Genomic DNA, 144,179 nt, shown 5'->3' with positions numbered 1-144,179 from the left:
GGTAGATCAGGAGAAAATGAAGCAGTGAGTGCTAAAAAGCAACATTTTGTATGAGATAAACATGCACAGCAGTTGAAGCCTTTCTGTATCTGTATCGCAGGTGTCTTTAAGCCGAACCGGCTCCATGCCTCAACGCAGCGATCCAGCGACGCCGGGTGGGCCTCAGCTGGTCTGAGGCCAAAATTCTTTAACAGAGTCTCTAAATAGAGATCAGGACCGAGTGCCCCAGCGCCGGATCTCTCCAGCAGCTAACCGGAAAAGAAAGGACAAGTTTTCAATCTGTGTCGGGGTTTTCTATCTTCTGTGGCCTCCCAGATAGGCCCTCAGTCCGCCCACAGTCCCGCCTCCAAGGCTTCAAATGGTTCGTGAGGGGATTTCTGAGGTAAGGTCTTCCCTCTAATGGCTCGCTGGCGCTCGGGGACAGCGGGAAGGGGCGATGTCACCGCCTTCTGTGGCGGGAAAGGCTTTCTCATTGGCGTGCAAGGTTGCCACGGAGTCAAGTTGCAGTCCCTCAGGGATAGCTCTGGGGTGCTGCCTGTGGCGACGCTTTGAAATCTCTGGGGAGGGAGACACAAAGGATTAAGTTTACCATTTAAAACTGTAATCAATAACTGATTTAATAAAAGGAGTGACCCGACCAACACAACTTCATCACTAATTTTCAACATAGCCACCAAACTTGGCAATCAAAAAAAAGATGTGAACAGTAATCGCCATCAAACATGTAACTAGGGAATAACAAGGTTCAACAACCATTATCAACCCTTTTTAACCACTTAAATGATTATTTTTTAAATTATCTTAATTAATTAAACCTAAAAAATCTAAACATGCAACCTTGCAAAAGCCAACTCCATAATTTCATTAATAACACTTTCCAATCAGTGAAATGGGCATAAAGGAATAATCTTTTCCAATCAACCTCTTTGACAGCAATGTGCTTTCTCCTTTATAGTGCCCTTCTTCCCATCCCTTTTTCCAAGTTCTGCCACTCCATGGTACAGATAGGATTGTTCTTGTCTTGCCTTCCTTTTTAGTCCTGCATTGAAATCTTGACTCCCTTTTATTCCTCTGTTCTTGGTCCCCCCACTATTTCGTTTTACCCATTCATGGAGTGTGTGTCACCCTCAGCTTCTGCCCTTGCCCTCATCCAGACCTGGCTTCAAATGTTACTTTTCCCTCTGGTGAGGGCACAGAAAACCTCTAGAAATATATTTATCCATTCCTTTTTCCAATAGCATCCAGTTTTTAGCTGTCCCCAGCTCTTTTCAAGTTGTCAGGGAGTGGTTTTGTGTCGCACTCTTCGGCAGAATCACAAAATCATGGAGTTGTGTAGGCCGAAAAAGAGCTCTGGACATCTTTTCCTCTAACCCCCCTGCCAATGATGGGCCACCTACAGCATTGGAGACATTCTGAGAAATAAAATTTCACCCAATATTGCTTAAAAATGCCTTTTTTCACTGCCAAGCAAATGGGATTTGAATTCCAAAGCAGATCTTCCAGGATCTGACCTTTCCTCAACACTCTGAGTAGCAGCCATAATAACGTGGGGAAGTTACCCAGTTTGGAGCAGAGCTCCCCGTGGACTTCAAAAAAGGGATCTGGAAGCAGCACTGCCCATTTAACATGAGGCCCACAATGTTTCCTGAGTTAAAAAATGAAAAGTATTTTGGCTATGCATCTGAATGACGGTGGGAGGAAGATTGTGTTTCAAGAGAAAGGGTTTGTTTTTATTCCTTTATTTCTCTGTCTGTGTTATAGCTATTAAACCCTGATAAACTGATCTCATTTGCACTGATTTGGGTTCTTAGCTTAACCAGTTAAACAGATTTGGTTTTGGCAGCAGCCATTATAATTCCCAGAAAGAAGGATCTGAAGCAAAGCCCTGTGTGTAATAATTTCAACTGTTTTAAGAAAATCCAATCTCCTTTCTAATCTGTAAACCAGATTCTTTGTGACTTTGGTTTTTTTTTAATACAACCAAAGTTTCCTTGCTTTGAAAAAAGGCATAAATTACCTTTTCCACCTTAAAACAGAAATCAGCATTTTAAAAAAAGTGGGTCTATTTTAGGCAACCAGAGCCAAATTTCTATGCGTGTACTTAATCTCTCTGCCAAAAATGCAAAGATAAGACAGTGGAAGCCTCTCTTCTGCTCCAGGTCCATTTCCACCTCTGTTTCACATTTCCAGAGTAATTGCCAGTAAAAGGCAATTTTTTCTTCCTATTGTAGGCAAATTCCAGCTCTGTGCTGGAGGCTCACCTAGGGCTTGTAATGCTGCCTAAATTCTGCTTAAATCCGCATTGTGGACAGGGAATTTTTTCAGTAGACCTTTTGGTTGCCCAGTGAATTTTGCCTTGAGTTGATATTTTGTGCCTGAGTATTGATCAAAGTGTGTAATGGGCTGAAATCTTGTGTTCCATTTACAGTCTGCTACAGCCAAGTACATAAAAATACAAATCATATTTTTATAGTATTTGCAGTATTTTGGCCTATTTTTCCTGTAAAGTACTGAGAATTCAGGGGGAAAAAAAGGAAAACAATGTAGCTGTTTCAACTCCAGCCCATGTAGATGATTAAAAATGGATTGAAAGTAATTTTGATGATTTGCATGATAATGTCACTATGACCTTTTTGAATAGTTAAGATGGTGTCACATACAAATACGTTTTTTTATTTAAATACCACCTTGTTTCTTGCGTAATTTAAGGTTAATTCTTCTCATATGCATGATAGCTTTCTGATTTTGACAGAGACTATAGTTAAGCATTACACTTATGAGACTGCTCACACCAGATTTAATGAAGAGTTTAAACCAAATTTTCAGGCTTTAAGTTTAATGGGGCATCCCATTTTCAACATCTATAGGATGGCAATGTTAATTATCAATTATGTCCCTTGCAAGTAAGCTGCTTGTGACAAGCCATGTTCAAGAAGTGCTTTGAGATATTTTTATGGGACATTATCCTCTGTTCTACTTCATCCCCACTCTCTTGCACAGAAAACTTATGCAAACTCATTTTTAATGAGTTTGTAATGAAAAGTGCATGTACATATAGCAAAGGCCCATTTAGCAGTCAGAGGTTTTTTGTTCTGGGCTGTGGAGTCACTGTGCTTTATTTATTCTTTTGGCCTCTGGTATTTTTGCTGCTCCAGCCTATTTTTTATTATATGTAAGTCTCCAGTGCACTGGGATACAAACTGCAAATTCATCAGGCTATAGTGGATGGCCAAGAATGATTAATGTCATCTGTTGGTTTTGGAGGGGTTTGGGATGCAGATATAGTGCAGACTGTGGTGTTTTGTGGAATTTTAGTTTGAAGTGCAGCCTGTCTGTGTCCTCCACACATTGTTTGGTGGTTGTGACTGATTAATCACATCTATTGCAGCTGTCACATTTTTCCTTTTATTTCCTTTTCTGTAGTGCTATAGAACAAAAATACACTTGAACAAAATGTTCAATCTGTCCTTTATGTGCCTTTGAAATGTAAAGTTAATTGGCTGTGTTTGCTGTCACTATGTTTGAAGTTGGACAAGCTTATTAATTGATTTTATTCTGTAGGCTTCACCTATTAAAGGGCGAATTCTGCAACCCTCATTTCCTTCTGGATCCTGATTTATCTTTATTGAGATATTGGTGCAGCTGAAGGAATCATATTTTCCAGAGATAGTAAATCCTTCAGCCCCTATAGACACCTGTGGCACTATGGAGAGCTTATAAAAATTAATAGGGGCATACTTTTACGTGTTGGGTATAGAAACACAATTTCAGACATATTTTTAAAACTCAGAATTCATTCTGTTGATCCTGTGGGATAATTATTATTGGAGGATAGAGATTAGGGACTTTGTCAAACACCAAACAAGACAACAAGCTTTTTACATTTTAAAATGTTTTATGACTGCTGTCATTTTTTCATATATCCAGCTTTCACCTTATATAAATTAATTAAAAATATCTATTCTGGAGTAAGATTAAGCCCAGACCAAATTTTATCTAATGAATGTATTTAAGTCACAGAATTTATTACTTATTTGCAGAAGAAAACAAAAAGAGAACTTTTGTGATTTGAGATATTTTTGTGCTATCTTCTTGGAGATATTTTTGTCCAAGAGGGAGGCACCTGAATTTACTGCCTTAATTTAACGTATAATTAATTTTTTGTCCAAGCCCCTGTGTTTCTGTATTGATCTGAAGATGATCTGTTCATGCACAGACATCTGGTCTTGAATCCCAGGATTCTTGTTGTCCAAAGAACACGATACAAAAAAATGCATCGTGAACAGATTGTTTTTCCCCCTTCCTTAAATTCTTCTCTGCATTCCTAGTCTGTTCCTTGAATAATACATTAAGATCTCTCTGACAAAGCCTGTTGCTCCCATAATCCCATTTTATTTTTGGACCTCAGCAATGCTGAAGTTTCAGCACAGTCATCACAAGTAACATCAGCAGCATGTGGTCAGTATTGTTCTAAATTCAAGTAAAATCACATTTTTAAAATATTTCCCTTAAGCATTTTAGGTATTTCTATTTTACAAACACAAAAGTGATGGATTATATTAGAACTGGACATGAAATGTCCTCCTCATGGAGTTTGGCTTTATACTCTCATAATTTAAATCCATCATTTTGAAAAGATTGATGAATGGTAGAGGCCATATTTGCTGATCTACCAGAGATTTTTTAACAACTTTGGCTTCAGTTACAATTTGTGAAATTAAACTTTAATGGGTTTCTAGATTCAAAGGGATATTGGAAAAGAAGAGATTATTTGTACTGGAAGAACTTTCCCCCTGGTTTCTGGGAAACATCCCCTCACCACTGTTCTCTAGCCCTGGATAAACCAATTTTTCTTTTCTTTCTTATTTCATGAACCACCTCCCACACTTCAAGGTTTTTCTATGCTTTTCTAAAAACCCATAATCTTTGCCTGGGTTAGGGGCTGTCTTAAGGCTCAACATTTTTAAGGAAAGAATTTCTTAGATGCCAACATCCAAATGTGGGCGTGGATGTCAATAATTTATCACTTTGCATAGGATGCTCAGCCTTTTAGTTGGTTATTGACTTGAACATATGGAGCAGAACACATTCCACTTGACAGGAACATGCAAACACTTGGAAAATCTGGTTGCAATATTTTGATTTTGTGTGTCCTGTTTGACAACCACTGGAGGCCATTGTTTTTCAGAAAGAAAGGCTTTTTTAGAAGTGTTTCAGAAGGACATGCAAGGTCCCTTATCAGCATAGAAATTATTGAGGATTATTTCAAACTATTTGTTATAAATGCCACTGAGTGCTTTGGTGTTTGTGAAAATATTTATTGCCACAAAGAAAAATTATGTACTTTGCATCTGCTCTTATAAATGAATCCAACTCTCCTTTTGCCTTCATCATGAAAATCACACTTTCTCTTTGTGTAGGAAATATTTGTAATCAAGGTAAAAGACAAAGAACATCATTTATCACAGCCTACACTATAAAATGAGCAAATTATCTCTGAAGAAAGAACCAAAATTATTTGATTTTTTGTTTGCTCTGTTGAAAATTGTGCGGAGTCAGAGAAATTGGCTGCATTGACTAAGACTGGGAGTACATTTATGTTTGTCTTCGTCTATGAACTTGGGAATGAAGAAAGGCCACCATTTTATTGCCATATTGTCATTGAGTGCTGGATTTTTAAGATGTTAGAAGATGTCAATGTTTAGTTAAGATCCCAAAGATTAGCAGGGAGAAATGGGGGTTATATTTTTCGTGTTTCTGCACAGTGTAGTTGGAGTCAATTGCCAGTGGCCTGGCCTCATCCCTTTGGGATTTCTGATTTATTTCCAAACCCTCTTGGTCTCTGAATTATGCCAGGCCCCACCCAGTTTTAATTCCTCCTTCTGAGTAGCAAAGTTGGTATTGGATAAGAGCATTTTGCAGAGTCCCCAAAAGCACCTCCTAAGTCCTAAAAAGCAGGAGACATTTTGATAACCAAAGTAAGAAAAAATATAATAAAGCTCTAAATAAACCAGGAATTGCTGGAAACCTTCTGTGTGTGTACATTCTAAAGCCCATTATACCTTACAGAAATGACAGCACGCATTGGAATTGCTCTCTGTAAACTCAGGACTCTTGTTTATCCTTTAAATGCAACTGATGTGACCAAAGAAGGACTGGTGTTGCTGTTTCAGATTTTTTGGGACTGAATTATCTTTTGGCAACACTGAGATTTATTAGGACTTCTGGGTCTCATTTACTTGAGGACTTGCTTAGCACATACCTTTGCTCTTTTCTTTCCCTCTGTGCTTCTTAAAAAGTTGTCAGTAAGAATCTCCAGGAGATATCTGAAGGCCAGGACATTTTTTTCCTTGCCAGCATAGATTTTCAGGGGAAAATAAAACAATATCTCTGTTTACGAATCCCTTTTGTTTTCCCACAACCAGCATTAATAAACCCTACAATTTCAGAAAGGGAAACTGGGAGAAGTTTGAAAAGTCATGTTGTGACTCAGTAACAAAATTGTTGGAGTTTAAATTAATGCACGGGCATACTTAGGCTGGGACTGGTTGGGAAATTCCAGTGAAAGATGGTTTGGGGTGAAATGGGGATATCTCTTGACCAATTAATCAGGAAAATCAGTCGATGTATAGTTTTGTAGTTGGTATTGAAAAAGGTAGATTGCTGAGATATGGAGAGGTGAGGTAAAGATGAGGAAAAAAATTCGAAAAGAGAATAAATAAATAATAGAACATGAAGTACAGAGAGTGCCTTTCTACAACATACAGTGAAGACATACATCAAAATAATATTATATAAATCAGTTATTTATCTTTCTCCCTCTCTAAACTGAGTAGTGCCGAGCGCATCTGAATGTCTGTAACATTCTCTTTTCAAAGCCGCCTTCAAGTACATCTCTTGCCACTGCTGTCTTGTTCTCACTGTCACGTGCCACAAACCCTATTTTAAAAAAGGATGTAGGGCACACAGGGGACAACATAAAGGAGTATGTAAGAAAGCAAGTGATTTTGCATGACCTTTAATGACATAAAATTGGTAGGCTCTACACATAGGGGGTTTCTTTACTCCGGGGATTACTCTCCTCACTCCAACAGTGACATTCTGAGCAGCTGAGTCATCGAGGAAACGGGGCAGGTTTTGAGAACAGATCCCTCACCACTGACGTACATGTGAGAATAGAAATGTTTGTGTTTTACGGGAATGGAACATCCTAATGAGAGGGGTGGGAAGGAAATCCAGCCCAACCAGGAGCACACATCACGTTCATCCCTGGCCTGGCTGGTCCAGGAGCTCAGTGCATGCCAGATATTTTAATTATAACCTAAGCAGGCCATTCAGCCTGGCTTCTGTTACCTGGTGAGAATGGGACATTCTGACATGCACCCCTCCCACTTCCTCTCTAATTCCAGCAGGAAAATTAGGTCACTGGGAAGCAAAGACACCCAACCACAGCCTGCCTGTGAAAAATCTGTGAGACTACACTTCTACCAGCTGAGGGCTTCACATTTACCTGAAGCTTTTTTGGGGAGGAGATATCAATGTCCACAGCAATAAATGGAATAACCAGCATGATTTAAAAATATTAATAGTGGTCCTTACGAATACTCATTCCCCTTTCTCTATATACACCCGACAGCAAAAAGAAAAAATAGCAAAAGATTTTAACAAAGTCACTGAGTCACAAATTCAGCTCAGAGTTCTGAATTTAAACACAAGCATTAAGCTCAGTTTTTTGGAGGAGGCATTTGGAAATCATTGCATTTCTTTGCCCACTCCTGGCCAGTCCTTTCCAAAAGCACCACGCTCCCAATCACAGGATGTGTAGGAACAACGTTCAGCTTCCCCAGCTGAAAAGTGACTGAGGGTTTTGTGCCAGCATTTGCAGCAGCAACAGCAGCAGCGTCAGTGTTTATGTGCTGAATTGCCACTGGATGAAAGACAGAGAAGAAAAAGTTTAGACTGGCAAAATCCTGCCTTCAATATGCAAGTTAAGATAAAATATGTTCTTTACAAGAACAGTTAGGCAAAGAATAAGAGAGGAATCAGATACTCTGGATTGATTTGTTTAATTACTTCAGACAATGGGCCTCCTTTGTGTTTTTCTGTTTTCCAAGGGCCTAATTCTAAAGCTTTTAAAACAATTTGAGGACTTTCAGGGATTATATTTTTCATATAATAGTGGGGAAAATGACCAAAATGTCTCAGTGTTTCTATAGAATGAGACACCGGCTGAGACTACTGAAAATACTTTCCAGAAAAAAAGGTTAAATTTTTTTCTTTTGCTTCCTTTTCTCTTTTGCAGAATTTTTTTTAATCTCTACCCTATTCTCTACTGTGCAGCATCTAATTTTTGGATTAAGTCTTATAAAAACAGCTATCTATTCCAGATGCTTTTGCCCATGTTTGTGCACAGCAAATTATTTCTTCTTCAACTGCTCCAAAATACAACTCAGGTGCTATGTGAGGAGGCCAGGGGTGCAGTCCCACTTTGCTTTTGAGACCCTTGATGTGGAACACGTGTGGCCAACAGAAAACTGAGATTGCAATTGTGTTTTCTTGGGGCTGGTGGTTATCAGGAGGGTTTGAAATCTTTTGTCGCTTTGCAGACGGGCTGTAGCCTTTTCATCAGCCAGATGGGCAGTCCCCTCTTTCCCTGCATGGAAATGATTCTGGCCCTGCAGCTCCAGAAGAGGATCTGGCAGCCATGTTCACCAAATTTCTGCATCCAGGGAGAGCAAGGCATTAAAAAAAGAAGGACCTTTTCAGGCAGTAGAACAGGAATGAATTAAACCTTTTTAGCTACTGCGGAACACAGGCAGTGATGCTGATACACACATGTTAAATGATTCATTGACTTCTTGCTGTGATCCCATTGACATTTGCAGCTCTGAAACAATGATTTCTCATACTGATATGCAGAATGAATTTCCCAGAGCAGCCCAGCCCATTTGTTGGCTTTAATGACATCAGTTCAGGAAAAGCTGAACTCTTTCTTGTGCTCTGAGAGCCTCATCCAGCGTCCATGGAAGCAGTTCCTCTGCAGGAAAGACCATTGAAAAAACAAAGATACTCCCTTAGTTTCACCTTTTCCTCACTTTTTTCTGTTTGGTCTTGCCCTAGAAGTAGTTCAAGTTCTGTTCAGAGGAAGAGAACTGTTTTATAGAACATATGCATGAAGCAGCCTATGGTAAATCTTACTTTTAATCTCTTGGTAGTGTGAATCTTCATGGTGGATGAAGACCCTTAAAGTGTTGGATGATGGACACCAACTGTCCACAGGCTGAGATAAATGTATTGAAGGAAGAGAAGCCTTCCCAGAACTAATTTTTAGTGGAATTAGAGCATTTCTGCAGGGAATTGAAAAAAATAAAAACAACAAACCAAAGCTGCCTTGGCCTTGCAATTATTGCACCTTCCTGTAGGCATTTCATATTGTACAGTTCTACAGAAGTGTGAGTAAACTATTTGTTTATAACCTAAAGTCCCCTTGAAAAATTTGTCTGCCCTTGAGATGGCCATGATAATTTCATTTCACTGCTCCATTCACTCCAGTAGTACCTCATAAAAATTATTCCTGCCTTACCACACTATTTAAACCCACAGTCTTGTATTTTGTTCACAAAAGCAAAATCCTTCCTTCCCTACAGGAAGGGAGGAGTTGTTACCTGGTTTTCCAGCCAAGATTCCTGAGCACTCAGCAGATGTTGGTGCTGTGGTTGGGTTTGCAAAAGATGTACAAACTGGGCATGTGGAGCTTCGTGCTGGATGCCAGGGCTGAGTAAGGGTGAGCTGGGGCAGTGGTGGCCATGCAAGGATGTTGGATTTTGGGTGTTTCTGCTGCCAGCTGGGTGCTGCACCTAGCATCAGAGGTGCTCACAGCTGGCACAACTGCAGCTCCAGCCAACACTATCTTGTGGGGACAGAAAAGAATAGTTTTCATTTGTTTTGGCCTCCCAACGTGCAAAAAATAATTTAATTAGTTGTAGTTTAAGCCTTCTGAGCTCTCCTGAGACTTCCAGAATTTGCTTTTCAATCTGAATACTTTCCCCTTTAAAGCCTCTTTTTCCCCAATAGCATACACATTTTTCAACAGCTAATATTTTCCTTTGCATTGCTATATATACTCCCTGTCCCCATGTGCTAGAGAAACACGTGCCCAAAGTGAAACCACACACACCATTTCACTCAGAATCCTCTCCATGTGCATCTGCTTCTCATTAGCTTCTCCCTCTGCTGTGTACACAGACTTGCCTTTAAGAAGTGTCATTGCATTCGTGTTACCGAAGTATTTTTCACTCGGCTGGGCACCAGTGAGGTGACCAAACACTTCCTTTGGAATTTCGTGTGGGTTTCTGAGGACAGAATTGGGCCATAAGATTTGTAAACAGCATGTAGACGTGTATATTCACACATCAAAGGAATTAGCATTTTTAACCCATGTTTTATGCAAATTACATTTTGTAAATATAATGGATGTGTGATGTGGTTTGTACCTGTATTTTCTCAGCATGCAAAAAGCTTCTGTGTGAATATACATGGGAGGGAAACAAGTACACTGTCTTCACCTGGGTCTGCCTGAGCTCTGCATCTGTCCCAGGTTCCTCTTCACTGAAATTTATTTAAATACCTGCACAACTCTGGTTGAAAAGCATTTCCTCACTCTTACCAGTATTAGAATTTTCTGAAATCCCAAATTATTTACCTATAATGAGAAACAAAATTTCCTGCCTAACAGCAATCCGGTTAGGAGGGTGTCCAAGGGACCAGCTGGACTAATAAAATCAGTTTTAAAAGGGTATTTTATATTTATACATGTACATTTTAACATATAGGCATTCCTATAGGACGTTGTGCTGCCTGAGTAAAGCAAAAAGGGTGGGAGAAGGCAAAAATAAACTTTGATTTAAACCTTCATTAAAAATAAAACATGGCAAAGAGCAGTGTCAGAATGCACGATGGTGCTGTGGGATTAAATTCAGTGATCATTGGATCATCAGCAAGCTTCATCATTGTATTGCTGCTTGTAAATAAAAAGGGAAAAAATGAAAGCAAACACCTTTAGAAATATTTTCTTTCAGGTAGTTCTGTAGGATTTTTATTAACACTTATGTTTTCCTTAAATCTACTGAATGTACACATCACAGTTATTTGAGGGTTTCCCTCAGAATTGTTAATTGGCCAGGAAATAACAGATTCTTACCAACAAAATTAAGTTTAAAAATAATATTTAATGTTCACTATGTCTTTCTTTAATAAAATGGATATTTCTTACAAATAATTGCAGGAAATTTGGGATGCATTTGCCAGTGGTTTCGAGGTGATTTATGACCTCTGCCTTCTGCAGAAAGGTGTTGCATATGAAGGTCAGCATATAAAAACACAAAGCTGGATTTTTTCCCAGTCATCTGAAGAGTTAAGCCAAATGAAGTTTTTATGATTACAGGACAGAACAAAATGCTGAAGTTCAAAATTAAATTTTAACCTTCGCTTATAAGATTTGCCACAATCTATGTTTTGAAACTGTACAAGTGAAAGACAAAGATTATTTCAAGCTAATGCTTAAGCTGGTCTCAATATTTTTAGTATTCTTAATATGTAATATTTCAGTAGGTGGTGCCATAAAAGCATGTACATTTGTGCTAAGGCAAAATTCAGTTTAGTTAAAAGTAATGACTTTTAATTTCAGGAATGGCAACATTCAATCCAAATTTATTGTGCTCGTGAAAAAACAAGTCCACAGAGTTAATTTTCAGCGTTTTAAGGGAGTTCTTGATATAGAGAAACTGCAGAATCTTGTAGGAAACTGGTCATTAGCCTCAAGTTTTACATAAATGTTTCAGAATTTTGCTGACTGTGCTTGGAAGTGCTCATTTGCTGAGTAAAGTCGTGAGCCCGCAGCAGATTCAGTATTTCCTCTAAAATGTGCTGACTCAGAAGTCTGAAAGGCTTCGAACAAAGAACATTCCTCGTTGCAAAAAAAGTGCAGGGGGACCACATGGTATTTTACACATGGAAATAGAAGAAAATGGTAGGATGGGACTGTTAAAGAAGCAATAAAACTGTATTTAAAAGGCAGTGAATGGGCTGAATTTAAGGTTCTCAGAAACTGCAGAAAAAACAAGATGAATGCAGGACAAATGCAGTACAGGGATTTTCTTGGACATATTTTAAAAGTGTTTGAGTTGACTTTAGCAGGTCCAAAAGTTCACTGGGTGCTGGGTACCTTAGAAAATAGAACTTCAGATGCAAAACAAATGGTATTTCTATGGCTTGACTAATCCTGGAACCTATTATCCTGAATTTTACTAAATCCAGCCACCTACATATCTCCCTATATCTATGGGCAGGTGTGTATATATATATACATATCTATATATAGATATAGATATAAATATATATATATATGGATATATGGATGGATAGATACACTCAGAGGTGGTTTTTGGGCTGCAAAACATCCCTCTCATATTGTAGAAGCTGCTTCAGCCTCCTGTTGGGCGAGTGCCTCCCTGCTGGAGGGGAAGAGTCTGAGTCAGTGCCTAGAAGGGCTTTCTGAACACAGGATTTCAGGGCCAGCTCCCCAACAAGCACCACTTTGTAGGATTTGTGCATGTGGTCCAAAAGAGCATCAGTGAGAGCACAAAATGGAGGTGTTTAGGGATTTCTGCTCTACACTTTGGCCTTTCAAGCTGACCTTTGGGATCTGTGAGGCAAATCTGTGGGGGGGTTTTTTTTGACTTTTGTTAGTTAACTGCAGGTTACAGTGGAGGTCTCACTAGTTCACTCCCCCAGTAGGTGAGCAGAGAGTGTGTTGTTATCTTTCCAGCTTCAGGATGAGAAAAACAGGTCCTCCTGCAGATTTGTTCTCATCCTCCTCAGAGGCTAAATCTACTGGGCAAGATCTGAATCCCATTTTTGTGCATGTTTTTGTAGGTCCTCTGGCCATGATAGGCATGCAAGCAGAGCTCCTGTGTGTTCCTGTGTCTCTTTGGGGGATGGAGGGGAGGTGAAATAATTTATATGGACTCTGGCAAATAAATGTAGAAGCTGTGCAAGCCAAGTATCCAGGTGCTGGCTGCCAGGGTAAAGGATATGGCAGATCAGAGACTTCTTGAAGTCTCTTTATTTTTCTTTTGAAGCAATTGTTTCACTACAAAATATCTATAAGCTTGATTTAAACAAAAAGCCAATTTTGAAATCGCCAGGATGAAAATTAAAAGGTTTTTTTTTCAATCCAGCAGTACTAAAATAGTCCTTTCCTTAGAAAATTTGAAAACTCTGATGTTGGTCCAACTGAAAAGCATTTTCTTTCTGTTTGCTCAGAACTGCCAGTGAATCGAGTACACGTGTCAGAGCTTTGGATTTTTAAACAGTGGATCAATGGCTGAAACAGAAACAAACTTAGAAGCTAATAAGATTACAAAGAAATAAAAATGCCAAAGCAGTAAGATTCGGACACAGCTTGAGGCCGTTCCCTCTCCTCCTGTCCCTGTTCCCTGGGAGCAGAGCCCTACTCCCCCCTGAGCCTCCTTTGCTCCAGGCTGAGCCCCTTTTCCAGCTCCCTCAGCCGCTCCTGGGGCTCCAGCCCCTTCCCCAGCTCTGTTCCCTTCCCTGCACATGCTACAGCCCCTCAGTGTCCTTCTTGCAGTGAGGGGCCCAAAACTGGACACAGCACTCTAGGTGTGGCCTCAGCAAATGGGGGTGAGAGAAGGTCTTGGAACAGCCTCAGAGAAAATTCTTCCTTGTGGCTGGTGGAGGATTAATGATGACTGAAGAGAAACAAATCTCTGATTATCTTGTTCTTGTGTTGTTATCTGCCTTTAAATCCATTCTCTTCACTTGAAGTAGGAGGAACACCACCTTTGAAGGACATTGAGGCTGGTCCTTGGTGTGGCTGTAACCAAATTTCTCTCTGCCAGCACTCACTGAGGCCATGCTGGTGTGATGCCAGCATTTTGTCCTTTCTGTAATGTGATCTGTACATGGGCAATTTATTACATACGGTGACAACATGTGTTTTTCTGTCCTAGCAGGAGTACAATCCACGTTGTAAGAGTGCTAACAGTAAATTGCTTGGATTTTCCCAAGCATGTGCCTCTGACTCAGTCCAAACATTGACAGCGACAGAGCTGTAATCATTTGCAGCCTTCACTTCTGAGCAGAGGAAATCCCACTCTTCTGATTCTGAAATGTGATTCCATTGGACACCAGAGCTCAGAGAGAAAATACACCTGGTTCTAAAGGTGTTCAGCTGGAAAAAGCCTGTACCCATGTGCTGGTTTGACAGGGAATTGGGAAAAGAGCTGCTCCTTTGCACGGAGAATTCAGCCTGCTGCTCACATGGAAGCTCCTTAACAGCTCTTTAATAGATAGACAAATAAATCATTAATTAATTAAACAAATACAGTTTACACCAATAAATCTAATTCCTCTTTCCCAGTGGAAAAAACCCCCAATCTTATATATTGTTTCCATGCTGCCAGTGAAAGAAGAGAGGTAAATTTTATGTATTAAGTGTAAGGAACAAATCTCATTTTTAGGAATGTTGATGCAACCTGCTTTTTCAGTCCTGTTGTTATCCAGGTGTCTGGTACCTGTTTATGAAATGTTTACATTTTCTAGGCAGGCATATGAAGCAAAGCCCTAATTTTTAATGATGAAAAGTGGATGATTGATAACTTCTGTGCTCCAATAGCTGCTGTGAGCACATGTGGTAGCTGGGATTTCATCACAGCTTGGTATCAAAGAGCTGCTGTCATTTTCTATATATCTGAACTATGTGAACATCAGTTATTTAGCCTTTCTTCTAACATGAAGAATTATTACACTAAAAATATTGAAATCTAGTAAATTTTGGGAACTGTCTCCAAGTCAGTTTTCACGGGGAGGTATAAACCAACTCAGGAAGACCATAACACCTAATTTCGAATAAAATTCTTTTATTTAATACTCTGAGAAATTCTGCTTACAAATAACTGGGGTAATATGTTCATAAGTCACTATTTCCTGATAAATCTGTGACTACGGACTAGAATTTTAAAAGAAAGATAACAAACTTTGACTCCTGTTTAACCAGAGTGGACGTTAGGCAGCAGGATAGCTTGTTCCCATTGGAAAGCTGAGTGATAATCCCCATGTTCAAATGCCTCTGAGTCACTATTTTCACATCCAGTGCTCTGTTATAAAAGAAATTAATGTGTCAATATTCTTCCTGGCTCAGCAGGCTTCCTGGAAAATGTGGTTAAATTATCTCCTTTCGATTTCTTGCCCATGTGGTTGTTGATCCAGGTGTTTTCCTTTCTTCTTTTCCTTATGTTTAATTTATGAAAATTATCTTTAAAAAAGAAAAGAAAAAAAAAAAGTAGAGGGTGGGCAGCATGAATTTTGCAAAGCTGGATTTTAACTGGGAACTCCAACAAGTGGTAGAGAAACAGGGTCGATTTTCCCAGCAGTCCAGAGGGGGCATGGCCATGACCTGCAGCCTATTTTATACCACCTCATGTCATTTTTGGGGATGGGGGGAGTGGTCTCTGCCAGCTTGTGTTATGTGGTGAGCAATTGTGTGAATTGTTCACCTCTCATAAGAGAAAAAAAAATGAATGTTTTGCATTTAAGAAGTTTGTTACAGTTGGCACTGTAAATTTTTAAGCTCTAATAGTCTACACGATGAGAAAGATAAAGATCAGAAAGGAAGATTTTCTGTGACTGTAAGTTGTGAGTGGTAGAATTAGTAAAGTCTAAATGTGACTTCAGAAATCAGAAAAATTGAAATCTATGCACAGAAATCAGGAAATTATTTTTTCCTGATCCCAGAAGGGTCAATATTTATGTCATTTGACCTTGGCTGTTTATCAAGTGGAGTCAACATCCTAACCAGGAATACCAGGCTCATTTTACTGTCAAAGGAGAGAATGAGGATATTTTAGGATTTCCCTGACCTATTCTAGATGTTTACTACAGGACGGGATGTGTAGTGGCCTATATTCCATTGACTGGGTGAAGTCAGAGTGAATCAAACTACCTTCCTCTTAAACCTGCTGAGCAGGGCAGGGCATAACACAGAGAGATTGAACTAAAACTAAAACTAAAATAAATTTGCTGAATTTACTGATCTCATCTGGAAGCAAGAAATCTGGAGATGCTGCTGGTGATAGCCAAATATTATTGCTTCAGTATGAACTTGTCAAGCCTTTGATCATCACCATCATCGTGGCACCAACAAAATAAGAGCAGCTTTTGAAAAGTTACACGCACAATTGAGAGACTCGAGTCCCCTGTAAGGAGTGAGGTTGTGACACTGAGGCAGAGTTCAGTGAGGTGCCTGCAGAGGGTGCCTGCAGAGGGTGATCAGGATGCTGAACCATGCAGGACCAGGCAGGGAGTTAAAAAGTGCTGTCATTTTGTATAAATGCCCACTAATTCTGGCTAAAGGGCAGCAACTCATAAGTTAAAACAAGTTTGGCCTCAGGGAAGAAAATATTAGTACACCAACTGTGCTGCAGTATCTTTGCATGGATATTGTTTTTAAACATGTACATAAACATGTTTTCAACAGAGCATTATGGACACCCCTGTAAGGCCCTCATACATTGATTTGTTTCACCTCAGTTTATTAGTGAGCTGGGACATAGCAGAACATGGGGGAATGAAAATAGTACTGACCAAGCAGTAACTTGGTATTTGTTGTTCTCTTTAAATTGCTTTTATTGCATACCTCTGGACTCCTATTTTCCCCTTTTAAGTAAGTGTCTTTTTTAGAGGAACAGCAGTAAACTTGGTTTTTTCCACTTATATTTTAAAGCTCTCTGTGTTTAATAAGAAATGGTCATTAATTCTTCTCTGACTAACACTGTGGTCCCTTGACTTCCTGTAAAGCACAAATAAAACCCTCAGGCCAAATTTTAAAGTATTTAATTTCATTGGAGACATCATTTTAGTGTTACTCAGGGCAAGGTTTAGTCTGTTGAAAGAGTAAACCTCTGTTTTTTTGGTCTCTGCTTGACTGCCCTGGTTTCAAAGCCATGATTGTAGCTCTTGTGAGAGCTAAGTCACTCTCATGTCAGGGACTGAAGTCACAGGGTTTTCTCACCTTTAACCCTTTCCAAGGAGGGAAGCACTAACTTGGGATAGTTATGAAGCAGTCGTTACTGAGCAGAATAGTTTAGTACCCACTACTATCTGCAGTACTGCTGATACCAGAGAAGGAGCTGAGGGAAAGCCACAGGTTTTTTTAAGTGTTGCTGACCTTTGATGTTCCAGTAAACTCACAGGGATCTTTCCATTTGAACTGCTACCTATATGTTAAGCTAGGCTGTAAATTGTAATTACCTTAAATTTACAAATGAAATAGCTCTTAAGTTGCTCTTTCCTTGCTTAGAGCTGATGTGTTCCTCTGACGAGCATGTGTACACAAGGAAAGAGACAAGAAATAAAATCTGTACACACTTGTAAAAAAAATGAAGCAAAACAAACTAAACTAAACCAATCCAAATAAATGGATAATGTACTTTAAATGAAGCAAAAGGATGTAATCTTTACTCTGACGAAGTTTCATCAGACTGTTTCTTAAATGGCAGGCCCTCTTAGCTAATGAACAGGTCACTGCATAGACAGTTGCTTAGAGTATTTCTATCTTGTGTTCCTGGTTCATTTCCAAAGGAAGTGGATGTTTACAGTCTGGCATGAAAGGAGGATTGTTGTCACTTTTAACCCTTTTCTCTATAATGGTGTTGCTTTATTGTATGAACAGAAAAGGTAAAATGTATGTTGGAAAATTCTTGCTTATCGGCTCTGCTTTTTGTTTCTCACATCACTTCTGTTCCCTTTATCTCCCAGATCTCTCAACTTCTTTTTCAGCTGTCACATGTCAGCCTGTCAGCTCGGGCCAAAACGAAAACTGTGGTTGGGTTGCCAGGTCTCACCCACACTCACCCATCACACGGGGCTGTAAGCATCTCCCCAGGGTGGCACTTTGCACTGAGGGACAGCTCTGTTGCAAGCCCTGTAACCTTCTGCTCCCCAGTCCCTGCAGATTCCCACGGATCCCCACAGAGTCAAGTGTTCCCTGCTTGCCCCTGTGTGTGAGTGCATCCCAAAGTTACACTGGTGCAACTGAGACCAGGTTTTCTCCGGTATCTCCCGAGAAGGCTCCTACTCTGAAACAAACGGCAAGTCCCTTTCCTTATTAAGGCAAAAACCTCTCTGCCTTAATAAGGAAAAACAACCCAAGAGCTAATTCAGTTCTTGCAAATGCTGTCAAATTGAGAAAATAATGGAGAAAACAACTTGTGAGTCTGGCACAAGACAACACGATTGTGTCCTTTCAGGTAGCTGCAGGTTGCTGTGTCTGTCCCTGTCTAGCAGGAAACTCTGCTGACCATTTGTTTCTCAGTATCATTCTCGCAGGCTCCTGCTTGTTCTGTGGCTGCAGACTAAAATATTTAAATTTTTTTTCTTTTTTTGGTTAATTTGTTCTCTGGAGCTCGCAGGCATCACATAAAGCAGATGAGCAACAGTGGAGTGATGGCCTCACAGCCCTCACCAGTGCTGGGGCTGATCATGTTGCAGCTCTGTCATGGGCCACTTTTAAACCCCGATGCTTCAGTTCATCTCCTCCTCAGAAAGGAACAAAGACTTTAGGGAAAATGTTAGAGCCCTGTAAGATGCAAAGTTAAATAAAACCAATTGTATTGCCTATAAGAGATTGCTTATTTCCAAGTGCTTATATCTATGTATAAATAATGAAAACCATGCCAGATCATTTGCAGACTCCTCTACAATTGGAGAAAACTTTTTTTGTGGATTTTAGGGGTAGAAAATGCTTTTTCAATCAAGAAATACTTTTTTTGGCCCCCCCCCCCTTTTTTCTACATGAATGAGATGTTTCTGTAAATATTGACACAAAATAAAGGACATTATTAACATTTGGTTTTACTCACATAAATCTGTCTTACTGTTTTTCCTGAAATGGGCATCTTCTTTAATTATTCCCAAGAACCAAGTACACTTGACGTAAAAAATCATTAAGTGTGACGCAGACTGTGCATTAACTGAAAATGTTAAAAGGAGCATTTGGCACCCAATTTATGTCCCAAAATAATCAAAGGACGGGTAAGAGAGAGGCACTTTCTTGCCCCAAAGAGCAGCAATGACCAATGTGAAACCCCAGCTGCTATTGTGAAATATTTAATTTTAATTTAACTTAAGGATTTCTGCTTTGGAGGTCACTCCCTTTCACTTCACTCTGCATTTCCTAGCTATAAAGTAAAAGCACAACCGAGCTGTTTGCTTCCCTTGAAGCATCCTGTGAAAGCATGTGAAAAAGTATAATTAAAAAACTGAAGGAAGACTCGTTCTTGCAGGCATCATTAATTAATTCATCACCTAGGTTTGACTTGTGACATTTTGAAAATATAAAATGAGAGTAATTTGTGTAGTCTGGGAAAGGCATTCAACAATTTTAATCACACTGAAATAAGGAAATAAGGAATACCCCTTTTCTGCACTTCCTTTATTTTCACTGGAACAGTGCAGAAGGGTGATGGAAGATTTTGCAATGCTTATTCTATGATAATTGTTCCCACTAAGAGGTTCCCAGTTGATAGGAAATATTTATTAGTTATTGGGCACTTTGTGCAGAGACAAAGGGGAAAAAAAGCCAACTCACAAACCTCATTTATGACCTTATATTTTGAGAATAAAATGTATTTATCTCTGCAGCTGATATCCATATTCCAGGACAGTGACAGCCATAGGCATTGGAAGTGGGAGCAGCTGCAGGTGAATGTGTCACACCAGCCAGCACTAATACGGAAGCTTTGGTTTCCTCTTTCATCTCCTCTGCAGCCCCAGATGAATCCATGACCTCCCACAATCTGCAGATGGAAAGGAGATCTGGCTTGAGGAAGTCTGCCTGATGAACAACAGTTTTGGCACCTCTGCTGAGAGAACTCACAATTTCCCTCCAGCCCATCCTCTCAATTAAAGAAGCTTAGCAAGAGCTTAAAAAATATCTGAGCTCTGCTTTTCAGGTGGAGCCAGGCTCAGGAAGCCAAGCTTTAGGGAGACAAAAAAATCTCTAAGTAACTCAGCAGAGTCTACACTTTATTCAGCAGCCAAGAAGCTCAGGGATCATAAATGTGTGCTTGTACTTTGAACATCTGCAGAGGCTGGGAACTTCACAGGGGTTGAGTTTGCAAGAATAGTTTGCATTTTTCTTGTGTAGCCTGATTGCTGATCAAACTGTGCTGTTGTCTGCCTTGTTGCTTCCAGCAATGAAAATTTCACACGGATCCAAAAGGAAGATGAGCAGCTCTCTGACTGTGACAGGCTTGAGCCAGAGCTCAGGAAAATAAATGCAAAGTGCTTCATTAGCAGCAGCAGGCTTTAGATCAGACCCACTGTCTACTTATTCAATTATGCAGTGTGATTAGGAGAAAAATTGCTTCCCAGCCTCCCTCCCTTGTAGGTAAAGTTTAAGCATGAGGGTTTAGTCTCCCATTTTACCATAGTTTACGTAGCTTGCATTACTTTTTGTTGTTGCTTTCCAAGCATTCCAATCCAGCTCTTCAAAATCCCTTCTTAAATAGCAGTGTCCCTGAACCAGTGGCTTCCAGGTTATGCAGTGCACAAAACAATCTCTACTTCAGGGGTGCTAGAGTACATTTGCCAGGTGCTTTTTTGTTCTCATTCTGGAAATAAAAAAAAGGAAGAACATTTATAATTATTCTGTTATTCTGCATAATTCAAAATTGGAAGAAAAAAATGTTCCTAACTAACTCACTTGCCTGAATTTATGTGGTTGAAATCCAGACTATGATGTATAACCTGCATGGTTAAGGAAGCCACATGACAGTGTTAAATGACATTGTATGTAAGAATTTACAGGATTTTTAAGTGATGTCATTGCCAGTCAATTTACAGGAAGAAAAAACTCTGGCAAAACTAAACAAATAAAAGGAAAAAGAAGTATGTGGGATGTGTACATGATCATGAAAATCCTACATCTTAAAATAATCAGTTTATGGGTTTTTTTCCTGTTGCTCATTTGCCTATAGCCAGTTCAAGTTCTTTTTTCAAATACAGTCTCCTCTTGGAAGTTGCACATATGATCAACATTTCTTTTGATCAATTCCATTACAATAATTCTGTGTATAAATGGATTCTTAATTCCCCCCCTTTTTTAAACCTCTTTGCATAGATTTTAATAGCACTATGAGAGTTTTTAAATAGACATATGAGAGGAAATAATATCTTTAGCTGTGGGCCACCTGGTTTACCTTCTGGCTTTCAGTTTGGTCCATTGGGCTGTGGAAAAGACAGACTAATGTGAGAATAAATATTTCAAAAATGAGATGACCGTGATGGATTTGGGTGTCCCTGTCTGCCCCTCTCCCACCTGCCCATCACCTGCTGCAATCAGCCTGCTGGGTTCTGAGCAGAGGGGAGAGAGTGCAGTGCTCACAAGGATGAGATGGAGATGGACACAAGGAGTGCCTGAAGATGGCAGGAGAGCTGAGGAAGATCCGTGAAGGGAGGTCTCTCGAAGGGTTATCATCTGCTGCAGCCACCAGCTTGTCCTTTTCCCTGCCAGCCCTGTGACTGTACAAAGCAAACAGGAACAATGTGGAGGAGGAAGGTGGACAGGCAGAAGCTTTTTCCCACTTCAGCTCATCTTTGTTTTTCAGTGATAGCTCTGGAAAAATAATTTCTGGCCCACATGCAGCACGAACCACAGAGGTATTAGCTGTAACATGTCCCCAGTCAGGCCTGGGGCACTGATGACAGTTCCTTGGCACCACAGGAGACCCCACAGAAACTCGCATTGGCAGCTCATGTTTTGTGTTACTACCATCCTTGGTTCCCATGGTTTTAAAAACTCTCAGGAGAATATTGCTGTGCTGTGATGTAGAACATCTCATGTGTCTTATTCTGGAAGAATTTAAGAGCTCAAACAGCCAGCACTATGTATAATTCCTAATTTCCCTAAAATATGTGAATATCAATTAAATGTTTATTCTTAGTGGTTCATCTTCAAAGAGAACAAAAGAATTCTGCCTGTTTCCTTCTGGATTATCTCACCATGGGTTTTACTCTCTCCCTATATTCACATTACTTCGCACTCTGATGGGAAGTATTTTCCAAGGCAGCATGGTTTGCTACTTAGCACTACTTTCAGATAAAGTATGTTAGCAAAATACTAATACTACTAATAATAATATAAAGAGCTTAAGAAGTAAAAATAGAGATCTAGCTTTGAAAATATTTGCCTTCCCTTAGATATATGAGTGAAATCAGACTTTTGTGTGCAGCTCATAGAAGTGACTCAAAAAATGGAGGGGATAAATATGGTGACCAAAAGAATAGCAAAAGGATAGAACTGTAAATAATTTTGAGAACAGACAATAAATCAAATTAATTTAGGGCATGTGTATTTTTTCACACTTAAGTACACTGAGTATATTATAAAAGTTAAAAAATCTCAGGCCTAATTCTTATCAAAATCAGACCTTATTAAGCCATTTTAGTGGGCTAAAAGGTTCTTAAACTGGAAATGAATTATGATTATGTCTATCTTCTACTTGACGTGAAGCATACCTTAAGAGCTCAGGTATGTACGTGACTAAATACTGTGAAATAAAGGTTGCACGTTTCAGATAGTGTTTGCTAATTTTAAATAACATTGCAGAGAACTCAGTGCTGCTTTGGCCTGAGGCATCTGAAAAACCCGTCAGGAGCAAATTTATAGTAAACTCAAATGTGTATTGGCAGCCTTGTTTTCAGTAAGTTTAAAAATGTCAGATGCTTCTCCAGAACAGGTGGCACAAAAAAAACATTGGTTGTGGAAAACGAATCCTGCTTACAAGGAAAATATCCACTTTCACAGATTGGGAATAAAAACCATTGCACAGCTGATCTGTGAACTAGCGGTGCTTTTTAATGCTTTTTCCTTAAAATTGCTTTGAGAAGTTCATGGCTAAATCTTCCCCTGTTACTGTTTGGTTTTAGGTTTCTTTTATTCCATAGTTCAGAGTATTGAAGCTTAGCAAGTGAGACCTGAGCCATTAAAGAGTCTTTATGTACGATCTTGGCACTTGGACCAGTGATGGGAACACTTGACTGCTGCTGTTACCCCATAAATCACAAGGGAGTTACTGTGGCTTCAGGCTGGAACAAACACGGCCAGGATGGGGTCTGCAGTCATGCAGCACTCACAACGAATTATTTACTTGGTGGTTCCCATCACAGATCTCCCCTGGGCTTGTTCTTCCCATTATTTTGTGTGATAGCATATGAACAGTAAAGGATTCATCACCAAGTTTTATTCAACCCCTTCTCCAGCAGCAATGGGTTTGCTTTAAACTGAATAAGGTGAATCATGTCTTCAGATTTCATCACTGTTTTATTTTTAGTGGCAATTTACCAACATGGCACTGTGCTGTTAAGGTCAGAGAAGTGGTGTGTCCCCAGCATGCCTCAGCTGATGGCACAGCTCCCTTGATATTATGTTCTCCAGGCTGTGCAGCACAAAATGTACTTCAGAGGACACAGGTGAATAAAATAGAAATAAGCACACGAATACAATAAATGAGAAAACCATCAACGGTTTTTCCATTTTTTGGTACCGCTATGGAATATTTGAGTTGCACTTCCCTAGCTGATCCTCTCAGAGCAAGGCACAGCTGCCTCGCCAAGATGAGCCTGCCTTCGTATGAGTGAAAAAATTACAAAAGGTTTACAAGAGTCCTTAGTGTATTAATTCCTGAAAAACTGGCCACACATTTCCCTGGCGAAAAAGGCCTGTTTTATCTTTCCAACCCAGAATCCCTCACTCCCTTGGCATCTTGGGGACATTGCTGCTGGTAGAAGCAAGCGATCATGGTATCAGAACTGATTGGGTTTTTTTCTAGCATCCCAACATTTCCCTTATGAATCAGAAGTGCCTTTCAGCAGATGAGTGGCCAGGAATTAAGAGAGGGCAACTCCTAGAACAGTTTCTCTATCCCATTCCCACATTTCTCATGGGAATACTACTTAGTACCAGAGTATGTGACTCACACAGAGCACCACATATTAATTTATGATATATCTAGTTACTTCTGCAGCATGAATCAGGAGGACTTCTAGATGTTTAGATATTTAAATTACTGTCCTCTTCTGTCTTTCTTACCTGGAAAAAAATTCTTCAGTTCTTTCAGCCTTACTCACTTGTCACAGCAATTAGAGTGGCTCAGAGTTACAGGCAAAGCATAATCCTCCTGCTCTGCCTGTACCAGTTCCACATGGCTGGCAAGCAGTCTTGCTAATTGAAAAAGAATTATGTAGGCTGTTTGGCACCTTCCTTTCCTTCCTTCCTCTGTGTCCTCTGAGGGGAGCAGGACATCTGGGGTGTGGGCTCTGTGTCAGTGCTGGCACTGTGCTACAACCTACAGGGTTTAACCTTTATCAGGTGCCGTGCTTGAGGTTAAGAACAATAAAAAATAGGAGCACTGGGGAAGCGTGCATGTAATAGACCTCAAAACACCCACCATGGGCAAAGCTCAGGAAATGCCTGACCTTAAAAATATCCTTCTCAGTTTCATGTAAAGAAAGTAACAAAAAAAGTCATTCTCTCCCAGGCATTAAAATCAAGATTATTAAATTTAAGAGTAGATTGAGTTCTTTCCTTGCATTCAGTTGCCTTTGTTGAATAGTGATATATTCTGGTTCCTAGCAGCACACAACTGTTTACGCTGGTTACTAAAGGAATAAATTGTTCTGAGGATACAGATGTCCAAGCAGTTAACATTACAGCCTCCAGCTATTGCCAAAGAAGTAGGAAAACCTGAGTTACTCTCCTGCAGAACTACTTTGTGAAGCTATATTTCTAACTTAGGTCATCCTTAGCTCTCTCCCTTTACTCAACACCCCTGGGTGATGTTGGTGGGTACAGAACCCTGTGCCCAGAGGTCACACCTGGTAACAGAGATTTTGTGAGTATAGGATATGAGCAGAAGTGATGGTGCCTGTAGAGGCCTCCATTTCTATTTGCAGTCTAGGTCTGCCTAAGCACCCAGAGCAGCATTTCTGTTGAAAATCACCGATGGCCACATAAAGATATTTGTAAAATTACATCTCATGAAGATCACCTCTCTATTCCAATGCTTTATTTATAGGCTTCTGGCCTCAATAATTATATATATATATTAAAGTTGCTAATATCTGTTTTTCTGTGCCTTTTAAACTTTTCCAGTGAATAGTTTTGTTGTTATTGTTGTTGTTGTTGTTGTTGTTGTTGATAGAAATAGGCATGCTGTGAAGAAACATACCAAAAAACTATTCCAGTTGACTTTGGAGGATATTTCACTGACTTCTAGGGAAGTTTGGGGGAATAAGGGTTGAAGGGAGATGCAATATATTGACATTATCTAGATTTTTCCCGTGTTGATTCATCTGGCTAAGAAGAACCCTGGAACCACCTGTTGTTGCTAATTAAAGACTTTCTGCTCTAATTGTTCTAATTTTTCCTTTTAACACTTGCAAGGAGTTTGCAGGAAACATAGTTGTCTCTGTATATATATAGATATATATACATAGTTGTCTCTGTATATATGTAGATATATATACACAGTTGTCTCTCTCTATATATAGATATATATGTAACACAAGGTATTCAGGTGAAGTTTTGTCTGGTACAAAATACTGGAAAGGCAGGAAATGTAAAATTGAATCTAAGGTTAATATAAACCATCAAAAAGCTAATACAGGTTTGGGTCTCTGTGAAGCCTATGCGCCGTTAGAAAAGAGGTATGGAAGGAGATTTGATTCTTCTCGTTTTTAAACCATTAGAACCAGAAATGGTCTTGGTGTAACACTGGGAATTAAACAGGAAAATGGGATGAAAAACATTAAAAATGCTGAAATTGAGACTCTTCAATGGTGATTGGAACAGGGATGGAAAGCTGAGTGTCCTCAGTGCCCTCCCTGCTGTGGTGGGCTCCTGACTGGCTTTCCTTTCCTGTGGAAAACTGATGTGACTGTGCCACTTTTTGGATTCCCCTTTTCTCCAGGGCTCCTCAGATCAGGAGGGAAGAAGGCAAGGCTCCAGTGTGCCCAGCTGAGCACTTGACCACCACTTCAAGCACCCACCTGCATTCTGTCTGTCACCATCTACGAGCCTCAATAATCTGAACTCAGCAGCTCCAATTTAGGAGTCCAGAGATTCACCTGGAGAGCTGGTAATCTTTCCCAAGAGATCTTTGCTGGGTGTATAGAGACAACTTCTTTTCTGATCTTAGCAAAATATGCTAATTTTTGGCACTCTCATGTTTCTTTTTTAAATTAAGGCCACCGTTTTAATACCATGGAGTGTCTACCTGAAAACTACTTCTGGGGTAAAATTTAGGGAAAATATTGACTGAATTGACTTAAGAGTTTCCCTGCCCTCACTAATATCAACAACCTGTGGGAGAAGGAAAAGTCTCTATGTCTAGCCTACTGAACATCTTAATCTCCCACTGGTGTTGATAACCCACGACTTCCACAGAAGTTTTTCTCTAAATTCATTAATACTTCCCTCCCTTCCCATTTCAGAAGATTGAGCTGGTTTGGTTGCAAATAACTTTGCTGTTACTCACAGGACCAAGTAATTGCTGAAGACAATGATTTACAAGACTGCTTGTAAAAACTGGGTTGTGGTGTTGCCAGAGGCCCACTCAGACAGACTATGCATCCTTTCTGCAACGAGTCAGGAGGCATCCAATGCTCCTGATTTATGTAGCCCTTCCAGTTTAGGCTGGGACTGCTGCAAACAGCTGTGTGCTTTATCACTTTTGGCCTGAATTTTCTGTAGATGAACCTCCCAGGTCTGTAGGGAAGAGTAGACCAGTACCTGTTACTTCAGTGGCACTTTGTCCAGCTCAAAACTAGAAAAAGCATAGATCCTTTGAGAAAATGAAGGCTGCCTGCCGTACTAGCTGGTTTTGCTGGTTTGGATCAAAATGTTCATTCTCCCTTCTGTTCCTGCTCTAGGTCAAGGGCTTATTTAGCACTGGGGTCATCACTTATGGATGTGCAATGAAGGTTTAGATGAGGTATTAGGAGGAAATTTTTTACTGTGAGGTTGAGTTCCTGGCACAGGGTGTCCAGAGAAGCTGTGGCTGCCCCTGGGTCCCTGGAAGTGTCCAAGGCCAGCTTTGGGTGGGGCCTGGAGCAACCTGGGATAGTGAAAACTGTCCCTGCCCGTGGCTTTGGTTACAATGCCAGTTCAACTCAATGACTTCAGCTCAAAGCAGCCATTTTCTTGTCTTTTATTGCTTTAGAGGTAGAATTACTTCATCCAGACCACATGCTGAGAGAACTAATTTCCAAGGGCCTCTTCTGCTGTGAGCAGCTGAAATATGAAGATCCAAGGCTTCAGGCCAGGTTTTGATTTCTGTTGAGCTGGCATGAATGGAATCACTCCAGTTTTAACGAGCATAACTGGAGCTGGGGAGTACTTGGGCCTCCTCAGAGCAAATTTCTGAGAGTCATACTGGAAAACAAAGGTCTGTCACTCAGCTCCCTATTACCTTCTGGGTTTTAATGGCTCAGACAGTGTTTTGAAAACTTGTCATTTCTGAAATCACAAAAAAAGGGGTTTGTTTCTAGACTTTGCAAATATAGGGGAGATTAACTGCAGTGAAAAATAAAAAGTTTTATGGTATAACAGCTTCACTTGAAGAGCTCAGAGTAATGATGGACATGATAAATCACACTTTTTAGGGAAATAACATTACCTCATGGGCTAAATTTAATTAAAACCAGCAATCCTGTTGTATATGTTGCTTGAGGAAATGAGAAGGGCACTGAATAACTTTCATCACCAATTTTTGTCATACCTTCTGATGTAGACAGTTGGTCTTGACTTCATCATCATAAAGTAGCAGGCTCAGATTTGGGGGTGTCCCATAAGGGATATCAGCCCATAACTTCATGGCATAATGTATGGGCTGTTGAGAAAGCTGACAGAATGGAGCTTGGTTTTTTCACAGGTCATTTCCCCTTAGAGGAAGGTTTTGGAGCTGTGACTGTTATTTCAGAACCTTTCTTCCTGGTCATGCTCAACACAGAGCTCATTTTTTGTGGGATAGTGCATTGGTTGGCAGAGTATATCTTGGAGCAAATGCTGTTTCCAAAGTGGAGGTCATGATCTTGGAAGTGCAAGTGGAAATGGGGTCATGGGAAAAGCTGAGAATTGCTGGAATGTGGTGAAAGCAAAGTCATCTATACATGTTTATGTTGACAGCAGCCACAAAATGGTTCCTTGAGGAATTCAGATGGAGTTATCACAGGGAGTAATAACTGGCAAGGTAGAACTGACATAAATAGCTCAAGGTTTGGGCTTGCTGTGCTTAAAAATACTTTAGGTAGTTCAGCTCTCTTAATGTAAACCACGGGCTGTGATACTCTTTTAATCACAGAAATCAGGCTTTGTGAGGAAGTTTCCTTTAAGTGTACCTGTAATATCACTGCTTTCTGGCAAAGAAGAAACTTCCTCTCCTGATAGTGAGAACAACTTCACATGTCAAGTGCCATAGTCATCAAAGAAGATTTTCATCTTCATTTTTTAGTAAATATTTCCATATATGCATATATTTACTTAATTTTTCAGCAAAGGGCTCTTCCCACCCTCAAAGGTGGGAAGACTGAAACTAGAGGGGTGTTGGTTTTCAGAGGAGAAATTGTGGGTTTGCCTGCTATGTACAAATCCTTAGAGCAGCAGAATTCTTTTTCAATGAGCAGATTTTGCACACGAGGCGTTTACAGCACTACAAAGCTGTGTCAGAGTTCTTGCAGAGTGTAGATGGCTGAACTGTGTGATTGCCTCAAATAAGTTAGGCTCAGTTTAATGTTCTCCTTCCCACATGCGGTAGTTTGTTCATCCCACTGAGTAATAGGCTCCCTGTTCAATAGAATTTCAATAGATATCATAATTGAACATTATTGAGTAGTGATCAGTTAATATATAAAATAAGAATTTCAGATGCAGACCGCAGTCCTGACAACAAGCCCAAACTTGCTGAGTGTGTGAGTCCTTTTGCATTGCCTTTTGTGAGGTGAAATTATTGTATGATTCAGTGAAAGACACTGGTATTTGTCATTAAAATGATAAAACAAATTTCTAATAAGATGGCAAGTCTCACAGAAAATAAAATTCAGTCCTTAGTTTTGCTATTTTAAAAATTTCTTTGTTTTACTTTTGATGGTATTAGGCATCTAACATAAAAAACCCCTTTTCTCTTGTATTTCCATTTGACATAATGATGTTCACAACAGACAAAAAGATCCCATATTTCCTCTGTAAAACATTTATAAAAATTCTGGTGTGCAGGACTGAAAAACCATCAGGAAGTCAAAAGTGCCTTCCTTAATCAAGTTACATTGTGCTTTGCGGAACTGGCAAATACACACAGGGCACTGTGTAAACTGTAACCTTTTCTGCAGATTCAGCCACGAACGCCCAAAGGGGAAATAAGCAACTGAAACCCAAATCTAACACCCACAAGCCCCAGGAAGTCATGTAAGTGAAGTAAGTATCAGAGTGACTTTCACAGATAACATTGCCCTTGCCAAGGCACGGGCCGTATTTCAATTTTAAGCTGGACACCATGTGCAGTGGTCTGGAAAACAAGTAATAATATCACAATATAAGCAAAATGTAAATTTCAAAGTCTGGTACCAGCCCTAGGAGGAAACTCAGCCAGTGCTGTCAGGACTTGTCAGCAATGGATTTCCATAAATGAGGATTTTTGGCCTGTGTCTGTGCCACCTTCCTATCTCACATTGCCCAGGTACTGAAATTCACCAGTCCTTGCTCTGAATGAATATCAAGTAAGGCAATCATTTCCATCAGTGTAACACTGCTCATGCCTGTATTCAAGACAGAAAATATTTGCCTTCTCTGTTCCTTTTCCATGCATCAGTCAGTAGGACAAGGGAAGAAGTGGCTACTATTCCTCAGGAAGATCAAACATTGCTTCTTGCTGTTTCCAAAAATGTCCTATGTCAAAAGAGACAGGATTTTCTGACACTCACAAAGTCCCAATTCTCATTCCAGGATTTGCATTGTCCGTGCATACCTGTTCCTGCCTTGGCTTATATCCTGACTGTACCAAACTAAGCAAGGCCGCGCTGAGCAAGGTGAAAGCCAACAATGAATCTTGTATCTTAAACATGACAGCCATGTGACTGTTCCTGCCTGTTGCTCGTAGCTCAGTGAGGATGACAGGACACATGACACGTTCACAGTAATTCCGGCTACGGAGACCCATTCTGTGGGATATAAACAGGCCGCTGTCGGCCCTGCGTGAACTGAGGCGGTGAGTGAGTCCACAGGGCCTGGCGTCTGCACCAAAGTCGAGAGGTTCACACAGTCCCAGATCAAACAATACACTTAAACCCAGCCAAAACTTAACAGTAATAAAACCAGCTCTAAACACAAAGGACCGGGCCTAGCTGGAGGTTTGTCACTGGTGGTGGCCCCCAAGGCTCAGTACTGGGCCCCGTTGGATGAAGGGGCAAATGCCTCCTCAGAAGTTCACTGAGGACACAAATGTGGGAGCAGTGGCTGACACCTCTGAGAGCTGGGCAGCGCTTCAGAGGGACCTGGACAGGATGGAGAGATGGGCAGAGAGGAACTGCTTGAAGTTCAACAAAGGCAAATGCAGAGTCCTGCACCTGGGCAAGAACAACCCCAGGCACCAGCACAGGTTGGGGGCGATCTGCTGGAGCAGCTCTGAGGGGAAGGACCTGGGGGTGCTGGGGGACAGTGAGCTGTCCGTGAGCCAGCAATGCCCTGAGGGCCGAGGAGGCCAACAGGATCCTGGGGTGCATCAGGAAGAGCATTCCCAGCAGGTCAGAGAGTGATCCTGCCCCTCTGCCCGGCCCTGGGAGGCACATCTGGAGTGCTATGTCCAGCTCTGGATCCTCAGGACAGGAGTGAGCTCCTGGAGCAGGGCCGGCAGAGGCTGCGCAGCTGAGGAAGGGCCTGGAGCAGCTCCGTGCCCAGCACAGGCTGAGGGAGCCGGGGCTGCTCAGCCTCGAGAGGAGCCCCAGCTGAGAGGGGCCCTCAGCCCTGGCTGTCCCTGGCTGCAGGGAGGGCTCAGGGCAGGGCCCGGGCTCTGCTCCGGGGCCCGGCAGCGGCACCAGAGCCACGGGCAGGGCCTGAGCCCGGCAATTGCCCTGCCCAGGAGGCAGAACTGCTGCCCTGGGCAGGGCCAGCCCTGAGCAGAGACCAGAGAGGCTGTGGAGTCTCCTCCCTGGGGACATTCCAGAGCCCTCTGGACACACTGCTGTGCCCTGTGCTCTGGGATGGCCCTGCCTGAGCAGGGAGATGGCACCAGTGGCCCACCGTGGTCCCTTCCAGCCTGACCCATCCTGGAATTCTGTGACTTCACCGTGTGGGGAAGGAAGTCCTGCAGGCAGGTAAGAGGAGATCTCTCCACTTTGCTTCTTGGATCCAAGCTCACATAACCGTGACATGTATTCTCGGAAAACTCACATTTAAAGGGCAGAAAGTATCTGAATGCTTTTTTCTTCCTGAAATTTGTGCCCCATTTCTTTATTAGTATTTTAAGGCTTATCTCTGTACTTTGCTGACTTTGACCTTTCAGTGAGTGATTACATAATTAGTCTTTGAACTTGTATATCACTTCACAGCTTCTCACTTTCCCACAAAGGCACTGGTACTCTGTGGTATTTCCACCTCTTCCTACTTTTGTATGCACATTTGAGCTTCCTCAATACACAATGAATTCAGCCAACACAAACATACTTTATACCAGCTGATTAGGTTTTAGGTTGAGGCTGAGGAAGTACTTTGATGCAAAGTTCTGATTTCCATCTTTTTAAAAATTATTTTGTGGGGAAAAAAAATTCTTTGTCAGTTTTCCAGTTATGCTTTGTAAAACAAAGGAGAATAGTTTAAACTCCTAAGGTATTCCATTTAAAGCATGTTTCTTCTTGTCGAATAGAGTACTAAATAATTCACTCTTAAGCTTAATTGTCTTCAGATTGGACATCATGACTAAGAACACAAACCTGGGTACTTTATCCAACCTTTTTTTGGAAAAGATTTCAGAAGAGATTGTTGTGAATCTTTGTGAAAGAAGGTATATTATACACAGAAACTATTTCCTCATGGTTTTTATGGAAAATACAAGTGTAGCAGAAGCATCCTGAGACAGAGGCTCAAAATCCTGAGCATCAAGAAAGGTATAAAACAGGTATCTGCAAAACAAATCTACAAAACAAACGGCATGTGACAAAATAACCTCCCCTCTCTTCTGCAACCCATATTTATGTCTTAGATTAAGAATATGGAGCTACAACCCTTTTCAAAAAGGTTTGAGAGGTCATATGGCAACAGGCGAAGAAAAAGAGAATTGGTTGAACAGTGCGCTATTCACAGGATGCCCACATCAGGAGAGGTTTTAAAAATTGCTATTCAGGCAAATTTTAACCATATGTACATAGTTGAAAGGGGCCACATGAAAAAGGGAAGCTAATTAGGTTTTTTTAAACTGTTTTCAGATCTTGCCTAATCATAGACTCTGCAGGACAGGAGTTGTTGTCTTGTCGCTTTGCAGCTCTCCTGTCCGCATGCCCTAACAGAACAATATCCTTTAGAGATCACACAGAAGGTTTTTTGAGGTTTCTAGGACAAGAGAGGACATTCAGTTGAATTTCAGACTTAAACCCATCTGTGTGGTTTACCCTGGGGGTTGATTGTGTTTTAGTGGAGGAGGGACAACGTGGATAATTAGAATGTCATATAAAGTATTACAAATATTGACAACATACCAAAGAGGGGTGACATGATGATCAAGTTAGAACATTTTGCACCAGGAACTGTTTTCTATTAGTATCTCATACCATGCTACCTTTGGAAATATCTATTTAGGCCCAGCAGGAGTGGTGTGAGTGGCAAAAAGGAAGAGAAACAATGCTTGCTCTCCACAAGGAGTTTCTCTGTAGTGAATTCTGACTGGATCAGTGGGCACAGTGAACACAGTGTGTTCTGAATCTGCTCCATGACAACACGCAGATCATAAGGAAAGAAGAGCAAAATAATATGAAACTGGGAGGTGCCTTGCAGAGGCCGGTCTAGATAGATTGGAGCGGTGAACAGTGATTAATGGGATGAAATGCAACACGTTGAAATGCCAGATTCTGCAGTAGGGCAGAGTAAAGAAGCCAGGCACAAGTACAAATTGGGGCAGGAGTGGCTGGAAGGCAAAAAATGGTGAAAGTATTGGAAGGATGTCCTGAGAATAGCAGCTGGGGCCTCTGGGCTTGTTTGAAGAAAAAGAGTCTGAGGAGTGACTTCATTGCTCTCTACAGCTTCTTAAGGACAGAAGTGGAGAGGAAGGTGTTGACCTCACCTTGGCACCCTGTGACAGGAAATGTGGGAATGGTTCAATGCTGTACTTCTTTAGGAAAAAAAGTTTAAATTGCTATTAGCTATTTAATCTTTATTAGTTGTTTTCACGGAAACCTGGTTTCGCAATTGTCTCAGATTTATTCATATCAAAGAGAGCAGGAATTGAAGATCATTAACAAAAGTGTACATGCACAATTAATAAGATAACAAGATAAATATTTCCCCTTTTTAATCAGGCTACATACCTGGTGATAGGAACAGATCAATAGAGAGAGAATTACTGAGTTTGAATAATAAATCCCACAATTGCTTATTGCTTTATCTCTGGTTGTTTGGGTCACTTCCTCCTGCTTTTTCTCTTATTAAGAATGTTATCTCCATTTTTATGAATAAGTTGTAAAACTGATGGTATGTACTGGACTTCTGTACAAGCAAAAAATAGTATTTTGCATTTTCTAACTTATGCCAATGAAAAGTCTTTGACATTGGTAGCTAAAGCCATGCTTTAGGTATATGTGGCTTGCCTTTGTTCAAGAGAACAGTTTCTGATTTATGTTCTTTGGAGGGTTTATTTTTTTTGTTGCAATTGCTCCATTATAAATATGTTTACTTAAACAAACCAAAACATTTCCAGCCAAACTGGCAAATTATGTATTTTATTACTATAATAGCCCACATTTTCAAACTTGGGGCCTCAATTAGCTTTTAAGCTATGCAACAATTTTTGATGTGCTGACCCCACTGATATTTTGATTTATATCAGTCTTCCCATCATTATATATCTTTCATATATAAAGCCACTTAATTAAGTATTAAAATATAGAATAAAGAATCTACTTTAAGAATAAACATACTCGTCCTTCAAGAGATTTGATTCAGGAGCAGATTCAGATCAGTCAGTACTTGTAGATTTAATTCCAAAAGCATTGTGTGGCTGAAATGTAAGTAACGAGAATTTTCAAAGTACCTTTCATTCCATTTAGCATCAGAATGAGATTTTTTTTTATCTTGGCCTTTTGAGCCAAAAAATTTTCCCTGTTGCTTCACTGATTTCACTGCCTATTACTGTGTTTCCTTTGTGTCTCTGTAATTAAGTTATTTATTAATTCCTGTATCAGAACTCAGGAATAAGTTGTGTTTGTGAGAAATAAGGCAAGTCAAAGATATCTGTGGAATGGCTGCTATGACTGTGTTATTTGCAGTATATGGTTTAACCACTCCATATTTCCATGCCCTGGGGGATCTCAAGCTATGTGGAAGCTCATTTGCCACCACAGCTATTTCTTTTTTTTTATTACTGTTTCCTGTTTACTGTGCTATATATAGAACATTTGATACATGAACATTTCCTGTTCTGTTAACAATTCATACTAATTTAGCATTCCTTTATGAGCACACATGTTGAAACCTGGGCTTCAGTTCAGCAAGGTATTTGAATGTGTGTCTCAGTATGGGAATCAAATAACCTCAGAGTTGAGCTACACTAATTAATCAGGACAGATATAAAGCATAGGGGGAGTCAGAAATATGAGAATATCCTTTAAGTGAAAGAAAGATTAGGTTTGCATTGGAAGCTACTGCACCTCACGACAGTTTCTGCAGATTGTTGGCAGTCGCTCAAAGCCTTTAAGAGCCAGCAAATTTTCAGTAATGGAATTTTACTCTGGAACACTTTACCTTAAATTAGCCATATCCCTATCAATAACAGTAAGCAATCTACAGGCAGGACTCCAGACTCCTTGGCATATTTGAGAGCTACGTGCAATGCCTTCTTCTCACTTGCTATTGCTCTCTTGTGGTTGTTCAAATTCTGCATTGACTAAAACAAGTGAGGCGGAACATTCTTATTTCATTAGCAGCAAATGGCCTGCAGGCAAAGTTTAAGCTGTAGCTTTAATGTATACAAAATGTGCATAAAGATGTTCAAAATCTCACTGTCTAAGTCCTACTTTTTGACCTTATTTGTTGATTAATAATAAAAAACCCCGAATATATTTTTAGGAATATACATCTTTTTTAGGTGTCTAAAATAGAATGTCTGTGAAAATATTCCTGCATAAACCCCTCACATTCTTAATCGATAGTATAGCATAGATAGGTGCATGTATGTGTACGATTCTTTTCTTTCTGATGGAACTTCGGGAGTCAGTATATAGAATTCTCATTTTCAAGCAACATCCACTGCTAACTTTTAGAATCCATATATTTGAGATTATATAAAACTATATTACACTACAGAAAAGAACTTGAGATGCACTTTGGTAAAGTGAGTGCCTCATCAGGGGGCAACTTTCGGAGAAAAGCAGAGTCCATTGAATCACTTTAGATAGGCTTAAGATGGAGAGAAGTCAATATTACGATGTCCATTAATGAAACACTAAGCCTGTGCTTAATTTTAAGCAAATAGACTTGTCCTATAAGCAAATAAACTTTTAGGTAATTACAATGTACCTACAAGCTACAAACTACCTATACTGATAACTTCTCTCTTTTTTTGTGAATTTCTTAAGTGGTATAATTAGCTCTTTACCTGGTTTCTTCAATTTTTTTCTTGACTTCTTAGCCATGTTAAACTTCTGCGTGTGATTATTGCTCCCTCACTTTCAGAGTCATCACGGGTAAAGATAGTAGGTTTGATATTGATGTAGGATCTTTCCCAGTGTTTAAAGGGCAACATTTTAAATGAAAACCTATGTTGTATTCAGCCATTTCTGGTTTTCTGAAGGTTTTTAAAGTTATTTTGTGGCCCTCTGAATATGGTCAGGTTTTGCTAGAAAGAAAGGATGAGTTGCAGTGGGCCTAAATCTACTCTGCATTATGCTAGGGAAGATTAACTAGTGTTTTAACAGTAGTTTAAAGCCACCCCAATGCATCATGGTTTCTGTGAAGGCGAAACTCGAACCAGATTTAAAAATTGCTGTGACTTTCCCAAATGGCTCATACAACCTGCTGCTGCTCATTATTTCACCTTATGTGGCCTGTTAATATGAGCATGTATTAACAGCAAGCAAATAGAAATCTCTCTTCTCCTCTCTCTGCTTTCTTTTCTTGTTATTAAAGTTGGGGTTTATTTTTAATTTTATATAAAAAATAAATTAATCTTCCATATTCACAGATTAATCACCTACAACAGGGGTGTGTGGTTGCCGATTTGCAGAAAGCATGGGGGATTTCTGGAGTGCCTTATGGATAAAGTCTTGTTCATGTTTCTGTCTTGCTCCCATAAATCAGGGATCCAGCCCACCACTGCATATCAAAAGGTCGCTGCCAAAAAGAAAAGCAAGGAATCTCCTCTAGACCTGCTGGAAAACATGCAGAAAGGCTGAAGTTAGTGCTGAAATTAGCAGCCTGGTAACTGGGATTATATCTCTCAATATTACGTTTTTCAGTTTAAATTAAATGCTTTTACTTTCTTCTACTTCACACTCATTTTCTCTTCCTGTTTAATTTGTTGGCTTCTCCCACATGGGAAGCAGTATCTGTGTGTTACATTCTGGGGCCTGAGGTGACTTGTGTGGCAGTTCAGCCTCATTTCAACTCCTGATAGTTTTCTCTATGTGTGCTAATCATTATAAATTGGTACAGATACCAAAATAATCTCTACTCAGTGCAATAACTCATCCTAAACCATATCCAGTCTGATTTATGAATTTATACCTAGAACAAATCACTTTTCCACTGTTCCATCAAAATTATCTCAATATTAGGGTTTGGGGGCAAGAGGGAGAAAAGGATGATTTCTTGTATTTTGTTTCCTTTGATAAAAATACTAAATGGAGTATTTCTTCCTGCTCCCCTGCAGGGGATTCTAATTGAGTGGCAGTTTTGAAGTCTGCTGTGGACTGCAGACATGAATTTATGACTTGAATTCATCACTTGAAAGACTACTTTGACAGTAATGGTAAATGTCATCACGTGTCTTGAATAGACAGTACTTAAGGAGGAAGATGAGGTTGCTGAACATCAGTTTTTAAACATTTTGAAAGAATTTGACATTTATTTCTCATGTTACTGCATCTCAATAAATATTTTCAAGTCAGCCACAGAGAGATAAGTAGATGAGCAAGATCTGAGATCACACAAAATTGGTTGCAACTAAGGAAAACAAAGTTTTTTTCCTAAAATGTGGAGTGTTTAATAAGTTTAGATCAGTTATGTCAGTCATAAACCTCTGGAAGAAGTTTGCAAATGGTTATAGTGTTGGTGTAGGGTATGTGTCCTAACGAGAAACGAAGCTCCATGTTTTTCAACATCCAGAGTGTTGATTTTTATCAGTTTTCAAGTCCTATGTAAATCCAATATCTTTAAGTCACAAGGATATAAAAGAAATTTAATCTTGTAGCACTATTTATGTGTTTTTACAATAGTCTTGTGATTTTAAGGTTTACTAAAATAGCTTTGATTATAATTAACTCTGTAACTAAGAAAAAAATCACCTAAGAAAATCCCACCAAAAACCCAATTAAATTTTTTTTCCCAGCAAGTGAATAATTCATGAATATTGTGTTTAGAAATTCAGTTTCCACCCTTTCACTACCAAAAGCTAAAAGTAGTTGGGCTGCTGTTGCCTGAGCCTGCTGTTGGTGAATGATAGGGACCTTAGAAGTTCCATAAAATAACTCTGTAAGAAAGTACTTAATGAAATGCTAATTAAGCACTTAACTGCTATGCAATCCGTACATTTTTACATGATTTTTCAGTATCCCACGTATTTGCCAGAATCAAAGACAAAATCTAAAGCAAAACGAGAACTGATAACGTGTTTATTTACCACGTTACATCATTTCAGGGATGGTCATAAACCACTGGAACAAATTGTTCAGAAAAATTGAATTGTCCATTGACGGAAATCCTTGAATCCAGGCCAGATGCCATTCTGGAAAAAACCTGCTATGCAAAAAGAAGATACCAGGCTTAAATCAGGTAGTGCTTCAGGAATGCTTCTGAGTTGTGCTAAACAAGAGTTGGACTAACTGAGCTCACAGTCCCCTTGGATTTAAAAACCTAAACCCCAGGATTAAATTATTCCCATCTAGACATCAACACTGCAGAACTCCATGCTGAAGATGGTTGTCCAGGATTCCTTTATAACTTGGGAAATGAATAAACACCTCTAGGTCATGATTCATCTCACCCTAATGTAGACATCTGAAACGGCGCTTATTTTTCCCCACCAAGGTGTCTAGACAGGTGGTTCAGCCATAAGTGGTGTATTATATACATCTGAACTGAGGCAAAATGAAACGAAACCATAAATCCAGATGTCTTGTCCGCACAGCAGATATTCTATACACACAGACTATAGTATATATACAACCTGAATGTATGTATGTGTGTGTGTATAGATATAGGTGTGTATATATATATTTATGCAGTAGGTATGTGTGTGTACGTGTATTTCTCCCGGTGCTTCCAGGGAAAGCAGGTGGTTTCCAGGCCACTGGAATCATCGTGATAACCTGTGCTCACCAAAAATCCGGTAAAACTAAGCTGGGACTTTGGATGAAAGGAGGTTTTCATCATTTTTTCTGGCTGCTAGATGGCAGCATTGCACTTCCTAAACACCTCAGGCAGTGGAAAATAGGGACAATGACAGCACTCTGAAGATCTGAAGAGCAGACCGCTGTCAGTAATGAAAGTTCAGGTAGCCTAAATAGTCATATAATTAAAATATTATGTTTATGAAGGGATTGCCTGAACAGAAGGTGCGTTGTACTTTCTTCTTTACTGCTTACGTGAGTTAACAGCTGAGAACAGCACTGCTCATGTTTTATGTTTACATTATTAATCTTCAGGATTAGTCCCCTGATATGTCACTTTCTTGTGATTTATAGCAGTCAGGAGAAGCAGTGATTTTGCAAGGGGGGTGGGTGAACCTTACCCCACTGACAAAGGGATTTAAATCTTACATGATTTTATCACAGCTGAACAAGGCAGACTTGGTTGTCTCAGTTCAGGTCTTAGTGGATGAGCACCCACCTCACTGAGTTATTGATCCAGAAAAGTGACTTCATTAAGGAAGCTGTCCCTAAAAAGAACCTGAGTTCTGCACTGGGCTTGGTTTGCCTAATCCCCAGGTGGTGAGACTCAAGCAGTCATGGGACCCTCTACCACTCGTTTCCAAACTGTGAAGGAAAGTAGTGGTGGAAAAGGAGAATTCAAGGAAAAGAAACAGATTTTGGCACAGTTGGGAATAGAAGAAAGAGCTGGTTGATAGCTTGGGGGTAGACGACTCAGTGTGCGGGTATTCTCTAGCTGGAGACTGGTGCTAAGTGATAGTTTCGGACCCAGATCCCAGTCGCAGGCACTGGGAAGCTGCACATCTGCCTAAACTAACGAAAGGGAGAGTTCAAAAGGAGCTGAGAGATGCCAAGAGGGTAGGAAATCAATGGAAGATCAAAGTCTCAGGATGGATGGAGGCTGAACTGGTTGCTTTGAAGGAGGATGTAGTGGGGGAGTTGCTGTATGTGTCTATCAGATTTTGTTGCAGTGGTCTGGAGGGGATGTACTCTGACAAAAGGTTGAGAGGTGAAGCATGCCTGTCCTGCAGAGAACAGAAGTTCTCTTGCTGGAGCACCAGGAGGAGTGCCTGGGATGGTGATGTCAGAAGGATGAGGAAACAGAGACAGCAATCAGGCTTTGCAGTCTGATTTCCATGGGAATTGTGCTTCCTCTGAATATTCAGCTGAAAAATGTGAGGGGGGTCATAACTCCTTTAGGTTGAAGTATAAGGGAACTGATTCTATACAATCTTGGGAGCTTTAATTTGTGTGTGTAATGAATTGACTTCTGCTGTAGGGTTTTTCAAGGCTCTGCTGTCTCTTGTGGCAGCACACACAGGTAAACATAGACTTCAGCTGTAAGTAACAGTCAAACATACATAAAATAGATAAATATGTACAAAATAGATTAAAAAATACAAAAGCCTACATGAATACAGGTTATTTCTGTAAGAACAAGACTGTAAAATCAAGCCTAAATGTCAAACGTGTTCTAGAGCTCAGTCATCCACCGTGACTGCTCCAGAGAGTTACTTCATGTTATTAAAGTCAGACTCTAATCCTGTGACTGGAATGATGTTTCTGTAACCAGCTCTGGTATAAATCATTAGGGAATTAAACCTGTAGCCTGACTGGAAAATTGATATTCTATTTGTCATCATGTTTAGCATCAAATAAGACTTGATCAGGTTTTTTTACAGTTATTGCAGTAGCTTTATAAGGCAAAACTGCATGTAGTTCTTGTGCAGATCTCACTTTTGGAATGGTTTAATCTCTGATGGCATCAAGTGATCAAATTGGTCATACATTGTTTGGTCTGGCTGTATTTTAGTTTTCGTTTTTTCCCTTACCATGGAATATTTTGACATTTGTTGAAACTCCCAAACTTCCAACTTTCCATTTGGAAGTTAATTGAAGAAATGTAGTTTATTTTCAGTAGAAACTGAATTTATGTATGTCCGACTGATGTTTCAGGGCTGCTCTGATGCCTTCTAGGACTTACCCTCCTGATAATCTCCCCTCTCACTCCTCATTTGAGCAAAGCCATGCTGAAGTCTCTGTATTTCCTGGGATTCATGTCCTTCCTGTTGTAGGAATTACAGAATAGAATTCCAGAATGGTTTGTGTTGGAAGGGACCTTAGCAATTGATTCTACCCCTGCCATGGGCAGGGACACCTTCCACTATCCCAGGTTGCTCCAAGCCCCATCCAACCTGGCCTTGAGCACTTCCAGGGATCCACAATTTCTCTGGGCAACCTGTGGCAGTGCATTACTACCCTCACAGGGAAGAATTTCTTTCCAAATGAATACTGTGTGGTTTTTTTCAGGGACAACTATGATTACTGAAGAATTCAATTTAAAAGCCCCACGCTTTTCCTTTAAGTCAGACTGAATCTGTCACATGGTTAGTATTGATTAACCCTCCACCACAGGCCCTGAAATAGATACATCTCTAACATGGCTCATGTATTTCTAAAAGAGTCCAAAAACACAGCAATTATCTCTTGGGTTCTATGCAGGGAGAATATCAGAAAACACGTTTTTATTGTGAGGTGGACCCAGCAGTGGCACAGGTTGCTGAAGGACGTTGTGGAGCCTCCCTCCTTGGAGGTATTAAAAAGCTGTCTGGACGTGGTCATGGGCAGCCTGCTCTAGGTGACTCTGCTTGAGCAGCACAGTCAGAAAGGATGACTCCAGAGGTCCCTTCGATCCTCAGCCAATCCCTGACTCTGTTATCCCTATGTAAGGATAGTTCAGGGAGGGAAGAGTTTAATAGGCAAAGCAGAAGCTGTGCACTCAAGGAAAGCAAAGTAACAAATTCATTCACCACTTCAGCACCAATCCAAAACTCAGCCCCGTACCAGATCTTCTGAAGAAAATTGACTCTACCCCAGCCAAAACCAGCACAAAGGGATAACGGGAAATATTTTATAAATTCATTAGCCTTTTTGAGTATTCTGATAGTTTTCTGATAGTAAAACCTAGCTAGCAAAGTAGTGCAATAACTCCTAGTGATATGAAGTACAGGACTATTGGGCAGTTGCTAACAGCAATAAAAGCCAATTTTACCAATTGGACAAATTAAAGATGAACTGTCTTGGGGTCTCTGAAGGAGAATGACTATCAGTGGACTTTCCAACGCTAAGACAGTTTCTCTGAGATTTCTAAGGCTTACCCAAATCCTGTGACTCTTTTGTTTCCCTATAAACACTACTTTCCATCTGGGATTTTATTTTTGGTGAAGGGAGAAAAGTTGTCTAAATGTTTTCTCTGCCTTCCCCCACGATCCTTCTTTTCCTTTCAAGAAATCAACAGCATGACTCATTTCCCACCCTGTGACTTGTTCCCTTGGGCTAAAGCTCCAGGAGCCTGGCCAGTGTGTCCTACAGCTTCCTCCCAGCCTGCTTGCTCAGGTTTCCTCCTCATAGGAGGTGGACATGGTGAGCAACTCTTTCTCACTGTGATAGGGACAGGGATGAAATCAGAGCCTGAGCATGGGCAGGGAATTTGTCAAACACTCCGGATCCACAGCTGGATCCTGACATGTTCAGTCCCTTCTTCCTGCAGTAGTTCAGAGCTTGTGTTTCTGTGGACAATTCCTCCATTCCTATGCTGACACTTAGGTCAGAAAAGTCCATTTTGTGTGTTCTTGATCACCACAGGCAAGAAGGTGGCTCCCAATGCCACAACAACACAATTCAGAATTAAATGAGGATGTACCATCGCTAATTTGTCCACTGTCAGCGCCTTATCTTATTTTGTTTACTGTGAGAGGTATGCCTTTGGGATATTTTTAAAACAGAGAGTCTTGACTGTTGTTTAATTAAAATCTCAGTGGTCTTTAAAGTACGAGGAATTCCTTACCCTGAGCTGAGTTTCTGGTGAGGGGCAAATCCAACAGACCTTTTCAAGTTTTTGACAAAAATTTTGTTTGGTGTTCAGAAAACTAGAGTGTGATTCCACTGTTCTCTCCCCAGAACCCTGTTTTCCTTTAATTAGGGAAAGCATTATTTTTATTCTATAAAACACCTGTCACTGTATCATTTTAATCAGGCATTAAAGAACAAAATTAAATGAGACTGGAGTATTCTTTCTCCTCTCTCTCTCCCCACCCAACATGTTTTCTGGCAAATAAGACTTCATGTGTGGCTTCAATGTGACTTTTGTATTAAAATGATGCAATGATGATGTATGGTACTGACCCCTGACTATTTTATCTGCACTGCTAGAGTGCCCTATTATCTAATTAAATTGTTTTAATCTGTTGAGATTGCAATTTCAGTAAAGGCAATCACACAATCCTATTTCTACTGCATCTCATGCCAATACCCTGATTTTGGCACTGCAAGTGTTTAATAAAATATGACTTATACTGATTTCAACCAGCTTCCAAACTTTTGGGTTTTGCTTTCTTGTTTGAGAAGGGTAAGATACTTAAATCCTGAGTTTTGCATTTTATTTTAACCTATTTGTTCAACGTTTTTCCCCAGCTAGAAGGATGTTCTGTATTAAAATTTGGGTACTAGTTGATACCTGGTTCATTGTGGATGTTTTGATTTTTTTTTTCATTTTTTCCCTCTCTTCGTATCGCACTCCTGGGGATGTTTCTCTCCGTAAGTGTCTGTAACGCCTGCCCTGACACACCAGAAGAGGGCAGTTGGAATAAGCTCATTGCTAAACCATATGGAACACGTTCTGGAAAAACATTAAGCCAGGGAAAATGCAGCTGTGGAGCACAAGCCCTACCTGAGGCCAATTGTGCTTTGTGTACAGACTGTACAAACTGGGAGAGAGCACACAACACAGGGGATGGAGAGCTGGATTAGCACTTCCTTCAAGTCTCCAGGCAGATGTTCAGCTCCATGTACCCTGTCAGCTCTGTACCAGGTCATGACCAGTAATGGGATGAGGCCTTGCTGGAGCCAAATGTGTTGAAAACGAAGTCAACTTAATAGGTGCTGAAGCAAGGAGGCAGGAGAAACAGTTTAGCCAAGTTTGACTTTTCAGGATAATTGCTCAGGGAAGACTTCAAGCTTCACAGAAGCCTGGCCAGCAGGTTGAGGGAGGTGATTTTGCCCCTCTGCTCCACTCTGGGGTGAAACCCCACCTGCAGAGCTGCATCCAGCTCTGGGGTCCCAGCACAGGAAGGACATGGAGCTGCTGGAGCGAGTCCAGAAGACAGCCATGAAAAGGATTGAGGAATGCAGGGAGGGAACACCTCTCCTAGGAGGAAAGGCAAAGAAAATTGGTATTGTTCAGCCTGGAAAAGAGAATATTTAGGGTGACCTAATTGTGGCTTTTGAGTACCTGGAGGGACACTACAAGAAAAATGAGGAGAGACTATTGACAAGGACATGTAGCGATAGGACAAGGGAGAACGGCTTCGCACTGAAAGAGAGAACATTTGGATTAGCTATTAGGAAGGAATTCTTCCCTGTGAGGGTGGTGAGGCCCTGGCACAAGTTGCCCACAGAAGCTGTGGCTGCCCCATGCCTGGATGTGGCACTGGATGATCTTTCAGGTCCTTCCCGAACCAAGCCATTCCACAATTCTATGACATATATTGAGCATTTCTGCAACTCACTTATGGCTACAGGGCTGCCAGACTGGTGCAACAAGGTCAGTAAGGGAACAGGGAGTGCTTCAAAATAAAGCGTGACTGCCATGGTAGGCTGGTGGTTTAGAATAGGGCAAATAAAATATGTGAAGGGTCTGGAGGGGAAGGGTTGTGAGGAGCAGCTGAGGTCACTTGGCCTGTTCAGGCTGGAGGGGATTGAGGGGGAGACCTCATTGTGGTCTTCAACATCTTCATGAGGGAAAGAGGAGGGGCAGGCTCTGATCTCTGCTCTCTGGTGACCAGTGACAGCACTCGAGGGAATGGCTGGAGCTGTGCCAGGGCAGGTTTAGGCTGGAAATCAGGGAAAGGTTCTTCCCCCATAGGGTGGTTGGGCACTGAACAGGAAGGGTCACAGCACCAGCCTGACAGAGATCAAAGAGTGTTTGGACAACGCTCTCAGGCACAGGGTGTGACTCTTGGGGTGTCCTGTGCAGGGCCTGGAGTTGGACTCTATGATCCTGATGGGTCCCTCCCAACTCAGCGTATTCTGTGATTCAGTGAAAATAGAGCAAAATACCTATCCAGACTGAGGAATGAAGGGATTGAGAGGACCTCTGTGAAAAAGGACTTGAAAACAGGATACAAGATAACATCCAAAAAGGTACATAATTTGACAAGTGACTTTTTGATAAAATATTTCTATTTGGAAAAGGTACCTTTTTTCCACTATTAAAAAAAGAGGAGACATTGTGGAATTCATTTTTCCTTCTAATGTTCCCTTGGTCCCTCTAACCCATTGTTATGTCCAATTTGGCTATTTTACAAGCATAACTTAATTTACAAGAACAGCCTTGTGTCTTCTTCCTGAGACTGAAAAGTTCACCTGAGGTTCTTCACATTAACAACTATAAAAATATTCCACGGGCAAAATTAATTGATAAAATTTAATTGATTGAAACCAGGATCAGATAATGAGCCCAGAGGGTTTGGAGCATCAGGTAGGCATAACTGTGAGGGTTCTTTATTTCAAATATTTGCACTTTTGTCTCATAAAGAAATGCAAATATAGTTGGATATTCAGATTCTATGTTGAAACTTGTACAGCAGGTATTTTTAAAGGACTTAGGGAAAGGGCTAAAACATAAAGAGGGTGTCTGAATAGGTATCAATCATCAAATCTCCTGCAACTCTTGCTTGCCAGATATTTAAGAAGCAGCAGAACTTTGCATGGAAGGTTTGTTTTTTCTAATGTTTTGCAAAGTCCACGTCAACAATCATGCAGATTTGCTTTCTTATAAAATCTTTATTGTGGTTTAGCTCCAGTTTCAGTACTGTTCTTGGACTGAAAGTGTGCACCGGCTCATCAGCCAGAATGCCTTTCTCTGGAACACATTTTTTCAATTTCAGAGCAGAAACGGCAGTAAACTTTTTTTTCCAGGTTTGTCTTCATCTTTTTTTATCGGATTTTGTTGCACAGCACATTCTAGAATGCACACTCAGTGATGTCAAAAGAGCTTTGCTTCAGACATGTTGTTACAAGCAGAAAATGATTAGATGTGTTGGAGTCCAAATAGTTCTCAGTTCATGCATCCTCAATCCATCAATACCGTGTGTTTTAAACAACTCATTTGGAAGGGAGCCCAGCATGCTGACTTTATCAGGAGTATTACGTGCATATTTAGACTCAGGCACATACAGTCCTTATGCACAGAAGAAAAATCCTCCTGCACAGCCAAGATCATCTTCTGTGTTACAGCAGCACTGTTTGGAGCAGCTGTGTTGGAATTCTGAATGTGTGCTGCTCATGCATGGATATTTCCTGAAGGAAGACACAAGGTTTGCTGTATCCACAGTGAACATGACTCTGGGGGGCACTTACACATGAACAGTTTTTTAGGTGTTTCAATATCTGTGTGTTCATTGGATCATGGAATGGCCTAGGTGGGAAGGGACCTTAAAGCCCATCCAGTTCCACCCCCTGCCATGGCAAGGACACCTTCCACTATCCCAGGCCGCTCCAAGCCCTGTCCAGCCTGGCCTTGGGCACTTCCAGGGATGGTGCAGCTACAGCTTCTCTAGGCACCCTGTGCCACTGCTTTTTGGGCTGCATGAATCACCTTAAAGCAAATTTGTGCATTGAGGATGTGGGAGAGTGTCCTCAGATAGCAGTGATGTGAGGAGCTAAATTTTGACCTGAAGTGACTGTGATAATTCTTATCCCCAATGTTGCACTTGGGTTAGGCCCCTTGTGCAGTAAATGTGGCTTCAATTAAATTAGTATCAGGCTTTGTGCACCTGAAGAAACTAATGGTATGTGTTTGTGTCACAATGCTTCCATCTTCTGAGACTGATAAAACAAGGCAAGAAAAAAGTTTATTTTCAGTTGTATGTTTGTTTGCTTTTTTCTCTGAATTATGATTCACTTCTGGGATATTTGTGCTGTTTGCAACCAACTTGACTGTGGTTGTTCATGAGGAAGCAATCAGGTAAAAATGTGCAATTTGAAAAGGAAGACAAAGGTTCCTCACAAGAGAACATTGCTTTTGATGATACTGACTCTTCTGATAGCCAAATAGCATTTGCTTGGCTGATGGTAAATGGAAGTTTCTTGATTTTGAAAATAACAAAAAAAAAGTATTTTTATCAGTATGCTTACTTTAAAGGCACTGTTTAAAAAGTCATAGTATAACATATATTTTATATTTCTCATCCATTTCAGATAGATTTCTGCTGTGCCAAAGGGCTCTGTAGAAGTCTTGACTGGAGTACAAACCTTTTCCTCACTGAAGCCTGTGGACAGCGGCATTAGAGCAATGCACTGGGTGCATTTGTGTTCAAAATTAGATACGGATTTTATTCACCAAGATTGTACTTTGAAGTAGTCCCAACACCATGAATTATCTCATTAAAGGTGCTTTACTGGGTTTTATATGGCAAACACTTGAAATTCCCTGTCATTCCAGATTAACATGCTGCTCTCTGCTACAGTCATGTCTGATGATCTCACAGGAGAGAGAATTTTGCAGAACTGAACCTTGAGTCTGTTTTTGTGTCACTGCCAAGTTATTTTATATTGAGCTTCTCAGCAGAATTCAGAAAGACCATTTAGGATTTAAACAGACTTTATGGAAAATGCCATTGAACTGTCTACAAAATACAGAATCCTTAAACCTGTTTGGTTTGGTTTGGTTTGGTTTGGTTTTGGGGTTTTTTCTATTTACAGTTATACCTTTTCTCCTTTCAGGGTTTTCATAAAAATACTGGTGAATACTCTGATGAAATCTAGTCCCCAGTATGATGGAGAAGGTTGCACTCAGAAGCAGGGAAGTTGCAGTCCAACAGTGCAGCTATTTCTTTAGTAAGATTCCAGCAGAATTTCCAGCAAAATATTTTGAAATAATAGGGATTATGATCCAGAGCTGGCCAAGAATCAGAGTCTTGCATAACCAGGAGTGTCTTGTTTTTTTTAAGTTTTTTTTTTTTCCATTTTCTTTGTCATGTACCAAAAAAAAGGAGACGTAATGATCCCGTAATGATTCTCTGTTCTGAAGCATCCTTCACTGGAAATGTCAGGAATTGTGGCTGCTCTTCAGTGATCTTGCTTGAACTCTAAAATCCATTTTAAAGATAATAGTAAACTTTGAAAAGGGAAATCAGGACAGGTTTTCCTCTGCAGGAGCTCTGCTTGAAGGAAAGGGTAACCCTTAGGGACTTTCTGTGCAGAATTACCTCAGTTGTTCTAGAACAGATTCATGGTGTTCATTTACACCAAAAATCCTCTCATTTAAGAGGAAGTTTATGTGTCCTTAGTGCATCCCAGCTGGGGATGTTTATGATCTCTTAATCAGGGCAGGATGCCCTGCAGTGCTTCTTGTCTGGGCTCACGTTCTCTGCAGCATCCCATAACATATCCATGAGTTCCAGTGTCTGCATTATGGTCATTTTGGAGTATTGAATAAAGCAGCATCAAGCTGAGATACTGAGCATGCAGAGGGACGGTCTGAAGGAAATCTTAGGAATTTTAATTTATAAGGAGTGACACTGATTCCAGTCTCACAGGATCACTTGAAATGCTGATGTATTTATGCCAAAAAGAGCTCCCAGATCTTCTGTCAATACATTTTCCTAAGGATAACCTTCTCAACATGTTGTGATTAGCTCAAGACTTCTAGAATAAAGACTAAATCCACTAAAAGCACAGGATAGAAGGAGAAATCAAAATTTCTGTCTGAACAATAGCATTGGATGTGTGCTATTTTTTGTGTGATGTACTTTGTTTCAAGAAAGGAACACCCCTCCTTCTCTCTCTCTCCATATAAACACATATTTTTATTTTTTTCTCTTTCCTTAGGATTTAATCTAACATTCAATTCTTGAGATGCTGAAAGTGTAACACACTGAAATCACAGAAAAAATACCATTTAATTTCACTTTAATCTGGGTAAAACTGATCTATTGCCCTTTCTTCCTTTCTCTTTTTTCTTTTTTTTTTAATCATGGGAAATATAAATTAGTCTATTTGAATGAAGTAAGTTGCTTCTTTAAATACACTTTATGCAACCTTGAACCAATGCTGTTTTGAGCAGCAGTAAGGTGGGTAGAACCTTGCCAGATGTCTCCATCAGCCTTCCTCTTTTGCATCCCATGAGCCCTGAGGGGAGGAGGACAGGACATAATCCCAGGTTTCTGGCAGTGTGAGCAGAAGGCACAAAGGAGATTTCTTGGTGGCCCTTTGAAAGATGGGAAAAGCAGCTGAGGGTCCTGCAAGGCAAAGCACAGCAAGGAGAAACAGAAGTAGAGGGGAAGTCATCAACCCACTCCCCTCCTGGGAAGGGCATGGAGATAATTAGTGCCTGTTTGGGGGAGGACTTTGCTTTTGGGAGGAGAAATCATAACTGAAGGAGATGAAAAGGTTCATTTGTTGACACTGAGCACAAATGACGACTCTCCCTGCAGATCCCTCTGAAATCAGAGAGGGATCTCTGTGTGGGTGGGAAGCAAGAACTCATAGTCATTAAGGTTTTGTGCATTCTGGGTGAGTGGGGGAATGGCCAGGCCTTTGTTCATGCTACTCAAATAAAGGTGAAAAATCGCCCAGTACCTCATGGGTTGAGCTCCAGCATTGGATTCCCAATGTCACTGTGAGGGAAGCCCTGTGGTATTACTTAATTAGTTATTACTAATTAGGATTAATTTTGAACACAGAATCATAGAACGGCCTGGGTTGGAAGGGACCTTAAGGATCATTTAGCTCCAAACTCCTTATCCTAATATTCAGCTTTTCCTTCCTTGGCTGTGTTGTGTGTGGTGCCCACTACATGCCCACCCAGTGTAAAACATGGAGAGGCAAGCAATGAAATATTGTGACCTTGAGCCTAAAATTAGATTAAATCAGTAAATCTCACTTGAATGGCAATTTTCTGGGTCCTATGCTGCTGTTAGTCTATGTAAGAGAAGGATTTTTTGAGAACAGATAAGCTCATCTGTTGGATCACATAATCAAAACAAATTACCTGCTACAAATATTTTCTTTCCTTAATGAAAGTGATTAAGTGCTGCCATGGATTTCCCTGAGAGACTGGGGGGTTGCCGTTGCTGGGGATCTCCAGAAAGGTCATGGTAAAGTTTTATGGGAAGGACAAGGATGAAGGGAGAAAAGGAACTGAAAATCTTTTTCATAAGAACATTTGAGAATATCCATAGATTTTTGTGTAATGATCTTGTAACTCATTAGGATTACTTCCCATTCTTTTTCCCTCTCAAATGATTGTATCATGTCACCTATTTCCTAAATTCCTTTACCTTTCTTATCTAAAGTTTTTGCAGTAGATATCTTCACAATTACTCTAAATTAACTATATTTAAAGCTATTTTTTAAATATCACTAGGGACCAGAAAAAACACTTAATGTGACACAGCCTCTTGTTCCATGTGGTTTTCCTTGCTCATGTGGTTCACACATGGGACATCTTGGCAAAGAACCTTATTACAAGCACTGGAGACTTCTACATTAAAATGCTTTTTTATATTGTACATTCTCTAATTTGAATTTTAACCCACTCCTTAAATTTTAATGTTGTCTGTGTGAATAATGTACTGTTCTGGAAAGAAAAAATTGGAGTCATAGAATGGTTTGGGTTGGAAGGGACCTTACAGGTCATCTTGTTCCAATGCCCCTGCAGGGAACATGTGGGCAGGGACAACTTCCATTATCCCAGGGTGCTCCAAACCCTGCCCAGCCTGGCCTTGGACACTTCCAGGGATGTAGTGTTTAATTTCTGCAGGAACTACAAGAAACAATTATGTTTGGTGTCATCTGTTTTGGGGGTGTGGCAGCTCTTGAGTACCAGCCCCGTGTATGTTTATTAACATATCTCTGTGTCATGTACCAAGTCACAAAGGGATTTGAGACACATGACAAATGGATTTGAATCAATACTTCTTTGAAAGGCTTCTTTGAAAAGGAAAAGAAATAAAAAAATGGGAGGTGTAAAAGCCTGAACTGAAAAATAGCAACTTTGCCCTGCATATGTTTGTACTGGTGCTAATGAAACACTGAAATGTGTCATATTATATTGCCCTGATGACACAACTTTTCCCCATAAGATCTACAAATGCAGATGCAATCTTTCTTTGCCAAAAGCTTCCCTTCTTGCCAAGTACATTGAACCCTTCCCAACTTACTGGATAAATCCAGTCATATGTAAATACAATTATTTTCTGACTAACTAAGGATCAAACAAATTGATAAACTTGTCAAATTTCAGTATAAACCTAATGGATTTTCTCAATGAATCCTCACAAATTCATCACTTTTGTCAAGGTGTTGCACACTTAATGTTACTTTGCTATGAAGTTGGGTATTTAGTTACACCTAATGTTGCCAAACAGACAGAAGTGGTGACATTTTACACACAGAACTGAATAATCAGGCAAATTGCTATTTTTATGGTCATCCTAAAAATGCAGAACAAGCATGGTCTAAGGTACACAAGGTAATCTTTTCACACTGCAATGGCTTTACCTTGAAGTCCATCCTTCAAAAAATGAGAATTCCAGACAACCTGGAAAGCAAAAATTGTACTTCAAGCTAGAGATCTTGAAAGAATTAGGTATTTTATGCACTGAAATAAGGGCCAGGGAGAAGGGGAGCTCATTTGCTTTTGGTTTTCTGAAAAATATGTTGCAAAATATGCAATATTGCTCAGTATTCAGTATCATAAAACCTTTCTAGAGCTGGTGCTTGAAAGGGATGAAACACAGCCCTAGTCATAACTTGTCCTTTTTTTTCCCTTCCAGATTTGTTCTGGGATTGACCAAATAGAGTTCTCCAGAATTAATCTCAAATTTGGAAAGAGAAATACGTAATTTTTCACATCAATGTGGAAACTTGAGTGTCTGTAGGAAGCTTTGCATGCCACAGAGAACAAAATTTGCTGGAAGAATGAGATAATGTATATTTGAGTTAGAGGTCTTAATTCTGAAAAGGTGTGTTATGGACTGGGATAACGGATTATAGAGACAAAATACTCCTGGGGAAAGTTCATCCATAGGATTGGCAAGGAGTAGTGCTAATTCTGGTATAACCTGAGCTCAGTCAAGCACAATGGTAAAAAATCTCACTGAGGTGTTAAGATTTCACAGAATTTGCAATTTTGTCAAGTATGCGATGTTTACACAAGGCCACAGTGTTGCTCTGGGTGGTGCTGGAACAAACAGTTCTGCTCATGGACAAGGCTGGTAAAAGAAACCTCAAAGCACCCAAACAAATGGCATTTAGCATTAATTAATAACCCCTCTCACAAGGATTTTTTAAATCTTAGGGTTCATACTGGGCTAAAACAATCGTATGACTGCTGGTGAGTGGGACTGTGGGCTAAACTGACCTGTTCTGTGCAGATACATCCACCCTTCAGCAGAGCTCACCTTGTGGAAATAGGAATGGGTTGTGCAGAGATGTGTGGGTGACTGCATGTTTTTAACACGTTAATGAAGTTTGCTTGTGGGAAGCTTGATCAAAACCATGAATTTAGAAGAATTATCTGATCTGAATTTTTCTGCCATGAAGCAATAATACCAATAGTTACTGTACCTGTGTACCTTTGTGTTATTCTTTTTAGACTCTTACAAATGAAGTTTCCATGACAGTATTGAAGTTTGTTTGCCACATACATGAGTAACTCGTTTCAACAAAGACACAAATATATACGAATGCAAAACTGTATGAAGGATGGAGGAATTTTCAGGGCTGTGAGTGGAAAGGTTGTTCCGTCCTGAGAGTGAATCCAATTAAATTCTGTGCTGAGGCCAAGGAAACTGATTGGCATGCAGATTAAAGAGAAGCTCAAGTCTTCCCAGAGCATTTACTGACAGCCATGAATTCAGAGAGTTTCAGGCAATGAATTTTCCAAGTTGTGTTGGAGGACTTTCTTTAAGTTGCATCTAATGAAAAAGTTCTTGAAGAAGGGGAGATTCATGGACTCATGTGGACATCCTTTTCTGACACTGTAATTTCCAAAGCAACAACAAAAAAGCAACAAAAAAATCCCATTTCTCATCATAAATCAATAAAAACCATCTTTCCATAACATTTTTATAATTCTGATAACAACAGCTTGACATTTTTGCTTTGGCTCAGTTAAAGTTTTCCTATCTATTGCCTGCCAGGGGAAAAAAGTTCCACAATTTCCATCTACTGGAAAGTGTTTCTTTCTGCTTATTAATGAATGTGCACACAGGATCATTTCATGTTGTCTATTGGGAATTTTGTTAGACAAAGCAGGATAATGGTTCAGGTCATGCACAGGAATTGTATGTTATGACAACAATAATATTAATAATATTAACAATAATAATATTTTATTTTCCCTTTTTTATTATGAAGTTATCCATTTTTATTATGAAGTTATTGATGGTGAAAGGTGACAATGGTGCATGAGACATATTAAAAGATACCTACAGTATTCAGCACAGGCAACAAGCCATTTAAATTCTCACCATAAAAATCTTGCTGGTGACCTGCTGGAGAGGACAAATCTCCCCACTTTTGCCCTGTTCTTTGCATCGTACAGAAATCCAACCATGGCATTTCGGATCTCTTGCTAATTGTGATTATTTGCATGTAATGCCCTGGCAAGTTTATTTTAATGATTAAATATCTTTTTCTTAAGACTGGAAAATGGCCTTCAGCCTAATGTGTGTGACTGTGCAGGTTTATCTCTAATCTCACATGCCTGCTATTTTCACATGCTCTGAATACTTCTGCAAGGAAACAAGAAAATTGATGTATTTCATAGTGATTGCCATCTATTTATATCAGGTTTTCTTAAAATCTGATTAACTCCAGGTTTATTTTTTTAAAATGTACAAGTTAGAGTTGGACTCACTTTTTCTTCTCTTCAAAAACACTATAACCCACCAAACAATGAGAGAAAAAAGGTTAATTTTAAACTATTTCCATTGTGTTTTGCCATGGATGTTTGTACCAATACAAGAGAAGGCTGGGACTGCATTTTCCACTCCTGATGTTGGTTTAAATTGATCAAATTCTTCTCTCAGGCACTGACAAGTCCACACACACACAAAAGTTAAATGTTAAGTTGTGGGGAAAGAGCTCAGGGAAGCAGGGATGGGTCAGAAATTTCCCTGCATTGAAGCCAAACCATCATAAAACATAAACCAGGAAGAAAGTGAGCTTTGTTAGGCCAGGTGCTTCAGAACAACCTGCAGACTTAAGTGGTCTTTTCGGTTCATTTGGAGTGTTCATGGAAGTTCTTCTATTATTTAACTGGTTTGTTTACTCCAAATACCCATGTTGGTCCCTTTTTGTGGATAATTCATACCACAGATATGTCATGGTGATACTTTTGTACCAACAGTGACTTCAGTGTTTGTGGGGTTTGGTGGGTTTTTGTTGGTTGATTTTTAGCATCATAAAATTTACTCAACTGAAAAGTTGATTTTAAATGACTTGGATTTGAAAATCAGTTAATTCAAAACATCAAAGCAAAACCTGGGAGTTCACATTGTAGGCTGGGATTGTTCTCTCCCCATTAAACGGAGAAAGGAAGGTGGTCATGGTTTTGCAGATTATTTCAGGGGAGGGGTAGGACTGCGAGGCTCAGAAGTGAGCCAGAGGTGATGGGGGTCAAAGTTCTTTCTGCAAACCATAAGAGTTTTGGGGAGGGAGCCTGGAAAATTAATAAAGGAAACATGGCCCTTATCTCAAATCTGTGAGACTTGCAATATCTCCCACACTAAATGGGAAAGAACAATATTATTTGTTTTCTGGGCAAACAAGATTTGCAGCCTCAATACAATAAACCTGCGAGTTAGTTCAAAATGCCATCACTTTTTAAGTGTTTGCTCTCTGTCTGATTAAAAAAGTGTCTCTGCTAGCAGTGTTGCAAGGTGAGAGGAGTTCAATCTGGCCAGATTTCCTTACCTCAAATGTTCATTTAATGGCTTAAACTTGGGCTATTCAAGGTCACATAGGAAAGGCACTGATGCAAACTTTCACAGCCCAAGTGGTTTAGGAAAATGGTTCCTGCACTGTGAGAGAAGTGGCATTTCAATCAGGTTAGATGAACAGAGCCACTAGAAGATGGACCTGTCACATCCCCTGTTTGCAGCTGTGCAGCCTAACCTCTTCCAACCTTGAGTGAGCCAGTTCTGTTCCCTGAATCAGCTGAAAATCCAGAAGGAGGTATGTAGGAAGAGAAGTTAATTCAGTTTTTGGACTCTGAGGCATGAGATGATGATGTGATGTAAGCACTTGCATCTCTCCTTCCCCCTTTCCCACAGGTTTTATTCTGTTTTACAGTAAGGTGACTGTATGTTAAAACACACATAGGGGTTTTGTGTTTGAGTAAAACTCCATATGTAGCAGGAAGCTGATTCTATTTTTGATGCACAGATGGGTATTTAAAAAATTAGTTAAAAATATTCTCCTTTATTTTTTTCTTTCTTCATGATCTGCACTGCTTTTGTCACACTGGTTCTCCAAATGGTTTGGTGCCAGCTTTAGGATAGGGTGTCTTGTCAGGGAAGGACAGAACAGAAGATACCACTGCTTCTATGTGATGGTTTGACCTGGTGATTTAAAAAGTCTTTTCCCATCTAAATGGTTCTGTGATTCTGTTCTCGAATATAAGAGTAAGGTTTCCTTCAATTATCACCTTCTCCCCCTTCTTCTCCTTTGTGTAGTCTGCTTTCAGAAGGGTAATTTTGCAGATGGAGAGAGCTGAGTGTAGAACCTGCACTGTTAACCTCAGCCCTGTAAACATCTGTCAGCTACTCCCTCCTCTACATTTCCCTGGTAAAAACCCAGTTTTTAAACATGGGGATGCCTTTAATTTTCCTTCTTTGTACTGAAGACACACTTCCAAGGGTTTTCTGTATTCCTGAGGTTTGGTAACTTCTTAAAAATGAAAGGTGATATTCTCAAGTAAGCATATGCCTTCAGAAAAGGAACAGGAGAAGTCTCTCCGCTCCTCCAGCTCCACATATTCCCTTTCATGCTGTGAAGCTCATAATAAGCAGTGATATTAAGCACAGCCTAAAATCACATCATAATTTGGTGCTATAGACTTGAAATTAAGGTTTGGGAGATTTTCCCTCTCTCTGCTCTTTTACCCTTTCTGACTCTAAATGGTGTTTAAATATTTTTTTGAAATGTAGATCACACACTGTGATTAGATACTGATCACTTCTCTTCTGCTTTCACAAAGCGATTTCACACAAACCAACAGTGGACAGGGATAACCTAAGAGTGCCTTTAGAGAAATGTATCTCCATAAAAGCCTTGATAACCTCATATCCTGTCTTGTCAGTGTTTCCATTACAATTTATTTATTACTAGAGGCTCAGGTCTAAGGAAGCAATGCTTTATTCTTACCTCTTGTAAGAAGTTGGTAAATGAATATTGAATTTTGATAGCAATATTTTGTTAGAACTCAAGTTAGCAAATTTTTTTTTTTTCCAGATTCCTGGAATTGGCAAGGAGACTGATTTTTCTCTATCCCTGTATTGAAACAAGGGACTTTTTTTCAAACAGTTCTGCTGTAGAAATATATAATTATGTGTGGGTAGAACTTGGCGTGGATTTCTTCCCCTTTAGGGATTTGAAGAAAACAAGCCTTTTCAAATACCCTTAATAACATACAGGTAAATAATGAGTTCAGACCAAATAACTGCTAAGTATGAGAAAAACAGCATATTTCTACTCCTACTGCAAGCCAGAAAAAGATCAGTGATTACCCATATCCTGACAGTGATATTTTACACAGACCTCTCCACTGTTTTCAAGTGAGAGATCAGTGCCTAGGCTGATGGCAGGATGTGGACCTTATTAAGTATTTCCTGCTGAAAAGAGCACTTTGGATCATTACATAGGCTAAAATATCATTTAATGAGCTGGATTATGAAAGGTGGACTCCTACACACTCAGGACTAAGTGTAAACTGACCTAAGGGTCCTGATCTTGCAGAAAAAAACCCCTAATCAGGCATATCCCCAGGTCAGTAAGAAATCTCACTAAATTCCAGTGAGGTCTTTATACAGACAGAGTTTGTAGCGATAGGGACTTGGCTGAAAAGGACAGTGCCTTAATAGCCAAGCCTCATTTGTTTATTTTCCTGTGGGCATTCCAGCTGGGTTTTGAAGGGCTTGTTGCAGAGGGATAATAGCTGTGAGTGGGAAGGAGGCACTGACGGGAGCTGGGGAGGCAGAGGCTGACCTGCAGTGTGTGCCCAGTGAAAGGAAAGCAGGAGATGGGAGCATCTGTCATCCAGAGAAAGTGGAGGTAGGAAATTTGGGCACAGATATCGTGGCATGGTTCTGCTGGACAAAACAAGAACAATTATGCAAAGCATTATTTCCATCTTGGCACCACTTTCTTTAGTTAATGGTAGCGAATCTATGAAGACAGGACAAGAAAGTTGGGGCTGTTTAGCCTGGAGAAGAGAAGTTGTGTGGACCACTCACAGCACTTTCCAGGGTCTGATGGGGCCTACAAGGAAGCTGGAGAGGCTCTTCATGAGAAACTGCAGTGACAGGACAAGGGGGAATGGCTTCAAACTGAAGAAGGGGACATTTTGGATACACATGCAGACAAAATTCTTCCTTGTGAGGGGAGGGAGGCCCTGGCACAGGGTGCCCAGAGAAGCTGTGGCTGCCCCTGGATCCCTGGCAGTGTCCAAGACCAGGCTGGATAGCAACCTGGTCTAGTTGCATATGTTCTTGTCATTGCAAGGGTGTTGAATTAGAAAACCTTTAAAGGGTCCCTTCCAAGTCAAATATTCTGTGATTCTATGATTCTACGCCCTTTGTAGCTCTTAGAGTGCTGCATAGGCCTCACTGTAACACCACATTAGTAATTCCTCATTATTCCTAGTAGTAATTATTAATTCCTAGTTAGTAATTCCTAGTAATAACCTTCAGTTTGGAAGATGGCACAAAATTTAGCTTTACTTTTTAAATACTTTTCCATTTACTGGTTAATAAACGTTCCTTAATTTCTGCATTCTATCGTAGTGGCAATAGCTGCAGAAGCTTGGTCTGGGTTTTGCTTTTTTCCTGGCATGTGTTGAGATGTATTATATATTAATAATTGTACCCAACATGTGGGGGAACAGTGGAAGGAGGATTTTCCCCACCTTTTCACTCCCTTTTCTGTCTTCAAGCTTGTGACAACAGCTTTTGGGAATTCTGAATTCCCTTTGGATGTTAAGGAAAGCCTGTTCTTATTGCTTTGTCTGCTATGTCTCCTCAGAGCAGTTCACACCATGTTTAGAGTCAGTAGGGTTTACACCATGTTCCTTTCAAAGGTTTGTGGGAGTATTTATGTCAAAGAGAACTCCCAGATTGGCCTAAATTCATTAGGAACATTATCCTCCCAAGTCATTATCAAATTAAGCTGTGTACTGCAGCTTTCAGAATTACTTTGTACATCTTCTTTGTAGACACAGTGTCCTCTGACCCAGCAATTCACCTTTCATCAGGCAAATTGGTGGAGTATCAGTAACCTTTTATTGTGTGAACACAAAGAGCTCTGCCTGAGATAAATTTGGCCTAGGAAGGCCATAAAACTCCCTCAATATTTGTGTATAAAGGAGATTTATACATTTCTTGAGTGTTTTGCCAAGAAAAACCCACAGCAAGGACAGGCAGACTAAAGCAACAAGCAGGAAATGTATCATTAAAGTTATGGAAGAGGCCGTTCCCTGTGTCAAGGGTAGAGGGACATGTTTGGGACTAAACTGAGGGGCAGTCACAGTTCCCACCAAATAAGGACAACCAAATTCTGCTTCGAAGAGTCACTGTTGGTCAGTTTGTGCATTTCGAATAAACTTTGGACTTGTGGGAAACTTATTAAAGAAGTACGGTTTGTAGATTCTGAGAAAGCAACTATTTATTCCTTCCCTATCCTAACAGTGGCCAACACTCCTTCCCTATGCACATCCCCTTTGTTCTTACACCGACACTACCATGGAAAAACGGAGCAACCTATGGTGGCAAAAATGCACAACAGCCTTTACAGGGGAATGGAGGGAAGAATGAGCAGAGAGAATCAGGGCATGCATGGTGATGCTTATAGACTGCCTGTCTCCAAAGGATTTACTTGACTAGGAATTGCTTGCTCTGCATGATTGTCAGAGATTCTTCTTGTGAAAAACAGCCAGCAAGGAGTTGGCTTCTTGCTCCAAAGGAAGAGATACTGCATTTCTTCCTGTTCATGAAGCTGCAAATGCTTTAGGACAGTGATGTAATGCTGGCTGGCTGTGTGGAGGATGTACTCCTCTACTATGCCTGTGCACCCACACACTAAACAGGCAAAGATTCAGCAGCATGAATTCACCTTAGTCTTAAAAAATTGGTACTAAATTGAGGTTAGATGGAGAAACTGATGATTTTTGCAGCTGCAGTTCCTGGACCTGGCAGCTGCTGAGGCACCTGTGTCCTGCAGGAATGCTGTGTGTTACCCAGGTGTGGTTTTTCCCTCTCCCACAACACGTAGGCAGTCTTTTCCCCTGTGATGTGGGAGCAGCTGTCTCTGTCTCAAGGTTTTGCTAGTCCAGGGTTCCAAGAGTAGTTCCAGTAGTTCCATCAAGAGAACATTTGCCATGTGCAAGAAGCGTTTGGACAACACTCTCAGGCACAGGGTGGGATTCTTGAGGTGTCCTGTTCAGGACCACGAGCTGGATTAGATGATCCTTGTGGATCCCTTCCAGCTCAGGATATTCTGCGATTCTGTGTAAATATCCTCGTCCCTCCTCCAGCTTCCTCCCCCTTCCTTCCTCTGCAGTGCCCTGGCAGAAGGCCCTGGCTCAGACTGGAAAATCCAAGTGCTTTGTGGTTGTCACCATCTTTCCTTTCCAAGTAGGCCCTGGCACAGAGGGAGCCTGGCCCTGCCACAACAAAAACCCAAAGGCTGAACCCAAAATTTGCAGCATTTTTTCCCACCTCTTCTATTTTTCTAAAGAAGATCCTCTAATGGATCAATGATATTCCCTTTTTAGCCTATATATTGCACACACTTACAGCAATATTAGGTTAAATTTTTCATAGACCGTACTAGCAAACCATTTTTTAAACATTTCCATATCTATATGTATTTCTTGTGCATACTTATATATAACACAGGTGTTCTTGTATTTAATATAAAATTTTTCTGTTCCATTGCTTTATGGGTAAACTCAAGTATTTCACTATTAGCATTAGGCACAAAAACCTGATCAGGAGTAAGCACACATTTCTTATGAGGTAAACTGATTTATTTGGGGGCTAGATTTCTTGGGAAAGAATCTGAGCTAAATCCTCAAGTCTCCAGTCCTGCAGGTGTTTTTACAGAAATATAATTGCTTGCAGGGCAAAGATTTCTTAAGCCTAAATGCCGTAACAGCATTTACTTCAGTAACTCTATAAACACTATCCAAAAAGAAATTAAAAATAATCTATAAAATTATGACACTTCACTGAAGATCAAGAGCTAAGTAAACAACTTTTAGGGTGACATCTCTCAGATTAATGATTGGTAATAAAAGGAAAAAAAATTTAGACGTTTACAACTCCTGGATGTTTTCCACATAATTTTCCTTTCACACACGCTAAGCAGAGGCAGATTCACTGGTTTAATATCTTCTGGTGACATTGTGTTTAAATTAAAACTGTCTACATACTCTAGAGCAAAATGGCTGTTCTGTCAGGCTTCTGGAGAAGTTACTGTTTATTATATATCTAGCCAAACAGGAAAAAAAAAAGAATCAACAATACCAGGTCTTATTTTATCCTCTAGCATTTTACACCCTGGGACCATATCCCTAAAAATTGCAAATTGGCATCATTCCGCTGGCTCTGGAGAGTGACAGCAGCTGAGATTCTGGCAGTGCTCTCCAGCTGTACATTGTATTTCCAGTGGCATGTTATTCCAGTGCTGGAGTTTTATCGCTTCTGAGGAATCCCTTTGTACACGGAGCAGAGGGAATATTCTTCCTGATGTGGAAATAAACAAGAACCACGGAGTGCTTGCTGCCAATCACTGGAAATAGTTACCTCAAGTTTATTTTCTCCCCAAGTCTGCTGGTTGCTAGAAGACACGACACTTCAAGCACACCAGAACAGACAGTGTGTCGCCATCGCGCTGAGTACGTGAGCAACAAAGAAACTTATTTTTAACAGCAAAACAATGTGCTAAATTTAGAAGAAAGCACCAAGGGAATACAAATTTAGCCATATTAAGATGCTGCAGATGATCTTGAGATGACCACAGAAGTCATTTTTTTGTTATGTTGAGCATAGTTACTCTGGCAATTTAAGGTTCATGAGAAAGTCACTGAAGAAAAACAGAAAATCCTCTTATTCCTTATGTTGCCAGTTAATCACAAACTTTGAAGCATGAAATAAGAGAAACCCGAACAAGGTTGGTTTAATTAATCTGAATATGATTTTTAATTGTCTTCCTTGATACTTCCCTAGAATTTAATAATATTGTTTCTGTGGTTGAGATGGTATTTCAAGCTCATTTATATTAAGACTGGCTTCTTCCCCACCATGCCCCAGACTCTTGATCACGATCATATCCTGGCCTAAACAAAATGGATGATGCCTCTGGTGGTGCAGGGGATTCTGCCCACTTTGTTTCCTGAGGACAACTCAGACAACTAGCTGTGGTGGTCAGCAACCCAAGTCTAGCATGTAACTTCAGTCACGGGGAGAACCCAGGATTCCCTTGTTCTGTCTTCTGCATGTTTTCTCCCAATTGGTTCATGTTTCCCCTCCCTGTTTCATGTATGAAGTTATGTATATTCATTTTCCTTCTTTAATAGCTATCAGTTCTAGAAAGTTCTTTGTACCTCGACGCCCCATTGGCTCCTTCCCTGAGTCCCTCCTATGTGTTGTTCCCATTGGTTCCCTTCCTGTCAATCTCCCCGCTTGTCTGGATCCCATTGGCTGAGATCCCTTTCCCCGCCTATTCCGTGCCCAGTATAAGAGCCCTGGACCCGCCTACCAGTTCATGTTTTCGTCTCTGCGTGTTCGCGGGTGTGGGTGTGCGTGGAATCCCTGCGGAGAGTCCCCCTCTCTTTCTTCTTTGCCTTCGCCTGCGTGCCTGCCGCGACAGAAGGGTACAGCCCCTTTGGGTGAGGAGCTCTGCCTCTTTTCCTTGTGTGTTGGGCACTGAGTGCCACCTTCCAGAGGGGTTCCAGCGTTGGCCTCAGGGCTTCTTTGTGTCGGCGCGCGAGGGGTAGACCCTCTTCTGCCGGCTCCCAGTGGCTGCTGAACCCCTCAGATGCCTTCTTTTGGGACAGACTGCAGAAAAATTAACACCTTTTTAGCCTGAATGAAAATATCTGATGAGAAATGTTCCGTAATTAACCGTCCGTTTTTTACGAAGGAAACTTCTTATTTGAATTTGTTTACTCTGCTGGGATAAGGAGACAATTAAAGGTTAGTCTAAAAGTGAAGACCCAAAGGCCTCAAGGATTTGGCTTTGTTGTCATTTTTGTTGTTGCTCTGTTGTATTGTAAATTCACAAAAAACCACTGAAATATTGTGCTGAACAAAGGCTGGACGTTGGCAAGACTTCACAGAAAGTTTTAAAATACTTTAATCATCTTTAATACAACTTGAAAAGTCTTACAGGTTTTTTTGGTGGCAGTGGTATTACTAAGATTTTTATGATAGTTTTTGGAAATATTTTAAATAGTGCGAATCGCAGTGTGTTTAGAACTCGTGTCTTTTTGAGTCAAATGTAGTATTTTCTTCACTTGATGGATAACTTACGCTTTTGACTTGATTATATAAAATGAGGCTGAATTATAAAGCCTCATTATCTGTACTGTAATTCTCAGCATTTTTTTCAATAGGGAAAACTAAGGCTTTTATTTAAAATTCTAAGTTTTGAGTGAAATGCTTGAGCATTGTTACAGAGACAGTTTCCTTCCCAGTTTCATTGCTTTTTCATCAAATGAGGTTTCTGTAATTGTCCATGCACGCCTGAAACTGGCAGCAGATAGGAAATGTGTGAAGGAAGACACAGGTTATGGAAGTATCCTTTCTATACGCATCTGTGAATTTAGTTTTACTCTTTCTGTGTAGAACATACTACATAAATGAGTTTTTTCCTGTTTATAACGATTTCCAAATGGAATTATATACAGCTTTTTTTTTTTTTTAAGTTAATGGTGAGTTTAAGACGCTTAGACCCACCCTTGCAGAACTGAACCTTTGGTGGGTTCATTTTTCTATCAGACTAAATGCTGCCTTTTCTGTACTCATTATTGCATTCCAACACCTTTTCCCCTAACCTCACATTCCTGACTGATAATTAGTTGCATATAACGTCTTTTTAAATGTATTGTTTGGCACTCGAGACTGTAAAGTGATAGCATCCATCTCGTAAAAGTGTTTGGGAATATTTTTCACTGCCAAGGGCCTTGGTCAGACATGTGCACTGAATGATCAGCTCACCAAGGGTGAGATTTCCTTAGGTGAACTCTGAAGTATCAAACCTGGTCAGTTAATTTGAAGTTCCAGGAGAAGGTGGCCACTTCCCTTGCCATTTTCTGGTCTATGCAGTTCCTGTGTATGGAACTCACCTGCCCTCTTGATGGAGGCTGAGATGAGGAGAGGGAAATAAATATGTAGAACCCACCATTTACAGTTGAGAGTCTGTGATCTGTAGATAGGAGCTTTATTTTCTTCTTATGAAGTCCTTTCTTAGAGCTCTCAGCTGTAAAATATGTTGAGACCAGTGAATTGCATTCATTTTTGGCTGATGATGGTAGAACACTAGGGCTTAATCTGGTTTCTTAAAACCTGGATTTTTAAATGAAGAATGAAGGACACTAGGCCACAAGAGTAGAACAGTAAATCAGAATTCCCAAACCCAAAGAGGACAGTGTTTACCTGCTTAAACCACGGTCCTGTTGCTATTCATGGGAAGTCATTTGAGGGAAATGGTCTTTGTCCTTAGTCCTACAAAACTCTTAACCTTGGACACCATCTAACAATAGGATGCGTAGACAGTGATTATTTCTGGCTTTCAGGTCTCCTGTCCCAGAGGGGACCCATCTTTGTTCTTTTTGGGAAGGAATTCAGTCATCAGAAAAAGTTCTAATCGTGAGAAGTTATTTGGAGAATATCCACCAGCTTGTTTAGTTTTCTTGTTAACAGATCAAAGAAAACTTATTTAATTTTTATGTAACATTCATGTATGCATACTTCCTTTCTCAGCAAAAGCTGTAACTTTACCTTGCCATAGTTTCAATTTGTTTTGTTTTATTTTAATACTATTGTGTTTAAGAGCCTGTTGCTCCAGCTGGGCTTTCTAAATCTGCTCTGGTTACCCAGTCTGTCCTCACATTAACATGAAAATGTTTCTGGTATTGACTTCTAAGCTTAGCTTATGTACCAACATCAGTTTTGACATTTGAAGAATCGGTAAAATTTTGATGGTGAGGTCTGTTTTAAACCTCCTTGTGATTAATGGGATTTTTGCCCCAGATTGCCAATTTTTTTCAGTTATGTTCCTAAGTTCTATTAAAATCCTTAAAATTGAAGTGATACACAAACTCTCCTTTTGTTTTTGTGGATACTTGAATTTAACAGCACTAAAAGTACAGAATACAACTTAAAATGCAAATTTTCACTTACCTTGGTTAATTAAATAGTTGGGTACAGTTAGAATGACCCTTGTTTTATTGTCCTCTTATCCCAGGAGAGCTAACAAATTTGAATTAAAAGTTTCCTTCATAAACATGAAAAAAACCCCCAGTAGCTGCTCTTCAGAGTATTTTCTAAACATTATGAAATCCAATTTGTGCATGTTCCTTTTCACTGCTTTACTTTAAGGCCTGAGCCTGGGGCCACATTCTGCATAAGTAATTTATATTTAAATATTTATATTTTATGTAAGTATACTCTTCTGAATTTGTCACAATAGAAAGCAATGGTCGTATGAATAATGCAAACAAGGTATCCTGTTCCTCACTGGACACAGTGTTTTACAAAGTACAGAGAAATCTCAGGCGTTTTGTGATAAAAGCCTGAATCACAACAAAGTGTAAAAGTGGAAATACGAACTTCAGGTCAACATTGCATGATCAGATTATTTGAATTGTGCACCAATAATTTTTATTCAATATAAGTATTGGCCGTGTTTGAGAAAATTCTAATAAGTTGGGTATGCTGAAAATGCTGCCAAGTTTATATTTCTTGCAGCACTGCTGTCCTTCCTGTGCTAGCACGTTAGAAATGAGCAGACACTGAGAAATTATGAAAAACATTATTCTCCTCCTAGGTTAAAACCTTCAAGACTGTTTAGCCATGCAGTAAAAACAATCAAAACACACAAAACCACATCCTTCAGGTTATAGAAGTTTGCACAATCTGATCTGTATTGATGAATTTTTTGGGGGGTTCGCTTGCTCCAAAGAAAAAGCCGAAACATTGTGGGCAGGGAATGCATTATCAGGTGTGTAGGGGAGGCCACACATCATCAAGTTGTTGTCTGATTGTCTCCGTGAGTATGAGTAACTTCCAATTCTGTTGTACCGTTATGGAGTAATTTGGTAAATTCATACTGGCTATAATAATGCACATTTCACTACGGTTTTTTTCTGTCAGAAGCAGAAGGGCTTCCATGAAGTTACCAATGAAACCTCTTTTGAATTAGAGGAATAAAAAAATTGCAGGGATTGAAGTCTGACAGATCTGTGTAACTCTCAGGGTTAAGGGATTGGAAAGAGGGAAGGCAGAGCTCTTTATTGCTCACAGAGATACAGAAGCTCAAGGCAAAGGTACTTTTTCTGGAAATAATTTATGATTAACAGACAGGGGGTTGTTCTTAATCTATAGTGTGTGGAGGCAATGAAAATGGTGCTCCTGGCTGGCAGATTGTGCTGAACTTCTGGATATACAGAGCATGTGAACTTTCAGCAGCTCAGGATCTTGACCATAAAAATCTGCCAGCTCACATAAGTTCATGTGACCCTCTGGAAGTCACAGGCAGTGTTTCCACAGACTTTAGAAGGCGTTGTGGCAAAGCTCAGTGCTGAGCTTGCAGCGCTTTCCAGAGCACTGAAATGTGGAAAAGGGGATAATTTGCTCCCTGAATCACCAGTTGTGTTGCTAGGGAGCAGAAGTTCCTAACGGAGGGGACAAAAGCACAGGAAAAGTTTGAGTTTAAGTTAGCAACAGTTTTGTCGTGAGGAATTTCGAGATTCAGTCTGACTTGGAAACAGGCCTGAGCCTACAATCCTTCCTTGTGCTGATACCCTTGGTGTTGCCATTGCTGGGAACACCTGTGATTCCCACTACCTTGGGGGAGATTTGAGGGTGCTTAGCGCTTCTCCGAACTTGGACCCTGTTGCTTACACATATGTCATGTGTTGGATTTGCAGAGTCACTCCTTTGGAAAAAAAAGCAATGTTGACTCTTTCAGTCGTTTTGGGTTTTGCTTGGGCCAGACACACTGCAAGAGTGGCTTTTCCCGTAATATTTCACCACTTCAACTGTTATTCAGCAGCAGGGAACTCAACAGCATATGAAAATGAAAACCAATCTTTTAGAACTTGTCCTGTCATTTAACCCTGGCTCAGATCTGTTTTGTCTTTCTGTGGCTCTAAATGACCAGGAGTGGATTGCTGCTCCTGGGCTGCTGCTTAAATGCCCTTAATATTCATCCAAGGAATACTATTTTCTTATTACCAGCTTTGTACTGCAAAGATGAAGATTTGACCTGAAGATTGGTTCCTGTGTGTGTTAGTTCCTCCCCCTGAAAATGTTCCTGAAAATTCGTCTTAACTTTGCCTTTGCCAGACCAGCATGGGGATATTTCTGTAGGTCCAAACAGCACTGGCTACCAAGGCATCTTAACATTTTTAGGCAGTATTATTTGGAAGCATGTGGATAATGAACAGGGAACAGGTGGGAGAAGGAAATGCTACTCCTGGTGAGAATAAAGGCCCAGAGCATCAATGATTTCATCCCATCTGCACAAGAAGTTCATGACAAAATTCCAAGATCCCCAAACTAATCCTGTAACCACAGGATCATCCTGGTCTTAGGTGAGTGTGTGGGACCATGCAATGTCTTCAGCATATTTGAAGCACCATTATTCAAACTCTTCTCTATTTTCCTAATAACTCTCCATACTCATGGCTATTTCAGAAGAACTGTGGAGACAGGCCCAAGAAAAATACGCAGTGCATGCTAATGAACATCGAGCCCATTATCAAAAACTAAAATCCTGCTCTCTGCAGAGAGTTCAAAGAACATAATACAACTTTGATTATATATCTTGTAATGCCAAATTTCCTTACAGGAGCCATGGTTCTAATTTAGTCTTATTTAAAAGCAAGCTACAAGGAAAACCACAGAATTCCATGAACCCCAGGGATGCACCCCAGGGGGTATTTGGCATATTTCATGAAACCTATTTCATTTTCAGTCCCCTGAAATTGCATCATCTCTTGTTCCACTATGAAATATTAGCATTTCCAGCCTGTACATCCTGCTGGAATGCTGTGGGAACCTCATGGATGTGTTGGGAAATTTGCCCCCTTTCCCTCAAGTTCGCTGAGTCCCCACAAAGTAATACAGTTATCTCTTGTGCAGAAAAGGTTAAATCTATTTATTTCAATACTGGAGGTCTAGAAAACATGATATTCAAGGAAGCCACATGTCAAATATATGGGACTTCTACACATCCCTGTAGGAGATTTTTCCTTTTGCCAATAGACTCTAGCTTGGCAAAATTAATATCAAATGGTTTTGTTTGTTTTTATTGGGTTGGGGTTTAGGACAAAAGCCTTGATAAGCCATGACTGTAGTATCTTCCTAATGTTAAATCCTTTTCTGGATAGGAGCTAAATGAGTCAGCCTGGTTTTAATTAGGTTTTCTTTTAATGATGAACTGAGCTAACTATAAAAATTAACTATTTCAGTTTAGTCAATCACTTCATACACGAAAGGTAAAATTTGAGATGGGAGAGTTACATTTATTTCTGTTGTTTCATTGCAGATCTCTGGAATTCATTCAGTCAAATTGCATTGCAGCAGGTATGACACTTTTTCTCTCCTATTACGAAGATCTTTTACTTTTGTGGATGTGGTCTGAAAGACAATTTCAAAAAGCAGGGTTGTGTTTGTTATGGATAATGATGCAGCTCTTCCTTGCACCTAATCGTCCATCAGTAGCCAGCTCTGGGGTGGGAAGGATCCTTTTTTTTCTCTTCCTAATCTCAGCTTTCATTTTAAGATGTTTTAAAGGTGCAGAAAGTCCTCATTTTCTCCTTTCTTCAAAGAGAGGCATTGTTTCCCTCCACTCTAGGGCCTGTTGGCTGATACTCTGGAACGTGTGGATTTTATGGTTTACATAATCCACACAAGTCTTCCTGCGAGCGTGGTGTAGAATGATACCTTTTAATTTGTTCATTAGAAAACCAACCAGGGCTGAAACAGAGTCAGAGGACTCAGCTTCGTTTCTGTCTTGTATAACCACAGCTGTATTAACTTCAGTGAGCAGTGCCTGCTGGCTTTGTGTCAGGGGAGCTTTCTCAGTTCATCCTAAATAGGAAATATTTTTTTCTTTAAATGGACAAAGTAATATTTAAAAAAAAAAAAGGAAGAAAAAGATCTCCAAAATAAAACACTCTTTGGGAGTCATCTGTTCATGTCTTCTGTATAGACCAAAGCACCCCAAGTATATATTACTGGCAGGGTAACTGTTGGAAGTTGAGTAATGTGGAATGCTCATTCTAGATTATTATCCATAAGGTCAAGTTTCCTAATTTTTCTTTCCAATATATATTTTAGGTTCTCGAGGGCAGAAGCTGTCTTTTCCTATGTCTTCCCATAAGTTCCTCTCGGCAGTCTCTAAGCATTATTGTAGATTAGCACCTAAACTCACTAGTGTACATTATGAAATAATTACTTTGTGCCAGTGCTCCCACAGTATTTGAGAGCATTTTGAATCAACACTTTCTGTAGCATTTAACAATAAAAAAGACTTTTCTGTCTTTTCCTCTGAGATCTGTGAAAAACAGTTTTTGCGTTTTGTGGATTGGCCTTCGGTTAAATAACACCCCAAATTTCTTTTCATGAATGGACTTCTCTGCTTTGCTCTGGTTGGTCTCTCATTACCAACTCCTAAAGACCTCACGTCAGAGGCAAGAGGTTTCTTTGGATGCATTGAATTCTAGGATAAGAATAAGAGCTCTTTAAACTTAAGAAAAGCGCACAAAAAACCGTCTTGTTTGAATCACATTTGTTAACAGACTTCCTTGGTGAGCAAAATACTGGCAAAGACTGAGGGCAAAGCAAGAAGGAAGAGCTCTGCACTGGTGAGACAGTGCATGGAAAGGTTACATTTACCAGGGGGTAAGATTTCTAAGCATTTAAGGGATTTCCATGGTTTTCATTGCTTCTGAAAAGCAGTTAGAAAGGTGAAACTGTAGGAGACACCTTTGCAACTCCTTTGTATTTTTGGGGGGTTTTTTTGTGTTATAAGAACATGGTCTCAAGTCAATTTATTGGCGATAAATAGGAATAATAATAACTGGTTTGTTATTGTATATATATGCAAGACGCTGCATTGACTCTTCCTAAAAAGCCCATAGAAATGTCTGGGACTCTTTTTCTTGGATATTGCAACAGAGGACATGAGAAATAAGTTTTTGGGGTTTTGAATTAAAGATCTGAAGTGGTCATCATGGACAAAAAGAACTGAAGCATTTAAAAGCATTAAAAAAGGAAAGCATATTGGTACTTCTGAGGGAATTACAGAGCTGTACAGACCACTGATCCCTTCTTAAATCTACATTACATTGCAAAAGCAGCAAGATAAAGGCTTAAGCACAACATCACTTCATGAGGACTTGTTGCCAGTTCCAGCTGTTGAAGCTGGAAAAGGAGTGAAATACCTGTGATTTTTCTTTTCATGTACAATTTGCATATCCTAACTAAACACTGCGAGGGAGACTGAGGGGAACAACAAAGGGAACAATAAGGATTTTGTCTGAGGCCAGGTCAACACTTGCCCCAGATAATGGTTGATGCCTGAATTGCTTAGAGTGGGTTCCCTCCCAGCACGGGCTGGTTTTCATCATGGTGATAAAAGAAACATTTCACACAATAACCACTGAGCCCCTTGTTATGACTTGAAAGCTGCACAACTGCTTTTTATTCCGGGACAATACGACTGAGAAATCATCTTAAGAACATGGCAATCCTTTGGTATTATATACATGACTTTCAGTAATGTCAGGGTGGGAAGACATTGTACCCCTTTTAGTACGAAACTTAAACCTGTGAATAAAACTTGTTTAGCATAACTACATAGAATTTCCTTGACGGGGTTTATTTTGGCTCCTCCACTGTCACAGATGTTCATTATTACTGAAAGAAAACACTGTAAACTCAGCAGAAACTTTAAAGGAGGAAAAGAGGAAATCTGAATAAAATCTGAAGGTGTTCTTTGTTGTGTGTGACCTGATCATCAGCTCTGAGAAAGCGTGTGAGCAAACTGCTGGGATCTGGTTTCCTCGGGGGAAAGCAGTGACGTAAATCCACTTACTCCTCATAGGAGCTGTGGAGATTATGGAGTGATTTGGCTGAGGGTCAAATGAAAGGGAACACAACGTGGAAAAAAAAAAAAAATACTTTCAAAGGTTGTTTTCAGGTTTGAAGGAGATAAGATGGGTTTTGTGGCTCTTTTATCACTTTCTCATGCCAGTGTACCTCAGATGTGCCTGGAGGAATTTGGCCCTTGCAGTTGTAGTCACTGAATTCACACGGGAGTTTTAGCTGACCTTGTCAGCTCTGAGAGCAGCGCCTAGGACAGTGCAGAGACCCTTCTGGGCTTTGAGAACTCTATTAATAGATCTGTGGCACCCAGCCCAGCTCCAGGACTGAAGGTGTGAGTTTTTTCACTCTTCTAAGGTTTTGCTTGCATGTGTTAGCACTGTATAATGCGGCCTTGCATTTCGAGATAAGGGAGGCAAACTCCCCAGCTCTCTAAAAGCATCTGGCTCTGCTTCTGCCTCAGCAAGTTTTGCACGGGTTCTGTTTTTATCCTCATTTTTATTTAGCATTTTTATCCTCAGAGCTTCTTTTCCAAGGTGCTCTAGTGGTGTTGGAATTCAAAAATCACATTACACATCAGTTGTAGAAATTCTCTCTGCTTTTTATGTGTGTGCTTACACGGATGTCTCACTAGGAACTGTTCTGCTTTCAATCCTTCCTGCATCATCAGGGCATTTTCTTGCTAATTGGCATTTTTGGTCTAAACAGACCTGTACTCTTCAGAAATGAGAGGGACTGTTTTTTTCATTCAGTCTTGTAGCTGCATTGCTCAGTGATCTCTCTCGAAAAAAGCTGCTGGTTTTGAAGTTCAGAGAAGAAAAATCCTGTCCCACATAGGTTTAAATGCACACAGCAGACACAGAATCCTTTTTATACTGTAGGAAAAACAGCTCTCCCAGTTCAATTCCCATCTAATTTACTCATGGCCTAATGTCATTTAGCTTACTAACAGAGCAAGGAAAAATGATTTAGCTGTAAAATGGGTTGTAAGCACTTTAGGTCTTCAAGGATTTTGAGAAAAAGAAAAATAGAATCATGTTGTGAAGGAAAGACAACTATTTCCCAGAAAAACACAGAAACCTATTTCTATTAGCGATTATGCTTCCTTTGAAAACATGCTTTCTTTTTTTTGGAAGGCAAACACAATGAAGTTTGAAATCATAGCAAAGGTCATAAAAAGGATTCAGCCATAAAAGGACAGATATGTATTAGCAAGTGACTTCTTCAAAAAACAGAGAGGTTTGAAATAATGGCTAGAAGTTCCTGGTATTAAGGAAAATTATTCTGTAACTTCATTATTTATTCCTTTCACTCTTCTGGCATACCAAAATTTACCTATTGAATTTAATTAAAAAAAAAAATATTGCGGAACAAATGTTCTGCAAATGCCTTTGTTAAGATTCATTTTACTTTTTTAGCATGTTTTAATCCAAAATCAGTCATGAAGATTTTCCTTGTGGTATGGTGGTAGAAGTAAAAATTCTTTCAACTTGCAAAGTTCATGTGCAGTAGACCTTAGAAATTCTTTGGACTTGTCAGTGAAGAGAAAGACAGACCAAAATACATGAGGGCAGAGGTTATACAGCAACCAGGAGGATGAAAGAAGGAACAGAACAACCCTGCTCCTTGACAGAAGAGAATTGGCAGAATCCACAAATCACAAAACCATCAAAATGAAAAAACATGGGGTTCTTTGGTGGGTGTGTGATACGGCAATAGTTCTGGAAATAGTAAAATTTGCATTTATACGTGCAGTGCCATAAATTTTAGATTTAAAAAAAAAAATAATTACTGTTTTAGTTTTGTAGAATTTATGTCAAAAAAGATCTGTTCTTCTGGTGACCATAACTGTGGCTTCACCACAATGATCATAATGTAAACAATTACATAATTCTCTTTATGGGAATCAAGAAAAATGCAAGAGAAGGAAAGGAAGAGTTTCAGAAATATCTTCCCTAGGGGTTTGCTAGACAACTTGCCTGAATTTTTGGGCTTAATTGCTTTGTAAAAAAAAGAAAAATAAGCAGGTGGAGTAAATTTAAATCAAAGCTAAATCAAATACTAAATCAAAGCAAATATCCTACAGCAGGTGGTTGACTTTTGAAAGCATTGAGAGCTGGAAGAAGAACAAAAGCTTCTGTTTTCTATTTAAAAGGTCCCTGTGATCAGACATCTAGAACAGAAATGTGGGAAGCCAAAGGAGCTTGCACTAATGAAATTAAGAACTCACACGTTAATGCTACCTCTGAAATGTGTCTTAGAGAGTAACCTTTTCTAGCAGTCCTGATTGCTCTGGGCTTTTGGTAAAGGTACAAAAAAAACCCCCCAAAATTATTTCTGTAAAATACAACACATCAGTGTCAACATAATGAAGACAAGGAAATTCACTAATCACAGAATCCTGGAATGGGTCACGATGGAAGGGACCACAGCAGGGCATCTGCTCAGGCAGGGCCATCCCAGAGCACAGGGCACAGCAGTGTGTCCAGAGGGCTCTGGAATGTCCCCAGGGAGGAGACTCCACAGCCTCTCTGGTCTCTGCTCAGGGCTGGCCCTGCCCGGAGCAGCAGTTCTGCCTCCTGGGCAGGGCAATTGCCGGGCTCAGGCCCTGCCCGTGGCTCTGGTGCCGCTGCCGGGCCCCGGAGCAGAGCCCGGGCCCTGCCCTGAGCCCTCCCTGCAGCCAGGGACAGCCAGGGCTGAGGGCCCCTCTCAGCTGGGGCTCCTCTCGAGGCTGAGCAGCCCCGGCTCCCTCAGCCTGTGCTGGGCACGGAGCTGCTCCAGGCCCTTCAGCATCCGAGTGAGAATTATGTGCCAATGACAGGTCAGCCCATCCCATCGGAAGATAAATGTCTGCTGTGGGAAATGAGTCACCTCTGGAGATGCTGCTCTTTTTTTCCTGCTGTAAAGGAGCCTGGCTGGCTGCCCAACATCTGGAGTGCAACACGAGGTGTGACGGACCCCTCCAGAGGGGGACACACAGAGGGGCCAAGCAAGAGGCAGTTTAAACGAACAGGAGCATCCAGAGCAAGCAGCAAATCCCAGCTAAGCTGGAATTCCACGGTGTGGGCCACAGCTCCCTGGGCAAGCTCCATAATAACAACAGCCACTGACCAGACAACACCTACCAGCTCTCCCTGGCTTTTCCACAAACTAAAGTGCAAAATGCTTTGCTGACAAAAAGCCTTGAGAATATTGAAGTACGTCACTTATGACTCGTCTTTCCTTTTCCTCCACTGAGGTCTGTCAATTTAAAACAGTTTTTAAGGATTTAAGACATTTTGAGAGCTGCTTTCTCAGTTTTTCTTAAAAAAGGATTTAGAAGAGTCATAACAGCAGATTGTGTGACTTCTGGACACAGTTGCATGGCTAGAATTCATCTGCAGTTAGGGGAGAACTATTTATATTTATGTTCTCTCCTATTCCAGATTGATTCCGCATCTGTGTTCTGTTTTCCTAGTTTTTAAATTTATATCACTGAAAAATCACAATACTACTAATTATTGTGCAGAAAAAAAATACACTTCACCTGTCTATATTTCTTCACTGAAAGCTGCCCTTATTATTGATGAATGTTTGGTATATGAAACAGTTACACAATGGCACATATATCTTCTTGCTTTTTTTGTGTTAATCCAGGGAAGCTCCATGCATTGAAAAACATACAGAGATTCAAATATGTTATGTTCATCATTAGGATTAAATCCTAGGAGTGAAAAGATTACATTTTCTGCATGTCAAGCTATGGTCACTTGGCAGTAATTGATTAATTTATTTGCAGAAAGCAAATAACTGGAAAAAATCAGGACACAAAAGTAGCTGGAAGACAGACCTGCAAAACAAAGGTGTAATACTCATTTTCCTGGCTGTTGTTTCAATATATTTGAGGCTGCACATGTGGGGAGTACCCTCCTTTTTTGTTTTGGTTTGGTTTTCAATCTGTTTATAAAGATTGATGTATTTTTGCGGTAGAGATGAAATCCTAGATAGAGCTGTGGGTTTCTAGACTTCTGCAGGTGTATACTGGAAATTCAGTATGCCTTTGTACTCAGGAGTGAAAAAGATTTGGCAGCTTAGGGAAGCATAAAGCATAGTTTAAAATTCTGGTTGACTGGAGCAGGCTGAAGCAGTTAATGCTGTATTGCACGGCGTGTTATTCCTGTTCATCCTTGTTTAGCTTTCGTTGGCCGTTCGCAGCTCAGGGAAGCATAATAAATTAACTCTATTGCTTGGACTAACGAGTTGTCATTCTCTGCTATTTGTTCAGTTCTTCTTTGGTGTTAACATCATCCAAATTCTTACAGGCTGTCCAGGAAAGTGGTGGAGTTACTGTGTATCACAATTTTTATCTCATTTATTAAATACTCCTCTGACCAGGACATACTTGAAGCACACTACATGGAAACAACCAGAAAGGAATAGTACTTTTATAAAAATATGCACTATTTTCCATTGCCCTTAGCTTGCTTTTTTTTTTTTTTTTTTTTTTGGTACTGTTGTGCCAGGTTTAAACTGTGTGCTCAGAGATCTTCCTCTTACAGGTATATAGGAAACGTTTAATGCCATATATGTGTAATCTGTGGTTCTCATTGTGCTCTCATTACCCACTGCTGTCCTTTCAAGCAATTCCCTGAAGGAATCACATTCCCTGCAAGTGTTTAAATGTTGTTAGGAGTAATTTATTTAAACCAGGGGCAGGTTGTGGTTTCTGTGTTGCTTGTGAGCAGTTTGAAGTGTGGTTCTCCGTGCAGGACTGTGTGACTAGAACATCCATCCAAAACTGCGCTGGTGCACGAGGGCACCTGTGGGAAGCAGTCTGGATTCCTGGCTGTGGAAGGCAATGGGATCAGCAGGTGTGGCTGAAGGGGACAGTGACAAATGGTGCATCAGCAGCAGTGACAAAACTTGCAGTGTTTCCTGCAGAGAGCCACAGTGACAGCAATTTATCCTCACTTCTTTAAAGTTCTGTAAATACCTGTTTACTGTAGATCCTCCCCCTGTTTGGAGAGTCCTTCTGGGTTCTTTTCTCGTAGGGCTTTCATTTTTTAAGTCTCACATTATGATAAAAATCAGAATTATCTGAGTCAGAAAACGTTTCCCCAGAATTGCTGAGAAGTTGGAGTTACTGAAAATTGTGTGACCAGGCCTTGTGATCAGTGCTCAGCAGTGTTAAGCAACACATAGCTGTTAGTTCAAGGAGATGATGTTCCAATCATTATTTGGGATATAATCATCTATACCACATTATAATTAGCTCAAAAAACAAAACAAAAACTAACTAACTACCAAAAATCTGACCACTTTTAGAGTGTGGGAACTACTTTTAACATTAAATTTACTATGATTTGAACTAATAGTATTGGCTTCTCTGCCTTTTTGGAAGCAGTTCTTGTACAAAAGAAATCTCTCTTGCTTGTCAGGGAGAAAATGTTGAGAAAATATTGTGACAACTGGAAATACAATTGCTTTCATTTTGTACCATTCTGCGGATTTTTTTCCAGTGCTGGATAGACTTGGCTGTGATAGGGACTGTAGAGGGAATGACAACTTTGTTTCCATAATGCTGGAAGGAGTCAGATGTTCAAAGTTCATTAAATATTTTTCTGTCTTTGGAGCTTCACTGGTTTGCAGTGTGCAAGTAGGATTTTCTTCTTAGGCTTTGGAGAACTCTTTTTCTTTCTGTTTTGCTTTATATTGCTGAATATGTTCTCACATTGCAGCCAGGTGTCTTTGGGGTGAAAGCTGTTGTGTCAGAATAGTCTGGATCGGGCTGGAAAGGATAAACTTTAGCAGTTATCCCTGGTGCATAACTTGGAGGACTTGTTCTTGTTCCTGCCTGTCATGGTTCAGCTATAAAGTCTGCTAGATCACAAGACAAGAGGAAAGTAAGGTAGGGAAAAGGTGGCTCATTTTTGACTGAGGGCAGTTCAGTTCACAACTTGGCAGTGGCCAGCTTATCCCGTTTTTGATAGGAAGGGCACAGAGAGCCTGAGTGACACTTAAATGTCCTTGAAACACTGTCTGGCATTGTCCCCGCGCTAAATGCTTGCACAGAGGCTGTAGTGATATTCAAGGATCATTGTGAGTCACCAAACCCAGGGAGTCTCCATCCTGGCTTTTGAATGTGTCCTTGGTGCTGTTCCTGGAGGAGCAGGAGGACAGAGGTGGGAGGGAAAGTGCAGCTCCCAGGTCTTTCTGAACCGAAGAAAGCAGTGCTACTGCTGGCAGCCTGACAGCAGGAGGGGATTTGGAAACTGTGGTAGTTTGTTCCGCTCATTATGCCCAGTTCTTTCCAGTCAGCTGCTTATCCATTAGCTTAGGAAGTACAAGAATCACCTAGAGCTATCCCAGCTTTTCAGTGAACATTTACAACATGCATCTCCCTCTTGCTCTTGTGGCTCTCCTTCCATTTGTCATCTTTCTCATTTAAGAAGGGATTATTTGCTAGCCACTCTGCCAGAGAGGGTGTTCCAGGCAGGGAGGAGTAGCTGCACTGCCCACAAAGTCCCAGACCTCTCCAAGGAATAAGTATGTTAAAAGCAATAATGTGCAGTAAACTGGAGGTGCAATAAAACCCTCGTGCGATGTTACTGCGTAGAAGCAAAATGTGTAGCATAAAAAAATGTAAAAAACCCTAAATAGCTACTGGAACTTCACAGATCTTAAATATTTTTTTCCTGCAGACACCACTATGGTGGTGCATCACGTTAATTTCATTGCTTGCTAAATAAACCAAATCTTTCAGAGACCTCCTGTGCCATACTTTGAAGTCCTTTTTGTCTCAATTCCTTTTTGTCTCAATTCCTTTTTCTCATCGTTCATTTAACTTGAATGGAAGAAGGAAAATTCTTCAGATCCCTGAGGTGACAGTCTCAGGCCTTTACTCCAGAAAGCACCTACGTATATTCCCAAGTCTGCCTTTATTTCTTTAATAAATGAGACATGCATAAGTTTAAGCAGGTACTTTGTACTGGTGGGCTTATGAAATAATGATTAATATATTTTACTAATATTCAGGATGTGCTGAAGGCCTGTTGTGATCTGAGGCCCAGCAATGTGTGAGGGAAACCAAGATGCACAGAAAGGCCTGAATCTGCTCGAAATAACTTTGTCTTTGCCGAGGAGAGGAGAGGATGTGGGAAGTGGCTGGTACTTTTGGACAGCCTCACCTTTCAGCGTGTTGTGCTTACAATTCAGAGCTGCCATAATTTATCAGTGCTGTCTTGTTTTATTAAACGTGGAGAATCTGCAATCCCCTTTGCTCAGTCTGTGCTAAACTTGTAGTCATCCTCCCATATATTTGGAGACTAAAAATCCCTGCAGCTGGAACATGTAGTATTGGCTGTGGTTTTTTGTCCAACAAAGGCTGGAGGAACACAGAGTTCAAATGAATACATGTTTTGTTAAATTTCTGGCAGCTTTGCATGAACAGACTAGGAGTGACAGGCTGTGGAAGTCAGCATAACAAAATGTGTGTTTCTGGTGATGTACAGTAGTTCTGAAAGTGAGTAACAGTGTCCTAGAGAGAGAGAAAAGGCTGTGTTTGGGGTGTTTCCTTTCTCTTTGTTGGTTGATTCTCTGCTTCCCCTGGTGTGTGTTTTAGTTGACAGTAGGATACTGCTGTACCAGTTTAGGAATACACTTTATCAGTGAAATTATGACATTTAGCAATAGAAATGCTGTCAATATCTTATAAACAAACATTTCCTGATACTAATATTTTTTTTCTGTGATTTCCTATTGACAAAGCAGGCAGTTAACAAAGTATTAAAAAGGGAAGTGTGACCCTTCTGTCAATGCAGTAAAAGCCTAATCAGTGATTCTAAACTCTTTAATTTAAAACATTATCATGATTTGATAGTGTTTCCATCTTGCAACACTCAACAGTTAAATTTTATACTTCAGCACCGTATTTTCTTCCACTAGCACATCATTTACCGGTCATATATATTTCATGATGATGTGAGCATGTGTTTTACCAGCAAAGGTTCTGGCAAACAATAGCATCATTTTTTTTCATAAGTAGGAGGAAAAATATTTTTAAAATATCTTTAGATAAACCAAACAGACAGTAGAAGTTTGACTGTTTATAGGGAAGAAATACACAGTAGAGAAAAGTTTTTTGCTAAGTATGTCCTTTGTGAATACCAAGCCATAAATTGATACTAATTTATCTACATTAGTGGATGGTGGTTTTGAGTTGGAAGGGACTGTAAAGATCATCCAGTGTCACCCCTGCCATGGGCAGGGACAACTTCCACTATCCCAGCTTGCTCCAGCTTGGCCTTGGACACTTTCAGGGATGGGGGATCCTCAATTTTCCTGGGCAGTCGGTTTTCTGACACCGTCTCATATGACCAGAGTTGTACATCTTGGTCTCCTTGTGGGTCAAGTCCCATTTATAAAAGAGGGGCAGTCTACTGCTTTTCCTATCCTCTGTCACTGTACCAGGCTGAACCTTCTCAGTATAATAACCAGCCAAATGCTAAAGTCTGATTTTGGACCTCTTAAGTTGTTCTGAAGAAAGAGCTAATAATTCAAATTGCTGATAACAAAATTGCTGATGTTCACGCTGACTTTTTGGGGGTTAATATTGTGTTAGTCATTTTTGTCTCTGACTATTTGTCACTGCTTTAAAGCAGTACTTTTTGTTTGCTGCAACTCTGAAATGCGGAGAGTTTCAGGTTTCAATCCCATGAATGCTCCTTGGAGGCTACAAAGCACATACTGGTCCTTATTCTCTGATTTGGTGCCAAAATGTAATCATCCGTTGTTTTTCAGTGTGCTGGTGGCAGTTGAGAGTAAAAAAGGAAAATTTGATACCCCCGAGAACAAATTCACTGCAAGGAATTCACCTACTGCCCAAAAAAAGCTGTTAATGTGTCTTATATCTAGAATTTTTGTATCATCTTAAGGGACAGACTGCAATTTGCCTTAATCAGCAAAACCTAAACCACTGAATGCAATGTTTTCCTTCGACTGGGGGCTCCTGAGGGTGATCTACTGGAAAAGAAGGTCACACATTCCCACTGGAGTGAATGAGGTAAATGTGATGCTCAAGTGTGAAGTGTGGCAGGAATTTCACAACAGGGCTGTAAGAATGCTGAAAACTGCCCTGTCCATGTGATTTTCTGGTGAAAACACCCAGTAAATTCAGGACATCTTTGCTGCATTGGAATCACGGTTGTTTACAGTTCAAGAATACCTCTTGGGTTCTTCCAGTGCAAAGCAAAATTAAATTTTAGAAGAAATGTGATTCAGGAGGTTTTCCATTAACTCTGTCTCATGTGCTTTTTCATTTCCTCCTTGTTTCTTTCCTGTCACTGTCACCAGATGTTTGTGTGGAACATTACACTTTCAACTCTGGGTGATTAAAACTGGAATTCATGTCTCAACTAGAAAAACCAAACGGTTTAAGTGCTTTGTATAGTCCATAAGTCAAATAGAAAAGTGTAACTGTTTATACACTGGAAGTAAGAAAATTTTTTAAAACGTATTCCAAAGTAGATCATGTGAAAGGTCCATGTTGGTTTTCTGTCTTTAAGTCATTGAAAAAAGCATCAACAAAAGGGATAAACTCTGATCACTTGCATGTCCCTTAAATGTCCTCTTAGTAATGTCCAGCCTTCTTCAAGAGCTTTTATATAAGAAAAACTGAAGCATTTTTGCTCAGAATGTGCTGTGAACATGAACACTCCTAAATAAATGCTTTTTTCCAAATTTTGTGCTTTATGATGCAGTGGGATGGGCAGTTGCTCATACACCTTGCTGCATGAATGAGTATGTTACAAGTTCATGTTATTGTTGAATTTTAAAAAAGTAGTTCCACTCAATAAGCAGTTTATCATAGTTCAATACACTGATTTATCTCTACACAGCATCTGAGAAAACACACTTAAAACACTTTGAACTGATGAAGGAAGACATCTGGAACCCCTTGTGGCTGCATTATATTCTACATTGTTTCCATCTTATTTTCCTGATGTGCGTGCCCTTGACAGATGAAGTTGTGGAGAGTGATTCTCCTTGGCTGGAAAAGAGAAAAAGGGGGGAAAAAAAAATAAAGCCTTCACACTAACAGTAGTTATTTAAATTGAAGTTACAGCCTGTACTCCCAAACTCAGTGCCACTTGGCAGCTGTAAGTTGATGAGGTGCAGTAATTAATGACTTAGTACTCTTTGGGTAGGCCATGGAAATCAAAATCCGTGTGCTTGTCCTTTGCCTGTTCCTTGTGGAATAAGATGTTGGATTTCACTTGCACGCAAAGAAAGAAGAGCTGTTCACCTGGTTATTTATCAAGCTTTGGTCTTTTTAAACCAGGGTTCTGGTCCCATAAGGAGAGGGAATGCTCAGTCTTTGTACCACTGCTTGGCTGTGTGCAAGGCTCAGCTACAAAGTCCTGCTGTCCATGGAATGCCAAAGCCCTGCATTTGTTTAAAATCTGGTCTTGTGCTCAGGGATGTTTATATGGAAATCAAACATAGAAGATGACACCACTCCTGTCCCAAAGAGCTCCCTAAAATCAAAAGCAAAACTGTGTAAAATAAAACCAGTGGTGGTTTCTGGCTCTAAATTTTAACCAGAACAGGTCTAGTAGTTATAAAACCTTGTCCTCTATATAGTGTAATACAATCTGTGCTAGACTGTTCTCTATCAGTGGTGTCAACTAGGAGTAGACAAACTTCTTTTAAACTAAAGTATTCAACAGATTTATCTGTGTATATATACACAGGATATTTTTCCTGTATGTGTATATGTACTTAGAGATGTATCAAATTAGGCACGTATGGACACACCCACACATGCACTGGGCACTTCAGGAACTCAGATATTAATATGACAATAAATTACCATTGTAGCTGGTAAAGGTTTAGCATTTTCCCACTTCACTGCTGAAATAAGTAGGTCATACGTTCACTGGAGTAATCTGGGCTGTATTGTTACCACCCAGCTGGGAGTCCCCTAAATCTTTGGAGCTCTTCAGCAGAAATCGTGTGTAAGGCTTTTCATCTGCTCTTTGAATTAATGGGTGCTGAGGGACTGGAGCTTTTTGCACTTGCCCAGATTACCTCAGGTGCTTTTGGAAGCAAGTCTGCTTGGAAAAAAATATCAGGCCAGGTTAAAGATAGAAGTGAGTGAAACATGAAAACTCTCTGCCTTTTGCATTTAAAAATGTCTAAGTGAACCTTTGAAAATACAGATTTACTTCCCCCATGACACCAAATAGTCATCATTAATCTGACTCTACAGCTGACAGTGGTATAGTGGTACTAGGGAGCGTCATGCTGGTGCTTTCACACTGCATTTGGGCACTCCCCTTGAGCCATTTCTTCCCTGATGCACTCTGATTTTGGGATGCTGATCACGCATAATTTTGAAATTCAGAGTGGCAGAATAGGAGACTGACATCCTTGTTCCTTTGGATCAGCTTCCGTGGTCATAACCTGTCACTAGAACATGTCTTTCTTCAAAAACCAGATGTGAGGCATTTAGAAGATTCACAGTTTACTTCTATTCTAAAATGGAAAGAAAAAAAACCTTTTCAATATTTCAGTAGTAAAGAGAGAAAGGGAGGGTACAGTCAGTGGAGAGAGAGAAGCTTCTTCAAAAGTAGAGGTAATAAAGGATTATATCTTAAAGGACACAAAAATCTGGCTTTGTCCAGTGACAATAAAAGGAGCTTAGAGACAAGATTTTTTTTAAACACTTTTGTCGCTTTTGAAACTCTGTCACCTCATAATGGGGACGTTATTAATGGAATGTTTTTACAGTACATGTTATATACATATTATTATAGAGATTATCTATAGGTTGCGTAGGTTTTAAAGGCAATGCCTCAGTGCATGGACATAAGTAAAAAGAGAACACAACCTTGAGTGTGCAAAGCACCAAGCTTGAGGGGAAGAGGTGAAATTCTCTATTAAAGCTCTTAGAAACCAATGTGGTTTGCAGGTTTTGTTCACTGAGCTTTGGATGTGAAATGAGGAAAAATGGTAGCCAGAGAAACCGTACTGCCTTAAAATACTGCGGTGAGGAGGTACTTAACCCCGACTAAGAAAATTCATAGAAAAAGAGAAATAAATCAATGGGGGAACAAGGCCTGTGCTCCTGCAGAATATTTGGCTATCGAGAGGAACAGGTACAGTAAAATATCTCTTACGGAGCCCAAAATGGAGCATTGCTTGCTGAAACTTGCAGCCTCTGGGGCTAGACCTCCTTTTTTGGATGACAGGGAGCATGCACAAGCAAGACACATTCCCCAAGGGACTGGCAAGGTGCCAAGGAGCCACAGTTTGGGTAGGATTTTGCTGACTATGGTGAAGAGATGAGATTGGGAAGGAGGGTGGGCTCACACACATTCATGTGCATCAGAAAGATGTGCTTAGTGGAGTGGGGAGCCAGGAAATGCTGGGTTTAGTGAAGCACTGCATCTGAGCAGAGTGTGTCGACTTCTTAATCCACTCAAACAGAGGTTTTGTTGGGTGTTTTGTAGACTGGGACAGCAAAGCACCACGTTCTACTCAGTGTGTAAAGTGTTGTCCTGTTCACTGTTGTGTTACTTGTGATGTAAAGAAAGCAGAGACTGACGTGGCTTTTCCAGGTCATTACATATGTACCTATTTACTAAATACTTAATTTATTAATTGATAGAATGGGTAAGTAGTAATGTGCTTCCAGTACGCATTGGAATGTACAGATACACTGGCATTTTCCCAAATTCATGTCAGTGCTGCAAAAATTGTCATTGGGAATTCCCTCCCAGTTGCTTCAGGACTCTCCCACATTAAAATCAAAAATATAATTTGAATCAGGATATAATTCAAATGGAAAGAAGGAGGGAGGGAAGGAAGGAAAGGAAGGAAGGAGGGAAGGGTGTTCAAAGCTCTTTTAAATTCAACATCATTTCGTAGTTGAGATGCAAAAGGAAAATTTGGGGTAGCCTTTATACCCACTAAAGGAAGGAATTATTTTGCAATGAAACAACTGTAATTAGAAAAAGAAAAGCCAAGGACATCTTAAGAGTTCTAAGTAAACATTTCTGAGTAATCCAAAGTAGTTACCATATAAAAATTAGTAAGCTGTTAAAATAGATTGAATTATCCTTTACATTTAGTAAATTCATCAGTTGAAAAGCCTTCTGCTTGCCAAACCAATCAGTCATCTTGGTAATAGAGTCAAAATAGCTGTTGTAATACAATTTTTAAAGCGGCTTTGTTTCTAGATAAAAACATCATTCACAAATATTTTTTGAGAAAAAACTAAAGAGACATATTGTGAGGAAAGTGTCCAAACTTATCTTAATTCCTGGAAATAGAAGTAGAAAAGACATAGATATATATATTATTTCTGCCTTCAGGAGTCAAAAATGAAATACAGTTTCATCCTTGTTTTCTTAATTCTAAAACCTCCGTGTGAATACATTCATTAAGTTTTAATGTTAATTTGGAGAGCAAGTTAAGTAAAGCACATTCATAATTCTGCTAAGCACAGGCATTTTATCCACATCAATTTTCTCAGTACCTTGCCAGTAGCACAAAGAATTGTGGAATTGCTATTTTATTTTGAAAGACTGAACTGAGACCAGATAGGAATTAAATTTAGCTGTGCTCATTGGCCAAATGAATAATATCTGTCAGGTAGATTCCCAGTATGAATTAGATAATAATCTCTGCAATAATTATCTGCAATTGCTCCATTACCTTAGGGAACTAGAAAGATAAAAGCCCATGAAAGCATAAATTGTGCACTGCAGATTGTTGTAGGCCTTCCCCTGTTGATTTACGCTACACACACCAAGAGCTAGTTCCAGCTTGAGCACTCACTCACAGCTTTGGGCTACAGGCATTTGGACAGGAAGGCAGTCCTGCCTGGCTCCTCTGGCTGGATATCCCGGGGGAGATCAGATTTCCTCTGGGAATGGGGCCATTGCACCCCTGGCTGTCCTGGAGGCTGGACATGTGAGGCACAGGACATGTTTGAATTGTGTCTTTGAGAGAAAGGGAATGGACTCCTGACCTGTGGCCTCCACAAACCCTGGGGGCGGGGAGGGCAGGGCTCTCTTTGCCCTGGGCTCTGAGCAAGGCTGGGACATGTATGCTCCTCTCTGGACAGCCGCCAGTTATGGGATGTTGGAAGTCGAAACAATGAACAGCTGCCTTAATATTGTGGATGACCCATCCCTGGAAGTGTTGAGGGACAGGCTGGGTGGGGTCTAGTGGAATATGGCCCTTGTCAGAGGGCTTGGAAGATCTTCAAGGTCTTTTTCAGTCTGAACCATTTTGTGCTTCCATGATTCTATGCTCCCTAGACTCATGTTTAAGATCACAGCAGGAATCCATTTCTTCTCAATGCTGAAGACATGCACAGCTCTGGAGGGGCAAAACTTCGAAGCAATCCCTCCACCTGCACTCCATCTCCTCATGCTGCATCTAATGCAGAGGACCAGGTCACTGACCACAGCTTTATAGAAATAATCAACAGGAACAGGGGAAGGCTTCTCTTTGGGTCCAAACTGTGCCTTGAGTGCTTTTGCCAAATGCAACCTCAGTAAAAAAAAATGTCTTGCCCATCTCTGGCAATCAGCCAGAGGTACCATTCTGTGTCTCTCTGAAAACCTATGACTTCCTTTCTATTTCTAAGAGTGCAAAACTGCACAAAATGCATGCCATCTATGAAAGGATGGAAAATTACTTGTTACATGAAAAAAAAGTGCATTCCCACAGTCATTTTGGCTAATTAAATATTCAGTGTTTGGCTTCAACCAACACCAGAGATAAGTGTACCAAACCAAACTGACAGCTTTGCACATGATAATAGTGGAATTTACTGGATTTGGGGCAAGTCTTGTTGTATTTTTTAGTTAATGACCAAGCTATTGTATCTGTCAAACTGACACTGAAGTTATTAGAAATGCAAATGGAATTTAAAAAGCAGTAGATTAAGTGGACACAGATAAGGGTAAGGGGGGTAGTGTCTGTGAAATAACAGCACTTTGCCAGATGCTTCTGTGTCAAACCAGAAGGAAGCTGCAGTATTATTTATTTTTGTAGCAGAATGCAGAGTCTAAGTTGGAAGAGTTATTATTACTGTAATCATAAAGACACTTGTGAGTAATTCTTCTAATTAATTGGTTTGATTGCCAGCAGTAGTATGATTACGGCAAGCATGGCCATCAGCTGCCCAGGACTTTTCCAGATGAGGTCAGAGCATGGCCCATGGTGGTTAGTAAGTGGTGTGTTACTCCAGGGTAAACTTGTCCACACCTTCCTCTCTGCTACTCACGTTTCAGCCATGAAAGATGAAGATTTCCTCAGCTAATGTTATGAGAGATGTCCATGTTAAAAATAGAGGGATTAATTAGAGTCACTTTTCAGTGTGGGGCTTGTTCTGTGAGAGAACTATCACCTGTGAATTTATTTGTCTGAGTCCCATTTGTACAGCTGGCAGAGTTTTATGTTTTCTCAAGAGTCCGTGACAATTACAGTGTATATTTGCTCCTCATAATCGTGTATGGGAGGTGACAAAGTGCAGGAGAGCCTTAATTAGCCCTGAGTTAGTGTTTCCTCCTGTATTTCAACCCCACTAACCTGACCTGAGGCCCCTGTGTGTATCATGCAGCTGCCCAGCTGGGCCAGCTTTTCTCTTACGACCAGTTTCTCCCTTTCCTGGAATTCCTCTTAAAATTTCCACAGAGGGGAATACTTTTCCTCTTAGAAGCTCTGGCTGCAGTCTATCTCTAGGCCTGTTTTGTTGGCCAGTGCTGGGGTTTGTGCTTCAGCCACACTCCCTTGCTCAGCTGCATCTTTTGTATTTCTGGCTTGGATTTTCTAGGCTGTCAGAAGTGTCCAGAGAATATTGCTAAATATTTAATCAGGGCTGGATTAGATGCAGGCACAGACTCTGTAAGTGTTCATGCTCAACAACAGTGGCTCAGCCACCTGAGTTTTTGGTGGCATTTCTGGCTCAACTTCGTCAGTTTGAAGCCATTCCCTCTTGTCCTGTCGCTCCCAGACATTGTAAATGGTCTCCCCCTCTTTCTCGTTTCTCATACAAATAGATTATTTTCACTTAAAGCGGGGCAGATTTACCCTGTTTTGTCCTGGAACCATTTATAGATGCAAACAAAGGGGAGATACTGCAGAGGAAATTAGGAACAGGCACTTCTGTGAGTTCAGTTTCAAGAGATAAGCTACAAAAAGGGTTACAAATTAAAGATGCTCACCCTTTGACAGGTAGGAAAAGTATGAAAGCAGCGTAATCTGAAAGCCATGGCAAAAAATAATAACTGCAGATCCCTGCAAAAGTCCTGAAAAAAATTACTATCAGCCACTGCTGCTTCCAGGAAGAAAATAAAGGAAATGTATATATGTAAGGTTCTTTTGTTCTTTTCCAGGAATGTGGGTTTTTCTTTTGACTACAGCTTTCTGTAAGATAAAATAATTCCAAACATAAGGTTAGTTTTCTGACATCATGAGTTGCATCATGAGAGGTATCTTGAAAGACTGTCATGGGGATTTGGCTCTGAAAAACTTAAATTAGCAAAATCTGCTAATTTTCTTTAAAGCAGCTATGTGTTTGAGAGGATTTAAGGATAGCTGTGATTATGCCTAAAATATTTGCTAATTGCAGAAAATTATTTTTCTTAACTTTATTTAAATATAATTGCTTCATAGCTCTAGTTTTCTAATTTGAGGTCTTCTGAACTCAAATGTGTATTGAAGAATAATGGAAATACAGTGTATTTTTTCTGTTCTATAATAATTTTGATCATTTCTAGGTAACATAAGTATGCTGAGCTGTATAAAATGTAGGTGCTGTATACAGTGTAGTTGAGTTAGCAAAGATATCAAATAATTTCTCAACAAGGTGTTTCAGACATCTCTTGTCAAAGTACAGGGCACTTGAGTGACAACCACAGAGAATTGTTCTAAGAAATGTCATTCAGAAGTTCTGCACTACAATGATAATTCTTTGTTGATTGCTTAATCTCCTTGCATGAAAAAATATTCTCACAACAGTACTGCAGAATTTGCTGAAACATGAGGACAGAACAGGAGCCATGTAGGCACAGAGCCTCCTGGTAGCAGGCAATTCATTTTTAGATTAAACCTTTTGTCCCTTGCCCTGAGTTTTTTGTGGAACCAGTTCTGATGTTCGACCCCAGGAGACTTGTATTCCTTCCAAGCACTTTGGGGAAACTGTGGTTTGACATTCAAACCATGCTGTTGATGGCTTGGTGAAAGCTAAGAAGCCTCGTTTTGTCTGCAACTGTTACAAGTTTTCCCTTCCCAATCCTTTTGGTGTCTTTGATCTTTTAAGGCAACTTGGCTTATTAAAAGGGCAAGTTAAAATGGTCTTTTTGCAGAAAAGCTGCTCTTTTGAACAAGCAGGATTTCGTGTGAGCGGTGTCTGCAGAAAACACTGATCTGAAAATATTGTTTCACTGTTTACAGGAGTTGTATCTGACTTGTGTCATAGATTGGTGATATCTCTGTGGGTCAGTTTTTTTGTATGGACTTCATTTGATGATACCTTAATCAGAAAATACTTCTATTAACATTTTATAAAGCAGACACACCTGCTTCTCTGCAAACACTCCACAAACAGACCATGGTAAAATAAGAAAGGTTTTAGGTATCATTTTTTAGGAGTGAAAGAAGCCTTAAATTTATTTTCTTTGCAAATCAGTCCTCAAGGCAGATTTCCCCGGGCTAGGTTATCCCAGTGGAAAGTTTGAGCAGAACTGCAGCCTTCCAGATGTCTGCAACTGTTGTACTTTGAGTTAAACACTTTGCAAGTAATTCTCAAAAGGTCCCAGAGTCAGTGAAACGGGGACATATCAAGGGGGCTTTGCCAGCATTGTCATGTTAAAAGCCTTTCCAAAGCACTCCAGTGAAGGCCCAGCTGCCTCTCACACCCACAATGAGCTTTCGATGTCATCAGAGGTTTCCATTTCCGTAGGAATCTCTGTAGATCATGAGGCAGCCAGCAAGGATTCAGTCTGGGTAGCAAATGATGAATGGGAAGCTGCTGCTTTCACATTTTCTGCTGCTTGGGACACATTCTAAGGCAAAACGACAGCTCCAGGATCACACTCTGTTCCTCGCGCATCCGGGCGAAAAACAAGACAAATAAAGAACCTGTCTCAGCCTCCTGCCAGACATGGAAATACCTGTTCAAAAGAGCATCCGCCACTGTTTTGAGGGTGGAATGCCAGGTACCAGCAGGCTGAGTGGGTGGGGAGTGTCTGAAGGACGCTGCATCCTGACATCAGGAGGCAGCAGTGCTGTTGCAGTACTGCTCCTGATGCTTTATGAGCTGAGACTCCCGTTTAAAGTTCAGAGCCAGGAGGAAACTTGTGACCCACCATCAGTGAGATCCTCAAAAAACTAAAGGCAAAGTTCCCCTCACCTGCCTCTGTAGTAGGTATGTATTGGTTTCAAGGTATCTGGATAAAAAGCGTGGAAATTGCAGAAGGATGTGAAGACACCCATGCAAAATGTTTCTATTTTCTTACCTTTCATCTCTTTCCCGGAGTCATCTGAGGCTATGTAGAACATGTACTGCTGTAAGAGGAATTCCTGAAAATATGTTTTCTTGTATGCGCAAACTGCACCTTGCAGGGCAATAATAGATATAATATTAATTCTGCAGTCTTTTATGAGGCACTGCTGGGGGATCACACTCTTGAGCTCCCTTGGACTTGGTAATAGGGATGAAGCAGGGAGTTCCTCTCTGCAAAGACAGAAACCCAATTTCAGTGCATGTGGCCAGCTTAAGCTTTTGTCAGGAGAAGGGCACTGTGATTATAGTAAAAATTCTGTAGAAGTTGTTTTGGGAAGAATAATCATGGTAACAGAGCAATGAGACTCAAGTAAGAAAACACAGTGGTTATGACTGCAGTTACAGAGGCAACCAATAACTATTTCCTGGCCTTACAAAAGCCATATATATCCAAGATGCTTCATGGCATTAATAAAAACAGCGTTCTATATGTCAGTGTCATGTAAATGACATTTTTCTTGACAGAGAAACAATGGAGTTAGACCCTCTTCTAATTTTGATTTACCAGGGAAGAAAGTAGATTAAAGCAGTTGCATTTAGGACATCCTGGATGAATATAAGAAAATATAAACCAGTCAAGAAGTAGCAGTAAGTCACTAGATACCGTATAATTAATGAGTTTGAAATGAGTACGGCTGGGCACTCCGTTACACCACCAGACTGATTTAGAAGGCAGAATGAGGCTATATTGTTTTTTCATGTCATAAAAGTGGCAGACTTGGATAACAAAATGTCAGAGAAACTCTGCTCTTACAGCTCAGCTGTTTCTTGAAGCTCTGCTTTTATTTTGAGATTCGTTGTTAATTCCACTGGAACTTGACCCAGAGGAATTTTGTGCTACTACTTCCGTAACATAAAGATCTTGAGTGGATGGCAAAGCTGTTCTATGATACTGCCTCTTTTCAACAGTGCTTCTTACCTATAACAACTTAAAAGCAAACAAAATGGAGAGATAAAGCTATGAAACATAAAGCTGGGAGTGCTCCCATGGAATGAAATTATATGACAAGACTACAATTCTCTGTGCCAGCCATTGGAAGAGAGAGTGCCAAGTGAAGAATGAATGGTGGAAAATTGGCTTTTAAATAATTGCAAAGGAAAACAGAGATTGCAATAGACTATCATTAAAATGTGGACTTTTAAAAATCAAAAGCTGGTTGCAATTTTGACAATTCTAAGTTGGCAGGTGACTGCAGACAAAATTACACTTTTCATCTGCTCTGGAAATAGTAGTTAATAACTCTTAGGCATTTCTTGCCTGTGGGACTCCAAAAACAAACCAGTGTGCCCAGATGAGATAGTAATGGGTGGTTCATGAACACTGGTGCCAGTATGAACCAACTCAGAGCAGTGTGGTAACAAAAACTATAAGTTACATAAAATTGCTTGTAGATGAAGGAGACTGTGGAGGAAGTGAGAATGACAAGAGAGGAACCTGGTGAGATCTATTTAATTGGCAGTGGGATAAATGGTTCCTGAAGAAGTAGAGAGTTGGTGTAAGATGAACTGCTGTCTCTTCTTCCCGGGGAAAAAAAGCTGGGACTTGCAAAGTCTGTGCTTGCCAGCTGGATCTAAAATTCCATGTATTTCCAGTTTGTGGAAGAGAGAGTGCTCTGGGCAGTACCATGAGCTGCAGATCTCCCATGAATGCAAGATAAGACACTCAATTTATTCTGGGTATCCTGAGGAGGAAAAGACACAGTTGTGCCACCTTTACATGCGTGGCAGGCACTGCTATCACTGCCCACAGGGGTGAATTCCAGGCATCCAAGACCTTCAGCTGACAGCAACAGATGACTCTGGGCTGTGTGACATGAGAGCTAGAAAATTGTTCCTGCCCTGGCCCTTGCGGTTTTGTCACTCTTATGATTACAGCCTGAGTTGTGAATAAGACATGTATGACTTCTAAACACGTGGGGTTTTGGGGAGGGGGAAATAGCTGTGCTTTGTGACTACATATTTTGTTTTCTTTCCGAGTCTTTGGTTTGGAAAACTTGGTAAGGGGAGTAATGTATAAAGAATGCTGTGGAAAATGTGGAATGAAAGCAGCTTTACCTTGTTCTTGGATGAACTGGTTCTGATGAGTCAGTAAAGTATCTTCGTACTCCTCTTGTTCTGTTCAGATAAACGTTCTCAGTTAAAAACCCCAGAGATCTTGTCCAGACTCTTGACTTCAAATCTTGCCCAATGCAGACCTGTTCACTAAGTGAACACAACTTCTGTTTAGTCTCAGAATAAAAGCTCATCTTTGGTTAGTGCATGTTTCAAAGGAAGGTGTCCAGGCACAGCAAGTATCATGCATGCACTCCGTGAATTCATGAGGATCAGATGTCATTTGCAGTCAGAAACAAGGGGGAGGCACTTATGTTTTGAATTATTTATGCATATAAGAGCAAAGAACAACCAAAAGATAAAAAAGAATTTTTGCTGTGTTAGTCCAAATTGTATGTTTTCAGTCATTCAAATTCATGCTAGGAGAGATTAATAATTAGCTATTTTTGGCAACAGGCCTTTGCTTGGAAGACTCCAAGCAAGATCAGAATGCTCCTGTGCTGGGCTGTTTGAAGAGATCAGGTGAGAACCAGTTCCTACCCACAGAAACCTGTGATTCTGAAGCACATGATGGAATGATAATTGACCCTAGGGCTTGTCCACAGGGAGCTGTATCCTGACTTGCCCGCTGTATGGTTTTCACCACTGTAAGAAGGTGACATCTCAGGAAATACCTCATGTCCAGCTGCTGTTCAATGCTCCTTCTATGCTCCAGATGTGCTGTGTGATACTGGAGCTGTGTGAGGGCTCTGTAGGGCCACAGAGGTTGTAAAGGGACTTGAGCACCTTCCCTGTGGAGACAGGCTGAGGAAAATTTGGGCTGTTCATCCTGGAGATGAAAAGGTTGTGTGGAGACCTCACAGCACCTTCCAGTGTCTGAAGGGGCTGCAGGGAAGCCAGAGAGGGACTCTGCATCAGGAAAAGGGGAAATGTCTTCAAACTGAGAAAGACTGGGTTTAAATTAGATATTTGGAAAAAATTCTTGCCTGTGAGGGTGCTGCTGAGGCCCTGGCACAGGGTGCCAAAAGCAGCTGTGGCTGCCCCTGGATCCCTGGAAGTGTCCAAGGCCAGGCTGGACATTGGGGCTTGGAGCAGCCTGGGACAGTGGAAGGTGTCCCTGCCCATGGCAGGGGTGGGACTGGATGATCTTGAAGGTCCCTTCCAAACCATTCCATGATTCTGTGATAAACAGCACTGACTGCAAAATGATTCAGGATAAAATTTTAAGGCCATGAACAGCCAATTATGAACTGAAGCCAAGTAAGCTAAAATATAAAATAAATCACCTCTCCAAACCCCTCTGCCCATCACAGCAAACATGACATTGCACAGGAATAACTTCTCACTTTCCCTTTGCCGTTCACCTTCAATATTTTCATGGAAAGTGTTTAAGACTTTTAATTAATTTTGAAAACCAGACAAATGCAATGAGCATACATCTGATCCTATAAAAATCAAATGGTATATTCCCCTCTTGGTAACAGGATTTCTGTAAAATTCCTGATAGTTCTTAACAGGGATTAGGTTTAAGTAGGAAGGTTTTTAATACTGGAAATCCCATTTTTTTTGTGATCTTTTTTTGCTATGATTTTTATTCCCAAAATACACATTCTGTTAAAAATAACAGTTACTATAATGATCTAGAATATTGTTAAACTCAGAAAAGTTAGGAAGGCAAGAAATTAAATTATTATATTAAATAGTTATGCTTCTCCAAGATGAAACTGTTCCCAACCAAATGGAAAAGCACCAGATACTGTAAATCTATGCCTAACACAGCTGTAGTGACTGCAAAGTAAATTTTGACACATATTATAATTTCAAATACTGAAACTCTGGAAGTGCAAACTATTCAAAACACTATATTCAAAAAGGAGATACTTAAAATTTTCAGTTTCATATGCAAGATATGTGCTGAGTTAAAAGTTAAACTGAGTGTCAGGAGAATCATAAATAAAGTTACAGGTGATAGGTGGAAAGGAAAAGCCCATTTCAGAAGCACAGTACATCTGTAAATCATCATTAATAAAGTATTTTGTAGATTCATTGGTCAAACCTTGCCTAAGTTAAAATAAATCTCATTATCATGGAAGCAGTACTGGTACTTAGCTAATGCCTATTTTGGGCTGAGATATAAACAGCAATTTATTTATGTATTTAGAAAGAAATGTCTTGAACTATTTTGTGACTGTTTTCATGAATTCTGTAGTCAGCTTTATTTAGTTACTAATAAAATCAATGTTAATTATTGCAGTACAGCAAACACCTTACCAAAATCCACTACCTTGTGTTAGCACATCCAATATCCAGTCACCAAGGAAAAGTAGTTCTGCAGCACTTTAGGAACCAAACTTGTACAGGGAAGTCAAAAGGGAAAATGGAGATGTGGGACATGAAAGTAGATTTTTTTCCCCCAGTGAGAGTTTGTCACAAAATATGAACATTCTTCACTAAACCAACTCCAAACAGTTGGCATTTTTAAAAACAGAGCTGGGAATGTTTTTCCTGTGTGAAAAAGCCCAAAGGGATACTTTGAGGTTTTGTCCTGATTTGATATCAGGACAAAGTGTTTCAATAATGGAATTTCCTGTGTGATGAAAATGCTGGGTATCTGTCAGTTCTCTTTAGAAAATCTGAAGAATTACACAAAATAATCCATGGAAGCAAGTATTGGTGAAGAAAATCCAGCTGTGCTGCTTACACCAGCAGGAAGCTCAGCCTGAGGGCTCCAAGCTGCCTTTTACTGCAGACTAGAGATAGGAGAACATATTTTTAATGCAGTGTTCAATCTCAGTGTTTGAGCCAGAACAGAATTTTTCTCATGACACTGAGTAATATCTTAGAGGATATTTCCAGTAGACCCTTGGTTTTCATCTGCACTGTTTCTTAAATTCCCTTTCTTTGCACAACTTGCACTTCCAGCACTCCTCTGACACATTCATTGGTTAATAATTTGATATCTAATTATTTGCAAATGTACTATTTCTTTTATTATTTGAAAGAACTTGTGTATCTTTGGAGGAAAACTTCTGAACTGTGAAATAATATCATGGTGATCTAATAACATGTCACTAATTCAACAATATTCTGACTGGAATCATAATACTGAGTAATTAGACTTTGAACTCATTTAAAAAGTTGATTTGCAATTCACTTGAATTTAATCAGAGGAAAATCTAAAGAATTCCAGAAGGAGACTTATAAAGTTTAATATCTCTTATCTGTGTTTTCCCAACAATAAGGTACCATAGAATCATGGAAATGGTTTGGGTTGAAAAGGGCCTTAAAGATTATCTCATTCCAGCCCTCTGCCATGAGGGGTTGCCATATCACTTGATTTCACTTCATTTCAACCAGTAAAAAGTTGGATTTAACATGACTTTGAAGGATACTTTTCTGTACTTTTTGTTCCCTCAATATACATTATTTTTCTGTTGTCTTTTATCTATCTATTCCATGCACTGCCTATGAAGTGGTTTGCTAAATTAAAAGATTATTTTGCATTTTTAGCTTAAAAGTTCCCTCAGCGGGCTAGTTTGCTGGAGAAGCGCTCCCTAATTTCTCTACAGTGCACAGCTGATTGTACAAACCAGTGACTTTGTGTACTGGGGCGTGGTTTGAGAAAATATGGCCAGATAAAATAAAGGCAATGTGAGTGCAGAATGGCTTCTGTGGTTAACTGTGCAAAGGAAAACTGAGAGGAAGAGTCAAGTGTAGTGACTCTGCCCTTTTGCAATGAAAAGCAAGAGTTGATATAAATATTTGTCTTTTTTCTTGGAATCAGGACTTTGTTAATTTATTTTTTGTTTGGATAGGGTAAGTACTGTTCAATGCTGGCTCATCATAGATAAATGAAACGTTCTAATAGTACTGATGGCAGTTAATGATAGATTTTTCTATAGGCATTTGCATTAAAATAGCCTGGGGCATTTGCATTAAAACCAACCAGCTCCTGTGTCATCTTCTGTTTTCTTCAATATCTGACTTCAGTCACAATTATGGACTCCAGTCTGATCCTGTGCTCATCCGTGAAAACCCTTGCCCTTCTTTCAAAGATTTTCTGCTTACCTTGAAATAGGTGGAGGAGAAAAATAGATGTGCTCACTGAAAATTCATGGCCTGGAGAGCAAAAGGGGCCATTCCATAGCCCTGGATGTTTTCAAAGATCCTTGGTTTGTTCCATTTGTGGCATGACACCTTCGGGAGCTCCATCCTGAAGAGGAGGAGACATTGATTGTCACCAGCACATGGAGACATGAACTATGCAGGGAGTGAATGCAGCTGCTTTTCAGGTGACTGATCACACCCTGTTCTTCCCCGTGTCCGGATCAGGTCCATATGTGCCTTGAGTTGTTCTGGTCCATGTTGTGTTTCTAATCCCATTCTTACTTCATTTTCTTGCTGGTTTCTTCATTGACTGTGCTCAAGCACTTCCATTTATGCTTTCCACAACATTCTGGAGCATGGAAGGTTCTGCTGAGTTCAGCTTTCCCTTACAACATTCAGGAAAATCCCTACCCTACCCATCATTTAGGTGAGGGAGGTGGCGAATAAAATGGAAAAAATTTAAATAGCCAAGTTAGAAATAGTCTGATGGTGATCTGAGCAGGATATTAATGTAAGGAAAATATGATATAATATCTCACTTTAGGTAAGTTTTCAGTGGAAGATGAAGTGACTTGTGTGTTTGTGACTACTGTGAGTTACTCTCAAATTCTCCTCTTAGCTTTTGGCAGAATGGACTGGAAGATTAAGACCAGGCAGTAAGAGATACTTTGCTGGTCTTGCTCCAGACAATATTGACATTTTACAGTGAGAATTGAGATAGACCTTCAGAATGTTCAATGCAAACCATAAAAAGCTTTTGACACTTCTGCAGTTCATAAAATATTGAACTAGAAACATTACTATTCCATAAAGGGTTTTAAATGAGTGGGGCTTAGGGTTTTTCCAAAGATTATGCTTTGCTTTGTGACTGGTCAAATTCCTTCTGGAAATTAGATTAATTAAAAGTGGCATCTAAAATAGTTTCAGCCCCCTTTTTTAATGTTTTCAAAACAGCCCTGAAATAACAACTTATCATATACACCTCTTTCCTGTGCATGAAGTCATCTTATTTGCGAAAGCCAGGATAGATTTTAATAAATGCTTTCTCCTGTTAATAAGTAACACATGTTCTTTTTATGCATGTGCTCAGCATGTGAAAGGAGTTTTCACCTCCTTTTTGATACAAAGTCAGAAGGGTCTGGTAGAAAATTTAAGTCAGAAAATTCAGATTGTTTTCAGGAATATGTGAGAACTCTTTGGATTGTTGAAATATTGTAATTTTGATATTTAGCACTTGCATAACTTTTATACTCCTAGTCACTACATAGCAATTCACCTTTTATTTTAAATTTATTAATGTATTAAGATTAATCGTTTATTAAATGGAAATAGTCCCTGTTAAAATTCATCATTACCATTGCAAAGGGAAGTACTTGACAGCCAGGAAAACGCCAGCAGCAGGGATGCCTGTTTGGATGCATTAAGGTACAGCTGGAGATAGTGGAATCACCAGAAAATCCAAGGAAATCATTGGCTTGACACCAGGATTTCATTTATATCCATTGTCTTCACTTCTTGTGAGAAGTGCCAGCCAGTAATGGAAAACAAACCACACCAATCTGGTTCAGCATGCTAAAATTTGCAAGCTGCTTTTTTTTTTGTTCTGGAAAGTTTGTGGTATCACAGAGCTCTTAGGATATTGAATTCCTCTTTACTGTGTTTGAATTTTGTGAGGGTGCATGGCCTTAAAAAAAAAAAAAAAAAGGGAAATTAAAATGTGCTTTGAGGTCACCAGGAAGCACAAGAGACTATTAACCTGAATATTAAATGAATTATTTGTTTTCTAAAATCTGAGAGTTACTCTGGTTTTCACCTCAAACATTTTAATTTGCGTCCCACGGGGAGAATTGGAACAGCCCATCATTTAAATTAATGCAATTATTCTTGATAGGTTAAATTAAATATTGAACAAGAATTTACTATACTATTTCTCCTAGCTAGCAAAATCTGATTATTAACACACAGCTGCTGCATTTTAAGGTGTGACCTCAGTAACTTCAGAGTTTTTCTGGTAAAAGTTTAACTGAAAGAGAAAGATGAAATCTACAGTTGATAAGCATTGAATTTTATTTCCATAAATGCTATTGAAGAAAAATTTGCACTTTCTTTTGGAAGATTCAATCCTCACCTGCTGATCACTTGAATTCAGAGTTTTGATATTCAGGGAGGAAAACCACAAATCTCAGCGGTTTGAGAAGAGAGTCCTAGGTTTTCAATACTTCATCTATTTGTCTCTTTGAAGTTAAGTCTTTGGTTTTGTTTTCTGTTTTTAAATAGACTGTATGAATCACAGAAATTAAATGTTTTTGAGAATGATGTGCTAAGAATTGAAGAAGAATATAGAAAAACCTGTGCTTTTAAACGAGAAAACGTGTTTAGAAAAATATGTGCTCACAGTATTCTTTACATTGAATTATCTCAATATGATCCCGATCGTCTGTGTCACATGACTCCTTTCTGCTGACTTGTGCAATAACAGAGCAGTGAATGCTGTAAGCCCAACATTTCTGTCAAAAAACCTTTGGATAATCTTCAAAAAAAGCAGGTGTTCACCAAACCTGATGTTTGGGAAATAAAGTAATTGCACAAGCTGAAGACAGGTTATAGTGCATGAAAGCAAAGCTTTGCATCAGCTCAACTCAGCACTGCAGGGAATTCCTGCTTAAACCTTCAGGAATGAAAAATTATGTTCTCTCCTTTATTAGGACAAGAGTTGTAGGCCTCAAACCTCAGTGTAATTGATGAGAGGACCTACCACAGTATGAAATACATTTTAATTGCAAACATATTTTCTTCTGCTTTTGCCTGCTTCATGTGCATGTATAAAATGTGAAAACTGTAAGAAGGAAAAAGTAAGGATTTTCCACCTGGTAATATAATGTTTTCTTCCCCCTTTTTATGGTTTGTAATTTTAAAAAAAAAGTATTTGTTGATCTGTGCAAGAACTGCACTTACTGTGAGACCTTTTAAGTTTAAATAGTGACTGACTTTCCCGTTAGAAGCACAGACTTCTGGAATTGGTCAGATCCCTTTAAGGTCAACCTATAATGTTCAAAAATACAACTCTGTGTGTGGTGCTTGAAGACATAAAATCTCTTGAACATCGTAATCAAGGCATGTATCTCATGCTAAGTTATTTTTTGTGGATAACCCAGCCAGGGAGATGCTGTGGCATTTGAATATTTTGTATTCGTGATGCAAGAGCAGTGCTCTTTTCTGCAGCTCTCTGTGAGTCAGGGCCTCAACTGGATTCTCATACATCCCAAACCAATGACCTCATGTTCAGGCTATAGTGTGTGAGTATGCTTTGCCTCTTAGCTTTCCCAACAAAAACCTTGTGGAAGCAGATATGTCTCTGAAAAATGTTGTTTTGGCTTGGATGAGGCAGCGTATTTCAATGAAATTTCATTTAGCTGAGAATGTTCTGACCCGCTCTAATTACAGACCTCTGTTTTAAGCTGGTTATGGCTTTGCCAGATGTTAATGGGTTGGGCTGAAAGTTTCCATGATTGTTCTCTGCCTTAGGCTGAAAGTTCTGAAGGCAAAGGTTTAACCATTTTTTAGGCCAGAGAAGCTTCCACCAATGTGCAAGAATCGCTCTCATACCTCTGGGGTTTGGAGGAGGACCTTCAAATTTGAGAGGAAGGCCTGGTGCACTGTCTTTTGCAATTCTCAAGGAAATTCTTTTGAGTTTAGTCTTTGACAGTGTACATCTGGAAGGCAGCAGAACTTGTAAAATGCTTTGCTGATAATTTTGTTCAGTTGTTTCAGCACTGATCAGACTCGGCATCCACAGAACTGCCCCATGGGCTGGAGTGCAGAGGATGATGCTTTGCCCCCTTGTCTTGGGAGGTCAGGGAAATGAGGACTTCCACCACTCCCCTGAGCAGTACAGAAAGAAATTTCTCCTTGAAATAGAAATTGAATTGAAATTGAGCTGTCATGGCTCATGGATGAGGAATTCTCCAGAGAGTCACTGTTTTATCAGTAGAGCACTGTCTCAGAGAAAGGGGCTTTTTCTTCTTGTCTGGTTTCTGTTGTGACCTAAATTCGGTGTCCTGTGGTGGACTGAGTCATCCCAGCCTGTACTATATGTATCAATACAGTGAGATTGCAGTACGCTTTGTGCAACAAGATTTTGATCTTCTGCCCTATTCACCCCATCCCTTAAGATTATGAAAGAGTTTTAAAGAGGAAATGTTTGGCATTTAAAATTACTCAGCCTAAGACATGAGGAAAAAAGCTACTGATGTGTCTTCAATATTTATTATTACAATTGACTTTTGTTCATGAGCACAGGATCAGGAAGCTACTTTTAGTAAAATGTTTAACTAACATTTTTAACATTAGCATGAAGGATGTAATTCATTCACAGAAAGTGAACATTCAGATCTCCCTGGGGCACTGATTTACCAAAATAAAGGCTAATCAACTACTTCAGTAAGTTATAATTTGGTGTGTCCTCCTCCAGTTAGGACTTTCAGGAATCCACTTATCGAAGGCAGTGTTGCACCTGCAGCTCTGAAATCCTGACAGATGAGCCCCCAGCTCCTCATTTCCCAGAACCCCAAGAAAATCCTTCCGAGGTAATGACTCATTAAATGCCTTGCACCAGTCTCAGCAATGTGCTGTTTTTTTCACTTGTCGTGGCCATTCATTTCAGCCTCACAAAACATCTTTTTTTGCACTTTGCACAGAATTGCCTCATCCAGATATGTCAGGAAGCTCCAGGCAGGAAAAATCCCTGCTGGCAGCAGGCCATAGTGCCGGGAAAGGCTGGACTTTTACATGAGGGGAACCAGGAAAGGCTGGCTTGGTGATGGAGGCTGAAGCTGGTCTGCTGGAGCCTCATTCTTTTGTGGATGAAGGACCATCTTGGGGTGTGGCGGGCAATTAAATCCATTTAATTAAGTCATGGAGCCACAGAATCATAGAGTGGTCTGGATTGAAAGGGACCTTAAAGATTCTTTAGTTCCATCCCCTGTCATGGCAGGGACACCTTCCACTGTCCCAGGTTGCTCCAAGCCCCGTCCAGCCTGGCCTTGGACACTGCCAGGGATCCAGGGACAGCCACAGCTTCTCTGGGCACCCTGTGCCAGGGCCTCCCCACCCTGAAACTAGAGGAAATCTGATATTTTCCATAAATTTTTTCTCACTGAGCATCTAGCATCTCTGGCATCGTCTTTTTATGTTGAAAAATTTCAATTTTAATTTTTTTTTCTGTTCTCCAGTGGAAAAACTAAAAAACAGCTTAATATTTTGGATTGACTGCTTGGACCACAAGTGATTCAGTCTGACATCAGTCTGCATCACCTGCTGTATTGTATGATGATAACTGAGAATAAAAGTCTCTACTACTTTCCTCTGAGAGGTGGGCAAAATAGTAGAGACTATTCCATCAATTCCATCCTCTGCTCTTTTCTTTTTTTCCCCTGTGAGTTTTGACACCTTTTCGTGCCAGCATTTCTCCTCTGGACTCTGGAAGCTGCTAACTATCAGGATTTCAACAACTGCCCTCTGTCTCTTCTTATCTTGCCCAGCTCTGGTTCACGTGTGTTCTCACACCTTAGCACAATTTTTACAGTGAAGCTGTGCCAAGATCACACCTCTGTGATGAACCAAGCAGCACACTGGACTGCAGGCTGCTAAAAGTCTGGGTGTAATTCACCCAAAGTACAATTCCCAGGAGAGACCATGATCCTGCAAGAGGTTTCTGTGTTAAAATAGTCAGAGAAGTTTCAGGCACAAAAATATTTATCCATAAATATGGAATATTTATGGATATTGGAATGATAAGGCTGCGAAGAAAGAAAGTTTAGGTTTTGAATTTGCCTCTTTTTTAAAGCAGTATGAAATATTTGTGATTTGTTGTCTTTTAAGATTTTATAGATCATGCACTCAGAACAATAAAAGGTGCATATTTACTACTCTATCCCACAACTGAAACAGATTTTCAAGTTATGATTTATCTCCTTAGAAAGGTGCCCCTGCATCACTAGTCGTAAATGAGGTGGGGAACCCACTCACACGGGACATGGAGAAGGCTGAGGTGCTGAATTCCTTCTTCCCATCAGTCTTTACTACCAAGATTGGACTTCATCAATCCCAGGCCCTAAAGACCATGGGATAATTTGTAGGAATGAGAATTTACCTTTGGTGGAAAACAGCCAGGTCAGGGAACACTTAAGGAAGCTGGACAAATATGAATCCCTGGGCCCAGATGGGATGTACCCCAAAGTACTGGGGGACCTCGCTGATGTCATCACGAGGCTGCTCTTGGCAATCTTTGCGTGACTGTGGTGACTGGAGGAACTGGAGCACTGTGTCACTCCTGTCTTCACTGAGGGCAAGAAGGAGGACCCAGGGAACAACAGCATCATGCCAGTCCATGGAGGGGTGATGGAGTAATTCATCCTGGAAACCATTTCCAGGCACAGGAAGGACAGGAAAGTCATGAGTGGTCAGCATGAATTCACCATGGGGAGGGATGTCATGCTTGACAAACCTGATAATCTTCCATGACAAAATGCCTGCCTTGCTGTGTTCTCCTCCCTTCTGCCCTCTGCTTCCATTTCCCTTTCATGCATAAATATTTTTCATGCTCACTCTATCCCCTGAATCACTTTTTTTCCTACCCTGTCTCCCAATTAGCTCCATTCCTCCAAAGCCAAGTAATTACTTTGTACCATATTCCTCATTTTTCCCCACAGCATTGGAATATGCAATCCAAACTATTCCTTGGCTCTAGTTTAACAAATGGAGACTTCTTACTCATTCCAATTTGTTCCTACTAATCATTCCTTTTAACAGTCTTTTGACATTAAATCCAGCAAAAAAATAATAAAAGCTGCTTTAATCTTTGTACTCCACAAAGGATTCCCCTATTCTATGGCCGTTGCAAGGCTGAGGGAGCTGGGGGAGCTCAGCCTGGAGAAAAGGGGCTCGGGGGGACCTTTTTCCTCTCCACAACTCCCTGACAGGAGGGTGCAGCTGGGGGGGCTCATAGCATTTCAAGAAGATGCAGTTCCACATTGAACTAGTGGAAAAAATCATTGCATTTTTTTAATGGTCAAAAGATTTGAGAAAATTTCTGTTTACATTAAACACAGAGAAAAGTGGGATGGAGAAAGGGGTGGGGAATGAGCTTGTGCTGTTGCACTGCAGTAATGGTTGTCAACATGATGTAATCCTTTGTAGAGTAGAAATTCCCTTCTTTTTTACAAGACAGCTCCTTCTGAAAATCTGGTGTTAACTTTAGTGATGGATACTTATTTCCGAGTCCTTGCTGGCCTAAAGTGGAATCATAATATTGCATAACTTCCACTTTTGTGGCTTAACAAAGATAACCCCATTATTTCCTTTCTTAAAAGTAGGCTTATTAATATGAACAAGAAAACCTTGTAAGAGTAATTATAGGAACAGCAGAGTAATCCATCAGGTTTCTACAAATGTAACCAGCCCCAAATGAAAGTGGTTAAACACAGTGGATTGGTGAGGGTGATGTAACTTCATACAAGTCTTTAGGTCAGTGTTGGTTTACAATGGACAAGTATTTGATCCCTGCTGCTTTTGCTGATTCTCTTATTTTCCTATGTATATTTTCCTTTGTCTTTTTCTTCATTAGCTGGTTAATCTGGTCCAAATTCTTTGGTGACAGAACATGAACTGTACTCATTGTGAAGAAAACTTATTAAAAAAAACACCAAACCTGCTTGCTGCACTCTTAAACTTCGCAGTTCTCAGATATGTCATGGAAAACCCTGATTTAAGTTGGGATATGAGAATTCTGCATGGCTCATGATGTTCTTTTCGAGCAAGGGTTAATTTTCCCCATTTCCAATATTTCATAGCCTTGTTTTGCCTTTGTAGGACTGGAAAAGGATCGATCTGGAGCTGATAGAGTGATAAGGCCCTGGGCTGAAATCTGGAGCTGTATTTTCAGCCGAGCCTCCTCGTAAGGCAGCTCTTTGCCCCCTGCTATTATCTCATATTGTACCAACACCACAAGTTACTGTGCAGTAGCAATTGTGGCTTCCAGAGCATCCATCACGGATTTACCACACACTTAGCACAAAAGTGCACGTTGGATTTTGTGGTGATGCAGCGAGTAAATCACCCTGCCAGGCTGTGCAGAAAATGAGTGCTGTGGCCCAGAAGGAGAGAACGCTTTTTTGTGGGGGAAAAAAAGACAGTCTGGGGAGTTCCATACTCCTCCAGAATGGTTCTTTCCTCTTTTTTCATCTTTCTCCACTTTACCTACCCAAGAACTTCCTGGAGGTGAGGTCCAGCATCCATACTTCTCACCAGGCCCTTTTATACAACCCACTGAGCCAGTTTGCTGTCAGTGCAACACATGCCCGAGTCTTAATTTTTCCCTCTAAAACTAATACGAAACAGCTGTTCTAACAAAAAATTTACCTATTTGCCTTCAGCTAGAAAATGCAAATATTTTTAATTTTATAGCACAGCAGTAGAGATATTCTCTAAAAGGCTGGGGATCAACATCCTAACTCTCCTGAGCCAAAATCTGAGTTTATCTGGTAAGATATGCTTGGCCTAAGGTAAAGTTTTCGTTCATCTCTCAGGAAGCTCTGGGGATTTCATGGGAACAGCTGGGGATTGATACAGGGTCCTTGATGAAGCCCTTTCAGGGGACTCCAGCAGGTACCTGAGGTTACGGTGGTTTCATTGACCCCTGTAAACATTTATGAGCACCACACTGACACCAGGATGTGAGGATTATCAGTTGTCACCTTATCTTCTAACCATTATGAAAAATAATGACAAAATTATTTGTTGCCATCACTATATCTCATTTTCACAAATATATTGCCCCAAATTCTGGCTACAGACAGTGCAGCCAAGGGGATTTTGTGTCTGTGTTTTGGAGAGAGGGTTTAGATCCACTATTTCAAAGTAAACTGATAGCTTCAATTATTAAATGCAAGTACTTGGCCAGGCTTTAGTGAAGGAGGCCATTAAAGTTTCTGAGATATTTTTTATTTTGGTTACCAAATGCTGTTTCCAAGAGCCAGCGTCTGAATCCTGTTAAAGCAGGACTTTCCATCATTTTCCATTAAAGAAAAAAAGTCTGGATTGGGAAGTATTACCACTGCATCAGGCTTCTGCCAAAACCTCTGCTTGGACTGCAGAGCTGCCTTTACAATGTTTGAAAAGCAAGTCCTTCCCTGGTCTATCTGAAATCGCTCCCTTTTCCAATAAGGCTCACTTTCCTTTTGGAAAGGCAGCAGGAGAACTGCTAATTAAGAAAGACTATACTGTAGGACCAGCTCTAATAAATTATTTGAACACCTTTAGTGGCATTTTAGTGGGATTTAAGGTTCTAAAGTGCAATATCAAAATGTCACTTCCTCCACTCCGAGATCACTGTTTTGAGTCCTCCTCATAAGGCTCCAAGGTGGCTCTTTCCTCCCCACAGGTTTGGGCCATGGGACAAAAAGTGGAAGAGGATGTGAGGGGTGACAGGGTTGTGAAAAAGTTGTGCCTGTCCTCTACTGCAGCACCAGTCTCCCACCCTTAGGAGAACTGTGCTGAGAGACTCCAACTGCAGTCAGCACCAAAAAAATGAAAATTAAACCACACCCCCACCATATTAAGAGACAGCAAAATTATTAGAACTGTCTTTGAAACCTCGCTGGGAAGCTTAACCTGGATGATTGCTTGGGATCCTAAGAGAAAGCTGTGGGGTGAAACAAACAGATAATGTTGGATAAGGGCAGCACCAGAAACCACTCAGCTCTGCTCAGGTTTTTCTGTTACGTTTTGCAAAGAGGCTTTAGACAAATGCCTTTTTTCTAAGCTCATGGTGGTGAGTAAAGCCTACCAGAGATATCAGAGGAGCCCCACAGATCTGATTGCAAACTGAATTATTTGTTTTTCTTTTTTATTTCCCAGAGTTACTTAGTTTGCCCAGCTAAACACAAAGCGTATTTTACAGCTGATGGATTTGTTTCAGCCGGCATTTTGTTGATAACGCTGAGATCCCAGCTTGATTACTCTGTAAAATATCGAAATAATAGTGCTGATGGGATCTGAGAAAATAGGTTTATGCATCTAAAACACCTCAGGCAATAAAAAAGAAGAAAGTTATTAAAATCACAGAGTTACAGTTTTGTCCCTCCTCATCCACCCTTCCTGACCTGAGTTTTTCAGAACTTTTTCCTGGATTGTGATTTGTTCTTTTTTCGTTTGTGGTACAGCAGAAAAGACACTGATGTGTGTCTGTACTCACACAGAGCCAAACCCTCAGCTGCAGGCAGGGCCTCCAAGGCATCCTAATGCTGCCTTTTCTTAAATTATATATTTGGGATATATATAATCGGTTCTTTTTTTTTTTTCTGCTTTTATCTTTCCTAATACTTCCCTTTTGATACCAAGATGGTCACTCTTACAGTGCTCTTAATGCAACCTAAAATTAGGTTTTCATTTTATATTATGGCTACTAAAAGAAACCGGTTGCCATTCCAGAGTGTGAGAAGGAAATAGTTTTGAGATTTGTAGATACTTAGGATCTTTGAAGAATTGCTCATCTTAAATGAGGAATTCAAGCCTAAATTTTTTCCCCTAAAGCATGACCCTTTACTGTGTAGAACAGATGTCCTAAAGATTATTTTTTTATTAATATTTCTCAGTTTTAGCTAAATTTCAGTGTTAAAGAAGCCTATGAGCTTCCTGTGTGAGCTGGATGTAAACTTGGCTGGTCAGGAAATATTCACACCCTCAGAGTACAGCATGTGTTGCTAAAAGATCTCTATTAAAATCTTCAGTTTATTGAAGTGAAAAAGGGTAGGAAACTTTCACACCTCGAAAGTTATGATACAATTTAATTTCAAAATAACCCCACCAAAATCTTGTATTTCTAGTATGAAAGTAACAATCCATGTGCCACTGTCATCTCAGTGCTGATTATTCAGTTAGAGTTTTGTTGTTTAGGTCGTTCCACTCCTGTTTTAAGTCACTAAAAGCTCCTGTACCCACTCAGCTGGGGAAGAGGGAGACAGAGATTAAGCACCATGTCTTTGAAAACAATTGGGAATCGTATATCTGACATTAATGTGAAGAAGAAACTTTTTGAGGAATTCCGAGAAATGTTTCAGCCAAGGAAAATGATTCTTTACGTTTGAGAATATCTCCCCATGTTTTTTTACCATCCTGATGGATTTAGGGGTAACTTTGTGTATCCAACAGCAACATGAAGACATGAAATTCAGAGTCAATTTGAGAGTTAGTACTTCACTGACAAACTTGCTAAGATGCTGTTTGGGAAATACCTTCCACTGCTCAGCTTTACTTCTTCACTTTCTAAAGGTGTAGAACTGAAATAAATTCATCAAGTTGAAAAAAATCTGAGTGTTTTAAGGACAATACATCAGTCCCTTCCCAGGAATAAATACTTATTTCCAGTGTATAGCATTAAGGAAATGAAAAAATTAGCTATTAATGAAAGGAAAGAAGATACTTGTTTAGAGCTGTTGATGGCTTTGACAGGACTTTGCTTTGAGCTTCACAAAGAAGTCTTCAACTTCTTCTTATTCATTTATTTATTTGTGAAAGTGCCTGTGTTTCCTTACTTCCAGGTGTATTTCCAGTAGGTGTTCACAGACAGAGGCAGCCACAGCTAGTCTGTGAACATATCTTGTGCCTTGCAGCAATTTGATCCTGTAATTGTGTATAAAAGCTTGGATCCAGTGCTGATGCTGGGAATATTTTATTGCTCACTAAAGAGCACTTGTGGCTATGTTTTGATAGCCAGGTTTGTGTTCTGGAAATGTTCAGGGATTCCAGGCGGCCATCAGAGCAGGAATATTACTGTGTTTTTGTAATGAAAAAGAGAAACATACCAGAGACTAGTGAAACAAGTGAGACATCCATAGGTAATAACCATCAATAATTAAAGAACATCTCTGGAATAAAACTTTTAGGGTAAAATGGTGAGTGTCAGCTTGAATGTACTTTCACCAGCTGAACAGCTGAAGGTGCACCACTGCCACAATGAAGTTTAGCAAAAAAAATCACATTTTTCAATTCTAGAACACCCACCTGTTTATATTATCAGTGTCATATATTCTTGTCTCTTGCAATGCTGCAGGGAGTCCACCTGTTCTGGATGAGAACCTCTTAACACTGAGAAACAGCGATTTAAACAAATTCCTGCTCATTTTGTCACCATAGATGTCAAGATGAATTTGGAGCTTAGGACTTTTGGGGAAAAAAAGCTTCACGCTTGCACTCCAGTTGAAAAATACTGGAATATGTTTTAAAAGTCTGGCTTATTTAGCATTCAGACATGTTACATATCAGAATAACTGATTTATTCTGATAATGATACAGTTATTTATGAACTCAGGAAATTATTTATCTAGAGCACCAGGGCATTAATAATTAATACTCATTGCTGCAGAATTACATTTTACAGAGAATGTATGAAAAAAATCTGTGGGAAAGGCAGAGGAACTCCGACTGTCTGAGGGTTTTTTAGCTGTCACAGAGTTTCAGGTTAAGACTCCTGGTCATCTTCTGTGTGTTCCCCTCTGGGATGCAGCCAGTGTCTCACACTTTTCTTGTTAGAAGCTTTTATATTTAATACTCTTTAATTTTCTGGAGGCTGCAGAAACAAATCCTTAATTCCCACCCAATTTATGCATTTTCTGTTCTACTCTTATTTGTGCACTGCTCTCACCTGTGTGGCACCTGAGTCATTCCCAAAGGATTTTTTAATAGTTATCCCCTATCCTCTTAAAAGGAGGGGGTGCAGCAGAGTGATTATTTTGTTTTGATTATGGATAACTATTCTCTCCTAATTCTTTTCTGAACACTGAAGATATCTTACACAAGCAAATTTGGTTTTTAAAGAAATTAATCTAAAATATGGATTTATTTTAGTTTAGTTTTGTAATCTTTTTTTTTTTCAATACAGCTTGCACTTCCTGGGCTTTGAGGGAATTTCAGAAGATACCTTTCATGCGTATGGAACCTGCCTCCTTCCACTAGACTCTGGTTCTGATGTTTTAAGTTACACTACACTTAGCTATTCAGGAAGGTATTTTGGCATTGTGTTGGCTGGTTCATGTTTAAAATAAAACACTGTTACTCAGGACTTGTATTTTCCACCTTAAGAGCACAAATACTAAAATCAAATAAATTCTTGCTTTCGTAAACAATATTTTATAAGCAAATACATAAAAATACCCGGTGAGATTATTGACACTGCTTTATTGAGGGTGACGTGTGGGTCTTTTATTAGAAGAGTTAATGTAGAACATAGATCAATACAGATGGCATTAATTAGAAAATACTGTTGAGCTGCTTTCCACAGATACGCAGTATTCCATAACTGTCCAACTAATTTCCAGCCTCCTTGTCAATACCTCCCTTAGGTAAAGCACTGCTTTGGCTTGACATTGCCCAGTGGCTTGAGAGCTTTTCTGGTTTTTCTTTGGTCTGAGGAAGCTCTGCTGTGGTTTGAACAATTCCTACTCCTTTCATTGCTCTCTGTCTGGTTTTCCCCTGCTGTTTCTGCCTCTCCCTCCTCACCCCATCTTCCAGAAGCCTCCCCAGCAGGTGTAGCTTGGGCCATCCTTGAATTTCTCTCTTCTCATCTTTATTGGGTATTACCGCACTGTTTTAGCCTTTTTCATTTGTCCATCTGTCTTGATTGTGAACTGCAGATGACTTGTTGCATATTTCTGCATCCCTGAATTGAGTCCTCTCACATTTCCTCACCCCTGTCCCCCGTTCCCCATTCTCACACACTCCCATGTTTTGAAAATCTGGAGTAAGTGTGTTACACTCTGTGATCTCTGGTAATTTACAGCAGAATCTAATCCCCTCCCTCTCCATGGTTCCTGGCTGTACCCTAATAATAACTTATTAAATGCTTCAGACGGCTGAGCAATCTGTTTTGGCTATCTCAGATCTGTGTTTCAGTGCTCGAAGCCCATGTGGTTTTGTTTTCCCCTTGTCACACGGGTGTCCATTTGTTTGTCTCGCTCTGTTTCCTGAACTCTGCCATTCTCACTCTTTCCCCAACACAGAAAGCCTTTCCATGCCCTCCATGCTTCTGGAATTCTCCTTCCTGCTCTACCTGTCCTCCCTGGGGGATACAGAGCAGCTCAGCCCAGCTGGGAGATCCCACAGGAGGCTGCAGAGGTGGTGTGGTGTGCACAGCCCAGAGCTGGGGTCTCTTTCCACGGTGATTCCCTCTGTGGTGACAAATAAGGGACTGAATTCCCTGGTTGCTGTCAGGTGAATTGTTTTGTAGTGATGAGATTTCCCCACAAATTCACTGCAGAGGTTTCCCCTTAGAAGGGTGACTGACTTTGCATGCCATGTCCTACAATGGAAAATTCACTGGAATAGGAATTTACTTTACAAAGGAATGTGATTTTTTTTAAATGGTTTTTAAAATAAATACTTGGACCAGCAGACAGGCTATGGTAGGTGGAATGGTATCACTAAAATGTGCTGATATTGGAGACTAGGCTCAAATGCTGCTTCCTCCTGTGAGGCAGAAGTGATTTTCTGATTTTAACCCATGAAGTTTCTTGTTGAACCATTCTGTATTGGCAACTGTAAAAAATTCTAGAGAAATGAGCATTTCCTCCAAGGTGGTGTAAAACCAATAAATTTAGGACCTTGCAATGTCATGTCTATTGATATTTTTAGAGAGAGGGACTTAACTGACCAGCTTGGTGCCTTCAGCCATTTTCTGAGGAATTATTTCTGAAGTTAAATGGCATTCCAGCCTTTCCATCCATACTGTGTATTTAAAGCAAGACATTATTTGCAGAAGTTCTACTTGTAAAATGGAACAGTGTTTAAAATTGGACTGCTTGAAGAAGCCCTGCAGGCTCCTCGGGAGGATTGTCAGGTTAGCACGATGTGGTGGAGAGAGCCCAGGCCAGGGAGGTTATTCCAGCTCCTCAAAAAAGGGGAGAATACTTGGTGGGGAGAGTCATTACCAAAGGAATGCAATGACAAAACAGCACAGTATTCCAGGGTAGTACTGGACATTGTGCAGGATCATAAAAATCTTGGCTTCCATTCACGAGGGCCTTTAAGGAGCTGAATGATCCAACTGCTTTCAAATGCTTAGCAGAACAAGTGCTTTCTTACTGTTACATTAGGTTTTGGAAATCTAGCAAGTAAAACTACGTGAAATTCATTAAAATGAAAAAGAAAGTATTATATTTCTTTTTATTTGGGTAGAGAGCTGTATTCCTCTGTAAATGAGAGAATGATCAGGGACTTTAAAGCTGTGCAAATACTGTCTGGCTTCATAGAAAGTAATTATTATGATTCATAGTTTTAACACAGGCTCCTCTCAGGAAAGATCTGGAGATTACTGGATTATAAAAATCAGTTGTTGTTTGTTTTTAATAATTGAGTGGAAAATAATTCTTGTTTTCATTCACAATGAAAAACATTGATATGTTTGTTCCAGTTATGCTGGTTTGCATAATTTTAAAAGTTGAAATGGATTATTCATGTTGCTCACAGCAAATCTCTGTACAGTAGTAAAATCACTTGGAAAAGCTGATCTTGATTTTAAATGCTCCTTGCTCTAATGTGGCCATTACCTTGTCCTGCAGACACTTGAGTTACAGCACAACTGAGGCTTTTTTTGGACAATTACTCCAAAATTTTAAGGCAGGCTTTGATAACAGTTTGGCTGGACCAGTCTGCCAATCAGTTATGGATAACAACTCCTCCACTTAACATAAAGTCTAGAGAAATAAATGTGTGGTGGGGGTTTTATTCGTATTTAGGATGTTGGATAAGCAGGATGGATTTCATGATGGCACACCAGAATGTAAGAATGCAGGCCTGCACGTGCCATGTTCCTTCCTGATTCAGCTTTTAAGGGCTCCCTCTAAAAATCTTGGATTTCTAGGTGTCAGTTTATCCAAAGTGGGGGAAGGGTGAGCAAGGTATGAACTTAACAGTATTTACATTTGAACACTAAGCAATTTCTGAAGAATGAGGTAGGAACTAGTTATTGCAAGAACTATTATTTAGTTTAATTGATCCCAGCTGGGCCTGGAAGAGATCCCAGCCAAAAGCCTGCGGCTGCTTGCCAGGAGCCTGTCACATTTGATAGCTCACACTGCTCTGAACTTGGCTGAGAGGGGTCAGGCACACAGCACAAACTCAGCTCTCCTCCGCTGTATCCAGGCTAGCTCAAAAATGCAGAGAAGCTGCCAGCTGACTCGCAAGCCTCTCTCCTTCCAGCCTTGTTTGAAGAGGCCCCTGGGTTCTTGGGAGCCCAGCGTTGGGAAGCCACGGGAAGACGTTCCGCACACGGAGCCACAGCAGGCGCAGCTGCTGCGGCATCCTCCGGGCATGTGCTCCCATCAGAGCTGCCCTGTCCCTCTGACCCGGCAGCTGGAGCCAGCCCGTGTTCCTGGGAAAGGTACCCAGTGTGTGCCACACCACTGATTCATCACTGCTTTAAAACATCCCTGTGCCAGAAACACCACCTTCTTTTTAGGGAACCTCGCCCTCAGGTTTTTGTAGCTTTGTTAAAGATTAGGAAAGTTAGTGCAGCATAATTTCAGGACAAACCATCACAGCAAGTACCCTGTAATTATTGCAGGAGCAGGAATGATTGCACATTGCTTTCCGTCCTTGATAACAACCTGAATAATAGGATAAACCAACAGTTTTAAAGGAATACTAAACATGTAGTTAAAGACAATTAATTTGCTATTCGACCTTAAATCTCATGAATTTCCCATTGCTTTCTTTCCTTGATAACCACCTGAATAATAAGATAAGCCAATAATTTTAAAGGAATACTAAACCTCTAGATAAAGATAATTAATGTGCCGTTGAACTACACCTTTCCTTCTTAACTCACATGGTGAGTGTAACTATGTTGTTTGAAAGAGCTAAGCAGGCACCTCTTTTCCCTGTAGAGATCCACTGGGTTTCCTCTGTCCGTTTTCTTTTTTTTTCTCTTTTCTGTCCATAACCACCATGGGACAACCCTCTCAGCCCCTCCAGGAAAGCATTTCCATTTTGCCTAAATAATTAAATATTCCTTGGATCAGAGGATTGGAACCTCTACAAAGGGTTTATTTTTTTCCCCTTTTTCTTTATTCTTTGTTTCCCTGGTACCCAGTGAATACTTAACTACAAGCTGGAAAAGTCCAACTGGAGAGATGAAATCAGGGAAGATCCTCTAGGTCAGGGGAATTGGCTTTCAAACAGCATTGTCCCACTGGAGTGAAACAAAATTATCCTTCCACAGCTGAAGATCTGGCTCATTTAATCCAAAGCACTGCCCTTCTCCTTTTCATAATAAAGACATTCAAGGAACACTTCTGTGGCAAAAAATCAAGCAACTGCTATGAACCTCATCACTGAACTTCAAAATGAATGGTGCACAGGTTCATTATTACTGAATTTAGCGAGTAAGATACAGCAATAAAGTCTATAAAGTGAGGGGGTTTACCTATCCTGGGGAACAAGGAATGGTGCATAGAGATTCAGAAAACAACTCTAGGGATGTGAATCATCCAGGCCACTGTCTGGTTGCAATCAAAGCTTGCTACTAATGCAATTTAGTGCTTACTAAATTCAAAAATAAGCTATAAATCTCTTTCCTCCTCCTGTGAACATAAATATGTAGCATCTTTGTTGTTTCTAGATGGTGTTCTCACCAGCGAGGCAGCTGCAGGGAAATGCATTGTCTTCCTTGCATTTCTGTTTAACAGCATCTGCTTAGGTAGACAGAATGTATTTCAGATGTGGTCTGGACAGAGACGAAAATCAGGAACAGATTTTTTGGCCGCTTTATTGTGTAAGCAGAGAGATACACCGTGAGGGAAACACACTCTGAGGGCAAAGTTCAACACTGGGTATTCAAATAGAGCTATTTTGGCAGTCAGGTACTAGAAATGGATATTTAGATGCCAGATGTGTGTGTTTATATTTGAACTGAGTTACATCTTTTTAGAGTACAGCACCTCTTCTCATTTGGTCGAGTGTGAAAATTCTTTACAACGAAGAGAGGCGAAGCTGACCTAAGTCTTGGATTCAAATGGTACCCACCGGGCAGAATCAGGCAGAGATAGGTCACTGACTGTTTCGTGTTCTCTCATACATTGCAAAGGCTGAAAATCTGCCTAATTTAGCCCAGTTCGAGCTTTCAGTAATCTGGGTCCCTGAGCATCTGCCCATTTCTGTAGTTTCCTGGACTGAGGTAGAGCATGAAAATCAGTGTGGATCCAGTTCAGGCACATGAGCTGTGTCTGTGGTGTTGTAGGACATTTTTCATGGTGTTCATGTTAGGAATTCAGCTGCCTGGTATCTGCTGGCATTAGCAACACTCACAGTTGCTTTAGGCTACACCAATCCCATCTTCTCTCAGACACCAGCCAAAAAAAAAAATCAACGTACTATAGGTACTTGACCCCAATCCTGTTTAACTTGAGCAGTCCTCTTGTGGCATTCCTGCCTTGGCTCATTGTCTTGATTGTAGCAGAAGGATTGCAAGTGGTTTTCATTCTTTGGTATTGCTTCAGTGGTCACTGTTAACCACCAACAGGGTGGATACAGAGCAGCCCATCATGCCTGTGATGCCTGCTGCAGTATCAGTTTATATTACATTAAAGGCAATGATTTTGCATTAAAAGCAAGTCTGACAATTCAAGTGACCTTGTGGATTATAGTCTGACCTTCTGTTTTACACAGACAATGTCAGTGTTGTCAGTCATGGATTCATTTTCGTTTTTCCCTTCCCTAAGCTCCAGGGCAATATTTTACAGTACTGTAGAGGTGTTGCTGAGGTTTAGGAATGCTGTTCTCCAGTTTAGTGTTCCCACTGAAACACCCCACATGCTGTCCTGGCCAGAAGGAGCAGACAGGATTTTCTTTACTACTCCTTTTCTCTTCATAATTTTTGTTTTCCCTTTCTTTCCATTATGAGTTTTGTTTGGCTTTTGTTTTTTTCTCCTGTCATTCAAATTTTCCCTTTTCCAGTGGCACTTGAAAGATCCTGAATTTCAATAATGTTAATCATAGGTTTAAAGTGCACCTTAATTGTAGATATCTCTCTTTATTTCCATTATCTTTCCCACTTTTATTTTTTAAACTTTTTTTATTGATAAATAGTGGACAATTTTCATTTCAAATACTGGGTTCCATTTTTTTGTTTGCACAGTCTTGTGTTTTTACTTCAAACCCTCTATTTTAAATCTAATTGCACATTTCATCTAAAGTCTAGATACCTCCTTAGCAATTAGGAGTACTTTCCAACCCTTTTTTTTTTTCCAGTTTTTGAGCAAGAAGGGAAAGCTGACATTTGTTTTGTACCAGCACTAGGTCGTAGTAGAGTAAAACTAAAAGCAAAGTGCTGCCAAGTTTTCCAGCTGGAATTTCCCACTTCAGCCGTACTGATCCTCCTTTCTGTTCCTTGGGATAATCAGTGATGTTCCTGAGTGCTTCTTTTATCAGCAGGGATAATCTCTGTACGTCAGCCTTGCAGCTTTCCATGCAGTCCAGGACATGTTTGCCTCAAATATAAACGAACTTTGCAGTACACTTTGTCCACCCCAAATGGCAGCACTTTTTGGATGGGTACAGCCCCACTGCAGACCAGCACTGTCAGGACCAGACCTTTCCCTAATGTTTTTTGACCTCATCTCTTGATGGTTTAGTTATTGTCCAGTATTTGTGCTGTCACTTCAAAGTCCTCGTAGTGCAAGGACGTCTGTCAGATTCTTGTGTAATTTGTCTTATCCGTAAAGGAAAAATAGATTTATGCTGCTCAAGAGCAGCCTGTGGGAGATATTTCAGCTGTTGGTGACTCAGCAGCTCACGAGAAGTTCTGCAGCTCTGATGGTGCATTACTGAGAAAAAGTATATAGAGACTAATCAGGATAAAAAGGGACAAAGTATTTTATTAATTTCAGTGTTGCATCAATGATGCACTTGATGGGAGTTTAGTCATGTCTATAAATATTTAATAAAATAGTAAAATTCAAGGGTAAATGAATAACGTGTGACTCAGTTTTATCTTTACTCACATTTGGGCTGGGAATTTAATTATAAAGACAAAATCTATTTGCACTTTATACCACACACTTTTAGTGCAATTATTTGTTACTATTTTCACATCATCTTAAAGAAAAATTTGCAATGTAATGTCATCCTGCAATGTAACAAATGTCCAGGGATTGCCAAGAGTCCTCAGGCTTCCACTCATCTTTCTCCAACTGTGACTTTTATGTAACTTTTAGCTCTAGTTCTTAATATTTATTTTGATGGGTGACCTGAATAATAAAAAAACCAACCACACAAACTGAAAATGCCTCACAAACAAAACATCTCCATTAGTTCCTATATACTAAAAACCAGACAAATAAATAAAAAATCCCCTCCAACATGACTTGGTATTTGGTCAGAGACACTCCTAGTGAAAGAGGACAGTGATGACAGGGAGTGAAAATGCTGAAATTAAAAAGACTTGCAGGCAGGAACAAAGGTAGAAGCATTTGCTTTGAACCTGGGAGCCTCCCAAGTGTGTCCCAGGTGTGGGCCACATGAGCTGGGGAAGGAATGTGACTCTGAGGGGTGATGACAGCTCCCAGTCTGTTCTGCCTCAGTCCCAACATGCACCGGTGCATCTGTTGTGCATTTATAAAAAATTGGTCTTTTTCTTGCTTTCTCTTTCCCTTGGTAAATTATTTAAACAATTTAAGTATTGAAACCATTATACTAAACTGCACTCTTTGAAAGAAGATGTCTTCTGTGAAGACAGGCTGAGAGAGTTGGGGTTATTTACCCTGGAGAAGAGAAGGCCCAGGGGAGATCTTCCAGCATCTTCCAGAACCCGAAAGGAGCCTACAAGAGACCTGAGAGGGAATTTTTAGGATAGGACATAGAGTAAAGGCTGCCTCACCATTCAGGCCCTCACTGTTAGAGCCACACAAAAAAGGTACATTTTAAGACCTATGTAAAAGGTTGTGTTTTCCATCCATTTTCATCAGGCAAGAAATCCAGCTAGTTTTATTAAAAGAGAAGGGTAAGCAACATTATGAAATTCTGGTATCATCCTCAGCTTGTAAGATATCACCCAGTCATCAGAGGGGCCTGGATCCTGGCTCAGAATGTTACTGTGTTCAGGAAAAAAAGCTATGGGGTATGGAAACCATAAAATCATTTCGGTTGGAAAAGACCTTTAAAATCATTGAGTCCAACTGCAAACCCCACGAAACAACTCCTTTAATAATTTGTTCACTTCTCTGTGAAAAGCACTAAATAATAGAAGCAGGACTGTAGGATACAGTGAGAAAAATGCAGAAATGGGGAAAAGAACAAATGGTTGGATTTTGTTGTGAATTTTATTTCAGAGTCCAGTTACTGCACAGAAATTAAGAGTTATGACCTCAGATGGTTGACAAAACCATCTTTCGAAATTGCTGAGAAGTGTTAAAGCTTTTTAGAAAGAAACAAGCAAACCAAGCAACCCTCCCAAATCTAGGGGTCACCCAAACACCTGCAGAGTCCCAAGGGAGGGCTGGCTGTGCAGCTGACTGAGGGGAAGATTATTCGTGACCTCCCTGGTCCCTTCTCATATCCATTATCCAGGTCATTATGGGCCTTCTTGTCCTCAGAGCTGGAACCCAGAGCAGGCTTGTGCTGGGACAATACATCTGCTGGAGAAAACATGAGGTTCTGAACTCCCTTTGGCAGGTTTTTCATTTCTTTATGATTTTCAAAAATCTCTGCAGCCAAGCAGAGAGGGACAAAGTTGAGGTCTGTGCAATTGAGAGTATTGAGTCCTCGCCTTATATACCAGGGCTGAAGGGAATCATCTGCTCCTCAGATGGTTTTATTTATTATTTTTGTGCAACAAGAGCTAATCTGCACTAATAACAAAGATTTATTACGAATGTGATAAACTGCTTTTAAAACTCCCAAGTGACTGGAATGGCTTTGGTTCAATGAACCAGTGGAGATTTCTGGACTTTGAGCATCTCTTTCTTGTGAAGGCAAAAGCTTCTGAATTTAGGATTACACCAAAGCAAAAAGAAAACCAAAAAACAAACCCATGTAGGAGAAGATCTCAGGCAGGGTGGTCCCCAGCCTTGTTGGTCTCATTGTTTCTGTTCTGCTGGGGAGAGCAAGCGAGGCAATGTGAGACATCGCCCCAGATGTGGAGACTGGGGCCTTCACGTTGGCTATCAGCCAGGAGAAAGCAGAGAGGAAAAACAATTTCTAGGACGAGATAGGAGAGGAGGAAAGAGGTGGAAAGGAGCAGCACGCAGCTGAGCCAGCCAGCAGTGTAGGTCTTTGCCTTTCTGCTTTATTGTGGCTTTGAAATGCACAATATTGCTGCATCTTGGAGGAAAGCTGTGGAAATGACACCTATTGCTCAATTCTGATGGTAGGGGCTGAGCCTTCTGTTCCTCTTGACCCACAAGACAGAGAAAATCAGGTCCATCATTGAGATCTCTCTTCGGTCCTTTTCTGCTCTGTCTCTACCTGTATGACCATGGTTGTGTGGCTTCTGGTAGCAAAAAGCCGCAAGAAGTGGGGATATTTCCCACAGTCCTCTTGTTTGAAACTATTGTGAGTAATCTGACCGGACCTGTAATTTTTTTCAGATAACAAAAGCAAAGCAACTGGTAAAGACAAGGTCATTTGACCCTAAAACTCATAATGTGAACTCTGTCCGAAAATACTGAGGTTGGAGTTTTTCATAAAATACTTTCCTACTTGTTTAGAAGTGGAGATTAAACAAAGCTTGACTTTTAGTTAAAAAAAACCCAAACAATTTCAACAGTAAACCAAAACCTCTGACTGTACTGAAGAGAAAATTTTTATCTGTGTTCTCTCCTCTACCCTTTCTTTCCATAACGTGGAATTACTCATTGTCCCCATTCTATACTGGACAACTTTTTCTTTTTTCATGTGCTTAAAATAAAAAATAAACAGAGTCTTTTACTTAAGAAAGGGAAAATAAATCCCCTTCTATCATTACAGAATTTCTCTTTCCCAAAGCATCTGCCTCCTCCATTAGGATGATTAAATTCATTTTAATGTGGTGCCAGCCGGGTGGGATTGTTGCCTCCCATCAGAGAACCATTGTAAACAGATAACCTCCTTTGTTTATATTATTCTTATGTAGAAGGCTGGTTTCTGTCTCTGGACCTGCTAAATGTTTGGGGATATATCAGCTCTTTCATCTTTTCCGCGAGCTTGTTTTAGAATGGCATTCAGTGTGACTCTGGATGTGGTAGGAATTACTGCACAAGTGATAAGGTTATCAAATTTTGAGTCCTTCTCCACATACTCTTTCAGTTTCACCTTGTTAAGTCAAGTTGCCTTTAAGGTTTTTTGTGCTCTCTTTTCCTCCTCTGTGACAGTAGCCAAAGCAAAGACTTCTTAAAACCTTTACAGATCTGAAAAGGACCTTAAAAAAAACTGGTACGAAAAAATCATGACACCATGTCCTGTGAGATTAATGCTAGCTCATTAATGCTAGGCCTTCCAGAAAATCACGCTCTCCCAGCTGCTAAAGGCAATGATTCCACTCATACCACTTCCTTCACTCATCAGGCAGGACTGGATTTAAATACACTTCAGCCCTATAATAATATATGCATTTTTAATAGTTTTGCCACCCTTATTTGTTAAGGAACAGAATTTCTTATCTCATCCTGACTTTCCAACCTTTATCTGTAGCGGGTTTAAAATTGGCTCTTTTCCTATTATGATCATATTTTTCCATTGAAATCAATTCTAATTGGATTGAATCTTAGCAAGAAAAGCCAAATTATTTATATGTTGCCAGAGAAAATGTGCTCTAGTCAGTAAATCTTGTGGTTGCACACAGATGACATTATTGAAATAGATAATCCTCTGCAGATGCATTAATTTCATAATCTAAAAATGCTCTCTAAAGCCTTTTACAGGAACAAATAAAGGCCAGCTAGATGACGCAGCTTACGAGGGCAGTGATAAATAAATAATTGCTAATGCAAGTCTGTGATTTCAAAAAAATTTTTAAAACCGGCGTCTCCCACTCAGTCAAGATTTGTAGCACTTCTTTTTCCACAGAATTTCTCTCTAACCATATTTACAGACTCAGTTATTTTACAGAAATAGGTGATCAAAGCCTGGAAGAACCTGTAGCAAATCCTGTTGTTTGCTTGACACTTGGAGCAGTTGGCATCCAGCCTGGTGTCCTGAGGTGGTGCTGCCAAGGGAAAAAATACGACATGCATCCTTGTAAAACTTGTGCTGCTTTCTTTGGCACTCCCCCCTGCCAGGGCCCGTGTCCATGTGGTAGTTCTGCTTTGTTTTTTCTAATTACTAGCAGCTGAGAGACTTGGTGTCCAGGGGAAAGATCTTGAAACAGCTCTTAACAGGTGTTCCAAGGCCAAGGTTTCTGTGCAGCACAGGTGTAAAATGAGATGTTTGCTGCACCTGACCCACTAGTGATCAAATGGAGCAAGCACTGGACAAGAAAATACAAGCCTGTTTTCCTAAATAGCTGCATTGTCCAAGGCACTGTGCTGAAAGAGGTGTGAAAGAGTGCTCACTTTCCTTTAATAACTATATTCTCTGTCTTTTCCAAAGGCTTTCAACAAATGAGTTGAATTCTCTTATCTGTCATGGGCATTTCCAACATGCTGGAAGTGTTTCAGTGCTCTGGAGAACATGTGTACCTTTCCTGAAATGCATCCTTTTGTTGGCTCTTCAGATATTCCTGGGATCATGGATGTGGGCAGCTTTAACTGAGGTTCCTGAAAACTACTTATGAACCTTTTTCCCTTGGAAAATGTTACATTAACAGCACTCGTTATGCAATGTTTGGAAACAATTGAAATGTTTATAACAGATGATAAGAAATAGAAAATATATTCTGCACTACCAGTGCAGTAAATAACACGTGTGTGAAGTTGGGGTTATTTCTTTTGTACTTTGCTATGAGCAAGGTCTTGGACAATCAGGTTTTATTTTCACTTTATTTCTTGTAAGTTATTAATAAAATCGAACGTCAATTTTAGTACCTGCAGTTAAGTCCAGTCTGTTGGGTCTTAGTGCATCCATGGGGTGTTTCAGGCCATATGTGAGTAGTATTTTCACAACTGGGTGTTTTGTTTGGATGGAGTGACCTTAATATGATTCTTTGAGCCCTAAAGTGTTACTGTTTTCAGTGTGGAAACCTTGATGCTGTTCCCTGCAGCGAGTGCTGGTGTGCTGCCTGCTCTGGGCCTGAGTCTGGCATTCCTCTCGCCCTCAGAGTAAGAGGCAGGGGGCTGGGGTTGGTTTGTCCCTTTTCAATGAATAACTGGTGATTTGGAGCAAAAAGTAGGGAAAATGGTAGAGGAGAAATCTGTAGAAAAATAGGGTATAGAATCTTTGAGTGATGAGAAAGGATTGGCTTTTCCATGCTTATATATGTTTGTGCATATGGTCACATTCATAGCTGTGTGGTTTAGAGCTGTCGTGACTTGCTGAGCCTGAAAATGGAGATGTGGCATAAATTAGACTAAATTTCAGCAAGAAACAGTAAATCCACTGAAAATAATATGATGGGACCTGCTCTGTTATGTCAGCCCCCTGACTCAAGCTGCAGGTGCTCTGTACTTGGCAGTTTACATGGGGTTTGGGGGATTTTTGTATGGAAGCTTTCTGCTATATGGCTGACCAGGGACCTGGGTTTTTGTCTAGCAGGGTGATGCCCAGTCCTTGACTGAGCATGGGTTACTGCTAACACAAACCTTGCTGCAGTGGCAGTTGCTATTAAATTAATCAAAGTATTATTAATACTAAATCAAAATATCTACATAGGAATTACTGTCAAGTTTCTCTCAAGAAAAGCACCAGTGATGGCACCCGAGGAACAGGCAGGAACTGATGCTCAGGAAGTTGCCCCTGCACAGGAGGCAGAACTTCTTCCCTTGGCAGTGCCCAAGCCTTGAACAGAGACCAGAGAGGGTGTGCAGCTCTCAAATTAGTGCTAATACAGCTAAAAACATTGAGAGAAGCCTCAAAGCAAAGAAGGAGAGCCCCAGAAGAACAAAAAATATTGGCCTGTAGATAGAATTTCGAGTGTTCTGGCAGAGACAAACACAGAAATGACTCTAGAGGGAAAAAAAACCCAGGGAACATTTGGAAGAGAAAACACAATAAATGGGGAAAATTGGCAACGAAGAGCAATCTTAAATTAACTGCAACCTTGTGTTAAGTCTTCTGTTTTGTTGATTCTCACTTGAGATTTATGTGACACCTGATACGTTTCTTAGTTTCTCAATAAAGCGTAATCTTGCATTAAAATAACGTAAAATTGAAAAAATACTTTGTTATTAAGAAAAAAAAATATCTAGGCACCTGAACTGTGTTTTTGTGTATTCTCTTTTCATAGTGTAATGACTGTTAACTATTGCAAACTGTTAAGTAGAAACCCTGTGCTCTGCTTTATAATGTGCAAAAACCCCAAACAGCTACAAATATACAAATAGATTTAAGAAACAATCAAGTAGCTAAGAAGGAGTAAAGTAATGTTTTTTGAAGATTTGTGTATTGTGTATTTCAAATAAAAGAAATAGGAAAGGCAGAAGGTGCTGGTCTCAAGGTCTATGGCTTTCTTTCCACTTTTGAACAAAAGTTTAGTGAGCAGTAGGAAGTACTGGTCCCATGTAGGGTTTCCTTCCACATTTATGTCTCATAAAAGGTAAGTTAGATAGCACTTGCCTCAGAGGTGGCATTAGTAAACTCTTCCCTTGTCCTGCTGTTTTCCCCAGCTTGTAGGAACTCAGAATTTTATCAGACCTCTGTTTAAGAGCCTTACGACCCTTCATACCTAACTGAAATCAGATCAAGGGGAAGGTTCCTCCATACCTGAACACACGCTGGCCTGAAGTGCAGTGATTTCTTACAGATCAGATTAAAGTTTTGTCCTAAGTTATTTCTGCTCACAGAAACTTGGGAAGGCTGCTGTACCTCACTGTCATCCTCCTTTATCCTGCCAGGAGTTCTGTGTTTTTCTTAAAATTTGTCCTCCTTGTCAGAGCACCAATTCTTTTCTGGTCGTAAGAGTCTCTTGAGTTCTCTGCTGAAGTTTATTTTCATGGTGTACTGGTATTCTAACAGGTGGTGGAAAAAAACTGATAATGGTTCACTGGATTACATCCTCTGCTGTGGGCACTGTGTTGAGCAGGTTTTGGAAATCTGTTCTATCAGAGTTATTTAATGATAATGTCAGCAGTGAACGTTCTGTGATCATCTGCTAGATTCTAAACCCTACAGAAGTTCTCTTTGATTCCAGGCCATCTGTGACTTCTGTTGCTGTCGAATATTTGTTTGAGTTCTGCTGCTAAAAAACCTGCAGTACCTTCAAGCCTCTAATTATTGTTACTATCTCTCAGCAGATGAAAGAGTCCTCTAAGCCCATGTCTGACTTCTCTTTGGTGTATTGAAATTATGTGGGGAGGAAAATGGACTTTTTTCCCTTTCTTTAATAAACAAACCTATTGGTAAGCACACTGAATTAATCCTTTCACATAAGACATGTTTTCTATGGAGGCCTGCCATGTTTGTTTCATATGAAGAGAATCACACTATTTTGTTTTATTCAATAAAGTGCAGGAAATGTCTGATCATCCCTCCTAAGCTTTCCTCCCACAGCAGTGATTAATCACTCTCTTTGAAATGCTTGGTTTTTTGCAGGTGGAAGGAAGGTATTGATAACTGATTAAATTCCAGTTCTTCAAATGTTGCATATGCAGAAATACAGCAGTGACACGCATAAATAATTACTTCGGTTTTAGACAGACTTGGCTGTAATTTATGCTAAATTATCTGAATACTTGGAGACTTTGTGAGTTTATTTTGGGAGTTTGGAGGTATTTCATCCTCTATTATAGTAGACCCCCACATTTCGAGTTGTGGTGAGTTTTCCAGCCTTGATGATTCTATGAAACTATAGAACCCAGGACAAAAGTCCCGCAGGAACTCCACTGGTAACTGGCTTTCAACCAGGGTGAAAGAAATATTCCCATCTATTCCCAAATACTCAGACCTATGTACCTCTGTTAAAACTTAGTGGATTTTCCAAGATTTAAATGTTCCTATTGCTCCTAGCAGAATTTGCTTGGTGGCTCCCTGGGCACCTGTTGTTTGTAACCTGGCTTTTCTCATAGGAGTGAGTTTTTGCTCTATTACTCTTCTTTCTGAGAAGAGAGCACTGAGATGTTCAATCCTACAGGCTGTGAGCTGTAGTTATCTCAGATTCTGTGATAAGGGGGTAACACAGGAAGGATTATGTCTCAAGTGCTCCAAATGCAAGGGAATGTCCCCCTCTCTCCATCAGCAAATTTGAACTTCATGTTGCTGAATTAAAATGGTGTCAGGAATTCACTGCTTCTTTTTGGAAGTCCAGAGGTGGCAGCTGAAGTATCTAACACCCTCTTAACACCCTACACTGCAATAATAAAAGCCCTCAGAAACAAACTACCAAGCTCACTGATTATTGCACTGATTTTGGCATCCTGTGGCCCAGAATTTTTTGTAGCATTTCATCTGCTGGGCAGCACCAACACGGAGGTTCCTCCACACAACTTACAAATGTTTATGTAGATTGCCTGAAATGTTATGTAAATAACAATTAACTCCACAGCCTTGTCATGGTTTATAAAACCTACACTGAGATTTGGAAGCCTGTTTTGCAGCTCTGTGTGACTGCAGAGTTTGCAGTGGAACATGGAATGGGACTGGAATGGAGCCTGGTTTGTGCTGGGAGAGAGACGCACCAGTAAAGCGAGAGGGAGCCAAGCTGTCGAGTCACAAATCTGGTTTCCTGCAGCACCCCATCTCTGTTCTTGGTGGTCTCCTGCTCCTGTCCAAAACAGGAACACGGCAGAGGGGCAGGTTTCCCTCCAGGCATCCTCAAATTCTCAGCACAGTCTAAATGGGAAAAGCAACACCAAGACTTAGGAGTATTATCCTGCCACTCAGCTGTATGTAGTGTGAGGCAAACATTAAACTTCTTCCTGTCCCACATCCCCAGGACAAGGTACATTCGAACACTTCGTCTCATGAGCTAAAAACCCAGGCTGGAATTCACAGGAATATTCACAGGAGCACACCTCCTCCTAAAAATTTTGTCACAAGTCATTCTAGTGTGACCTCACTGGGACCTCATGCACAGCCAAGAGTTGGCCAGCCCATGTCTTGTTGGATTTCCCTCTGGAAAGCTCACACTGTGACTTGACGCTCTGACCATTTGAATGCTGATTTTTTTTCTCCCCCTCTTATCAAATTGCATGGAGTAGTTCTTGAATTTTGTAGTGGTTGTGAGAAAATAAATGTAATCAGAGGGCCAGATCTGTAAGGAACTGGCAGAGCTCCATGGACTTGCTAAGGTTGTACTGCCCCAGCATTCATAAAGGTCAGATGGTTACAGACTCGTGAGAGCAACAAGACATTTAGGGCTTTGGCCAGGTTCCAAATTCGTGTGGTCAGTCTTGCTTTTCTTCAGAATTCGGGGCTTATTAGCTTATATCTACTTGCTCTTTGTAAATATGCAAAATAATCTTTTTAAACGTGGCCTACTTAGCAAACCAGAGCACTCAGCTTGCCAAAATGTGTCTGTGCTTTCTCCTGCAGCACAGTGGCTTTGTATGGAGTCCTCCCTCAGTGATTTTGCACATCTACAGCTTCTGTAGTGTGCTGTGGTTGTGGGTGCAAACCTCACAAGCAGGTGAGAAAAATGGAAGCTCCAGCTCAGATTCCCAGTGAAAATTCTGAGACTGCAGATGAAGATTTTTCTCCAGACAGAAATAGGCAGGAGTTAGGATGTTGTGACTTATTCTGTAGGACAGCGGCACCTCTCTTATGGGCCTCATTTTCTTGAAGATGAGAAAAAATCATTTTGGATTCAATTTGGCTTGTTAGAACTCTCAGAGTGCCTCACTCTTCCACAATTTCATTCACCTTCCTGAGGAAAGAAGCCTTTGGATCCAGCAGCTGACAGGAAACACAGCTAATGATGATTATTTGTATAATCTAAAAGTACTTTCTCTTCCTTTCATTTGGGAACACTTGCACTCTCTGTGTCCCTGAGTTCAGCTGAACAGCAGCCAAACTGCATCACTCAGTTATTTCATTAGTGTTCTAGAAAGGGCAAGACAAGCAAGTGAGCAACACTGAAGTAAGAAGGGCTTCATTTCAGCGGTGGAAAAAGGGTTTCTCTGTGCTCTGAGATAGAGTTGGAAAACCAGAATTTTAAATTAATCTAAGAAACACAAGAAAAGATACTTAATGTTCCCGACTGTAGGATGAGCAGGAGCAAAAGAAGAAAAAAATGATGGGTAGAATTGTTGAACTTCATTAATACCTTTGGAGGAAAGTTTGCTGTCATCTCTGACTTCTTTCAAACCTGTGAAACAGTAACAGAAGCCCTGATTTCTAAATGCATCAAATGCTGAAGAAAAAGCATAAATTGGAAATCAAATTCCATCAAACTTTCCAAAATCATGCTATCAGTTAATTGTTCAGTCTTTTCATTAAATCACAGTATCCCAGAATGGTTTGGGTTGGAAGGGACATTAAAGCTCATCTCACTCCCTTCATGGGCACCATCCCAGGCTGCTCCAAGCCCCAATGTCCAGCCTGGCCTTGGACACTGCCAGGGATCCAGGGGCAGCCACAGCTGCTCTGGGCTGTGCCAGGGCCTCCCCACCCTCCCAGGGAACAATTCCGTCCCAACATCTAATCTAAACCTACCCAATTTCAGTTAAGCCATTCCCCCTTGTCTGAGCACTCCAGGCTCTTGTAAGTAGTCCCTTTCCATCCTTTCTGTAGGCTCCCTTCAGGTACTGGAAGGCTGCTGGCGGTCACCCTGAAGCCTTCTCTTCTCCAGGCTGAATAAGCCCAATTCTCTCAGCCTTTCCACTCATCTGTATATTGTAGTTTGGCAAGAAAGGCAGGAAGAGACATCTCAGCAGAGATTTTCCATAGGAATTAGTGTTTGATGTCATCAGGAGCACTGTTATTTCCATTTCTGATGCAATAGTAGGTTTTGAGAATCTACAGCATTCCGCATTTGGAGTTCAAGGAATGCTGATTTCTGTGATCTTTATTCTGGAAAGACAAAGTTTAAGTAAAAGGTAAGTTTAAGCAATATAATGCATTAGTAAGGGAGCAAAGTGTTTGCACTATCTGCATTATCAACTTGTGTTCTTGTTACTGCACTGTCCAGATAACATTTGTGTGTTCCTGTGCCTGAGGACATCGTGTGGGAAGTGCCAAGCAGTTTTTGCTGGTCTAGAGTTCATTAAAATAAAAAAAACCAACAACTTGCCATTAGTTGGTTCATCTGCTGCTGTAACTGTGTGCTGGTTCCCAGCTTCCAGGTAGCTTTTACAGTAAAAGCGTGGTTGTTTTCTGGGGTTTTCTGTTTGATTTTTGAAAAATTATTTACTTCTACTCTTCCTCGACAATGTGCTGTGTCCACACCTATTATTCAGGTCTTCTGTCCAGTTTTCCTTTAGCCAGAGTGTCTCACTGCAGATGTGTTTTGGCACCCACAGTTTCTCTTTGCAGTCTGCCAGGGCTGTGAGTGGCAGCCATCACCTCACTGATGCCATCATCACTGCACAGAAAACGATACCTACAGTGTAGTTCTCTGGGAAACTCTGTATTTGGTGTGCTGGTACCTTCATGCAGACAGCAGGGATTTCAGGGAGGAAGAGATTGTTTCTGCTCCCTGTCATTCCTCCCCCATTTGGCTGGTTACCTGTTCCCAGTCCTGCCTGCCAGATGCCTCTGCTGAGAGGGAAAGCAAATGCCCCCAGTGCCTGGCCGTTGCTGAGGGAATAGCGTGCAGAGGGAATTTTTCAGCTGCTTGTTTATCAGAGGCTTGGAACTGAGCTGGAAATCAGAATAAGTCCGATTTGTCTGTTAGCATCCAGCTCTGTTTAATATCAAAGACAGCTGCAATGCTTGCACAAGGCAGAGCCTTAGCTGATCAGCTATCTCAGTTTACCATGCAGGGAAAGGCCAGGAAAAGCTTTCATTTTAATGGAAATGTGGTTCTGCAACACATAAACAAAGTTTACTCAGAAATCCTGAACAACAATCACGCTCTAAGTTGTCTCTTTGGTTTGTTTTTGTTTCAGGGTTTCTGGTGTCCTTTCCAGTGGAGGGGTTGTTAATGTCTGCTGCTGTGGGCTAAGAAAAGAAGGAACAAGCCTGAAAAACCCCACATCCTCTTGTAGGACCAGATTCTTCCTTTGGATGTGGTTCCTACTGAGTGCACCAGATATTGGCCAAGTGGAGCTAAGCACAGAGCTTGACCTGCTGATTTTGCAAGCCTCAGTTTAAGTTTCATGTGTGCTTTCATCCAGTTAAGCAAACAACTGTTTCTCCCGTGATATAAATGCCCTCCTCTGAGATGTCTCCAGGCATTGTTTGGCTGCTGCAGCTTTTTCTCCTGCTTCCCCCTAAGCGCTCTCTGTCTGACCACTGGGTGTCAGTGAAAGACTGCGAAGTGATTTTCTGTAGTTAAATATACATGAGTTCCTCTCAGGCTTTTTGGGTGTTCCTTACTTAAGGTGGCCAAGACAAATTTGGGAAAACAACTGGCACACACAGCAGGAGTGTAGAATAATTAACAAAACCAGCTCAGATCACTGAGTTTTGCCGGAATCACTTCATTATTCTATTTGAATTAATTCCTACTACCAGGACACTTAATACATTAAAGAAAAATGGTTTATCTTTTCTTTCTTTTTCAAGTAAAACCACTATTCCCAACATAATCACAAGGTACATGATCATGCTGCTGTTATATTTTACTGTGTTCGTATTTCTTGTGCATTAGCCGATGTGTGACTGGTGGTCCCAGGCCTGAAAGGTGCTGTCCTCGTGCAAGGTGGTTTGTATGGAAATGCCCTTACAAATGCATGAGGATTCAGGAGGTTCCACACAATTAAAAAAAAAAAAATCTATTTTCAAGGCTCTTCCTGCTTCCACCAATGGGGGAAAATTTTGCTCTGGATCCTTTGGCAGACTGGACTCAAAAGATGTGGATATGTCACTTAAGACATGAGCTGAAAAGTCAGTGACAGCTGAAAAAGCGTTTAATGGAATGGTAATTATGTGTCCACACATAATAGCTCCTGTATTTACATGTCACATTCATTGTATTTTGAATTTAATTCCAATTTTCAGTATGTAGAAGGTGTAACAGCATTGGAAGAAACCTGAAGAGCTTTGGACGCTTGTCAGGAAACAAGTGGCCCCTGGGAGCTGGGCAGGTGTCACAAATATTTGGGGTTATGTAATAGGCACATTAATTGTATAGTGCTGAAAAAATGATCTGCTGTCCAAAAACTGAGCGTTTCAGTCAGTTTGGGCCTACCTCTTTAGGCTGCAGAGTTCTCCAACTACTGAAATAAGTTAAATAGTGAAATCACTGTGGTTTGCTGCTCCACAATGCTGCCATGTTCAGGATGGTACTGCTGCCTTTGCTCAAACTCTACTCAGATTTTAAGGAAAGTTTGAAAAATTAAAGCATGTAAATGTTTATTTTAAAATAACCTATTTTGATGGTCATTTCCTAGGGAAAAAATATCTGCAGCAAATTCTTGGGCCGTGTAAATAAAATACACATTGGACTCCTGTTCAGAATATAAATAGAGCAGAACAAAACAAGATTCATGCTGAAAGTTTTCTTTTGTATATACAAAATGGAAGTTTCCTGAATTGCTGCTCTAGGTGTTCTTTCTCTTTCCAGAGTGGATGTTAAAAGTCACAGGTATTTGAAACTTCACGTGCCACATAATTGTGTGGAGCAAGGATCGAGGGTTTGTCTAAACGGAATCTAGTGTCAAAAACGTCTTAGTATGGTCAATTGTAGGCGTACACAACTTGTGAGTCTAAATTAGGGGAAAACAACAGCTGAGCACTGCTGAATTCCTGTTTTTCCCTGCCCTGAGTGCCACTAGAGGCCCTTTTATGCTGCAGAGATGTCACAGCTCCTGCCCCTACTTTGTGCTGGTGGAAAAGAGCTGCAACGTTTCCACCATTGTCATTAATGTAACGGCAGGTCTGGAGGTCAAAGGCAACATTTCTGGGCAGCTAAAATCGAGAATTAGCATTAGTTTACCTATAGTGTCAACCAAATCAAAAAGAACTTTACTCTAAAGCTGAAGTCCTCAACCTGTACGTTCTTAAGTGTTCCAGTGCACCAAACCACTTGTTTTAATTATAAGAATTTCAGTTATATTTAAACAGTGATGCTCAAAATCTATTTTTTTTTTTAGACCTTTTTATTTTAGCAGGGAAACAAAAGACTCTTTACTGCTCTGTTGTCATTTATAGCAGTTGGAACATGAAATACTTTTCTGTTTAAATAGGATCTAGTACTGAGAGTGTTCTGCGTGTAACATGCTCTTAAATAGTTCAGATCAAAGCCTGTAAACTTAATGTCTGTCAGCATTAAGGAGAACGGATAAGCTGGAGCCACTGTGCTTTTACAAACTTGATTTTATTAGACGTAAACAGATCACATCCCAAATTAGATTTGTGCAGTGGCAGAGTACAAGCACTTACATTAAATTTACAGACCAGAAATGTAGTATTTTTTTTAATAGGGCAAATGTTTCTTCATATATTTAAGACATTATTAGCTTCAAAATTGCTCAATAACAATGTAATAATTTATTGGTTTTGTGCGTTACCCCACCATTTTAACTCTACAATGACTTCAGAGAGGATCTTCTACCCCAGTGAAATAAAGGAAGGGTCAAGCATCTCAGAATTTTATTTATTGGGAAATTTGAATAAGAATCTCACCTGGGAGCTTTAGGATGATTATCAGGAGGGTGTTTGCTGGACCTGGTCCAGTTCATACCAGGCTGGAAAGGAGAATCCTGTTAAACTACACCTTATTTTTTCAGGAAGAGCCGCTTGTTTCCAGAGAAGGAATCACCTCAAGCTGTTTTAGACCTTGAGGAATGTAGACTTTTATTCTGTGTTTTAGACTGAGGTCAAATGTAGCAAAAAATGAGTCAGCAACGAGCGGTGGTTTTTCACAATGAAGGCAATCCATCGCTGGACTACCCTCACATGAGTTGTGGTGGGTTTTTCACCACTAGAATTTTCTATCAAAGTGTAATATTTTATAAAAGACAAGAATTCATTTGAGAATGTCCTGTGATCTCTGCTGTAAAGAGAGATCAGTCTCAGTTACTACAGAGGTCACTTCTGGCCTTATGATTTATGCTTGTATTTGCTTCAGCAGTTATTTCAAATGTTTAATATCTGTAATTTCACTGTTTTCCTTCATAGAATTAAACCTTTTGTGTTGGTGGCACATGCCATGTTTCCCAAAAGCAAACAGCATGGAAACAACTTCTGCCTTTGGCAGGCTTGAGACTAGCCAAAAAAATATTTTAATTAAATCTAAAGGATTAGTGAACGTAAAAGAGAACGAGAACAAACATACAAGTAATCTAAGAGATCAGAAATACAGCCAGCTAATGTCGAGACAGCCAAAAAATGGCTTGAGTTTTAGAAGTGCATGTTAAACAAAACAACAGAACAGTTCCTACAGCCTCCCACTGGATAATTAAACATTTTTAATTACACAGTCAAATTCAGGGAATACTAAACTGTGACTCAAATAAAACTACTTCAAATAACATTTAAGTTTTTAATAGAGGCAGTGATGATTTCAATGCAGTTTGATATAGATTTAAACATGAGTCTATGTAGATAAATGAAGAATCACCTTACACCAAAAAAAGAAAATCTATCTCCTAGACATCAATCTGATAATTTCCAAGATAAACTCTCCTTTAAGTGTGGCTCTGCCCCTGAGAGCTCCCTGCCACTGCTGCTTGTCCAAAGTAACCTCCTGGGAGGGTTTTAGGCAGAAAATGCCCACCAGGCTTGGACTGGAGTGGTGTAGGGTGGGAAAGGACAGGGACAAGTGACTTTCTGCCTGCCTGGGGTTCTGCCTCCCTCTCCAGAGCACTCCGGGCCTTTCTGAGACGTTTATCAACCTCTCCCACCCTTTCAGTGAAGAAAGTTTTTGGCAGTGGTGTGGGTCAAGCTTTCAAAGCTCTCTTCAGGGGTTCAGCATCCTGCCTTAATGGAACAAATTAGGGACTCTGCAGTTAATATTTCTCTGTTTGCTGATGAGGTGTGGAGTGATAGGGTCATAGGGAAGCTGTGTTTTCCAGCTCCACTTGCTTACTTGCTATCTCTCCATCATTTACTTTCAATTAAAAGATTAGTGGTAGTGTACTTCAACCACTGTGGTATGAAGCTGCTGCTTCTCTAATTGCAGTTGAGGAGGGAGGAAGGATAAAGAAATAATCTTGTAGGCTTGGAGAAGGAAAGAAGGAGTAGCTGTCTTCTAGCAAGCAATCTTTGCCCTGAACTCTGCTATGGCCACTGAAATTTGCTATTGGAGGTGTCAAGAATGAGACACAACTTACTTTTTTATCTCAGTATAACCTGCTGGAGTATATTGCATTTAAGAGTTGAATTGAAGCTCATTTGTTGCTAGTGTATACAATTATTTATTTCAGCTGAAACAACCCCTTCTTAAAGTGAAAATTTGGCCAGTAATACAGGCTTGCCTCTGAGGGCAAATCCTCTGAATGAGCTGCAGATCACAGCACACAGGCAAGTAGTTCCACACAGAAGAGTTATTTTCTTGGGTTTTTTTGTTTTTTGTTTTTTGGTTTTTTTACCTTTTTAATCCTCTTATTCTTTTCCTTGCAGAATAGTGGGGCTCTTTTTACAGTTACAGAATGGCCCTTTCATTATGGGTTACATGATTGTTCCTGGGAAAAGGATGTTATGCCTGCAAGTTGCCCGGGTCAGTTTATGTGTAATGTGGGCAATGTGTGTTTAAAGCCTGATTTGGTAAATTCAGCCTTGCCATGCCACCTGAAATTGGGCTCTTGGAACTGTTTCCACAGCCTTATCACCAACAATGGGGCTGATGCTTCTCTCTGATGAGGTATTTTGCAGAGATTGGAAGGGATCCAGTGCTCAGCTGTACTCGTTTGTCAGTCCTGCAGGTGGAGAGACAATGGGGAATGTTTTTACTGAATTTGTTCAAGTGCCGGATAGGAAGCCTGGTCACATTAGTTACATTTAACGTGTCAGTACTCTTAATTTTCTCAGTCGCAGGCAATTGAAGCATTCCTTTCAGTGTTTGGCATTAAGATGCTAAAACCACTTATTTCCTTTGTTGTTCCAACAAATGTATTCAGCCTCAGGCTGCTCGTGTTGGTTTCTTGGGAAGCTGAGCCACTGAATTCTTTGTGGTGATAACCTGAACACCAGAGTGACTTCAGGTGTTCTTTAGTGACACCTTCCTTCCGAGTAACTCAGCCACTTCCCAGGACAAAATATCAGAATGTGTTAATTTTATTTAAAAGGCCATTTATGGGAGAAACCCAACCAAATAACCAAACCCCAAAGCACTATCATTAGTCTGGCCTCAGCTCAGCATAACTGAGCAGGTCACAGAGCAGAGGTGCTCAGAATTATGTGGGAGCTACACAGGAGCTATCGGGAAATACATGAATGATGCCTTGTTGAAAAGTGTTTTTTTCTTAGAGTGCACTTATGGATCAATTCATCAGGCTGGAAAATAATAAAAGGAGAAGGCAATATGACAGCCAGAGCTGGTCAGCTATGTAGGGATTCACAGAATACCTTAAATGCACACTTTAGCTGACACTTCTCATTTTTGACCCTTGTCTTTGTACATTAACTCCTCTGGGCAGTCACTCATGCTCATTTGAAGGATGAATAACACAATGCCTGCATGTTTCCAGATTTAACAGCAATCCATACTGTCTGATTGAAAGTGCCCTTTTCAGCAGAGTTTAGCAATTACCTTGCTGCATTTAAAATTAAATTTATTTGAATAGTGTTTGATTCTACAGCAGTGATATCACGAATCTCTAGATTGTGGCCTGAACAGCTCATTGCTTGTGTTTTTTCTTCTTTCAAAAGCATAAAATCCTATATTATTTTAAATATCCTCTAGTTATTGTTGTACTGTCAGCTGAGAGTCTGCTAGACTCTGTCCCTTTAAGCCAGTAAACCTGAGTCCTCATGCTTCCTATCATTAAAATAAGATCAATCAGCTTCAACTCACAACTTCTGTATGAAAATCTGTCCTAAAAGCGTTGTCATCAATTTCATAAATGAAAAACTCAAATTTACTCCACTTTTCCCACAGAAATGGAGCTGGGAGAAACCACCAGTGCAAAGATTCTCCATAAAGATACGGAAATTATTAATTGCTGAATGGAGCTAATAGAACACCCTGGAGGCAGGTTTGCTTTTTACTTCATTGTGGCTGAAGCTCATCCAAATCAGTGTTAGGAAAAAGTAGGTAGGGTTTAAGGTTGGGAATATCTCCCTTCCTCTAAAAAATCCGCAGTTGTCTCACACTGTTGGAGCTAAACTCCTGTCCTGAATTGCAGGTGCTGATCCCAGTGCAGGCTCAGAGAGGGTTGGTCTTCAATACAGTTTTATTTTTTCAGGACAAAAGACAGATCAGCATATATAAACCAGAGTAATAATAATAGTAATAATAAAAATCCTGCTCCATTCCTTCATCCTTCTTCACTAATATTGCAGCATCTTTTGATCACCACACACTTTCTCATTAAAAAACCAGATTGCTAAAGAGTTTCTCTTAGTTTTGTGTCAGTAATCACTGTGGGGTTTTATCTTTATCAGTAAAATAGGGTGATACTGCTTTGTCATGCTCCTCCCGTACTCCTTTCTAGTCTGGAAATATGAAAGTTTAAATGTGTGGAGCAGTATTAACTTTGTAAACTCATCTGGGCAAGTGTTGCACCCAGCTCTGTTTATTCTAAAAATACATTTTTCTACAAAGGGATTAAAGTTCCTTGAGTGCCATCCTCCCCTGCCAAAGCAAACCCAAGAGAGATGCCAAGAAATTGGACATTTCTTACTGATGTCCTCTCACAGCACATTTTCTTTGTCAATGGCAGGAATTTTTGCCTTCCTCAGATGAAGGAGCAGCACCCTGAACACGTTCACTGCTGCTGCTCACTCTTAGAAACCCTGCCTTAAACCCCAGACCCACCAGTGGATTCTGAACCCTGACAGATGGTCCCAGGCAGAGTGCAGGGTGTTTGTCTGAGGCTGAAGCATTAAGCCATGGCTGTGATGGATCTTCACTGCTTCTTGCTCACCCTTTAAACATCAGCTTATTGAGTGAAAAACAGGGGAGGAGATGGAATTCGCCTGGGTTTTTTCATTAAAAATTGTGTCCTGTTTGCAATTTGTGTATCCATTTTTTTTTCTTCTTGTGGGTTGACATGTTCTGAGCTCAGGGATTCTTTTAAAAAGCAAAAAGGAGCCCCCAGGAAGTGGTTAGGTCTTCAGAGTATATGACAGCCTGTCAGAAATTTGTGCAGCCACTTGCTGCTGTTTATGTCTGCTAAAGGACTCTATTCCTGCTCTGCTGAAAGGTGGAATACTGAGGAAACCCACAGCTGCATTTTAAATATCTTTCCTTAACTCGTACTCTATGAACTGTCATATCAGGGCGTAAACAGAGCACTAAATAAGACTGCCAAAAAAAAAAAGGAGCTGCTTTTTATTAACCACTAACAGGATGATTGCCAACAACAGAAGTCATAATCATATGAGAGAACTTCAGGTCTCTGCTTTTCTTTTTCTTTTTAGGTTTGGGGTTTTTTTCCCTATGGGTTTGAAGCACAAGTTTCCACACTTCTGTGGTGCTGTTTGCCATACAATAGAGTTTCTTGAAGAACAGAAGAAACTCCACTTTTTCTGAGAGGGGACTTGGAATGCCCTGGCCTGTCCACATCCTTTGCCTTGCAAATGATTGATGTCACTGTGGTTTCATGCAGTGACGTCGTCACTTATGGAGGAAAATGGTTTCAGTCTAAAGGAACACTGCCCAAAATGATCAGGATGTAACTAATACCATGTTTGTCATTAGGTTTACTGGGAAAAGGTCATGTTATGCAAAGATTTACTGTAAATTGGTAGGGAACAGGATGGGCTTAGATTTACAGTTGGAAAGCTCAACGAGGCTTGGGAAACCCAGGGTGGGAAGCCACCCTTGGGGTGCCCAGGTGAGAGATGCTACAGAACAGTGATAAAGAGTTTCTCCTGGTCAGGGAAGTTTGTAAAAGCAAGATTTCTTGAGAAAAAAAGGGTATTATGTTCTCATTTTCCTCAACAGTGAAGTCACTGTTATGAGGATTGACTAAAAAAGTCAATCTCAAAAAAAAGTCAAAAGTGGTTTGGGGGTTTTTTGGCACCAGTGACAGGATAATTGCCTTGAGATTCCTGGTAGTTTTTATGAAAACCTGTGATTCCGGGGGACCTGTCACTGTGCAAAACTGCAGGGAACAAAACTAGACCTGCACTCAGAATAGATGGAAAGATTGCCTGTGTAAATGATATTAATTTAGTCACTCTCCAAACTCTCCTATCACCCAAGGACCTCTGAATTTATCAAATTTTGTGGTGAGTAGAACAAGGTGAAAATTGCCTTCACCTGTATTTATAAATTTGCCCCTTAATAGATTTTTGTAGTAAATTGAGGATTTGGCTCATTGGAAATACTAAATCCAGGGAATATCCAGCTCATTAGAGACACTCAGCTCTTGTAAGACCAGAGTGCTCTTAAACACAGTTCAGAAGCCACTGCCAAATTCAGTTTAAAACACCAAAAAAAAAAAAAATACTAGTTCTCAAAACACTAATGCTCCCTATGGTTTTAGAAGTATCTGGGAAATGCAGTCTTTAGGCTGTTTACCCTGTATAAAAGGGGATTAAGGCTAGAAAAAGTGAATCTGGGAAGCACATTTGATCCAAAATCCATTAGAGTTAATCACGATTTACATCATCTTCAGTAGCTGTGATATCATCAATAAGGGTGAGATTCAACTGCTTAATTAGTATAATAGAGGAAAAAGGTTAATTGTTGCACAAGTTTAACCCTCAAATTATAAATTACAGAAGTCCACACTCACTGTTCAATGACTACCACTATTCCAGTTTTGTTGGTGTTTGCTACCAGCGTTTCTTGTGATTGGTTTAAATGACTGCATGGCACTTTAAGTCAGCCTTTTTAGGAACTGTTTTCTAAGGGTTCCACTTGAATGCCAACACCTTCTTCTGGGGAATAGCAATCCCAAAACCAATTTGATATGAGGAACCCAGTGTAGACTCTCTGTGAGACACTTCAGTGCTATTTCCTAAGCAACAAATCTTTGCTCTTGCTCTGATATGTTCAGGTTTCACTGTGAAAATTCACCTTTCCTTAAAAAAGTCAGGCTCTTTTCGTCAGTAAATTTTTCACAGATCTCACAGAATATTCTGAGTCATAAAGGACCCACGAGGATTTTTAAGTGAATGTCCGTCCCATAAGGGGATGGAACCCATGACCTTGGTGTTATTAGCACCATGCTCTGACCAGCTGTGCTAATCCCAGGTTTTCCCCAGGGTTTGTGGTTCTCAGGAAAATTTTGGTCAGTCAGGACTTCCTTTGGTGGAAAAGACTTTTTGATGGAAAAGACTATGTATTAAAAAATCTTGGGGTTTTTTTTTTTCAGCAAAGTAAAACTCACTAAAATATTTTGTTTTAATAATGACATGAATTTTCTATATTTTATATTCATCTGTAACACTTAGACAAAACTGTACTTATTTCCATGCTTTCGGTTTTCATGAAATCACTTACTTGGCCTAGCATAGCTTTAAAGCATAACTTTAAGGTTTTCCAGCTTCCATGGATGGAGAGATCATTAAAAGTTCTTTTCCACTGATTTGAAAAATCTTTTATTATTAATAAAAAAAATTTTAATCTGTCAGAAAACAGTTAAGATTTTGGGGGTTTTAACTGTGAAATCTCCCTACTCTTATTCTCACCTTTGTAAAACATCATGAAATCATAGAATGGCCTTATTTGGAAGGGACCTGAAAGCTCATCTAGTGCCACCCCCTGCCATGGGCAGGGACACCTTCCACTATCCCAGGCTGCTCCATGCCCTGTCCAGCCTGGCCTTGGACACTGCCAGGAATCCAGGGGCAACCCAGCTGCTCTGGGCACCCTGTGCCAGGGCCTGCCCACCCTCCCAGGGAAGAACTTTTTGTTTTTTCAGCAAATGTGAGTTTTTACCCACTTCTTATTACAGAATATCCTGGACTAGAGTCCAATCAAGAGAAGCATTTTCAATTGAATGGGATTTCTTTTTCCATGGACTTCTCTAGGTTTTGGATGAGTATTCACAGAAAACCATCTCATAAATTGTAGTATAATTGATAGTCGATGACAAGAGTCTCAAATGTAGGCTTGCCACTGCCTTGGGGTGATAGAAGATGTATAAATCTGGGAATAATGAAATCATCCGTTTTTTCCACAGACAAATGGGATCCAGAATTGAAGCCATGAAACCACATCTGACGTTAGACAAAGGGAATATTAACATATGCATGTTCCCAACTACAGGAGGATTTCTTCAGATGTGTGTTCTTTTGTTCTTGCCTTCCTGGCAGCTTTTTCCAAATCCAGGTTTTCCAGGTAGAGCACAGGTGAGAAAAGCAGGTGTAAATATCAAATCTTTGCTGATATCACATGTCTCTTTAAAAGCCACTGATCTCAGGGGCAGAATACAGATGCTGAGTTGTTGATGCTACTTTATTCATCAACCTTTGCAATTTTGAGCCGTTTGAAAACATTAAACAACAAAATATTAAGGATATATTTTTGCATCAGATTTGATAGACCAGATCTGCTATTAGTGCCTGGTTACTTTGATCTTGAAAGGATTGCTCATATTCCTAAAATATATTTGCCAAGACCTTTGACCAGTCCCCACCTTGTCCCCAGCCCAGAGCACTGAGTGCCACCTCCAGTCCTTCCTTGGACACCTCCAGGGATGGGGACTCCAAACCTCCCTGGGCAGCCCCTGCCAAGGACTGACCATCCCTTCCATGGAGAAATTCCTGCTGCTGTCCAACCTGAGCCTCCCCTGGCCCAGCCTGAGGCCGTTCCCTCTCCTCCTGTCCCTGTTCCCTGGGAGCAGAGCCCGACCCCCCCCAGCTGCCCCCTCCTGTCAGGGACTTGTGCAGAGCCACAAGGTCCCCCCTGAGCCTCCTTTGCTCCAGGCTGAGCCCCTTTCCCAGCTCCCTCAGCTGCTCCTGGGGCTCCAGCCCCTTCCCAGCTCTGTTCCCTTCCCTGGACACGCTCCAGCCCCTCAGTGTCCTTCTTGCAGTGAGGGGCCCAATACTGGACACAGCACTTGAGGTGTGGCCTCACCAAGGGGTGACAATGACTTCCTTATCAATCCTTCCATAGTAATCACATGATACGCATCAAAAACCATCAGCTTGAAATAAACTCGTGACTGAATACATTCTATTCACTTGTTTAGTTCATTTGCATGAGCTGTAAATTTGGTTTTTATGTAAAATACCGTCTAAATGCCCTGAAGCCCCTCAGAAGGAGATTAGGCCCACCCTTAACTGTAAAATCCTCTTGTGGATTTTACTCAGACCCTATAATACCTGTGATTGTGAGTTATTTTATGTACTATATGATCATTATAGATTGCTAGAAGAGACCCATCTTTAAGAACATTCAAAATAAATGGAAAGGTTATTTTCAAAGTTGGTGGCAGGCATTCAAAATCTGCTTGTAAATGAGAGTATTTTTAAAATCAAATACAAAGAATCCCTTTAAGTATATGTTTTCTTACCTCGAAGCTCAGACTGAAGTTTTTGTGTACGATTTGTTGATACAAAGGTTAGATCTGGCTTCAAAAATGGCCAAGTATCTTTACGTAAAGTCTAAATACGTCAGTGTCCACACAGTGCAGCTTTCTGAGACCCCGCAGAACCCAAATCAAAATGTTTGTTTAAACCTGTTCCCTCCCTCCAGAAAGCCAAAAAAAGAAATGCAACAAAATTCAAACTGCAACACCTCAGTTGGATCTTTTTCCATGACGGTTGGTCCAAAAAAAGCTGTTTCCAACAATTTTTTACAAGAAAACAGAACTCTCAGCTTATCTTGGTACACCGTGTATTTCCATGGAAAACTGCAGCCCCTGTAAATCTGGGTTTATATGTGTGCTCTCTGTTTGGCTATGGATTTGTGAAGCTTCACTTGATGTGGGCAGTGCTTGGGTTGTGACCCAGTGGTCACCATGCTGCAGTTCAGGTTGTTACAGAGAATCCCAGAATGATCTGGGTTGGAAGTGACCTTAAGGATCCCATTCCACCCCTGCCATGGGCAGGGACACCTTCCACTGTCCCAGGCTGCTCCATGCCCTGTCCAGCCTGGCCTTGGACACTGCCAGGAATCCAGGGGCAGCCACAGCTTTTCTGGGCACCCTGTGCCAGGGCCTGCCCAGCCTCACAGGGAACAGTTTTTTGTCTATAAGAAAAGCTTCCCAGCTGACCAAATTTTTTCCTGATTCTTCTCAAAGCAGTAGGAAAAAGCATGCCTAGGAAATTAAAATTCTTCTTAAATGATCAATTTATATTTATACTTTCTGAGTGAATGTAGACTCTGTGACAATGGCACACTTCGCAAAGGACTTTTTTTTATTTTCAAGGGAAAGAATCATATTTATGTGACCGCCCCCAAAAGAAATAAAAAATAAGGTAATAAAAATATGCAGTTATAAATCAGTGATTCCACCTTACAGTTATATCTGAGAGCTTTGAAACCATAAAATTGAATATCATCCTATATTCAACTATCCCCAGAAAAGTAACTTACCAGTAGGAGCCATCAAATCCCATCTCAGAGCTCTGATGGGAGGGATGTACATTCTTTGGGGGTCTGCTGCAGTCCAGAACTGCCCACTTAGTGTGAGTCAACTTCTAAAGGTAATAACAACCTAGTTTTATCTGTCTTTTAAAAAAAGACCATTTTGGGAGGGGGAGCGTGGTGGTGTTTGGGATTTTTCTGAAGGGTGACAGCAATGGATTTTTTTATATTGATTGTGGATGCTGATTCCCATTTCTTCTGAAGAAAAAAACCCGTGTTCTAGATCTCGTATTTAGATCTCAAAGTGCTGAGCAAAGGTAGATTCTGCTTTAGTTTAGACCTGGCTTTGTCTGTCATTTTCAGAGAATGCAAAATATTTCTGCTTTTAGGTTGTTGCTAACTCCTTCCAGAGCTGATTTATGTAAATAACTTACAACTCCCCTTACCTGGCTTTGCTGGCTGCCTCTGTTCTGCTGCTGGTTTTTATTCAGGCTGTAAACTCTTCAATTCAGGGCCTTTTTGCTTGAGTGTTACTAGAACACCCAATGAAGTAATTCACTGATAAACAGGAGTGAAGTTCTAATTTGGGACCTTGGATTCTTTAAATTGCCAATATATACTCAGAGATACAACATCCTGAAAGGCTGGGTTTCTGAGCATTAATTATCTTTGCCCTTGCATTTGATGGGATTGAAATTTGTTCCTTGCATTTGTTGGGCCTTTGAAAAGGCTGGATAAACTCCTAAAGTGGGCACTGTCTAATTGTTGTCAAAATCAGCTCATCTGATCTCAAACATGTGAAATACGTGGTTTTTCCAAGCTCAGCTAAACCTGTTCAATAACTGCTGCCACAAGATGCTGCTCCAGTGGGCTCTGGGAATGCTCACATCTTCTGGTAGGACAGCAAAGGCCAAAAATGACAGTGGCTCCATCCCCTGTCTGTGAAAGTCAACATAATTTTGCCCATCATGAAATTTATCCTGCTTTTTTCCAAAATGCAATTATTTACTCAAGCAGGCTGTCCTCACGTTGGATTTTTCGAGCCTCTGTGCCTTAAGTCCTGAAGTATGTGGAGTTTATTTTACTGAAAAGAATACTTATGGTGTATAGTGAAAGCATTTGGCTTCTGACTGCTGGCTCTCGTTCCACCAGTTCAATCATGAGGTGGTTAAGGGTTATTTATAGCTCTTAGACATTCTTTAGGGATGAACACATCGACTGAAACAACAAACAGCCGTGGTGCTCGTGGGTAATTTATAGCAATTTTGAAGTTAGGAGAAACCTGTGATCTCATACTACATGCTGAAAACCTGTCCATTCATTACTGCATGGCAATGGAATTTGGTTGGAACGCTGACATACTCTGAGGAAACTGAGATCCACAGCATCCAGGTACCCCTGAGCAGGGAAAGGCTCAGTTACGTGTCCTAAGGAATTACGTAACTTCTCCTTCTCTCATCCTCTACTAGCACAGACACAAACTGAGTCAAAAAGAATCATATTTTTTCTCAGTACACTCCACTTGTTCTTTAATTTAATTAAAAAAATTAAGTTCCACCAGTGTTGGAATACATAGTTTTACAGAAAGCAGAAACTCAGGGTTTATGCTCGGCAAGACATTTCTAAACTTTAAATCATAGATTTAAAGCAGAAATTGTTGGGTTTTTTTATATATCACACTTCATTGCCTGTAATTTAAGTGCACATTTACATCACTCTGGGTGCACAATGAAACCCAGCCTGGGTGTGATGTAACTACAAGACAGAAAACCCATCAGCTCTCCTGTGAAGTTGTGTCACTGCTGAGACGTTTCCTGGCCTCAGGATCAGTGCTGGATTCAGTACACGTGTACTCATTTTAAATAGACCTTTTCTCACATAAAACTGAATCCTGCCACTGTAGGTTATAGAGGATGGCAGTGCACCTCTGTGAGCAGCCTGTCTGGCTCTAAATATGCACTGCTGTGCCATGCAAGAGCCATAGATTTGCAGGGGAGGGAAAGGAAATACCTTTATGACCTCATGCTATCCATTTATACTCTGAGTCATTAAAATGATTGCTTCTTATAAAAGTTATCTTTGCTAGCAGAGGAATATGTGGGCAAATACTCCCTCTGACAATCAGTGTGCTTTGGATCAGACTCAAAACACACATACTATTCAAACTTAACTTTGCTTGACTCCTACGGAATGATTTGCCCCCAAAAGAAAACATCTGACTCTCCATAAAACTGCAGGCAATGGCAAAATTCCTGTCAAGCACTGGAGGTCCAGTGTGCTGCTCAGGTTAATTGTAAATTACTCTGGAACCTGCTATGCAAAAATGAGATTTTGTTCCACCTGTGGCCCACCAGTGAATTTGAAACAAGAGTCTATTGTCAGTAGATCAGATTTATTGCACGGTGTCCTTTCCGTCAATGGAAAAATTTAGGGGACCTATAAATCAAAAAAAGATTCGACAACACTCCACTGTGTCCAAGCATTCAACATCTAAACAAGCTGCCTTTCTGTTTGTCAGCTTTAGTTATAGAGTAACTTATAGCTGACTGTACGTTATTTTCTGTATGTGTTAAAGGACTTACTGAAGGAAAATGAAGAGCAATGGAAGGGCAGAATGAAGGACAGATGAGTTTCATAAAGCTGTGGTTCAGTTCATGCACACATGTTTAGGTTTTCTTTCGATGGAAATGAAGTTGCAGAAGGGGGATGATTCAGAACAGATCTCACTCTGATGTGGCAGTAAGGACTGAAGTCCCTGACCAAGGAAATAGGAATTGCTCCCAGGTCCTGCAATTTAAATTAGAAGAAAGTATATTTTGCTATAGCAGTTAAGACAGCAAATGCCACCAGTTCATCCAGTTAAATCCACTTTTGCTCAAGCACTCTGGTGGCTAATGCAATTCAGACTGTGTGTCATTCTATTTCTCAATCATTTTATTTCAGTTAACCACATTTTGCTAGTCAGTATTTGTTTTTGCAACCATAGTGATGAAATATATTTATTGGCTACATAAGCAGGTGCCTGGCTTTGTCAAATTCCAATAATTCAGAACATCTCCTGTCCACGATACTAATAATTGACATTTAAACAATTTTTTTCTGGTATCAAATCATAAATCTCTAAATTTGGCATTGGCTAAGAAGGTATGAGACTATTTATCTACAGTTCAGTATTTCTGCCAGTATCTTGCTAATAATTTTGCCTGATTTTTTAGGTTATTGTCATTTGGTAATGGTAGTTCATATTTCCATTGAATTTGTGGCTTCTGCTGTAGGACAATATAAGTGTGATCTGTTATTGTATTGTTATGACAGGGACATCAGATACTTACTGCACTGACAGTTGATACTTAGACTATATTTATTGGCTAATTTTTAAACTGGCATTGTCCTTCAGTGCTGTTGGAATTACTCTTATAATCAAAGAATTCTCAGGTTCAGAGAAAGTTACTTTCATTACAAAATCTGATTACTCCACATCAAATCTTATTTGGCTTTTATTTTTGGGCTTCAAATTTTTTTTCCATCATTCTTTGATTATATGTTTTTAATTCCCTTCACTTTTTTACAAGTAATCAGAGACCCATGAAAATTCACTAAATTTTATATTTGACTCAGCTATTTCAGTGTTGCAAAATGCTGTATAAAATACACTCTTAAAAACTCTGATAAGGGACTTTAATACTTTCAAACTGTATTGCAGAGGAGGGAACATTTTATACTTTGTTCTTCATACAACTTAATCTCCTTTTAATCTGTAACAGCATCCCACCCCACAGCTACAAATATCTTGAACTACCTCAAGAGGAAATGTCCATATGATCAAAATTCAGGATATTTAAAATCAATGCCATTACTGATGACAGAAATTTATCCAGAAATAGACACTGAATTATCGGAATGAAGTCTGTATTAAAAAGGAAGAAGCTTTGCTGATATATTTATATATTGATAGAATTTTTATATAGTACTAGTCTCAACATGCCAGCATACTAAGAACATGTTTGAAAAGAGCAATGTGTTTGAACTTGATCACCTAAATACTGATTGACTGATTAATTATTTGATGTGGCTGAATATTCAGCTGTAGGAATGACACAGTGGAAATCGAAAT

At 40.3% G+C, this 144,179-nt stretch overlaps 1 long non-coding RNA gene across 1 annotated transcript; it reads left to right on the top strand.

Moving 5' to 3' along the window:
• Positions 1–61,995: 61,995 nt before the first annotated feature.
• LOC125322258 lies at positions 61,996–136,984 on the top strand. The gene is made up of 3 exons (XR_007201911.1): positions 61,996–62,095; positions 127,422–133,613; positions 135,001–136,984. It is a non-coding gene; the product is annotated as an uncharacterized LOC125322258 (long non-coding RNA).
• The last annotated feature ends 7,195 nt before the right edge of the window (positions 136,985–144,179 follow it).

Source organism: Corvus hawaiiensis, chromosome 2 (assembly GCF_020740725.1).
Source record: "Corvus hawaiiensis isolate bCorHaw1 chromosome 2, bCorHaw1.pri.cur, whole genome shotgun sequence".
Taxonomy (NCBI): Eukaryota; Metazoa; Chordata; class Aves; order Passeriformes; family Corvidae; genus Corvus; species Corvus hawaiiensis.
Note: the sequence above shows the minus strand (reverse complement) of the source record. Positions and strands in the feature narration are given on the sequence as shown.